We start from the raw sequence: 121,896 nt of genomic DNA on the forward strand, positions 1-121,896 counted from the left end.
GCATGGCCTTCCCTGGTGGCTCAGAGGTAAAGAATCCACCAGCAATGGGGGAAACCTAAGCTTGATCTCTGGATTGGGAAGATCCCCTGGAGGAAGGCATGGCAACCCACTCCAGTATTCTTGTCTGGAGAATCCCCATGGACAGAGGAGTCATGGCTGCCATCCATGGGGTCCCAGAGAGTCAGATACGACTGAGCAACTAAGCACAGCCCAGCAAATACTGCATATAGAAATTTAAGAGTAAGTAGTAAATAGCAATAATAAGAAGGCATTCTTAAAGTAATAGAATAAAAACAATTACACATTAAACACATGCCCTAAAAAGCCGAATATAAAAATTTCTACAGAACCATAAAGTTTAAATTATAATGAAATTGATCCAAACAGATTCTAATATAAATTTAGGGGAAGTTTTACTCCAAGATTTGAACTTTAAAAATCACAGAAACTTAGAGCCTATTACACAGAGTGAAATAAATCATAAAGAGTAAAACAAATATAGTATACTAATGCATGTATATGGAACCTAGAAAGATGTACTGATGAACCTATTTGCAGGGCAGCAGTGGAGATGCAGACATAGAATACAGCCTTGTGGACACGCTGGGGGGAGGAGAAGGTGGGACGAACGGAGAGAGCAGCATGGGAACGTGTACACTACCATATGTGAAATAGATGGCCAGTGGGAATTTGCTATATGACTCTTGGAGCTCAGACCGTCCTCTGTGACAACCTAGAGGGGTGGGATGTGGTGGGAGGTGGGAAGGAGCTTCAAGAGGGAGGGGACAGATGTATACCTAAGGCTGATTTATGTTGATGTATGGCAGAAACCAGCACAGCATTGTAAAGCAATTGTCCTCCAATTAAAAGTAAATTAAGATGTATTTTTAAAAAGTAAAAACAAAAAAAATCACAAAACCCTAAAATTCTATCTTCAGTAGTTTGTGGGCAACAGACTTTTTTTTTACCTAACTCTTGTGTGAAAAGTATGTCAAATGGATAATAAAACACATGGTTCATTTTACAAATCCAAATTTGGGGTACTAGTCAAGGAGAATAAGGAATAAGTTTGTTTGGAGGGTTTTTTTTTGGTTCTTGGGTCAGAGATCAGCCTACTCAGATTCTAAAAGGCTGTGGCTCGTTTCCCCCCTCCCCCCTCGCTCCCTCCCTCCGTCCTGTTTTCTTCCTTTTCTCCCTCCCTTCTCCCTCTTCTCTTTCTATACTAAGGATGTCACCCAAATATAAATATAATAACATGTAAGCCTGTGTTCTTGCAACACTTGATCTTTTAGATTTCGTCTAAAAAAAAAAAAGTCAATCAACTGGAAAGAGCAAAATCCCTCTACCACCAGAGGGCAGTAAATATCACTCGATGCAGAAGTCTGGCGTGTGCTCAAAGAGTGCAGGATGGGAAAGGATCAGGATGGGGAACACGGATATACCTGTGGCGGATTCATGTTGATGTATGGCAAAACCAATACAATATTGTGAAGTAATTAACCTCCAATTAAAATAAATAAGTTAATATTAAAAAATAAATAAACTAAAAAAGAGAAAAGATCATTGAATTGCTGCCTCTCCTGTGGATGAAAAGAAGCTGGCTTGTTTGAGACCATGGAGCTAATTGCCATAGTCTGTTAACCTCAGAGGTTGCCAGGCCCCTAAATTGAATGAAATAGTGTTATTTCAAATTGAATGAATGAGAATGAAATAGTGTTAGTGTGTGTGTGATAGTTGCTCAGTTGTGTTCGACTCTGCAATGCCATGGACTGTAGCCCGCCAGGCTCCTCTGTCCATGGGATTCTCCAGGCAAGAATGTTGGAGTGGATTGCCATCCCCTCCTCCAGGGAATCTTCCCAATCCAGGATCGAACCCAGGTTTCCTGCAATGAAGGCAGATTCTTTACCATCTGAGCCACCAGGGAATGAGATAGGAGGTAACTTATTAGGGATACTCTTCTCCAATAATTTAGTCTAATGATTGTGTACAACTCACCAGAAGAAAGAAAATGTATGCTCATGGACAGGATATAAGAATAGAGGAAAAACAACGCTGACCAAGGCCATTTTAGGGCACATATGACCTAATGTTAATAGAAATGATTTCTAGGGCCTTTACCAAAGGGGTAAAATTACTGGGACTTACCCCTAGCTCCAGGCTTCCTGCCTGCCAATACAGGAGACACAGGAGATGTGGGTTTGATTCTTGGGTAGGGAAGATCCCCTGGATGGGGACCCTCCCCATGGCAACCCTCCCCAGTATTTATGCCTGGAGAATCCCATGGACAGAGGAGCTTGGCGGGCTGTAATCACTAAGAGTTGGACATGACTGAAGTGACTTAGCACACACCCCTACCTCCAGCAAAAACCCTCTTCCCTAAGCAGTTGGCTGGACCCCTTCAGAAAAGGAGCACCTAACCTGGAGCCCCAGGAGACTGGAAGATACTTTCTTTCAATTAAAAAGCACTGGTAAGAGTGGGGTAGGGGCACATGTTAGTTCTATCAGGACAAAGCTTACATGAAAAAGTCAGGTCTTTATAACCCCCATATGGAGGGAAACAGTGAGAGCCTGAGACACAAAGGCTCCCAGCCTGATCCCAGCTGCAGCTGTTGGACCGGGTGGAGGACGGCTGCCATCTGCAGTCCTCTCAACCCAAAAGACAGAGCCCCATAGCCTTGCTCCCACCCCCCTCCCCAGGTCTCTCCCATCTCATCTCTCACTTCTTCCTCTCATCCCCTCTGCCCTAGGGTCACTGACTTTCTGTTCCTTGAACCCACTCAACTCTTTCCTGCTTTAGGGCACTTGAATTTGCTGTTTGTTCTGCCTGGAATGCTTTTCAACCAGACCTAACCCCCAAAGGCTCAGCCTCATACATTCCATTACCTGCTGGACGTGTCACCCATTACATGGGTCCTCACAGATGGGTCATGCTCACAATATTCCAGCCTCATCATGCATTCTTGCTTTGTGTGTGATGGCCCTGCATTGACCCTGGTTCCTCCACTATGATGGCTGAAAAGTTACTTAGCTTCTCTGGGTCTGTTCCCTCATTTATAAAATGAAGACAATAGCACCTACATTACAGGCTTTTTGTGAGGATTTAAATGAAATTTTACATCTAAATCATTAGCACAGGGCCTGATCCATAGAATATATTCGGTTAGTCAAAAAGTTCATTCAGGTTTTTCTGTAACATGTTAAAGAAAACCTGAATGAACTTTTTGGCCAACTCGATACCCCAATGAATGGCAAACTTCACAGTAAATTATAGCATGATGTTACTGTTGTTTAGTGGCTAAGTCATGTCTGACTGTTTGCAACACCCTAGACTGCAGCACGCCAGGCTCCTCTGTCTTTCACTATCTCCTGGAGTTTGCTCAGATTCACATCCATTGAGTTAGTGATACTATCTAATCATCTCAACCTCTGCTGCCCCCTTCTCCTGTTGACATCAGTCCTTCCCAGCATCAGGGTCTTTTCCAGTGAGTCAGCTCTTCGCATCAGGTGGCCAAAGTATTTGAGCTTCAGCATCAGTCCTTACAATGAATATTCAGGGATGATTTCCTTTAGGATTGGCTGGTTTTATCTCCTTGCAGTCCAGGGGACTCTCAAGAGTCTTCTCCAGCACCACAGTTCAAAAGCAATAGCATCTTTCTCCATAAACCAGCTCCTCTCACTTCCTTTCCCAAGCTAGATAACAGATAAGCATTCCTAGATGTTGCTTATCTTTCACCGTTTATATTGAACGCATCAAAAAATCCCAGTGTGTGCATCCAGAATCCAGTCCCTTCATTCAATCCTGACAACCACTTTCTTAATTCATGTCATTATTTTTTTTTGCCTGGGTTATTGCAGCAACCTTCCAGCTTGACTCTCATCCATGGTCCACATGATGTTTAAAGTAATCTATATTACTTGGTCAGACGCACGTACACTTCGTTTTATTGTGCTTCACTTTACTGGGCTGCAGAGATAATTGCATTTTTCAAATTGAAGGTGGGTGGCAACCCTGTGTTTAGCAAGTCTATTGAAGCTGTTTTTCCAATAGCATCTGCTAACTCTGTATCTCCAAGTCACATTTTGGTAATTCTTGCAATATTTTAAACTTTATTATTATTAATAATATTAATATTATGATATTTACTATGGTGCTCTCTGATCAGTGATCATTAATGTTGCTATTGCAAAAAGGTTAAAACTTGCCAAAGACTCAGATGATGGTTCCCATGTTTTAGTAAGAAAGTGTTTTTATAATTAAAGTATTTACATTATTTTTCAGACATAATTATATTGCACACTTAATAGACTATAGGATAGTGTAAACATAACTTTTACATTATGTTGCACTAGGAAGCCTAAACTGTATGTATTAGGGAACCAAAAAACTTGTGTGACCCACTTTATTTGGATATTCATAGTTTTACAGTGGTCTCAAACCAAACTGCAGTATCTCCTATGTATGCCTGTAATGGGGCTCCCTGGATGGCACAGAGGTAAAGAATCCTCCTGCCAATGCAGGAGCCACAAGAGATGCAGGCTTGATCCCTGGGTCGGGAAGGTCCCCTGGAGGAGGAGATGGCAACCCACTCCAATACTCTTGTCTGGAAAATTTCATGGAAAATGGAGCCTGGTGGATTACAGTCCTTGGGGTCGCAAAGAGTCGGACACGACTGAGAGACTGAGCATGCACGTATGCCTGTAATCAATAGGGTTGATTCTGTATACCTATAGAACTTTGTCATAAAATGAGACTGCAAGGTGAGAATAGCATTATACCGGTAAAGTCATCTAGATTTACGGTTTAATTTGATGAAGATTTTCTTTTACTGTTTTTACTGTTTTAGTTCATCTGCTACTGCTAAGTCACTTCAGTCGTGTCCGACTCTGTGCAACCCCATAGACGGCAGCCCACCAGGCTCCCCCGTCCCTGGGATTCTCCAGGCAAGAACACTGGAGTGGGTTGCCATTTCCTTCTCCAATGCAGGAAAGTGAAAAGTGAAAGTGAAGTCGCTCAGTCATGTCTGACCCTCAGCGACCGCACGGACTGCAGCCCACCATGCTCCCCCATCCATGGGATTTTCCAGGCAAGAGTACTGGAGTGGGGTGCCATTGCCTTCTCCTAGAACTTACTTTTTGTTTGATGTGAGGTAGGGATTCTGTTTTATTTTTCCTTTTAAATGTGTGTGTGCTTAGTCTCACTGACATGTCCAACTCTTTGCAACCCCATGGACTGTAGCCCTCCAGGCTGCTTTGACCATGGGGATTCTCCAGGCAAGAATACTAGAGTGGGTTGCCATGCTCTCCTCTAGGGGATCTTCCCAACCCAGGGATTGAACCCACCTCCCACACTGCAGGCAGATTCTTTACTGTCTGAGCCACCAGGGAAGCCCATCCCTTTTCCAGGGGATCTTCCCAAGATTCCCAGGAATCGAACCAGGGTCTCCTGCACTGCAGGCGGTTTCTTTACCAGCTGAGCTACCAGGGAAGCCTTTCAAATGGATAACCAGCAATTCCCCAATTAGTTGCAAAGTGGTTTGGTTTTTTTTTTGTCACACTACGCAGCTTGTGGGGTCTTGTTCCCCAGTCAGGGATTGAACTCCAGGGCCCTCAGCAGTGAGAAAACAGAGTAAACCCTAGACCACCAGGGAATTCCTTGCAGTGTTGCTTGTTTTAGGAGAGATGCCAGGTCTCCATAGCAACGCATGGGATCTTAAATCTTCATCGTGGTGTGTGGCTCTTTAGCTGTGGCGTGTGGGATTGACCAGGGATTGAACCTGGGACTCCTGCATGGGAAGCGAGAAGTCTCAGCCATTGGGCCACCAGGAAATTGCCTGCAATATTACTTTTGAAAACTCAAATATCTAATTATAGATGAAGTGAAAACACAATTTGGAGGCTTAATTCACACATTAAAGTTCAAGTTTATTTGATAAATTAAAGGCTTTAAATATCTTCATTTAATATCTTTATTAAATAGAAGAAGATTCCACTCAGCACTTGTGATATTTCCCTTGGAAAGGGTTCTCAGAATAAACTGAAATAAGGAAAGATGGCATTTCCCCACCCCCACCTCACTTTCCACCTATTGTCTGGATGACAGAAACACAGAATGTCATTTAACTCAAGCACTGATATAAAAATCTCTGCTGCCTCTGAGATTTAGTATCTCAAGCACTGGCCCAGAAAAACAGAGCATCCTGTGATGTGCATTCAACTCTTAGTTCAGTTACAAAACGAACTCTAATGATTCTTGAGTAATCAATGAGAGTTGGTTTAAAAAGAACAAAATAATGCCATTTGCAGCAACATGGATGGACCTAGAGATTATCCTACTGGTGAAGTAAGCCAGACAGAGAAAGACAAACGCCATGTGATACCACTTATACTCAGAGTATTAAAAATAATACAAGTAAATTTATTTACAAAACAAAACAGACTCATGGGCATAGAAAACAAACTTATGGTTACCAAAGAGCAAAAAAATGGGGTGAGGGGGATAAATTAGGAGTATGGGATTAACATATACATACTACCATAAAAAGATAAGCAACCAGGACCTACTACACAGCACAGGGAACTATATTCAATATCGTGTAATAACCTATAATGGAAAATAATCTGAAAAAATATACACATATAATGATCAAATTGGGTTCAATCCCTGGGTCAGGAAGATCCCCTGGAGGAGGAAATGAATCAGTTTGCTGCACACCTGAAACTAATACAGATTGTCAGTGAATATATACACTTCTTATTTTTTTATTTAAAAAAATTTTTAAATTGAAGTGTAGTTGATTTACAATGTTGTGTTAGTTACTGCTGTATAACAAAGTGATTCAGATATATATATATATGTACATTCTTTTTAAATATTCTTTTCCATTATGATAAACCACTACAGTTTATCTTGGATATTGATTATAGTTTCCTATACAGTAGGACCTTGTTTACCCATCCTGCATACAAAAGCTTACTTCTATTAACCCCAACCTCACTTCATCGCTCCCCCAAACCCCTCCTCACTGGCAACTACTAGTCTGTTCTCTATGCCCATGATTCTGTTTCTTTTTCATAGATAGGTTAATTAGTATCACAGTTTAGGTTCTACATATAAGTAATGGTATTTGCCTTTCTCTTTCTGACTTATTTCACTTAGTAGGATAATCTCTAAATTCATCCATGTTGCTGCTAATGGCATTATTTCATTCTTGTTTAACCAACCCTCCTGTTTTGTTCTTTTTCTTCGGGATTGCTTTGGTGATTCTGATCATTTATGGTTCCATATGAATTTTAGAACTATTTCTTCTGGCTCTGTGAAAAATGTCACGGGTAATTTGATAGAGATCACATTAAATATGTAGATTTCTTTGGATAGTATGTAAATTCTTTCCCCCTCAAGTGCCTCTTCATAACTGAAAAAAAAAAAACAAACCCATTGGCACCACCATCATTATCACACCTAACACTGGTTGAGCACATTGCTGTATTAACATTTTTAATCCCCACACCAAACCTAGGGGTAAGCAATGTACTCATCCCCAATTTGCCGATGAAGAAACAGAGATGCAGAAGGAAGAAAAATGTCCAGAGGCAAGGTGGGATTACCTTCCTGAAAGTCTGCCCTGAGCCTCATGGATCAAACCTCAAAATGTTAGCAAATAGAGCCTCTGCCCCTTCAATCTTCCCCCAGCTAATTGTCACCTCAATTATTCCTCAATCCTAGAGGTGATTCCCAGACACCCAGCCATCATCTGGACACCATTCAGTTGGTCAGAAGTCATGCCTATGAAGCAGGGTGCTCAACGTTGTTGCTGTGGGACAACCCAGAGGGATGGGGTGGGAAGTGTGGGGGTGGTTCAGGATGGGGAGACACATGTATACCCGTGACCGATTCATGTCAATCTATGGCAAAAACCACCACAATATTGTAAAGCAATTAGCCTCCAATTAAAATATATAAATTAATTTTTTTTTAAGTCATGCCTAAATCTCTCACTTAACGAGTGGTCTAGTGAGGCAGAAGCACGGCACTTTCACCTCCTTCGTCTTAGACATTGAGTCTTGGATGAGATGGCTGGGGGATTTTTAGCAGCCGGGTTGTCCTGTTGGCTCTGGCAGCTGATGAAAACCTTGGCGTAGAGACAGCGCTGAGAATGGAGAAGGAATGAAAAGAGGAGCACAGCCTTTTTCGGGAAGAGCTACCTCAACCTCGTTATTGAAAGAACAGAAGAGCAGTGACTCAGAGATGATGCATCAAAGGCCAAGCAAGGCTGATCCCTATGGGTGGGGGTGGGGGCAGGGAACAGAACCTGCCGGAGGGTGGGGAGAAGACCGTGGAGACTGCTGAGTGCTTTTCGGGAATTGCTGCATTTCAGAGGAAAGTTGTCTATGTGAAAGGGAACTGTGAGCTGGGAGTGTGGTTTAGGTGAAAAAAGTTATTAAAGAGACAGATGTGGATCACAAATACAGATGTATAAGTTAAACTTCAAGGCTAGCCTGACAAAGCAATGAATGAATCCAAGAGTCAGGACTGTTTCGGGCTCTTCCTTCATTTGATGGAGAGAAGCAACTGTTTAACGTTTGAAGTCTTTAAATGTGCTCATTTCCTCATTGATCCCCTAAATTCCTAGGCCCCTTATGCTCAAGCCAGGGCAAGAATTCTCAGCAACTTCTTTCTACATGTCCACTTTAGGCTGCTCATGGCAGGTCATTTCTGCTTTTGAGCCTAGCTGCAGTCAAACCTATAAAATGTCGATCTAAATGGTTTCATGTTAAAAGAAAAACAATCACCAACAAATATCCCAAGTTCACTTCTAATCTAATCTGTTTTAAATTTCAGGTATTTTTAAAGTAATGTGTTTCTTGCTGCAGATAAAGTTAATGCTTCAATTTGATGCCATGTGTGATCATATTCATTATCAGGAAGAAGAATTTTGTCCTTCTGCTTCCCCAGTCTCTGCTTTAGCAACCAGATTGTAAGTATGTCCCCAGTCCCAAAGGTAACGTAGAAGTCCTTCTGGACATTGGCACCCTACTATGTGAGACCGCACGCTATGGTGAGAAACACATTCTAGGGTGTTGCCATTATGAAAGGCCACTGCAGGGCCCCACAAATGGAAAAGGCCACTCCAGCAATTTAATTCCATTATGGAATCTCTTAAGAACTGGAAAAAAACAGAATGGTGATTTTTGTGACATTACCATGGTCATGTTGATGGAATCATACCACCTGCTACTTGGCAGTCAAGAACAGGGACAGTTCAGAGAGAAAGAAATAAAAGCTGAAATACAGCCTGTAAGAATGGCCAAATTTGGACTTTAAAGCTGCAGAAGAGTTACTGTGTAATATAATGGCTGTATTGATGCACTGAACTGAAGCCCAAAGTGAGAGAAGGGCAAGAAAAAATGCCCGGTTTCCCTGGCGGCTCAGTGGTGAAAAATGCGCCTGCCAATGCAGGAGATGCAAGAGACACAGGTTCGATTCCTGGATTTCCATTTCCATGAAAAGGAAATGGCAACGACTCCATTATTCCTGCATGGGAAATCCTATGGACAGAGGAGCCTGGCAGGCTATAGTCCATGGGGTTGCAAAAGAGTCTGACATGACTTAGCGACTAAACAACAACAAAGTTGTGTTGGTTTCTGCCATACAACAATGTGAATCAGTCATAAATATAAAAAATTATGAATTAAATAGAGTGAAGTAAGTCAGAAAGAGACAGAAAAATATTGTATATCAATATAAACTAGAAAAATATCTACTTCTGCTTCATTGACTACGCTAAAGCCTTTGACTGTGTGGATCACAACAAACTGAAAAACTCTTCAAGAGATGGGAAAGCAGACCACTTTACCTGTCTCCTGAGAAATCTGTATGCAGGTGATGAAGCAACAGTTAGAACTGGACATGGAACAATGGACTGGCTCAAAATTGGGAAAGGAGTAAGTCAAGGCTGTATATTGTCACCCTGCTTATTTAACTCATATGCAGAGCACATCATGTGAAATGCCAGGCTGAATGAAGCACAAGCTGGAATCAAGATTGCTGGGAGAAATGTCAATAACCTCAGATATGCAGATGACACCACCCTTATGGCAGAAAGTGAAGAACTAAAGAGCCTCTTGATGAAGGTGAAAGAGAAGTGAAAAAGCTGGCTTAAAACTCAATATTCAAAAAATGAAGATTATGGCATCTGGTCCCATCACTTCATGGCAAATAGATGGGGGAACAATGGAAACAGTGACAGACTTTATTTTCTTGGGCTCTAATATCACTGCAGCCATGAAATGAAAAGATGCTTTCTCCTTGGAAGAAAAGCTATGACCAACCTAGACAGCATGTTAAAAAGCAGAGACATTATTTTGCCGACAAAGGTCTGTCTAGTCAAAGCTATGGTTTTTCCAGTAGTCATGTGTGGATGTGAGAGTTGGACCATAAAGAAGGATGAGCGACAAAGAATTGATGCTTTTGAACTGTGGTGTTGGAGAAGGCTCTTGGGAGTCCCTTAGAATGCCGAGAAATCAAACCAGTCCGTCCTAAAGGAAATCAGTCCTGAATATTCATTGGAAGGACTTATGCTGAAGCTGAAGCTCCAATACTTTGGCCACCTGATGCAAAGAGCCACCTCACTGGAAAAGACCCTGATGCTGGGAAAGACTGAGGAAGGAAGAGAAGGTGACGACAGAGGATGAGATGGTTGGATGGCATCACCTACTCAATGGATATGAGTTTGAGCAATCTCCAAGAGATGGTGAAGGACCTGGCATGGTGCAGTCCATGGGGTAGCAAAGAGTTGGACATGACTGAGCAACTGAACAACAGGAACGACAATTATCCTCTAAGTAAAGATAAAAAATAAAAATTTAAAAAAGCAAAAATACCCATTGGCAAAACAAAACAAACAAAAAAAGTGTTCATGCTTTTTGTAAAGTGTTTGTTCTAAGCACATTAAATGTCTTTCAAGGGTTAAAAAATATAACATGTTCGTGGATTATGGAATTCAGACAAGGGTGGCTTCTCCCTGCTCCACAAAGCCTTGACCTTTAGCTGGAGAGATCTGGTTCCTGGAAGCAACACAATTGCTGGGGTTAGACTCACCCCAGAATCACCTTCACTGCCAGGCCGTGGTGGCACCTGGTGGTCTGTGGAAACCCAGCTGGGGCCATCAGTGAGAATGCCTATGCATGGCTCTCCTTGTGGTCTGGGTTTCTCATGATTCGGTGGCTTTAGGGCGGTAGCTGCTTACACAGTGACTTAGGTCTCCAGAGGTGAGTGTCCCAGTGAAGGATTACCTTTTATGACCCTACTGCAGAAACCACACAGGGTCTCTTTCCCACCTTACGTCCATTGCAAGTCACAAGGTGGAGGAGTTTTGTTTTATTTTGGATGCACCGAGTCTCTGTTGCGGTGCACAGGCTTCTCCAGTTGTGGCAAGCGGGCTTTGCTGCAGCATATGGGATCTTAGTTCCCCAACCAGGGATCAAACCTGGGCCCCTGCACTGGGAGTGCAGAGTTTCAGGGAAATCCCAGTAGTATTTTTTGTTTTTGTTTTTGTTTTTTTAAATAAAACATTCCTTTTTAAAAATTTTTAAAATTATTTATTTTTGTCTGGGATGGATCTTCGATGGGCTTGCATGGGCTTTCTCTAGTTGCAGAGAGTGGGGTTATTCTTCCTTATGGTATGCGGGCTTCTCCTGTTTCGGAGCATAGACTTCAGGCACGCAGGCTTCCGTAGTAGCAGCAGGCAGGCTCCAGGGCATGCAGGCTCAGTAGTAGGGTTAGGGTTAGGGTTAGGGTTAGAGTTTGCCCAGCTCCGGAGCTTTAGCGCAGTAGTTGTGGTTCTTGGGTTTAGTTGCCATGAGGCACATGGCATTTTCCTAGGCCAGGGATTGAACCCTGGCCCCCTGCATTGGGAATGCAGAGGCTTAACCACTGTACCACCAGGGAAGTCCCTAGATGCTATCTTGTTCACACAGTTTGTTCATACAGTTGGCTCTTGAGATTACTGAAGGGGAAGCTAAAGAAGGGATCTGGTGATCTCTTAGCTACTTATTCTTCATCTCTACTGCTTTGATCTAGGGAGAGAACCAAGGGGTTAGGCAAGATTATTGCTTAACCAAAAGATTTGAAAGTTGTGTTTTGGACCAGAGATGAGTAGAGCAAGGGGATGCCTGGTTTAAGGTCAGTGATAATATAACTTTGCCAAAGTGACAGGACAAAAGGGGACCTCTGCAGAAAAGTCTTTCCTGTAGAGAGCTCTCTCCTGTCCAAAACTGCTTATGAGAGGGACCACCCACCCCCTCACAAGATACATCAGACCCCAGAACCTGAGCTGCTACCACAATTCTATATTGAATTCTATATTTTCAATCCAAGTAAAACAAGTTCTGGTAGTCATGATTCTTAGAATGAAATAATGTCTCGACTTTCCTGGTGATCCAGCGGTTAAGAATCTATTTGCCAAAGAAGGGGACACGGGTCGATTCCCTGGTCCAGGAAGTTCCCACATGCCACAGGGCAACTAAGCCCATGTACCACAGCTACTAAACCCATGTGCCCTAGAGCCCCTGCTCCACAGCAAGAGAAGCCACCACAATGAGAAGCCCACACACAGCTAGAGACCTTCATCCTTACAAATAGAGAAAGCCTTCCTGCAGCAACGAAGACCCAGCACAACCAAACAGCAACAGAAGAATAGATCAATTAATTTAAAAAAAGAAACAATGTCTCAGAATATAAACGCTAGTTTATTAATGTGTGCCATACTAACAGTGGTAAAGAAGAGGAAGAGAGAGAATAAAGCCCAATATAATCAATTTCATAACAGGTTTAGCTCATCTTTCAGTAAAATGTATATAAAAAGATTCAGTCATAAATCAGTTTGAAGGACATTCTTTGAACTGTAAGACCTACCGACACCGAGAAACTTCCAGTCTCACTGACTAGGAAAGAAACCATCAAATTCCCTCAGCTACAATCTAACCTTTCAAATCAATGAAAATCACTTTCCCTCTTAAAAACTTTGGCCTTCCCAAATTAACAAAACTAATCTACCTACAGAGAGATCCAGAGGGTGAACCTCCAATCCTAACATTCACGTGGTAGAGACTTTAAGACAGATCTCACGAAAGAGTAGAAGTTGTATTTAATGAAAATGGAATCTCCCATTGTAATGTAATTACACTCTACTGCTGGCAAAATGCTTTCTCTAAAATGCAATTCAGTTCACACTGATTAAGTTATACTGCCCCATATATTTAAGCCAACAAGATGAAGGGTATAGGATACAGACCAACCATGATATCAACCTTGTGAAGGTCAAAAGAACGACAGACACGCCCTCCAGGCTTAGTTTTTAAAAACTGTTCGCGTAACATGCTTCTACTGAGGGCCTGAATCTGGTCTACAGTTCAGCAAAAGAGGTTGAAGTTCTGGGTGGTGTATTCCCTGGTGTTTTGAATGCAAATGTTACTATTTAAAGATTGGCCTAAAGTGTGACATTGAGACATCTGTGAAGAAAAAAGAAGGAAAAGAACAATCTTTAGCCTAAGTTGTGTTATTATTTGGTCAGAGTTTCAACTCCAGTGACAAGTCCTCCTGCTTTAAAAATCTTTTCATTTTATATTGGAGTATAATTGATTAACAATGTTGTGTTAGTTTCCGGTCTACAGGGGTTCAGTTACATATACATCTATTCTTTTTAAAGGAGAAGGAAATGGCAACCCACTCCAGTATTCTTACCTGGAGTATCCCCGGGACAGAGGAGCCTGGTGGGTTGCCCTCCATGGGGTTGCACAGAGTTGGACACGACTGAAGGCACTGGCAACCCACTCCAGTACTCTTGCCTGGAAACTCCCATGGACGGAGGAGCCTGGTGGGCTGCAGTCCATGGGGTAGCTAAGAGTCGGACACGACTGAGCGACTTCCTTTTCACTTTAAACTTTCATGCATTGGAGAAGGAAATGGCAACCCACTCCAGTGTTCTTGCCTGGAGAATCCCAGGGAAGGAGGAGCCTGATGGGCTGCCATCTATGGGGTCGCACAGAGTCAGACATGACTGAAGCGACTCAGCAGTAGCAGCAGAAGTGACTTAGCAGCAGCAGCAGCATTCTTTTTAAAATTCTTTTCCCATTTAGGTTGTTACATAATATTGAGCAGAGTTCTCTGTGCTATACAGTAGGTCTTTGTTGGTTATCTATTTTAAATGTAGCAGTGTGTATTGGTCAATTCCAAAATACCTAACTATCCCTCCCCTTCTTCCCCACCCCTCTGCCCTCCCCGCACCGCCCATAACCCTTAGTGTGTTCTCTAAGTCTGTGAGTCTGATCCTGTTTTGTAAATAAATTCATTTGTATCTTTTTTTTTTTTTTTTTAGATTCCCCATGTTTTTTCCTTTTTCTGACTTACTTTACTCGGTATGGTCATCTCTAGGTCCATTCACATTGCTGCCAATGGCATTATTTCATTCTCTTTCATAGCTGGGTAGTATTTCATTGTATATCTGTACCACATCTTCTTTATCTGTTCCTCTATCCACTGACATTTAGGTTGTTTCCATATCTCTGCTACTGTAAATAGCGCTGTAATGAACATTGGGGTACTTGTATCCCTTTGAACCATAGCAACCCATCTGGAAGGGAAGAAATCAAAGTATAAAGAGCAACTACTTGGGACCTCTGAGAAGTAAATGATAGATGAACTGGTAGGGAAATCAAACTTGAATGAGAGGTGGAAGATTTTCTGTTTTATTTTCCCCCCTTTTCTTTCTGGTTTTGAGCCAAGGGAAGCCCCAATCACAGAATAGGTCAGAAAAGGTCCCCTCTTTTTTGGGGGGAGTCAAAGAACCAAGAAAAGGGGCCTATATGAACCACAGCATAGAAGAATTCCTGTTTTGTTTTTCCTTTCTCTCTCTCTCTTTTTTCTCTCCAATCCCTGCCCTGAGACACCAGCAGCAGACCTATAAAGTGCCAAGGAAAAGCAGCTGGATTTCTAGCCGAAGGACTGAGAAAGGGACCCATGGGAATCAGCAGAGAGAGAAGAGAGTTGGAGAAGGGATCTTCTAAGTCTGTGTATGAATAAATGCTTGCCCTTGAACATAAATATATATATATATATATAGTTGCTGTTCATTCATGAAGTCATGTCTGATTCTTTGTGATGCCTTTGACTGTAAACTGCCAGGCTCCTCTGTCGATGGGATTTTCCAGGCAAGAATACTGGAGTGGGTTGCCATTTCCTTATCCATGGAGTCTTCCCAACCCAGGGATCGAACCTGTGTCTTCTGCATTGGCAGGTGGATTCTCTACCACTGATGCACCAGGGAAGCCCTGTATCACTTTGCTGTACTCTTGAAACCAGCACAGCACTGTACATCAGTTATACTTCAATAAGAAACAAATACCTCCCAGCTCTCCCCGCAACAAACAAATGAAATAGCAATCACACACACGGAGTCATTTCTATAGCACCACTAATACACTCCTTCTCCCAAGTGAAAAAATTTAGATCTGCACAAAATCTGCATGTTGGCATTCACAGCAGTGTTACTCATAATCACCAGAGACTGCTCTTCCAATAGCGGATGAATAAACAAATTGTGGAACACAAGTTAATGTAATACTTCAAGATAATGAAAAAACTGGAATATTGACTCAGATGAATCTCAAATGCTTTACGCTGAATGAAAGAAGCCAGAACCGAAAAGTTCTGTACTGCATGATTCTGTTGAGCGGACATTTGTGCAAAGGCACGCTTTAGGGATGGGAAAAGGATTTCCAAGATGTGGGTGGGAAGAAGCACTGACCACAAAGGGTCCTGAGCTGTAGATAGAACTACTCTGCACCTTGACTGTGGTGGTTACATGGTTACATAACTATCAAGTTGTCAAATCTCATAGAACTGTATAGCAAAGATCGTTCACTGCATACTAATTAAAAATCAGAGAAATGAAAAAATATAAAGAACTTCACATTTATCCGAGTGCAATCTGAGCTATCAGTCCAGTTTCAAAAGATGGTGGGGATTGCAAAAGAGAAGTTGTAAATCAACAAGGACATGGGAGAAAATTCCCTGTCATCATTGCTTTATTCTGATAAAATAAAGAAGGGAAATAAATGTTCTGTATCATATTATTAAAATACCAACACAGTCAACAACTGTCAGTGGATTTTTTTTAAGATGAGGATAGGGACTTCCCTGGTGCTCCATTGGTTAAAACAGCAGGCTTCCAATGGAGGGGGCATGGGTTTGATCCCTGGTGGGGGAACTAAGATTTCACATTCTGCCTGGAGAGGCCAAAAAAAAAAAAGGGGGCAGAATAAAATAGGATATTTCCTTTCAGAAGAAAAATATTCATGAGGTCAATAAAGTGATGTCAAGTTTCCTCAAATAACATGTATCATCGATTTCTCCCTCCAGAATGCACAAAACTTTGGATCATTCTGGCATTTTTTTCCCTTAATTTCAGGAGGGCTACTGAAATCCCTACATTCATTCCCTGTGCCTGAAATAAAAATATAAAAAGCAAAATATAGGTCAAGTGCAGAAATAAAATTTCCTTATTGTCATACAACTCCATCTTCAGCAGGGAATGAAAAACACATCAAAGCATATTTTAGCTGTTTTCTCTGAATGTCATGCTGTTGTTGGAGCAGCATTTTGTTTTGAAAACTATAGACTAGATTGATGTGCATCTCTTCAGGGGAGTGTCCTATATGTAAGGCTTCCCAGCAGAAATGACAATGAACTGGTCTGCAACTGTGTCCGATTGTGGGTGAAAACATAAGCCCATTACATGGCTCAGAACATTAAGAACAAATATTTCTCAATACTTTGTAAATGGGAATATTTGTAAGTACTGCTGCTGCTGCTGCCGAGTCACTTCAGCGCAACTCCACAGACGGCAGCCCGTCGGGCTCCTCCAGCCCTGGGATTTTCCAGGCAAGAATACTGGAGTGGGTTGCCATGTCCTTCTCCATTGTAAGTACTGAATATTTTTAAAAATGTGTTATAGCAATGTCTTTTCAATGCCAAACAAAACCATGCAATTTTCTTCAGCAATTTCTCAAAAAGAATTTTTATTCCCATGTGGTGACTCAAAATCTTAATTAGGTGCAAAAACACAACTAAATATCAAGTTTAAAAATTCTTTCATAAGGTAAAAATACATCTTCCTATAATTCAGACTGTGAAATTAATCCATTTTATTAACCTTCAATTACTGGAGCCATAGGGTATGCTTATGACCATACTTAACTTCTATTACAAAATCCAGAAATGGGCTTCAGAATTAACTTTCTAAATAATACTGATTTAATTCCTTTAAAAAAGTTTATTTGTGATAAAACTGTGGAGTTGTTTAAAATCTGATATAAGGAAGCTGTATTAGAACCCATTTCTTTTATTTTGGGCGTTCTTGTAAATGACAAGTCTGTTCAAAGCCCTCAATCTGATCCAGCATTGACTGATGCAGCTTGGGTTTGGAGCCTATGAATTAACATGGAAATAATTTCTGATACATTTCTTTAAAATTAACACTAGCTTGAAAGCATCTTGAGCATCTCTGTCTGAGTTGGATACAGCTACCTAGAAAGGGCAAAAAACCTTTCTTTTTTCAATTTGATAAATATTAGCCATTGGTGTCACAGGTGGCACTAGTGGTTAAAGAAGCCTCCTGTCAATGCTGGAGATTTAGAGATGTGGGTTTGATCCCTGGGTCAGGAAGATCCCCTGGAGGGAGGGCATGATAACCACTCCAGTATTCTTGCCTGGAGAAGCCCATGGACAGAGAAGCCCAGGCTACAGTCACAAAGAGTCATATATGAGTGAAGCAACACAGCATGCATGCACACACAGCAATTGGTGTTATTTGGGGCAAACTGCCATCTGTTTCAGAGAAGGCAATGGCACCCCACTCCAGTACTCTTGCTTGAAAATCCATGGATGGAGGAGCCTGGTAGGCTGCAATCTATGGGGTTGCGAAGAGTAGGACACGACTGAGTGACTTCACTTTCGCTTTTCTCTTTCATGCGTTGGAGAGGGAAATGGCAACCCACTCCAGTGTTCTTGCCTGGAGAATCCCAGGGACGGGGGAGCCTGGTGGGCTGCCGTCTATGGGGTCACACAGAGTCGGACACGGCTGAAGTGACTTAGCAGCAGCAGCAGCAGCAGCAGCAGCAGCAGCTGCAGTCATCTGTTCCCTCAGTCTGGAGGAACTCAGAGATGAGTTTGGACCATAGGAAAGGGTAGAAGCTTGAAAGTCTCTGGTTCCCAGAGAGCCAACGTGGGCATGAAGCACTCAGTGTCAAACCTGCACAGGGGGAGCTTGGCCTGCAGAAACAGAGACTTAACACCTGTGCACCTTATGCCTCAGAATAGGTGTGGGGCAGGTGACTCCTGATGGCCCGGGAGACAGACCCCTTGATCTCAGGGATGGGACGTGAAGCTGGGGCCCATCCAGCCTCACCAGTCAGGGGCTGTGATTTCACCATATCATCCCCAGCTCGGGCCTGACAAGCCCCCTGAGTTCCTAACCAGGAGTCTTTTTCTGCCCTCACAGTCCTGGGAGGCCTTGTCCAGCCTTGACTTGGTGCACCTAGCTCCTTCCCACCACAAAGACCATGCTCCCTTCCAGCCCTGCATTCAGTTCAGTTCAATCGCTCAGTCATGTCTGACTGTGACCCCATGGACTGCAGCAGTTCCAGTCCAGGCTTCCTTGTCTATTACCAAGTCCAGAAGCTTGCTCAAACTCACATCCATCAAGTCGGTGATGCCATCCAACCATCTCCTCCTCTGTCAGCCCCTTCTCCTCCTGCCCTCAATCTTTCCCAGCATCACAGTCTTTTCTAGTGAGTTGGCTCTTTGCATCAGGTGGCCAAACTATTGGAGCTTCAGCTTCAGCATCAGTCCTTCCAATGAATACTCAGGACTGATTTCCTTTAGGATGAACTGGTTTGATCTTGCAGATCCAGGGACTCTCGAGGGTCTTCTCCAACACCACAGTTCTTAAAGCATCAATTCTTCGGTGCTCAGCTTTCTTTATAGTCCAACTCTTACATCCATACACGACTACTGGAAAAACCATAGCTTTGGTTAGATGGACCTGTGTTGGTAAAGTAATGTCTCTGCTTTTTAATATGCTGTCTAGATTTGTCATAGTTTTTCTTCCAAGGAGCAAGCATCTTTTCATTTCATGGCTGCAGTCACCATCTGAAGTGACTTTGGAGCCGAAGAAGATAAATTCTCTCACTGTTTCCATTGCTTCCCCATCTATTTGCCATGAAGTGATGGGACCGATGCCACAATCTTGGTTTTTTTGAATATTGAGTTTTAAGCCAGCCTTTTCACTCTCCTCTTTCACTTTCATCAAGAGGTTCTTTAGTTCGCTTTCTGCCATAAGGGTGGTGTCATCTGCATATCTGAGGTTATTGATATTTCTCCCAGCAATCTTGATTCTGGTTTGTGTTTATCCAGCCCAGCATTTCACATGATGTACTCTGCATATAAGTTAAATAAGCAGGGTGATAGTATACAGCCTTGACTTACTCCTTTCCCAATTTGGAAACAGTCTGTTGTTCCCTGTTCAGTTCTAACTGTTGCTTTTTGACATGCATACAGATTTCTCAGGAGGCAGGGAATGTGGTCTGGAATCTCCATCTCTTTAAGAATTTTCCAGTTTGTTGTGATCCACACAGTCAAAGGCTTTGGTGTAGTCAATAAAGAAGTAGATGTCTTTCTGGAACTCTCTTGCTTTTTCCATGATCCAGTGGATGTTGGCAATTTTACCTCTGGTTCCTCTGCCTTTTCTAAATCCAACTTGAATATCTGGAAGTTCTCGGTTCGTGTACTGCTGAAGCCTTGCATGGAGAATTTTGAGCAGTACTTTTCTAGCCTGCGGGATGAGTGCAATGGTGTGGTAGTTTGAGCATTCTTCGGCATTGCCTTTCTTTGGAATCGGAATGAAAACTGACCTTTTCCAGACCTGTGAGCACTGCAGCATTGACCCCACCTTTTTCTCCTGGGCTACACCTCTCATCACACCATGCACCACTAACAGATCCTGCTGAGCCTTGGCCTCTTGGCTCAGTCGGGTCACTGCCCTGACCCTACCACTCCAGATGCCACCTAGACTTGGCCAGGTTTTGCCAGGCTCCACTACACTCACATACATCGACACGCCTCCAGACCAGCCCATTCCAGGCACTTCCCCACCCTGGCCTACAGAACTCCCGTGCCAAGGCGTTGGCTGCTGGTGCAGGTGGCAGCACCCTCCTGTGGACCCGAGTCTCCCTTCCCAGCTCTGCTCCCAAGGTTGCTCTATGCCTGGTCTTCTCCTGCACTTCCAGGACAAGAAGACCTCGTCCTTAGCAAGACTTGAGGGAAACCCAGTCTCACACCACCAGTGTCGGCTTCCCTGACCCACTGGCCCAGCCCAGGTGTTAACCAAACACTTGACAAAGGGACTGCCCAGGATGTGGACACACGGACAAGGAGGAAACAGAAAGAAAAACTTACCTTTGGGAAACTTTCCAAAGATATCCACTTTCTAAATAAAAATGATGTACAAACCCATAAAAGCTGGTGGTAGATGGTTGGATGAAAATGTGAAACTTAAATAAAATAACTGACCAATTATTAAAGCAGACTCAAATTTAATTGGGAATAGTCTCCTTAGAAACCTGTATATGGGTCAAGAAGAAACAGAACCTGACATGGAACAACTGGCTGGAGTACATCAAGACTGCATATTGTCACCCAGCTTATTTAATTTACATGCAGAATACATCATGTGGATTGCTGGGCAAATGAAACACAAACTGGAATCAAGATTGCCAAGAGAAATGTTAACAACCTTGGATATGCAGCTGATACCACTTTAATGGCAGAAAGCCAAGAGGGACTAAAGAAAAAGCCTCTTTTAAAAAATTTATTTATTTTAATTGGAGGCTAATTACAATATTGTAGTGGTTTTTAAGAAAGAGCCTCTTGATGAGGGTGAAAGAGGAGGGTGAGAAAGATGGCTTAAAACTCAAACTTCAAAATACAAAGACCATGGCATCCAGTCTCATCACTTCATGGCAAATAGATGGGGAAACAATGGAAACAGTGATAGACTTTATTTTCTTGCTCTCCAAAATCCCTGTGAATGGTGACTGCAGCCATAAAATTAAAAGACGCTTGCTCCTTGAAAGAAAAACTATGACGAACCTGGACACCCTACTGAAAGGCAGAGACATCACTTTGCTAACAAATGTCTGTATAGTCAAAGCTATGTTTTTCCAGTAGTGACATACAGATGTGAGAGGTGGACCATAAGGCTGAGCCCCGAAGAATTGATGCTTTCAAGTTGTGGTGCTGGAGAAGACTCTTGAGAGTCCCTAGGACTGCAAGGAGATCAAACGAGTCCATCTATAGGAAATCAACCCTGAATATTCAGTGGAAGTACTGATGCTGAAGCTCCAATACACTGGCCACCTGATGAAAAGAGTCAATGCATTAGAAAAGATCCTGATGCTAGGAAAGACTGAAGGCAAAAGGAGAAAGGGGCAGCAGAGGATGAGATGATTAGATAACATCACTGACTCAATGAACATGAATCTGAACGAACTCCAGGAGATAGTCAAGGATAGGGGAAGCCTGGCTTGCTGGGCAAAGAGTTGGACATGTTTCAATGACTCAACAACAACAATAATAAGTGGAAAAATTACAACTGGTGGCAAACAAGCTATGGCAAGTGGAGCCATAGAACAGTCTGAAGAGACAAAAGGAAGGTTAGCTTTTATTAGGTTTTAGGAGGAAACAGTGGAGGTTTGCTTTGAAAAACACTTCACTGGAGAAAAACAAAAATTTGAGATTGTGAGGGTTTCTCCTTGGCTGCAATTGGACTGGGGCAGGGAGGGATCTTCTTTCCTTTTCTTTAACAAGAGATGAAATTCCTGTGTGAAAATGTCCTTTCTTGTCAAAATAACTCTTCTTCTGTCTTTCTTTTGGTTATGTGGTTTGCCATGAGTTGGTACCCATATGAGAGCTCTTCATTCAGGACTTCCTGACTCCATTTCAAGTGAGGTAAATGAAAGAATGAATGGTGAGTGGGTGGATAGATGGATTAATGGGTGAGTGGATGGATGAATGGTAGATGAGTGGATGGTAAATGAATGGATAGTGGATGAGTGGATGGTGGATGAGTGGATGGTGAAGAGATACATAGATGAAGTGTAGATATACGTTTGGAATGTTGGATGAGCAGGTGGATGGAAAGATGAATAGAGAGGTAGATGGATGGATGGGTGGGTAGGTGGGTGGATGGATGGCAGATGGATGGGTGAGTGGATGAATGGGTGGGTAAATGAATGGATAGATGATGGGTATGTGGGTGGATTAATGCTTGAAGTGTATATGGTTTGATGGTTTAATGGGTGGATGGATGATGGATGGATGGTGGATGGCAGCTATTCCTAATTGTCTTTTTTAATTTTTTATTTATTTTTAATTGAAGGATAATTGCTTTATAGAATTTTGTTGTTGTCTGTCAAACATCAAGATGAATCAACCATAGGTATACATGTGTCCCTTCCCTCTTGACCCTCCCTCCCATCTCCCTCCCCATCCCACCCCTCCAGGTTGATACAGAGCCCCTGTTTGAGTTCCCTCCATCATACAGCAAATTCCCATTGGCTGTCTGTTTTAAACAGTAATGTAAGTTTCCAAGTTACTCTCCAAACATTTCACCCTCTCCTCCCCGTCCCCCATGTCCATCAGTCTTTTCTCCATGCTGCCATGCAAATAAATTCATTGGTACCATCGTTCTAGATTCCATAAATATGTGTTAGTATATGATATTTATCTTTCTCTTTCTGACTTACTTCACTCAGTATAGTAGGCTCTAGGTTCATCCACCTCACTAGAACTGACTCCAATGCGTTCCTTTTTATGACTGAGTAATATTCCATTGTGTATATGGACCACAACTTCTTTATTCACTCATGTGTCGACGGACGTCTAGGTTGCTTCCATGTCCTAGCTATTGTAACTAGTCCTGCAATGAACATTGAGATACATGTGTCTTTTTCAATTTTGGTTTCCTCAGGGTATACGCCTAGGAGTGTGATTGCTGGGTCATATCCTAATTGTCTTTTGAAGAGTGGCCCCAGGGATCAGTGGAGCATACCATTAGGGAAAAAAAGGCGTGTTTTGGCCAGTCATGTCTTTATCATACAGATATGTGCTTTAACTAATGGCCAACAAATATTTATTGAGCACCTGTTATGTTCCAGGCAGTGAGAATACAGGAATGAACAAAATAGAAAGCCCTGCCTTTTTATGGAGCTTACAGACACTAAATAAACCAGAAGTGAATAAAGCCCCCTGTCGGAGGGCTGTGGAGAACAGCCATTGTGGGGTGACGGGCACAGGAGGTGAGGGAGGGTCCTAAGGCAGCCTTTGTTGAAATGCATTCCTGCTTGTAAACCACTGAGTGTCCATTATAGAGAGAGCAACTGTATTACATGTTGGATGAAACGAGTACATGGATGAATGGCAGGAAGAAATGCACCATGGGGTAGCCTGGCCCTCACAGCTAGGTGCTGGTGTTCTTCCACTGAACACTGATGATTTCATGGGACACCATCAGACAAGGGTACCCTGTGTCCATGCTGGACCAAAGCAAAAACAAGAGCACTCCAAAGTCACATCTCCTCAGACAAAAGCAGGAATATTATGGGAACCATAAAAATGGTCTGATGTCTCTTATCCTAATATAATAGATGGCTGCTGCTTTTCCAGTTATGAGTTGGTCTCCCAATCTTCTGGATAAGAATTAATAAAACATCGGGATTTCCCCAGTGGTACAGTGGATAAGAATCCATCTTCCAATGCAGGGGACAGCAGTTCAATCCCTAGTCTGGGAAGATCTCACAAGCCTCGGAGCAGCTAAGCCTGTGCACCACAGCTACTGAAGCCTGAGCGCTGTAAGAGCCAGTGCTCCACAACAAGAGACGCCACCACAATGAGAAGCCTGCGCACCACAAGGAAGAGCAGCCTCCACTTGCTGCAACTAGAGAAAGCCTGTGCTCAGCACTGAAGACCCAGTACAGCCAAGAATAAAGAAGTAAAGTAATTAGAAAGATATCCAGACACAAATTCATCACTGCTTCTTGACAGCATCCAACCCCACGCAAAGCCTTGCCTCCTTGGACGCCACCTCCCCATCACCCAACTCAAATCCTTAAAGTCCTTTCCAATTCCTCTTGTTTCTCATGATGTAGGGTTCTATGGAACAACTAAAATAACCCAACCTTTTCTGGCTGCGGGTGTGTTCTTGTTGGTTGTTGGAAAGAAGACATTGACAGTCAAGAAGCAATCAAAATGAAATTATTTGAACTGAAACAATAATTCAATATTCTGTGGTTTTTGAAACTTGAGAGATCCTCTCCTGACCCCCACTCCCTACCATTTTTACACTGGAGGACCTTAATAAGCTAAATTCTCTGATTTCAGAAAAAGCCTCCAGGAAACACAAGGAGAACTCTGGAAATCAAAGTTCAGTTACTGTTCCAGGGAACAAGAGGGCTTTCTTGACTGAAAAATCCAGTACCCCTGTGAATCAGGGATTCTGATGACTTGTGCAAAATTTGGTTTTAATGATCAGATTTGAAATGCAATGGAAGTATGAACAGTATAGCTAGCCTTCTATTATATGTGAGTTAAGGATGGAAAGTAAAAATAATCATTAAATAAAGTCACCCAGTTGACCCAGCTCCTTTAGCACCAATTCTCTTCATCAATCCATCATCTGTGAATCTTTTCTGAACTTTTCATTTCCGTTCAACTTTACACCCTGCTCTCAGTCATGATTAATATTCTCCAGCTGAAATTCTCTAATATCAGAAATATGACAAAAATGCTGGCGGAAGCCCTTTGGGCATCATTCAGGTGACACTTGAGTCATTCTCCTGAACCTCTCTGAAATGAGCTTCTTGTGTAATTGGATGAATCAAATCAATAAATAGAGCGGATATTTATCCATCACCCTCTCTCTTCCGCCATCACTTGTGGGGCGTGACGCATGCCCTCGTGGATTAAATCCAGACCCAGAGTGTTGTAACTTTGGCAGCTCATCCTTCTTTGAGAAATGGTTTTCTAGGTCACAGGCTGGAGATGGACGTCTCTGAAAGAAAAATGATGCCTGAAAGAGAAGCAGCAGCCCATCTGTCACTGCCCAGAAGGTCCCACAGAAATTCATCATTTTTCAGGCAAATGCATGGACTTGTTTTTCAAAGTACTTTACAAAAACGTCTAGGCCTGTTGAATTGTGCTCTTGTCATTGGGAATATAGCCATTTTCTCATGTAGTCACCCCCGTTGCAGGGTAGGGGTGGGCAAGTCATACTAGTCCAATTCCATTAAGCCAGTTCTCTTGGGTACCCTGCAGTGGAGGGACTCCTGAGGCCCAGGGCTCCCTTAGAAAGAGATTCTCCACATACTCCCCACCTTCCAGCAATGTCGGGAGTGGGACATTCGAGGGGTGTTACATACAGAGAACCAGCTCAGCCAGATCTGGGTTCCCATGACAGGCACAGTGCTGACCCGTTGGGAACTTGGGCAGCCCCACTTCCATTATTTGAAAAGCAGGAGTGTCACTGTGGCTCAGTACCTCCTTCCTGGACACCTGGCCATGTGCTGCCCACAATTCAGAGCCTGGGGCATCAGCATAAACCTTGGCATCATTTTTATTATCCCACTTATAGAGAAAGTGCCAAGCTTCCCTAGTCTGTTTGCGGAGATGTGGGCTTGCTGACTGTCACTGGGAGGCTTGTCCCCAAGCCTGGGGACTCTGCTGGTCTGGCTAGGCCCTGGCTTCCCCCAGAGCAATGTCCACACTCCCATGATGGGGCCAGACACTCACATGCTGCTTCAACAGATGCAGGAGGAATAACGTAAGATTGCGTCCTCTGAGTCTGGAAATTAGATGTACAAAGTTCAATATAATCCTCCTGCAACTAGATGGGGCTTCATTCCTGGGCCTGATAAAATGTGTGCCCACAAGGGAGAACCAGCTCCCCATCTGCCATAACTCAGTTGAGGGTATTAACATACTCAGTCTGCTGTCAAAGTAGAGATGGGTACACATTAGGTGATGCTCAATCAGAAGCATGCATGTGTGTGCAGTCGCTCCAATTGTGTCCAACTCTTTGTGACCCCATGGACTGTAGCCCACCAGGCTCCTCTGTCCATGGAATTCTCCTGGCAGGAATACTGGAGTGGGTTGTCATGCCCTCCTCCAGGGGATCTTCCTGATCCAGGGAGCAAACTCACAATTCCTGCATTTCAGGCAGATTCTTTACCACTGAGCTATTGGGGAAGCCCCAGTCTGGAAGACCGCTTTGTTAATAAACCCACTAGAACTCAAAAAAGCATGAGGAAGATTACTTTTAGGAGACTAGTTGGCAGGTCTGATAAGTTTGTTTTCAGATCGTGGAAGCTATTGTACTGGGAAGAAGCAAAATTTTGGACAGCTGGGTTATTTTGTGTTAATTTCTCTTCTAAATTTTTTTCCTGGGTATGATTCAATACATCTTTCCTATAATCAACCAATATCCACTTGTGTTAAGTTCTTCATATTTTAAGGGTCTCCCCATTTTTTCACAACAAGAATTGATGATGTGTTTTGAACTTCATCTGATCATTGCTGCCAGAACTCTGATTCTGAGTCTGGCACTGTGGTCAGCCCTGAAGATGAAGATAATCTGTGGGATTCAATGGGATGACACATGAAAGCTCTGGCAAGTGCCTGGCATGGTTGACCAATATCTTCCATACATGTCTAGGATGCCCTGGACTGGGTTGTTTAAACAACAGATGCTTATTTACAGTACTGGAGGCTGGAAATTTAAGAAGGATGCCAGTTTGGCCAGGTTCAGATGAGGGCTCTTTTCCTGATTTGCAGGCAGCCACCTTCTTGCTGTGTCCTTACATGATAGAGAGAGATCATCTCTCTCATGTTTCTTTTCAGAAGGGCACTAATTGGATTCACGAGAGCTCCATCCTAATGACCTAATCACCTCCCCAAAAGGTCCCACCTCCCAACACCATCACCTTGGAGGTTAGGGCTTCAAAATATGGATTTGGGGGGCACAAGTGTTCATGTCATAGGTGGGTACATTACTTGATACATCTTTTTCCCCTGGGCTCCCCAAGGAGGGGAGCAAGCACAGGGAGCCTTCAGGCTGGGTCTTAGGGATGAGTTCGATGTCTACAAAGCAAAGAGCATCATGAGCAAAGAAGAAACTTCAGAGACACGGGAGGGTGTCCATCCAGAGGTCGGTCCTAAGGAGCTCACGCTGTGGGGAGGTGGTCCCAAGAGTTGGGGGAAAACCAGATTAGGAGTGGGCTGGAGCCTCCCTTGGAAGGGAAGGAGTGGACTTTCTCCTGAGAGCCCTATCCCACAAGCATTTGGCTTTCTGATTCTGTTCCTTTGCTCCTGGTGCTCCACCATGGCCAGAAATTCCTCCTGGGGGGCTGAGTGGAAGCACTTCCAAACCAGCCCCAAGTCTGATTTCCTGTCCACTCTGAGCTGAGAAGGGCTCTGGAGGCAGATGTCTTCTACATTGGGCAAGCAGACGGTGGCCAGCGTGGTAAGTGGGTAGACTGCAAAAGTTCCTCTATTGAGAAGTGGGGTTTCTCTCTGCTCTTGTTACAGGTTGAATTATGTGCCACCCCCACCCCCATATTTATAAGTTGAAGTCTTAAATCCAGGACCTTAGAATGTGATGTATTTGGAGCCAGAGACTTTAAAGAGTTGGTTAAATGAGGTCATATGGGTGGGTTTGAATTCAGTGGGATGTGTGTCCTTACAAGAAGAGTTTAGGACACAGACCCACACAGAGGAAAGGCCTTGTGAAGACACAGGAAGAAGGCAGATATCTACATGCCAAGGAGGGAGGCCTCAGACATAACCATCTCTGTGGACAACTTGAACTTCCAGCCTCCAGGACTATGAAACAATAAATTTCTGTTGTGTAAACACCCCAGCAAACTATTACAGGACCCTTTGAAGCTAGGCTGGCTAGGCTTAGATGAAAGGAATTTGGTGTAAGTGACCTTAAGGGCTTCCAAGTTAGGTCGAGGTCTCAAGAGCCCCAAAGCTTTCACTCTTGCCCTTGTGCTGCCCTGAGACACCTCATACTGCCCTGAGACACTGTGTAAAGGCTTCAGGATGAGCACGTGGAGAGGAAGGCCTGGCTGCCAGCCAGTACCAGCCCCCAGCCAGGTGGGTGAGGTCCTCTTAGAAGCCAGGGCAATGGGAGTGACCAGAACAACACCAGCAGATTCCTTACCCTCTGTGAACAATGCAGTCCAAATTGCTGACCCCCATACTCAGGAGCCAATAAAATGGTGTTGTCTTAAGCTAATGGCGTTGTCTTAAGTTAAATTTTGGGGTGATTTCTTGCACAGTAACAAACGACTGAGACAATAAGCTTCAGCTGGGATAATAAACACAGAACTCATGCACCAGGTGAAAGGATTTCCAAAAATTCACTCATTTAGCAAATTGTGTTTGAGACTCAGTGTGTGCCAGCCTCTGTTCTAGGGACTTGGGATACATTGGTGAGCAAAACAGAGTCCTTGCCTTCATAATATTGCTAATAAATAGAATAAGTAAATAAGATATGATTAGTGAAAACACATTAAAGAGCCTTGGTAAGGGGATAGGAGACACAGGGGGAGGAAATGGCAGGGTTTCATTTTAAACAAAGATTGTCAAGCAGGACCCATGAGCAGAGGCAAAGTGTTTTTTTTTTGGCTGTGCACAGGTTTTCTCTAGTTGCAGCAAGCAGGGTTACTGTCTAGTTAAGGTTCAAGGGCTCAGTAGTTGCAGCTCATGGCCTCTAGACGGAGGGGCTCAGTGATTGTGGCCCACGGGCTTAGTTGCCTGTGGCATGTGGAATCTTCCCATGGACTAGAGATTGAACCCATGTTCCCTGCATTGGCAGGCAGATTCTCAACCTCTGGACCACTGCTGCTGCTGCTGCTGCTAAGTCGCTTCAGTCATGTCCGACTTTGTGTGACCCCATAGACGGCAGCCCACCAGGTTCCCCCAGCCCTGGGATTCTCTAGGCAAGAACACTGGAATGGATTGCCATTTCCTTCTCCAATGCATGAAAGTGAAAAGTCAAAATGAAGTCGCTCAGTCATGTCCAACTCTTAGCGACCCCATGGACTGCAGCCTACCAGGCTCCTCTGTCCATGGGATTTTCCAGGCAAGAGTACCAGAAGTCCAAATTTTTTTAATAATATCTTTTTAATCAGGCATAGGAGCTGTTTTCTTTCTTCTGTTTTGAAAAAAATGCTCTTCCTTTTTTAAAGAGCTGTTATTATTCTGTTTATTTTTGGCTGGGCAGGGTCTTCATTGCTGCACAGGCTTTGCTCTAGTTGTAGCGAACAGGGGCTGCTCTAGTTGCAGAGTGCGGGCTTCTCATTGTGGTGGTTTTTTCTCGTTGTGGATCACGGGCTCTAGGGCACACGGGTTCAGCAGTTGTGGTTCCCCAGCTCTAGGGCACAGGCTCAATAGTTGTGGTGCATCAGTTTAGTTGCATGTGGGATCTTCCTGGATCAGGGATGGAACGCGTGTCCCTGGCATTGGCAGGCAAATTCTTATCCACTGAGCCACCAGGGAAGTCCTCTATTTTTTAAAAAAATATTTATTTGGCTGTGTGGGGTCTCAGTTTTGGCATGTGGAATCTTAGTTCCCCAAGCAATGATCAAACTCACATCGCTTGCTTTGCAAGGCAGGTACTTAACAACTGGACCACGAGGGAAGTCCCAGAGACTCAACCTTGATGAATGAGCTGGCCGTGTAGATATCTGGGGTGAGCCTTCCAGGCAGAGGGAGCAGCCAGTGCCAAGTCCCTGAGGTGGAAGCCTGCTTGGAGGACAGCGAGCAAGGCAGAGAGAGGACCATAGGCGAGGAGGGATGGCCCACTGAGCCACTGTGAAGACTTTTCTCAGAATGGAGTGTTTTTTTTTTAATAATAATAAACCAGTGTGTGGGTGAGTGAGACCCAAGGGAAGCCTGAAGTCCAGAACTGGCTGCTTACCACCAAGAAGAAGTGAACAACTCTTCTTGCTGTCAAAATCACTCACCTGCTAGGAGCTGTGCACAGTCACGCCTGTGGGTCCTCCTGATTCTATCCCGTTCCCCAGGAAGGGGGCTTTGGGTGGCCGGTAGAGGTGGGATGGGGCAGTGGTCAGGCACCAGGTGCTCTGCTTTGCAGCCTAGGTCACCATGTGAAGACCCCATGTGAGGTCATTGTCACCAAGAAAACCACCTGTGACACCCCCCCTTCTCTAACCATTTGTCTCCTGACCTTGGGACCTTATCAGCTGCTGCTGCTGTTTCTCTGCCCGGCCCTCCACCCCCTCGCCCCGCCCCCACAGCAAGATTCCTTCAAAGAGCTCCTCATTCATGGGCTCTGCTTCTTTCCCTCATTCTTACTTGAACCCACTCCTATTGCCGTTTCAGCGCTATAAGCCACCAAAACTGCTCCAGTCAAATTTGCTAGACCTCTGTGTTACTCCCTCGATCCCCTAGTCATTCCTCATCTGCGATCTTTGATGTGGTCTAATCCTCCCTCCTCCTAGAAACATTGACTTCATCAGGCCTCTTCCTTGATCTCTTCTCTCTCACTCCCCCTGCCCTCCATGGACCCTCTGCTAGCTCCTCCAGTCTCCCCGTGGGGCTCCTGGCCGTGCATCTTCCTCTCTTTTCTCCACTTTCACTTCCTTGGTGATTCATGCACCTGACGCCTTTAGATACCATCTGATGACCCCCATATTTTACCTGCAGCCCAGGTCTTCCTCCTGGACCCCACATGCATCCAGACACCCTCCTGTCCTCTTCTCTGGGAGTCTAAGAAGTACCCTCAAATTAACATATCCAAATCACTCTGGACATCCCCTGCAGACCTGCTCTTGCATTTTAATTGCAGGTGACATCACCCTTCCAGGTTCTCAAGCCAATAACTTTGGGGTCATCCTCGACGTATCCTCTCACCTCCACTTCACCAGCAAATCTCGTTGGCTCTTCCTTCCAAATAGTTGCAGAGTCTGTTCTTTCTCACCATCCCTAGTTCCCATCTCTACTGAGTGGTCCCCACACACTTTTACCCTGCCCCCTTGCAGTCTCCTTCCCACACAGTGGCCGGAGTAAGCCTTTAAAAAGGAATTCACAGGGACTCCCCTGGTGGTACTGTGGTTAAGAATCTGCCTTGCAGTACAGGAGATGAGGGTTCAGTCCTTACTCGGGGGACTCAGATTCGACATGTGGCTGAGCGAATAAATCTACCGCCACAACTAGAGAATCAGAGCACTGCCTCAGAAGGTCTTGCATGATGCAACAAAGACCCTGCCTGTGTGCCGCAACTAAGACCCGATGCAGCCAAATAAATAAACAAAATAATTACATTGTGCCACATTTTTGCTCCAAATGAGTTTCCTGTTCTACTCACTCTAAGTGGGGCTTCCCTGGTGGCTCAGATGGTAAAAATGCAGGAGACCGAGATTTGATCCCTGGGTTGGGAAGATCCCCAGAGAACGGAATGGCTACCACTCCAGTATTCTTGCCTGGAGAATCCCATGGACAGAGCAGCCTGGTAGGCTACAGTCCATGGGGTCGAAAGCAGTAGGACACAACTGAAAACTAAACACTTTCACTCACTTTAAAACAGCAAGTCTTGAAGAGCCTAGATCTGTCCTACAATCCTTCTGTCCTCAACTCCCACTTTCTCCCCCTTGACCACTCGGCTTGAGCACTGAATTCTTGCATGTGGCTCAAACAGGCATAGCCCAGTCCTCCCCCAGGGCCTTTACCCTTGCTATTCCCATGGCCTGGAACATTCTTGTTCTCAGATGGCCACATGATATGCAGCTCATGCCTTCTATGCTGACTACCTGTGTGGAGTACATCTATATGTAGTCAACATCACCCTCCAAAGCGTACTTCCTTTTTGATGGCACTTGTCATCACCTGGTGTAAACTGAGGCTTTGTTTATTTTTATATCACCAGTATCTTGACCAGTACCTGGCACATCCTAGGTGCTCAATAAATATTATTGAATGAACAAGGGAATGACATGACTCCCTTGTTTAAAGCCCTCATTGTGTCCTCATGGTTATTGAAGTGAAGTGAAGTGAAAGTCACTCAATCCTGTCTGACTCTTTGTGACCCTATGGGTTATACAGTCCATGGAATTCTCTAGGCCAGAATACTGGAGTGGGTAACCGTTCCCTTCTCCAGGGGATCTTCCTAACCCAGGGATTGAACCCAGGCCTCCCGCATTGCAGGTGGATTCTTTACCAGTTGAGCAACAAAGAAAGACCAAGAGTGCTGGAGTGGGTAGCCTATCCCTTCTCCAGCAGATCTTCCCAACCCAGGAATCAAACCAGGGTCTCCCGCGTTGCAGGAGGATTTTTTTTTTATCAACTGAGCTATCAGGATTACTAAAGGATAATCCAAATTCATTGATGTGGTGATGTGATCCATCCTGTTGATCTCTCTGGTCTTTGCTAGCTGTGTCCAAGTTTTGAAAACATGTGAGGCACATCCTCTAGGCCCTGGTTTAGGCTGGTCTCTCACCTGTGCCTTGCTCACCTCTCCTGCAAAGCCCTCCTGATTCCCCTGGGAGGCCTTTGATTCCCACAGGTTATTGTTGTGGAATTGACAAGGGAGGCATTCAGTAACTGTTTATAAGAAATGGTTGCCTGCATGCATCTGTGCTCAGTCGCTCAGTTGTGCCTTGCTCTTTGCAGCCCCATGGACTATAGCCTGCCCGGCTCCTCTGTACATGGGATTTTTTGCTTTTAACAGGCAGGAATACTGGAGTGTTTTGCCATTTCCTCCTCCAGGAGATTTCCCCACCAGGGACAGAACCTGCATCTCTTGCATCTCCTGCATTGGCTGGCAGATTCTTTACCACCATGCCACTTGGGAATATAAATTGTTGTTGCTGATGTTCAGTCACTAAATCATGTCTGACTCTGCAATCCCATGGACTGCAGCACATCAGGCTTCCCTGTCTTTCACTATCTCCTGGAGTTTGCTCAAATTCATGTCCACTGAGTCAGAGATACAGATTAAACCTACAACTAACATAGATGAGGGTAAATATAGAATTTTAATTAGAATAAAATTAATCTATCTCTGAGCATATGACACATTTTTTTTAACTTTTTCTTGCTGTCTTTATTATTATTATTTGGCTGCACCTCGAGGCATATAGGATTTTAGTTCCCCAGCTGGAGATTGAGCCCATGCCCCTGCATTGGAAGCATGCCATCATAACTGCTGGACAACCAGGCAAGCCCTGACATATGATTTGTACATAAATAGAAATAAGAGTGGACCCTGTGACATCTGAAACATCAGATGGATGTCTGATTCTGAACTTCCACAAACCAACATAGGCCCAAAAAACAGCATGATATAGCAGTATTTGAAGGGCACAAGCACATTCCTATTGGATCATCCTAAATTAGGAGTTAGTCATCGCCAAGAAAGAACTGAACAGGCTTGAAACTTTTGGCAAAGTCACTTCCCATCAATTTCTCCTCATCGAGCTCTCACAACTGGGGACAGTTGCTATAAATACTACATTCAAAAGTTCTGCTCACATTATAAAAAGGTAAAGATGGAGCAGAGAGGGTGAACTTAGATCAGCTTCAAAACAAGGACTAAAAGGAGGTTTTTGACTTGGTGCTCCATGGGCCCAAGTCACCCAAAACATGTCCTGTTAACTGTTTGCTCCTACGTGACACAAAAGCAACATCCTTCTGTTTAATAAAGGGGATTTGCAACTAACAGAAGCAGTCCCACTGGTGATGATCAAACCAGTCCATCCTAAAGGAAATCAACCCTGAATATTCATTGGAAGGACTGATGCTGAAATGGAAGCTCCAATACTTTGGCCACTTGATGTGAAGAGCTGACTCATTGGAAAAGACCCTGATGCTAGGAAAGATTGAGGACAGAAGGAGAAGGGAGTGACATAGGATGAGATGGTTGGATGGTTTCACTGACTCAATGGACATGAGTTTGAGTGAGCTCTGGGAGATAATGGAGGACAGGAAAGCCTGGTGTGCTGCAGTCCATGAGGTCACAACTTAGCAACTGAACAACAACAACATGGGTTATGAAAGGTGGTCGTTGTTTATACGTGTTCATGAATGTGAAGTCGTGATGCCTAGCACAGGGACTGTTAGGACTGAATGACGCACTTGGGACATTTCTGGGACAAGGTGACATTGTCATTGACAGTCTGTTGAAGGAAAGAGGCTAATTTTCTTTTAAGCTTAAGCTTGAGTAGTAACTTAATTAGGCCAGGCTGTAAAAATCATCACTAATAACTGTCAGAAGTACCCCTGAGTCACCAGAGAATGACAGACTTGGCAGACGGCCTCCTCCACAGAGGAGAGGAACAGTCTGGTGTTTCCCCCTCTCTAAAAGCCCTCAGGGGGTGCCAGCAAGGCCCTAGTCTCAGCTTGAATGCTTCTCATCTCTTGAAAGGAATTTACTTCATGAGTTCCTACATATATACACACACGCATGTAAGCACACACACATCACACATATATACTGTGTAATACACATATACTATGTAATATATATATACTATATATACTTTTTACAAATATATTTTACATCTATGTGCAAAATAGCATTTTAAGAAAAGAAAAAAAATCTTGTACCCTCACACAACTACTTTCAATTTTATATTATATATTTTTATATACATAACAGTTCTTATCCAGAGTCACCTTTTTTACATAGTGTCAGTCATCTTATATTCTAATTCTTTAAACTGGGAAAGGAGAACATCAAGGCTGTATTTTGTCACCCTGCTTATTTAACTTATAGGCAGAGTATATCATGCAAAATGCCAAGCTGGATGAAGCAGTAGCTGGAATCAAGATTGCTGGGAGAAATATCAATAACTTCAGATATACAGATGACACCACCCTTAGGACAGAAAGCAAAAGAGAACTAAAGAGCCTCTTGATGAAGGTCAAAGAGGAAAGTGAAAAAGCTGGCTTAAAACTCAGCATTCAAAAACTGAATATCATGGCATCTGGTCTCATCACTTCATGGCAAGTAGATTGGGGGAAACAGTGACAGACTTTATTTTCCTGGGCTCCAAAATCACTGCAGATGGTGACTGCAGCCATGAAATTAAAAGATGCTTGCTCCTTGGAAGAAAAGTTATGACAAACCTAGACTCAGAGGCTTAGTCGTGTCTGACTGTTTGTGACCCCATGAACTATACAGGCCATGGAATTCTCTAGGCCAGAATACTGGAGTGGGTAACCTTTCCCTTCTCTAGGGGATCTTCCCAACCCAGGGATCAAACCCAGGTCTCCCATATTTCAGGCAGATTCTTTACCAGCTGAGCCACAAAGGAAGCTCACAAACCTAGACAGCATATTAAAAAATAGAGACATTACTTGGCTGACAAAGGTCTGCCTAGTCAAAGTTTTGGTTATTCCAGTAGTCATGTATGGATGTGAGAGTTGGACCATAAAGAAAGCTGAACACCAAAGAACTGATGCTTTTGAACTGTGGTGTTGGAGAAGACTCTTGAGAGTCCCTTGGACTGCAAGGAGATCCAACCAGTCAATCCTAAAGGAAATCAGTCCTGAAATATTCATTAGAAGGACTGATGCTGAAGCTGTAGCTCCAATACTTTGGCCACCTGATGCAAAGAACTGACTCACTGGGAAAGATCCCAATTGCGGGGAAAGATTGAAGGCAGGAGGAGAAGGGGATGACAGAGGATGAAATGGTTGGATGGCATCATCTACTCAACAGACATGAGTTTGATCAAGCTCCGGGAATTGGTGATGGACAGGGAAGCCTGGCATGCTGCAGTCCATGCGATAACAAAGAGTCGGACACAACTGAGCGACTGAACAACAATATTATTGTATTGCCCAAGTCCTATAATCTTTTAGTTACTATTTTAATGATTACTAAAATCTCATGTTTATAACCTCTTTCAGCTACTAACTCAGTCACTTGTGTTGGGCATTTGGGCCAGAAATGGGGTCATGCAGGTTGAGTTATGGGGCTTCCCTGCTGGCTCAGTGGTCAAGAACCAACCTGCCAACACAGGAGAAGCAGATTTGATTCCTGGGTCGGGAAGATCATCTGGAAGAGGAGATGGCAACCCACTCCAGTCTTCTTACCTGGGAGATCCCATGGCTCCCTGAGAAGCCTGGAGGGCTACAGTCCATGGGGTTGCAAAAGAGTCGGACATGACTTAGTGACTGAACAACAACAGGTTGAGTTATGCTGTGGATATGTTTGCTTTGAAAAAGCAAACAAAAGTCCTAGCATTAGCTATGATTTGTGGTAGTTCTTGATTTTTGTTTTAAGATTTTAATTAGTTGCCAAGGGGAAATCATGGATCACCCTTAAAATCAGATTTATAACATTTAAGCTTGGTCCCTAGCAGCTGCAGTCCACCCTCCTTTAGAGAGAACACATGTTCTCCACCTTGTTACGGATACCACCACTCCCTGTAGTCATTCTCCAAGCCAGCATCACTCATCTACATGATCACGTCTTGATTCCTGGATGCACTCGAGTTTGCAGCCTTTGGTTTAATCTCTTTCCCACTCTAGGCAATCGTTTGCTTCTGCTGTATTATTTCCTTAGGGTGTATCTCTGAAACAAGCTTCATGGGTACAAACACATTTTTACTCTTGCTATAATATACTCCATTTGGGATGTCTGTTGAGGTCACAGTCCTTTCTTTTGGGAATAACTGTCCTAGATCCTCTCCTGTAAGAGAACTCAGCAAAAGCCCAGCTTTCCCACCGTTCCCCACCCAGGGAGATTCTGCTTCTTGCTACTGCAAAGTTCTTTCTCATTCTGGAAGCTACCCTGTGACTTCCAAATACACTTTATTTTCTTAAGCTGGATCTAAGTGGTTTCTGGTGGCCCCATTCTGCATGTCAGTTTCTTTTTAAAAATACTTTATTCACTTATTTAGTTATGCTGGGCCTTGGTAGCAGCATGTAGAATCTTTAGTTTTGGCATGCAAACTCTTAGTTGTGGCATGTGGAATTTAGTTCCCTGACCAGGGGTCAAACCTGGGCCCTCTGCATTGGGAGCATGGAGTCTTTGCTTCTGGACCACCAGGGAAGACCCTGCTGCTGCTGCTAAGTCACTTCAGTCATGTCCGACTCTGTGCGACCCCATAGACGGCAGCCCACCAGGCTCCCCCGTCCCTGGGATTCTCCAGGCAAGAACACTGGAGTGGGTTGCCATTTCCTTCTCCAATGCAGGAAAGTGAAATGTGAAAGTGAAGTTGTTCAGTCGTGTCCGACTCTTAGAGATCTGATGGGCTGCAGCCTACCAGGTTCCTCCATCCATGGGATTTTCCAGGCAAGAGTACTGGTGCCATTGCCTTCTCCAGGAAGACCCTGAAATGTGCCCATTTTAAGTGTACAGTTTGATGAGTTTAGACCAATGTATGTATCCACGTAACCATTGCCTTGATCAAGATACAGAACAGTGTCATAGCCCCCAGAAGTTCCCTTGTCTCCCTAAGTCCATCCTCCATCTCCCACTGAACTCTTTTTTGTTTTGTTTTAAAAACTAATCTGTTGGTCAAATTCCTGTTTTTTAAATTTATTTTTAATTAGAGGATAATTACTTTACAATGTTGTGTTGGTTTCTGCTGTACAAAAGCAGAATCAACTATAAGTATACCTATTTTTTGATGCCACGGATTTGTTTTTACCTGACCTAGAACTTCATTTAAATGGAATCATGCAACATGTGCTCTTCTGGGTCTGGCCTGTTTCACTGGGCATGAAGTTTTTGCGATTTATCCACCTTGTCTTTATCAGTAGTTCCTTTGCATTGCTGAGTGGCAGTCCATCATGTGATGCTGCTGTTGTCTCAGTCGTGGCTGACTCTGCAATCCCATAGACTGTAGCCCACCAGGTTCCTCTGTTCATGGAATTTTCTAGGCCAAAATACTGGAGTGGGTTGCCATTTTCTCCTCCAGGGGATCTTCCTCACCCAGGGATTGAACCCACGTCTCCTGCATTGCAGGTGGATTCTTAGCCGTCTGAGCCATCAGGGAAGCAGACTGTGTGATGTGGTATAGTTTATTTAACCAGGCTCCTGTTGATGGACATCTGGGTTATTTACAGGTATTAACAGCAGTGAACACTCGTATGCAAGTGTCTGTAGAATGTATGTTTTCATGTCACTTAGGTATACACCTGGGACAGGGATTTCTGTGTTGCATAGTTTGTGTTCAGCCGCTCAGTTATGTTGACTCTGTGTGACCCCATGGACTGCAGCCCACCAGACTCCTCTGTCCATGGAATTCTCCAGGCAAGAACACTGGAGTGAGTTGCCATTTCCTCCTCCAGGGGATCTTCCCAACCCAGGGATTGAACCAGAGTCTCTTGAGTCTTCCTGCATGGGCAGGTGGATTATTTACCAGGTGGATTATTCCACCACCTGAAAAGCCTTGTTTCATAGTGTAGTACGTGATTGACTTCACAAAGTCTCAAGTTGTTTTCCGAGAGATTGTACCATTTTACATTCCAGTCCCTTATATGAGAGGCCCATGCTCTGTACCTTTGCAACACTTGGAATTATTAATCTTTTCGATTGCAGGAGTTGTGGTGGGTATGTAGTTGCATCTCATTGTGATTTTAATTTGCATTTCTCTTATAACTAATGATGCTGTTTTTTTCAAGTCCTAATTAGCAGCCTGAACAGAATATCTTCTCATGTGAAGAATCTGTTCATTTTGATTATTCTTTTATTTGGGTTGCTGGCTTATTGAGTTGTGGTTGTTTATACCATCTGGGAGAAGTCTTTGGTCTGGCATAGGTTTTGTGAATATGTTCTTGCAGCTGTGGCTGGCATTTTCATTTTCTTAACAGTATCTTTCAAAGAGCAGATGTTTCTAATTTTGATGATGTCCAATTCATCCATTTTTTTTTTTTCTAATATGGCTGGTGTCATGTCTAGGAAATATTTACCTGCCTTCAGTTTGTGAAGGTGCTCATGTGTTCTTTTCTCTAATAATTCCTTAGTTTTAACCTTATGTTCAGGTCAATATAGGGTTTGGGGCTTTAAAATTTTTTTTTATTTATTTGGCTGTGCTGGGTCTTTGTTGTGAAACATGGGATCTGTGATCTTTGTTGCAACATGTGGGGTCTAGTTCCCTGACCAGGGATCAGACATGGGCCCCCTGCATTGGGAGCTCCAAGTCTTAGCTACTAGACCCCAGGGAAGTCCCCAGTACAGAGTTTTGAGCAAAGAGTTGGTATGACATAATGTATGTGTTAATAGCATCATTGAGCTGCTTTGAGATGAGACTGGTGGGCTGAATTTAGCCTTGAGGACGTTAGCAAGGAGGATACTGCGATGATTAAAGCTGAGAGCAGCCAGGGAAAGTGGGGCTACAATGAAATACTGGGAATATAAGCGAGGTTTTCAGGCTTGTTCTTCATCTTCCTTAATGAATAATATCCGACTTTAAGGAAAGTTATTTCCCTTCTCTGAAGACCCCTGTGCTTGTAGTTTTACATGAGGTCAAGTGTATGGCCAAGTGTATTGCCTTGAGATTGAATTTTTGCTGTGAATTTATCTTCATTTTTTAAAAGTAAATAACTTGTTTTGACTTTAATTTCATGCATTGTCATTCTTCAGGCATTGTTGTTCAGTCACTAAGTTGTGTCAGACTCTTTGCAGCCCTGTGGATTGCAGTACACCAGGCATCCTGGTCCTTCATTATCTCCCTGAGTTTGCTCAAACTCATGTCCGTTGAGTCAGTGATGCCATCCAACCATCTCATCCTCTGTCGCCCCCTTCTCCTCTTGCCCTCAATCTTTCCTAGCATCAGGGTCTTTTCCAATGAGGTGGCTATTTGCATCAGGTGGCCAAAGTATTGGAGCTTCAGCTTCAGCATCAGTCCTCCCAATGAATATTTAGGGCTGATTTCCTTTAGGAAATCTTCAGGCATGGCAGCCCCAAAGAAAATATGACAGTTCATCTATTCATTCACAAAAGATTAAAAAAGGAAATCAACACATTTCACGCAGTGCTCCACAATACTTCTGCTGGGTAGGACTCATAAATCCACGTCCCTGTCTCGGACACTTCAACTCATGTCTGATCCTTTCTTTAACTCAAGATTTATTCCTCTCAATTACTCCTTTTTGCCAGATTTATAAACGTAACTGTTCTTTATTTAATACCTATTTTGTACACTAGGCAACAAGACAGTAAATTTATTGTCTATGAGTTGCTACTTTGAAAAATTACATCAATGCAAAGTGATTGCTTTTCAGCCTTCCTAGCCAATAAATTCATTTCTTTTTTTTTTTGTAGGGGATGATATGAGGTCATAGGATAATATATATAATCGCCGATCACAGAATTAGAAGAAGCAAGTTGCAGGCAACTGCTCTAACACTGGACTCTACCCCTGAGAAGGAGCAAGTTGAAAGAAGCTAAGAAGGAAGACGCCTATCTCCTGCCAACCATGTATAAGCTGGTCTCCTGCTGTTTGCTTTTCATAGGATCCTTAAATCCGCTCCTGTCTCTTCCTGTCCTTGACTCCAGGCAAGAGTCCCTGCAGTTCTTAGGTAAGATGATTTTTTTTCCCTTATGTTAGTCTTGAACAAGTCTTCAAGGGTCTTAAATGCAAAGTTAAAGATGAAATGAAAATTCTCTCTTAAACGAGTCTTGTTAATAGTCCCAGCTATGAAAAAAATTCTGAGGATTCTTAAGGCATGTCTCAGAGTCAAGAATGGATACAGTTTTTTCCTTTCTAAAATATAAAAGTAGAAGGGGAACATTGCTTATTTAACGTCACTTCTGTAATTCTGAGTTATTTTGGTCAGTCTTTTTTTTTCTGTTTTGAAAATGGCACTAAATTTAAAACATCATTGCTTTTAGTCTTTATTTTAAGTGAACTGGTTGAATGCAGAACTGGTTGCTCCAATTATAGATTAAAGTATTTTGATTTTATCTTATATTATTTTAAGTTAAAAGGCAATCATCTGACATGTGTTACATGAAACAAAAATGTTTTTTAAAATATAAAAAAGTAACCAGCTGGGACTAGGGTAGACACAGATTTCCAAGTTCATTTATCTTTTCCTTTTGGTTTATATTTCATTCAGTTCAATTCTAAGTTGAATTTTTTAAATTGTATCAGTCAAAGACATACTTATTGTGCTTTTAGCTCTTCATTTAATTTAAGAAATGAAAAGGTTGGGGAAAAAAGAAAAGAAAAAGTTGATGTTTGGGGATTGTGTTCATAAACATTTTAACTGGATTTTAATTTGTCTTTAATTGTGGGTACTTTCAGACATTTTTTTAAAAAAGGAAATAAAACTCTGGTAAACCAGTAATTTTATAATTTCTAGTCCATAAGTTTCTCCCAAGCAGCTTTCTGATAATAGTCAAGCACTAATTCGTGCACTATTAATCACTTTCCAGAGTCACTGAACTCAGAAGTGGCAGTCATCTTAATGGTTAAAATGAGCATTAACTTTATCGAATCTCTGCTATTTAAAAAAAAAAAAACTTTGAAAAGCATAAGGTGAAATGAAGAATGAATATTCAGATATTACTGACATCCTCAAAAAATTACATGTCATTATTATGATTTTTTAAAAACTTGAGTGAGTGTAGCATCCCCTTTCCAATTCTTAATAGGTGGCAGCTTACCTTAGCATTTTTGCCTGACTTTTTTCCTACTTACTTGTTTCTCCATAAATGATCCTTCCCTGGCAGCTGAGCAATGCAAGAGACTCTGGCTCAATCCCTGGGTTGGGAAGGTCCCCTGGAGAAAGAAATGGTAACCTGCTCCAGTATTCTTGCTTGAAAAATTCCATGGACAGAGGAGTCTGGTGGGTCGCAGAAGAGTCGGACATGACTTGGCAACTGTAAACAAATAATAACAAAACAAATGATCCTTCATGACAAAAATATTGATATGCAGCCAAACTTTGTAGACTTTCATTAACATTCTTCAGAAGTACCATGAAGCCTTCATGATGGCTTGCTTTTTATTCTCCAATCAAGGTTGGAGCTGAGGATTTGAAAGCCTTAGTGAAGCAGGCAGATTTTACAGGACTCCCTGGGGGTTCTGGTCACCTCATGGCAGAAACTGGCCAAGAGAACAATCTGGACTCAGTATCACTCACCAGCCCTCACACTCACCTTTTGCACACCTGACACAAACTTACCATGTATCTTCTATGCTACCAAGCTGACCAAATTACTCACTGAAAATGTTGCTATCAACTTCTTCAAAGAAAATTGTAAAGCTGACTTGTTTCTGATCATTGTATCTAAATCTTAGAGGCCAGATAAGAGGTGATGTTATCCTATTTTAGGTGTGTGTGAGTGAGTCACTCAGTTGTGTCCAACTGTTTGTCAACACCATGGGTATTAGCCCACCAGTCTCCTCTGTCCATGGGATTCTCCAGGCAAGAACACTGGAGTGGTTGCTATTCCCTTCTCCAGGGGATCTTCCTGACCCAGGGATCAAACCTGGGTCTTCTGCATTGCAGACAGATTCTTTACTGTCTGAACCACCAGGTCAGAAGAACATAAAAAGCCAGTCTTTTAGAAAACCACTCCTTTACTTTTCCTCTAACTCCAATTTTGCCACCTCTATATCTAAAAGCAAAAGGCAAATGATAGCAGTAGGTAAACAGAGATGAAGAAGAATCACTTTGTAAGTGGGAATGTTTTTTCACTCATCCTGTGGCTCAGCCTAATCCACTCTTTTTTAAAAAAAATTTTTAATTTCTTTACTTTTTGGATTATGTGGGATCTTAGTTCCCTGACCAGGCATTGAACCCACACCCCCTGCAGTGGAAGTGCAAAGTCTTAACCACTGGACCACCAGGGCAGTCCCAGCCCTACCTTCTTATTCAGGGTGGTGAGTGTCTAGCAAGGCTGTGCAGGCAGGAGGAGTCAGAATGAGACCCGCACCTCCTGATTTCCTGTTCTGCTGGCTTGCAAACTGGACTGTAGCGTTTCCACTTCGCTGTTCAAATACTGCTAATGACAAACCATGAACTCAGGATTTGAAATCTGTCTAGTATTAGCTTCCTGTTCCTGGTGCATGCTCATGCTCAGTCACTCAGTTGTGTCCCACTCTTTGTGACCCCATGAGTGTAGCCCACCAGCCTCCTCTGTCCATGGGATTTCCCAGGCAACAACACTGGAGTGGGTTGCCATTTCCTCCTCCAGGGGATCTTCCCAACCCAGAGATAGAACCTGTGTCTCCTGCATTACAGGCAAATTCTTAACCACTGAGCCCCCTGGAAGCCCCTCCCTGTCCCTGGTACCTCCCTAAAGACAATGGTTCTTTACTCCCTAAAGAACTGAAGCAGGAGCCGACACTAATATCAATCATTGCTCTGTGTAGCACCTGAAGATGTCAGATCAACTCTGGATGAGCTGGAAAGAGCGTCTCTTCTGCAGATGCTGCCAGAGATGTCAGGCGCAGAGACAGGAGAGGGTCTTAGGAACGCAGGTAAAATGACTCGTGCTTACAGGCTGTCTGATTTCTTTGCTACTGGATTTACTGAGTGGTCATACTCTCCCCTCCTGCATACAGTCTTCCTCTGCCATCTTCTGTCTCCTTTTTCTCAGCAACTCCTTGCAAGCATCCTTCTCTGCTTGGCCCCTCAGCATATTTGTTCTCTGTATGATTTTGGGGGGGGGGGCTGCAAGGGGAGGGAAGAAGAGCATTATCCCAGTTTTCAATAAGTACAATTTACAATTTACTTCCCACTTAGGTTAGTTAATCTATCTGTATCTCAGTTTCTTAAACCAGTACACAGGAATGATTAAAAAAACAAAATCCCCATCTCATGGGGTTATTGAGAAGATTCAATGAGGAAATGCAAGTAAAATGTTCATCACAAACAAAATAACCCATAAAATGTCAGATTTTACTGTTTTCTCAGTGACAGCATTCCTCCTAGCACAGATACAACTGCTCAGAACGTTCTGGAGTCTTTTAATAGCTTTGGTTTTGTAGAAAGAAATTCATTTGTAATAAAGTATTGTTGACAACTACCGAACTGCTAACTCACTGAGGAAGATGCAGTGCCCTTTGTGAACTCTGGAGGCTAGAAGAGAGCCAAGTGCTTGCCTATCCTCCTTCAAATAAATATCATTGCGGTGTGAAGAAAGGAAAACCAGGAACTAGACATGATTTAGTAATATTCTATTTTGTGTGTTTTAAATAAGACAAGGATAAAATGAAAATAATAGATCTGATAATGAATGGTTTCAAAATACTGTTTTCCAGATCCCATTACCAACATTTTTTACCCAAGAGGAAACATGAGAAAGGTAAGTAGGTCCTATATGAGAGCTAGGTTAAAAAAGGTGAACATTTCTATGCCTTGACTTTCGAGGAGCCTCAATACGAACCAGTCAAGCCTTCTCAGTACAAATCTTAACACCCAGTATTATTTCAAGGCATTATTTTTTTCCAAATTTTGATCCATGTAAAATGTGGATACAACAAGAACTTACCTAGTTCATCTCTGATAAATGATCATAACAAGTTTTAGAGAATCAGAAATAGATAAGTCCTTGCCCTCAAGTCTGTCATCCACTTGGGCTGTGTCATTGGTTATCTTCAGGACCAGCAGTACTGGGGTCACTTGGAAGCTTGTGAGAGATGCAGACTTGCCCCACCCTCAGCACCTACTGAATCAAAGTCTGCATCTTAACAGGACTCCCCCGCATGGTTTGTATGCACAGTAAAGTTCGAAAAGCACTGTCATATAATATCTAAATGGAAGAAAGACATGGTCAAAACACTGAGAGGGAATCTTTGTGGGAAAGGAGAATATGAAGGAGATAATTTTGGGTGCAGGAGACAGACTACAGTAGGACATGATTAATGAAAATATTCAATGGTTAGAAATGGTGCACAATTAATGGAGGACCTTAACCGCTAAAAGAGAAATCTGTTTTGATCATTATCAGCCCCTCAGACTAGACTGAGCTCAGTCGTTCAGTCATGTCTGACTCTTTGGAACCCCGTGAACTGTAGCCCGCCAGGCTCGTCTGTCCATGGGATTTCCCAGGCAAGAATACTGGAGTGGGGTACCATTTCCTTTTCCAGGGAATCTTCCTGACTTAAGGATCAAACCTGCGTCGCTTGGGTTTCCTGGACTGGCAAGTGAATTTTTTACCACTAGCCCCACCTGGAAAGCCACCAGGGAAGTCCTAAAGCTAAGTTAGTGTTTCCTACAGGATTTTCTGTAAGGTCCTTTGAATGCCCGGTAGCTCTTCTGGTAAAGAATCTGCCTGCAATACAGGAGACCTGGGTTCGATTCCTGGGTCAGAAAGATCCCCTGGAGAAGAAAATGGCAACCCACTTCAGTATTCTTGCCTAGAGAATCCCATGGATAGAAGAGCCTGGCGGGCTACAGTCTATGGGGTCGCAAGAGTCAGACACGACTTAGCGACTAAACCACCAATGGATTTTCTGTGAATATCAGTCCCACAGAGCCAGTCTACAGGGCTGCCCTGCATTCTAACCCCTCTCCTGTCCTGGCAATATTTTGTGTATAAAGCCTCTAGAAAATGAGGTAAATGTATTTAATTTTAATCAAGAATTTCCCAAATATTTTGACCAGAAACATCTTCTTTTGGTGTAGTGCCCCCTAACCTCCTTGTAAAAATATATTCTGAAAGCCCTCAATTCTGAAGATGACATACACTGCCTGAGGTTCCCAGGTGGGGTAGACCACACAAAAGGGGAGGGTGTGGCTTCCATTACATTAAAAGTTATCAGTCAGATATTTATATTCTTCTGAGTAGAAAGATTATGGTGAAAGACTCTAAAATCATAAAGGTGATTAGTAGAAATGCTCATAAAATCCTAGAGTAAAAAGAAAACTGAAGGTCCATGATTAAAGTTAATTTCAAGACAAAGAAAAGACCTGATTTACACAGAAGACATTAAATGTACAGAACATGTTACTGAGAGATGAAACAGAAATAGGTAAATGAAGGTTTAGGAAAATTCATGGCAGTCACAAGGCTAAATAGACTGGATGGACCACAGGCCGGGCACAAAGAGACCTTTCAGAGTCTACATACTGGGTGTTCATTGCAATTCTATCCCATGAAAAAGCAAAAAAAAAAAAACAAAACAAAAAACAACCCTTTTAAAGGTCCTGTATCTGAGTAAGGTTCATTTGTGTGTGTGTAGCACTCAATTAATTAATAATCTATTTTTTTAATTTCAGGCTTTTTCCGGGCAAGATCCTAAGCTTTTCCTGAGTGACCTTTTGTCCAGAATCAGGAAACAATCTAAGAAACGTGGACCTTCCTCTGAATGCTTCTGGAAATACTGTGTCTGAAGCAAAATGACCACCTACTAGTCACCTCCAAGACGACCATCTGAGAAAATGTAAAATAAAAATGCTTGATTTGAAAGCAGTATAGATGAAAAACTAGGCAAGCTAGACCCTGTTCATTATTATTTGGAAAATAAATCCTCTATGTTTTGCAGATACTATGAGTGGTTGTTTAACTTAAAAATGTATCCTGAAAAAGAAGCAAACAAACAAAAAAGTACCCTGAAAATCTACACTTTTTCTTTTTTGAAATAATCGTATTTATTCCGGCTGTCCTGGGTCTTCACCGCTGTGCAGGCTTTTCTCCAGCTGGCGTGAGCGGGGGCTGCTCTCTAGTTGTGGTGCACAGGCTTGTCATTGTGGTGGCTTCTCTTGTTGCAGAACACGGACTCGGGGGCACGCGGGCTTCAGCTGCGGCTCCCGGGCTCTAGAGCACAGGTTCAGTGGTTGTGGAGCATAGGCTTAGCTTCTCCGCAGTATGAGGGATCTTCCTGGATCAGGGATCAATCCCATGTCCCCTGCACTGGCAGGTGAATTCTTTACCACTGAGCTACCAGGGAAGCCCCTATATTTTTTTCTATCGATTTATCCTTAAAGAATTATCCAAAAGTTTAAAAGTAAATGAATAAATGAACAGAAGCAAATACTAAGAGGAAAAAGTCATTAACTGCAGATTTTACTTAACATAGTAAAACTGCAAGTCATTTAAACTACATTATCTTAGCAATGATGTCCTCTCAACCCTTACAAATAACAGTGTAAGTTATCACTTTAAAAAAATCCGTTCTAAGCTTGGAAAAAGCTCTACAGTAAAGGATGCTGAAAGACAAGGGTTGGAAACAGTCTGAATTCTCCTTAGTTTCTGATGGAAAATGTCCACATGCTCAGATCCCCTCTCCTTAGCTGACCTGAGTATTGAACTCGTGAAAACTTTAATCTCTGGACACTGAAGTCTGTTCAATCTCAGTTGCTGTGAGCTCAAGGATCACAATACTGGGAAAAATACCTTCATAATCTGTTCCTTAGAGAAGAAAGCAGAGGTGGGATTTAAATTGTGGAATGGAAGAAATAGCCTGATTTGCTAAATTTTTAAAACCATGTGTGTGTATGCACATACTAACTTATCCTCTTAATACATTATATCCTCTTAATACACTGACGTAGCTCATCTCTGTATAGAGTATGGAGCATGCCCATGCCCATGCCCATGGGAGGAGTGCTTCTCCTGGGAAACTGGGGTTCCCCTCCTATGCTCTGCCAACCATACGCCCAACTCACAAGGAACAAAGGGTCAGGTCTGCGCCAAATAGACACATAGTCAGTACTGATCTTACCAACAGCCATCCAGAATCTCTTTTGAATGCAGGTCAGATAAAATCTTTCCTTATTTAAGGCATCAAGAACATATTGGCAGGGCAGGTTGTTTTCAACTTGAAGGATGGATGTGTGTCATCTCAGGACCAGGCTGGCTGGGAGGATTGCTGTAGCATCTCTTGATACTGAAGTTCAACTGAATTCAATCCCCTAAAAAAGCACTCTGGCACCACAGGCTACAAGAAGTTTATGATGCCAGGAAGAGGTCAGGATGGATTTCATCACTGCAGTAGAACCTGAAACCCCTCCTGTTTTGTGGCAGACACATGGCAACTGCTTTTACTGCCTAGGCTCTGGAGTCAGGTCCCTGTGGCCACACAGCTGTGAGCTCTCAAGCAGGTCATCCAACCCCCATGACCCCCGGGTCCTTCTCCATCAAATGCGAGCAGTGACACTGTGTATTTCATGGGTGGTTGTGAACATTAAATGAGATAATTCACAGGGAAGCACCAGAACAGTCCCTGTGGGAGAGCACACACTCCATCAACACTGAGCTCTCTTCCCTTCCTGGGTTTTTTTTTGTGTGTGTGTGTGTGACTGGAGATGCAGGTGGTTTGAAAGGGTTGATGTTTAACGAATCCTGTTGGCTTCAGGATCCCAATTCATATTTTAATTCCGAGACTGTTGCTGCCGAGATTTTGTGAAACACAGGTTCACTCTACAGAATCTGAAAGAATAACTTTGATAGCTAAATTTTATAAATTAGGCATTAAAATACAAATGCACTCATTTAACATGCTAGCAAGGTAGTGCTCAAAATCTTTCAAGCTAGGTGTCAGCAGTATGTGAACCAAAAACTTCCAGATGTACAAGCTGGATTTAGAAAAAATAGAGGAACCAGAGATCAAATTGCCAACACTTGTTGGAAGAAAGAGAAAGCAAAGGGATTCCAGAAAAACATCTACTTCTGTTTCACTGCCTATGCTAAAGCCTTTGACTGTGTGGATCACAACAAATTGAGGAAAATGATTAGAGATGGGACTACCAAGTCACCTTACCTATCTGCTGACCACCTGTCAAAAAGCAACAGTTAGAACTGAACATGGAGCAACAGACTGGTTCAAAGTTGGGAAAGGAGTATGTCAAGGCTGTATTTTGTCACCCTGCTTATTTAACTTATATGCAGAGTGCATCATGTGAAATGCTGGCCTCAGTGAATCACAAACTGGAACCAAGGTTGTGGGAGAAAGATCAACAACCTCCAATATGCAGATGATACCACTCTAATGGCAGAAAGTGAAGAGAAACTAAAGAGCCTCCTGATAAAGATGAAAGAGGAGAGTGAAAAAGCTGGCTTAAAGCTCAACATTCAAAAAACTAAGTCTTAGTCTCATCACTTCATGGCAAATAGAAGGGGAAAACGTGGAAGCAGTGAGAGATTTTCTTTTATTGGGCTCCAAAACACTGTGGACAGTGACTACAGCCAAGAAATTAAAAGATACTTGCTCCTTGGAAGGAAAGCTATGACAAATCTTGATACTGTATAAAAAGCAGAGACATCACTTTGCTGCCAAAGTCCATGGAGTGAAAGCTATGGCTTTCCAGTAGTCATGTATGGATGTGAGAGTTGGACCATAAAGAAGGCTGAGTGCCAAAGAATTGATGCTTTTGAACTGTGGTGCTGGAAATGACTCTTGAGAGTCCCTTGGACAGCAAGGAGATCAAAACAGTCAACCCTAAAGGAAATTCAACCCTGAACATTCATTGGAAAGCTGATGCTGAAGATGAAGCATCAATACTTTGGTGACCTGATGCAAACAGCCGACTCACTGGAAAAGACCCTGATGCTGGGAAAGACTGAGGGCAGGAGGGGAAGCAGGTGACAGAGGATAAGATGGTTGGATGGCATCACTGACTCGATGGACATGAGTATGAGCAAATTCCAGGAGATAATGAAAGCCCAGTTCTGAAGGGAAGACCGAGTGTCGTGTTATCACTGGGAAGGAGCTCAGATGCAGTGACGACACAGACATGTGTACAGAATGACCCTAACATGAGCACCCTGCAGTGTGTTTCAATCTCAGGAAATACTTCTCAATGATATAAGTGATTTATGTATTCGGGGCAAAGGTTTGTTCATGCAGTGCAAGAAAACTTCTCAAGCTTTACATGTTCACTGTTTATTGTTTTTAAAAAAGATACCTGATTAAAATATTAATAACCATTAAAAACAGGGAAATCCACAAAATGATAAACTTAGCTGGTACAAAATTTCCATTTGGATTAAATTTACCTTTCGAGTTATGATGAAGTTGCACTTAATTGTAAAATGATTCCATTCACACAGCATCTGTTCATAAATTCTGACCTCTTATCCAAATAAACACAGCCTTTTGGTAACATTTATGTAAACACAGAAACCTGTAGTACACATTTTTATTACTGATTTCTATAGGCATCAATACAGAAAGTTACTAAACTTAAATGACGGTTTATAGTTGGGTGGAGCCCCTGTGGTGGGGAGAAGCCAGCACTGTTGAGCCTTCTCTGCTCATCCCCAGAAGCAGAAGCATTATGGTCATTTCTAAATATACCAGCTCAGCTATTTACCAAAACACCAAAACTATAATTGGTCTTATAGATCTGCTTACAACAAGCACCAATTTTGCGCCTAAATGTGTAGTAACGCAAAGAAACAGTTAAATGTCAATAAAACAAACATCCAGAAAGAAATCTGAAAGAGGGCTTGTACTAGAGAAGGTCATGTTTAAAAAGTGCATACGGACATGCAGAATGGTCCTCTGACAGCTCCGTGTCATTTCTGATTTAAACGGTCATCAGCACAGAAGGCTGCAATGATTCTATCCATGACAATATCCAGGCTGGTTCACTGTTTAAAATTTGATTTTTCACCAAGGGCAAAAATATCACACAACTTGACCAAAGCAATGAGGGCTTCAGAGATCATTTAACCATCAAGATGGATCAGAACAGGAGAGTTCTCTAAGCCTAAGATAGGAATATGGGCATGGAATGGCTTCAAGTGAGAAAATTCTAGAAAAGTCACAGTCATCGTTTCAAAGTGGTTCCGACAGTTATAAGAAAGAAGTACATTCTGGAAACTACAGCTGGCCCCTGTGATCAAGGTGGGAAGAGTTGGGGAGGGTAGAGAACTCTGGATGCAGAACCCACAGGTACAGAGGGCTGGCGAACTTTCCTGTTACAGAAGGGACGTTGAGTGTCCCTGGATTTTAGTATCTGCGGGGGTCCTGTAGCCAACTCCCTGCAGATACCAAGGGCCAACTGTTCTACTTTAGAAAGTAAATCTAAGCTGAGGGCTTGAGTCTCAGGTCAGGGTCCAGCAGCATCATGGATAGAAAGGTCGATTCTCCTGATTATGATCATATGATTATAGCATTTTATAAAAAGCTATAAAACTTGAAAGGGAGAAGCATTTTCCTAAAAAACACAACAAAAGAAGAAAAGTAAGTTAGTTTGTTGCATATTATTTAAACGAGAAAATATTACTGGGGTCTTCATTTTCTTCTATTCCTGGTTCTGACCTGCACGGGTGTGAATTAGATACCATTTCAGGGTTGAGAAGGAATCATCAGCTCTCTAAGAGGAGGGCTGACTTATCAAGTGAACAACTCATGTGCTACTCAGGAGAACGACTGATTTGTGGCAGACTTGGCACCCCCCTCGGCTAGGGCCCTCCCAGAGACCTCTCACCCCTACTTAAGGGCAACACTCACCTTTATTCAGGGGCAGAGAGAAGACAGTGGCCATCAGACCTCTGGCAGGGACGGAGAGACCTCCTTTTGCATAAATTGGTTGAAAAAGAAAGAGTGAATTGTTAGTTTTGATAGGACAACATTTAAACACACTCGTAAGAACTTACATAACTTTAAAAATGTTTACAATCATCATTTAAAAATGTAAAAAGAGATGAGTCAGAAGCTGATTCAGCCAGAAGCTCTTTTGTTTTTAACATTACACATGCAAAACCTAATTTACACCCTTCAAGGAATCAGCCCACTGTAAGCTGACCGGTTTTTCAGAATGTACATATATTCATTTATTTATGGCTGTGTGGGGTCTTGGTTGCTGCTCGGACTCCTCTCTAGTCATGGTGAGCGGGGGCTACTCTCTAGCTGCGTGCATGGGCTTCTCATTGTGGTGGCTTCTCTGGGTGCGCAGCACAGGCCCTGGGGCATGTGGGCTTCAGTAGCTGTGGCTGCCGGGCTCTAGAGCACAGGCTCAGTAGTTGTGGCGCACGAGCTTAGTTGCTCCACAGCATGTGGGGTCTTCCCGGATCAGGGATCAAACCCATGTCTCCTGCACTGGCAGGTGAATTCTTTACCACTGAGCCACCAGGGAAGCCCAAGCTCATCTTCGTTTAAGAGAAGACTTCTGGGATCTCAGTGGAAGGCAGAAAATCAAAAAGAAAAGCATCTATAAGAATGAATGTCAAAGTTCAACCCTAAAAACCAGGAATTTCCAGGATACCAGTGAGCAATACGTTTTCATACTGGTAAATGCTGGAGTGACCTGTGTTGTGAGAACTCTGGAATGTTGGAGCTTAACTGTGGAGGCACGTGTCACCGTGCAATGACCAGGCGAGGGCAACACGGTTATGGAGACTGTCGGGAAAGGTGCGTGACCTCTAGTGGGGATTTCTTCAAGTCTCTACTGTGGGGCAGGAAATGATTCATGTAACAACAGAACAAAACCAATGAGGCTAACGTTTGGGCTTTTTCTTGCTATACTCCTAACTACAATTTATTTGGGCTGACACCTGAAATGAAGTTTGGCTGTTCACATACCTCTTTAGAGGCCATCCAGTCTCATTAGAGGACAGCTAATAAACTAGAAAAAGAGTCTATTCACCAGTTTAAATACATTGGGAAAAAAGAGGAGTGAAAGAATCTATATACAATGTCTGCTTCAGGAAAAAGATGTCTGCTAAAAAAATCAAGAAGGGAAAGCCTTAACATTCAATGACAGCTTCCTGGTCACTTAAGCTGCAAGGGTTCGGAGAGAATCACAGGGAGGAGGAGCAGTCCAGCAGGTCTGGAGAGGCAGTGCAGGTCCTTCAGAGTCACTCGGCTGCTGCTTCTGTTGGATCCGGACCGTGGGGTCTGCAGCATCACCAGCTGAGTCTCTGTGTCCGCAAGTGACACAGCCCTCCAAAGGGGAACAAGAGTAGGTAGGTTAGTTGATGTCAAGTCATCTGCAAAGTTCTAAAGTCAGTAAAGTGCTGGCCTAGCAACCTATGTCTAATTCCCCCACATAATTTATTTAAGAAGACTATCATTTATTTATTTATATTTATTTAACTAATTTATATAATTTCACTATATTTATCTAATAAGACTATTATACTTCATTCTTCATTATTAGAAGGTAAATGATGGTAATCATTTAAATACTTTTGCTTGAATTGTTCTGGGGCTCATTCTTCACATACTCTACCCACAGAAATCCTACCTCTGGTGTGAATCTAACATCTTGAGTTTGAACTCTTCTCAAACATGCATATGTATTTGACATGCAAATCTTATACTCTCCTCTCCAGTCAATTATGGATCAAACCAGGTGTGTTTATTCCTAACTGGCCCATAACATTCCAACGGGTGGAAGAAAAAACCACTTGGAGTCAAAAAGACCTGTATTTAAAATCTGATGAACTGTGTGAACTTACACAGTTGTGGCTCAGTTTGTGCAGGGGGCTTGGCTCCAGAACCCTGAGGCTATGAAAATCTATGGATGCTCACGTCCTTACATAAAATGACACAGTCCAGTCAGCACTCAAGGGTTCCACATCCTTACTGGGACTGAAATTTGATCCATGATATACAAAGCCTCACTTTGTTGCTATTGGTAAAGTTGGGGTAATAACACATCCCACAGAGGAAGTTGTGAGAAGTAAGGTTCCCAGTGGAAAAATGCAATGCATGGTGGGCCTTCTGTATCTGCATGCTCCACATCCACAGATTCGACGAACCACAGATCCAAAACATTTGGGGATGAAAATTCCAAAAAGTTCTAAAAGGCAAAACTTGAATTTGCCATGCACTGGCAACTATTTACATAGCATGCACATTGAATTTACAACTATTTAAACAGCATTTATACTGGATTAGGTATTCTAAGTAATCTGCAGATGATTTAGGATGTATGGGAGGATTGCATAGTGAAGTAAAGTGAAAGTGTCGGTCGCCCAGTTGTGTCTGACTCTCTGTGACCCCAGGAACTGCAGCCCACCAGGCTCCTCTGTCCATGGAATTCTCCAGGCAAGAAAACTGGAGTGGGTAGCCATTCCCTTCTCTAGGGGCTCTTCCTGATCCAGGGACTGAACCCAGATCTTCTGCACTGCAGGGGGATTCTTTACTGTCTGAGTCACCAGGGAAGCCCCAAGGGGGACGTGCACAGGTTACGTGCACATACTATGCTGTTTAACATGAGGTGCTTAAACATTCGTGGATTTTGGAAGCCGCCGGGAACCCTGAAACCAATCCCCTGCAGAAACCAAGGGACAAGGGTACAGCCAGAGCCCAGAACACTGCCCGGCACAAAGCCGTCAGCACACAACAGCTGTTATTACTGTGCTTACCTTGGTGTCTATTTCCCGAGGGATCGCCTGGCTGTGAATCCAAGAATGCACGTTGGCTATCTCCTCCCTTTGCCCTCGAGAAAACTGTGGCTGCTGCCGTCTCATGCTTTCCAGCTTCTCTAGGTCTTCTTTCAGTACAATTTCTTTAACCCTGAAAACAAACAAGTAGACAAATAAGCGCTTCACCGTCCTAAACAAGGCACAGGGTTCTTATCTTGTCATCCAAGACCAACATTCATTTTGGTTTGTAACATACTTCAAATCTCTCATTAAAGTATGACTTCATATCTCACATTGAAAAAAAAAAAAAAAACCTGACTCATTTCTTTGTCAAGTTGGTAAAGCTAGACCTTTTTCTTGATGGAAAACACCTGCATAGAGTTTTAATGAGTCATATGGAAGAAACAGGTGTCCTTCAGGTCTGCTCTTCTTTTAGAACGAGAAAAAAAAAAGTCCAGACTCTAATAATAGTTCAGGTACCGGTGAGCCATCTTGGAAAGCACTGCCTCTCTTTGTTTTCACCTTATGACATATAACATTCGTATCCACTTCCACCACAACCATTGTTTTAAGAAATCATTCACCATTTGACTTCAAATCAATGAATCTGAAAATACATATCTCTGAAGATATGTATAAAAATGTTAAAATCACTTTGTATTAAAAAACACAAGAAACCACAGAACACCTGTATAAAGGTGGGTCCTCCAACGTGCTTCTTACCTCTCAGGCACCTGATACGTCATGAGAATGCGGTCAGGTGTCTGCTTTATCATTCTCCAGATGGACTCTTCAGCTAACTTAGGAAATGTTCCTTTTTTCTGTATGTCCTGAGATTGCTGCCCATTTTCAGAGATTTCTGAAGAATCATCACTAGGAGCAAAGTTTATACTGCTGCCACTGCTTCCTATCAAAAATCAGCAACAACAAAGAAAGCCAAATTAGAAAATACCCGTCAGGGGCTGATCTGCCAAGCTGGTCCTCATTCTTCACAGACCTGGGAGACTAGCTGGTAGTGTCCTTCACCACCCAGCCCAGCGTCATCACAGGTCACCTCAGCCTTCCCGTTCCTCCATCTTTCCAATATCTCCTTCTCAGTCTTCCTGAACTATCTGTTCCTCAAGGTCATACCGCCTTTCTCATCATCACCCATAACAGCTGCATCTCAGCTCCACTTTCTCCCCTGCTTGTTCGGTTGCTCTAACTACGAATCTGGAACAGAGCTTTAGCCATTCTGCTTAGAGCCCAAAGCCTGTCACTCAGTAACACTCTGCCATACCTGAGTCTTTTCCCCTTTCATTTCCCACAATATCAAAATGTCAACTCTGATTAAGCCACTTATTAATTCCATTCTTATCCGAATCCAAGTTGCCAAAAGCATAGAGAAAGTCACATGGAACAGGGTACGTTGGTTCTGCAGTAAATTCATCATCACCAAAGGACCATCAGAAAGCCTGTAATCCTGGTACAGTTCTCTGGTCAGTGCACTATTTCCAGCAGGATTATCTTCTGATCCCTATTTCCTTCCTCAGTCTCACACATAAGGAAAGAAAAGGAAGCTATGAGAAATGAAATTCATTACCCTGATGCCAAACACAAATTTACTGATACGTGCATTCTCTCTTCATTGCCCTCCTATTAAAACAGAGAAGCCATCCATCCATGCCAAGGCCCATCCCTTTACAGCTGCTACGGAGCCTCATAGATCATTCCTTTCCTGTCCTGCATCTAATTCTTCCAGGTCCTCCTCGTTTACTTTGGAACAATTAAAACAAAGTACCTAATTAAAAAAAATAAGCATATGGGTAAATATAAAAGACATTTTTCCTCATTAGAAGAAAATCTCTTTGAAAGGTAATTATTTAAAGCCAAAAACAGCAACATTTTTACTGTGGGACTTGTAATACATGTTGAAATAAAATGTATGACACATTTTACTTAGCACAAAAGACAAGCGGACGAAATGGAAATAGTCTGTTTTAAAGTTCTAAGACAAAAAGTGAAAGAACAGTGTAAACTGTGATAAGTAGAAGACATATGTATAAATCCTACAGCAATGACTAAAATAATTTTTTTTTAAAGGAAAAAAACAACAACAAAAAAGAATAGCTGAGAAGTCAACAATGGAGAGAAAATGGAGCTTTGGGGCTTCCCTGGTGGCTGAGATGGTAAAGAATCCGCCTGTAATGCAGGAGACCCAGGTTTGATCCCTGAGTTGGGAAAATCCCCTGGAGAGGGAATGGCTACCCACACCAGCATTCTTGCCTGGAGAATTCCATGGACAGAGGTGCCTGGCGGGCTACACTCCATGGGGTCATAAAGAACTGGTGTGACTGAGTGACTAACACTTTCATGTTCCTTCTATACCCATTTTAGAGTTTTTAAAATCACAGATATTGAATCTTGTCAAATGCCTTTACCACATCTATTGAGACGATTATTATCCTTCATCCTGTTAGCCACATTATTTCACCCTGATTGATCTATGGATGCTGAAACATCTTTCCTTCCTTGGAATAAATCCCACTTGGTCATAATGTGGTGGTGGTGGTGGTTTAGTGACTAAGTCGTGTCTGACTCTTGGGACCCCATGGACTGTGTAGCCTGCCAGAATACTGGAGTGATCATAATGTATGATCCTTTAAATGTATTTGCTAATATGTGGCTCAGCTGGTAAAGAATCTGCCTGCAGGGCAGGAGACCTGGGTTAGATCCCTGGGTTGGGAAGTTCCCCTGGAGAAGGAAAGGCTACCCACTCCAGTATTCTGGTCTGGAGAATTCCCATGTATGTCCACGGGGTCACAAAGAGTCAGACATGACTGAGCGACTTCCACACTTGAGGATTAATGTTCATCAGAGGTAGCTGGCCTGTCATCTTCTTTGTGTGTGTGTGCTGTCCTTGTCTGGTTTTGGCATCAGGTAATGACAATCTTGTAAAATGAGCTGGAAAGTGCTTCCCCCTCTTCAATTCTTTGGAAGAGTTTGAAAAGTAGAGGTATTAAACCTTCTTTGAATGCATGGCATAGAATTCACCTGAGAAGCTGTCTGGTCCTCAACTTCTGTTTTTTGGGACATCTTTGATGCCTGTTTTACTCTCTCTACTAGTGACTGGTCCATCTGACTGGTCTGATGGCAGTGGGTCACCATCTCTTCATGAGTTAGTGCTAGCAGGTTATGTGATTCTAAGAATTTCTCCATTTATTCCAGGCTGTCCAGGTAACTGGCATATAGCTGTTCATAATATTCTCTTCTAATCCTTTGTATTTCTGTAGTATCACTGTATTTCTCTTCTTTCACTTCTGGTTTTATTTATCAGAGCTTTGTCATTTTTTCTTCTTAGTGAGCCTAGCTAAAGGTTTGTCAATTTTATCTCAATTTCATTTATTCCCTCTCTGATCTTTATGTTGTTCCTCCTAATGACTTTGGGCTTCATTTAGTCTTCTTTTTCTAGTTCTTTTGGGTATAGACTGTTTGATATTTTTCTTATTTCCTGAGGTAGGCTTGGATTGCTATAAACTGTCCTCTTAGTATTGTTTTTCCTGCATCCCACAGGTTTTGATATATTTTCACTTCTCTTCAGGTAATTTTTAATGTCTTCTTTGATTTCTTGACTCAATAATTGTTCAGTAACATGTTGTTTGTGCTCAAGTCACTCAGTTATGTCTGACTCTTTGCAACCCTATGGACTGCAGACCACCAGGCTCCTCTGTCCATGGGATTCTCCAGGCAAGAACACTGGAGTGGGTTGCCATTTCCTCCTCCAGGGGATCTTCGGACCCAGGGATCAAACCTGTGTCTGCCAGCATCTCCTGCACTGCGGGGAGATTCTTTACCTGCTGAGCCACCTCAGTCTCTGCATATTTGTGAGTTTTTCAGCTTTCTTCTCATAGTTAATTTCTACTTTCATAGCACTGTAACTGGGAGAAAAAGGCATGATATGATTTCCATCTTCTTTAATGCCTTGTGACTTGAACTATCCCTGAGAAAGTTCTATATGGACTTGATAAGAATGAGTATTCTACTGCATTTGAATTGACCATATACATCCATCAATACATCCTTGCTGTCTGGATGATCTATTCATTGATGTAAGTGGAGTTTTAAAGTCCCCCTGGTAGCTCAAATGGTAAAGAATATGCCTGCAATACAGGAAACCCAGGTTTGATCCCTGGGTTGGGAAGATCCCTTGGAGAAGGAAATGGCTACCCACTCCAGTAATCTTGACTGAGGAATCCCATGGACAGAGGAGCCTGGTGGGCTACAGTCCATGGGGTCGCAAAGAGTGCTCCTATTAACAACTGTTACGTCTTCCTGATGACTTGTCCCCTTTATCATTATATAACGTCCATCTTTGACCTCATTACGTTTTTCCGGTTGAAGTCTACTCTGTCCGATACAGGTATGGCCACACAACTTTCTTTTGGGTGCCATCTGCTTGGAGGACCATTTTCTGTCCTTTCTTTTGTGTCTGTTTTTCTGTTGAGCTGAGACAGGTCTCTTGGAGGCAGCACATAGTTGAGCCTGGCTTTGTAGTACTCCAACCACGCTGTGTCTTTTGATTGACAAGTTCATTTACCCATATGGTGATTACTGGCAAATGCGGATTTAGTACTGCCTTTTAATCTTTTGTTTTCTGCGTGCTCTCTTCCCCCATTGTTTCTTTTTCCTTGTGTTTCTGTCTGCCATTTTGGTTCGGTGGTTTTCTATAATGTTTTTCTTAATTTCCTCTTTTTTTTTTGGTTTCAGATTTCTGCTCTGGAGTTTTGTGGTTACCATGAGGTCTGCATAAAATACCTCATAAATAAAATAGCCCTTTGCATGCTGATAGCGTCTTACCTTCACTTACCCATACAGGTCTGTCCTTTTCCTCCTCCCCTGTCATGTTCTAGTTGTCTTAAATGATGCCCTTTCATGTTATGAGTCTGTTACCAAACTGAAGTAGCTTTAGTTGTTTTTACTGCTTTCTCTCCTTTTAACTTTCATGCTCCAACAGTGTGTCTAAAAATCTATTCTGACTGAGTTGGGATTTTCTGATTCTATTTATGCCTCACTCAAGGTTTTGTGTACTTTGGCCTTTTCATTTCAGGCAGAAGAGCTTCTTTGAACATTTCTTGTAAGGCAGGTCTAGTGGTGATAAACTTCCTCAACTTTTGTTTGTCTGGGAAAGTATTTCTCTTTCATATCTGAAGGACAGCTTTGCTGGATATTCTTGGCTGACAGTTCTTACATTTCAGTATTTTGAGAATGTCATTCCACTTCCTCTTGGCCTACAGAGTTTCTGTTGAGAAAACTGCTGATCGCCAAATGGGGGTTTCTTTGTAGGTTATTATCCTTTGCCCATTGGTTGCCTTTAAAATTCTTTGCCATTGACTTTTGACAGTTTTAATATAATGTGTCTTGGAAAAGAAAGTATTTTTCCATTGAAGTAATTAGGTATTCTCTTAGCTTCATGGACTTTTATTAATATATTCAGTTCCTCTCCCATGTTTGGGAAGTCCCCAGCTATTATTTCTTTATATTCTCTATTTATCATTAATTTTTGCCGTTTTAATTGCAATGTACCTTGGTATGGTTCTTTTTAGGTAGATTCTGTTTGGGACTCTTTTCTTCCTGGACTTGTATATGTTTCCTTTCCCAGTAACCTGGTACGAGGTTAAAATGGGCTATTTTCAGCCATTATGTCCTAAAGTATATTCTGTGATCCTTTTTCTCTCCCTTTTCCTCTGGAACCTTTGTAATGGGAATATTAGTACACCTGGGAGATGTCTCAGGTGTCTCAAACTGTCCTCACGTCTTTTTATTCTGTTTTCTGTTCAGCTTCGGCGATTACCGCTACTCTGTCTTCCAGCTCACTGGCCACGTCCCCTGTCTCACCTGGTTTACTATTGAGTCCTTCTGGTGTATTTTTCATTTCAGTTATTATATTCTTCATCTTTGTTTGGTTGTTCTTTATATTTTCTAATTCTTTGTTAAAAACTTTGAATTTTTCTGTTTATCCATTCTTCTTTCAGTTCTCTGATCATCTTTACAATCATTACTTTGAACTTTCTCTTGGGCAGATTGACTATCTCCACTTCACTTAGCTCTTCTGGGGTTTAAATCTTGTTCCTTTGCTTGGAGCATGTTTCTATGTCGCCTCATTTTGCCGAAATTGCTGTTTTCATGTCTATGTATCTGGTAGGTTGGTTACGTTTCCTGATCTTGGAGATGTGGCCTTTTGTAGGAGATGTCCTAGTGTCTCAGAAGCTCACTCCCCTCTGGTCATGAGAGCTGTATGCTTGCTCTAGGACTGACCCCTAGGTGAGCTGCTGGGATCCTTCTGTTGTGGTAGGCTAGCTACCACGGGTGGTCTGGTAGGATTGCTTATCCCCCATCTGGTTGGTTCCTAGGCCTTCTCTTTTGCCAAGGCTGCAAGGACCACAAGGCACCTGGGGGCAGCACCCAGGGGCTGAGATGGGTGCACTGGGGTGAGTACTGACTCACTGGTGGGTGGAGTCAGTGTCCAGGAGATCCTGCCAGCCCACTGGCAGGCAGAGATGTGTCCTGGAGTCTGGCTGTAGGACCCAGGGGTCCCAGAGCTGATGTCATACTGCCAGTGGGTGGGGCTGGTACCTGACACAGCTGGCTGCAGGGTCCAGGGTATCTTGAAGCTTGTGCTGGCCTGTTGGTGGACAGGGCCAGGGCCCAGCTGGTCCTAATGTTGGTGCTGGCCTGCTCACATGAGAGCTAGGTCCACAGGCTGCAGGACTGCCTCTCTCCTGCACTGGTGCTTGTCTGCTGGTGGGTGAGGCTGGGCCTGCAGCTACAGCAGGCTTGCTGGTGGCTGAGGCAGGAGGTTCTGGGTCTGGTACCTGCTGGTGGTGGGAGGAGCTGGATCCCAGAGTCTGTGTGTTTAGGGTCCTGGGTGTCCCAGGTCTAGTGCCTGCACATGGGTGGGTGGGGCCTGGCCCTTGGCCCCTTGGTGGGCAGTCATGTCCAGGGAAAGGTGTGAACTTAGGGGTCTTAAGGCAGACTGTCTGCTCCTGGGTGGGGCTGTGTCCCTGCCTAGTTAGTTGCTTGGCCTGAAATGTCCCAGCACTGGTGCCTAAGGCCATTGGATATGGTCGAGGCTGGGTTTGGAGGCTAATAAGCTGGAGGGAAGATTCTAAAAAGGCACTAGCCAGCAAGGCAGTCCATGTGGTAGAATGAGTGCCCCCAAGTGGCTGCCACCAGTGTTTACATCCTTGAGGGTGAGCTCCCTTTAACTGGCTCCTGCCTCTGGGGAGCTTCCTGGTGGCTCAGATTGTCCAGAATCTGCCAACAATGCAGGGAATCTGAGTTTGATCCCTGGGTCAGGGAGATCCCCTAGAGAAGGAACTGACTTCCTAGGGGACTCTCCAACTTCAGCCTGTGGGTCTGATCCAGGCTCCTTTCTGATTATTGCTTCTTCCCTGGGTCCTATAGCATGTGAGAGTCTGTGTGCACCTTTTAAGAGTGGGGTCTCTCTTTCCCACACCCCTCTGACTCTCCCCAAAGTAAACCCTGCTGGGCTTCAAAGTCAAACATTCTGAGAACTCATCTTCCTGGAGAAGGATGCCAAGGCTATGGGGACCAACATGGGGATCAGACCCCATGCTCACTGGGGACAGCCTTGCAATTGCGATTACTCTTTCATTCATCGGTCACCCACTGGGGAATATGCATCTTGACTATACTGTGACTCCCACCACCTACCCGTCTCATGGTCCCTTCTTTATATCATTAGTTGTTCAGTTCAGTTCAGTCGCTCAGTCGTGTCGGACTCTTTGCGACCCCATGAATCGCAGCACACCAGGCCTCCCTGTTCATCACCATCTCCCGGAGTTCACTCAGACTCACGTCCATTGAGTTCGTGATGCCATCCAGCCATCTCATCCTCGGTCGTCTCCTTCTCCTCCTGCCCCCAATCCCTCCCAGCATCAGAGTCTTTTCCAATGAGTCAACTCTTCACATGAGGTGGCCAAAGTACTGGAGCTTCAGCTTTAGCATCATTCCTTCCAAAGAAATCCCAGGGTTGATCTCCTTCAGAATGGACTGGTTGGATCTCCTTGCAGTCCAAGGGACTCTCAAGAGTCTTTTCCAACACCACAGTTCAAAAGTATCAATTCTTCGGCACTCAGCCTTCTTCACAGTCCAACTCTCACATCCATACATGACCACGGGAAAAACCATAGCCTTGACTAGACAGACCTTAGTCGGCAAAGTAATGTCTCTGCTTTTGAATATGCTCTCTAGGTTGGTCATAACTTTTCTTCCAAGGAGTAAGCATCTTTTAATTTCATGGCTGCAGTCACCATTTGCAGTGATTCTGGAGCCCCAGAAAATAAAGTCTGACACTGTCTCCCCATCTATTTCCCATGAAGTGATGGGACCGGATGCCATGATCTTCGTTTTCTGAATGTTGAGCTTTAAGCCAACTTTTTCGCTCTCCTCTTTCACTTTCATCAAGAAGCTTTTTAGCTCCTCTTCACTTTCTGCCATAAGGGTGGTGTCATCTGCATATCTGAGGTTATTGATATTTCTCCCAGCAATCTTCATTCCAGCTTGTGCTTCCTCCAGCCCAGTGTTTCTCATGATGTACTCTGCATATAAGTTAAATAAGCAGAGTGACAATATACAGCCTTGATGTACTCCTTTTCCTATTTGGAACCAGTCTGTTGTTCCATGTCCAGTTCTAACTGTTGCTTCCTGACCTCCATACAGATTTCTCAAGAGGCAGGTTAGGTGGTCTGGTATTCCCATCTCTTTCAGAATTTTCCACAGTTTATTGTGATCCACACAGTCAAAGGCTTTGGCATAGCCAAGAAAGCAGAAATAGATGTTTTTCAAGAACTCTCTTGCTTTTTCCATGATCCAGCGGACGTTGGCAATTTGATCTCTGGCTCCTCTGCCTTTTCTAAAACCAGCTTGAACATCAGGGAGTTCATGGTTCACATATTGCTGAAGCCTGGCTTGGAGAATTTTGAGCATTACTTTACTAGCATGTGAGATGAATGCAATTGTGCGGTAGTTTGAGCATTCTTTGGCATTGCCTTTCTTTGGAATTGGAATGAAAACTGACCTTTTCCAGTCCTGTGGCCACTGCTGAGTTTTCCAAATTTGCTGGCATATTGAGTGCAGCACTTTAACAGCATCATCTTTCAGGATTTGAAATAGCTCAACTGGAATTCCATCACCTCCACTAGCTTTGTTCGTAGTGATGCTTTCTAAGGCCCACTTGACTTCACATTCCAAGATGTCTGGCTCTAGATGAGTGATCACATCATCATGATTATCTGGGTCGTGAAGATCTTTTTTGTGCAGTTCTTCCATGTATTCTTGCCACCTCTTCTTAATATATTCTGCTTCTGTTAGGTCCATACCATTTCTGTCCTTTATCTAAGCATCTGAATGCAGAGTTCCAAAGAATAGCAAGAAGAGATAAGAAAGCCTTCTTCAGCGACCAATGCAAAGAAATAGAGGAAAACAACAGAATGGGAAAGACTAGAGATCTCTTCAAGAAAATTAAGAGATACCAAGGGAATATTTCATGCAAACATGGGCTCGATAAAGGACAGAAATGGTATCATTAGTTGTTGAAGATCTTTATTTTTTTGAAAAAAATTTTTTGGCTGCGATAGGTCTTCACTGCTGCATGCGGGCTTCCTCTAGCTGCTGACAATGGGGCTAGGCTCCAGTTATGGCACACAGGCTTCTCTTGTTGCAGAGCTCAGGCTCTACAGGGCATGTGGGCTCAGCAGTAGCAGCTCGCGGGCTCTAGAGCATAGGCTCAGCAGCTGTGGCTCCCAGACTCAGCTGCCCCTCGGCATGTGGAATCTTCCTGGACCACGGATCGAACCTGTGTCCCATACAGGTTGGCAGGTGGATTGATTTGTCTCTGGACCACCAGAGACATCCAATAGAAGATGTAGGTTCTGATCTTTTTTATTGATAGGTGTTCTGGAAACAGCTGCAATTTTAGTTTGCCTGTGGAAGGAGGTGAGCTCACCTCATACATAAAAAGTAACTAAAAATGGACCACAGACTTAGCTATAAAAGCTTAACCTGTAGAATTTCCAAGAGAAAACAGGAGGCCATCTTAGTGACTTCAAGTTAGGCATGAACTTCTTTAAAAAGGATACAAAAAGCACAGCCTATGAAAGAAAAAGTTGATGAACTGAACTTCATCAAAACATTTGCTCTTTAAAATGAAGATAAAGATAAAAAATTGAACAAAAAGACAAGCCACACACAGGGAAGAGAAATGAGTGTTTGATAACAGACTTGTATCCAAAATACACACAGAAATCTTACTACTCAATAAAAAAAACAACAAGCCCCCCTCAAATGGGCAACAGATATGAACACATCTGGATGGCAAATGAATAGACAAGAAGGCAGCCAACAGCACGAATCAATAGTCAAATGAAAACTAAAACCACAGTGACTTTTTCAGTACACATCTACTTGAATGGCTAAAATTTAAATGATGGACAATGTCTGGTGTTGGCCAGGATGTGTTGTAAACTGGAGTTTTTATATGTGGCTGACAGTGATGCAAACGGTATAGCCTCTTTGGAAAACAGTCTGCAGTTTCTTATAAAGTTAACTATAAACTTACCATGTGACCTAGCAATTTCATTCCTAGGTATTTAACCAAGAAAAATGACAACATGTGTCCACAAGAAGACTCACACTTACATGTTCACAGCAATGTTCTTCTTAATAGCCCCAAACTGGAAACAACTGAATAAACCATCAACTGGTGAATGGCTATTCATACAATGCAATTCCACTCGGCAATAGAAACGAGCAAATTACTGATATGCACAAGATGAATGAATCTCAACAGCTCTCTGCTAACTCAAGAGAACCCTGACACAAAAGACTGCACACTAGATGATTCGATCTATGTGAAATTACAGAAAGAGCAGCGTTACAGTGACAGGAAGTGGGTCAGTGCCTGCCAAGAGCCAGAGGATCAGGGACGGGCTCTGACTGCAATGAATCAAAGAAGAACGTTTCCAGGTGGTGGAAACTTCTGTATGGTGACTGTGGTGGTGGTTACACTGCTGTAAATCCTTGTCAGAACTCTTATTTTGTACCCCTAAATGTGGTGAATGTATCGTATATAAATATACCCCAATACAGCTTAGAAAAAGCTTTACTTTACTTTCACCCCAGGGCCAACACCTGAAAGCCCGTTAAACAGTGCCCTCCTGACCACGGGGTATGAGGACTATGTCATTTTGAGCTACTACCTGATGCTGCAGGGCCCGTTCCTGGCGGAGACACCGAGTGCAGTGATGCTATGGATGGTTTCTTGATAGTAAAACCATCTATCTCAGTCCCACTGCTGCCACGGACACCCTGCCAGAAAGTAAGAACACAAGGAAAGAGACTGAACATCTCAAGCGTCATATTACAGAATAACTGGCAGATCTTCAACTCACATGTTAAACAGAAAAAAAAAGTACATATCAACACATAAACCGAGAAGCAAAACATTTTTAGCCTGTCCCCAAGAATATGGTCAAAGTCCCTTTGCATATAATGTTAAACATATGGCTTGTGTGTGTGTGTGTATGTATGAAAAAGTGAAGTCGCTCAGTCGTGTCCGATTCTTTGCGACCCCATGGACTGTAGCCTAGCAGGCTCTTCAGTCCATGGGATTTTCCAGGCAAGAATACTGGAGTGGGTTGCCATTTCCTTCTCCAGGGGATCTTCCCAACCCAGGGATTGAACCTGGGTCTCCCGCATTATAAGCAGACGCTTTACTGTCTGAGCCACCAGGGAAGGGGATCTAGCTCACTGACCAAGGATTGAACCCAGACCTCCTGTAATAGAAGCATGGAATCTTAGCCTCTTGGCCACCAGGGAAGTTCACTACTGCTTTCTGAGCACATTCCAGGGCTTCTGTGGTGTCTCAGATAGTAAAGAATCTGCCTGCAATGCAGAAGACCCGGGTTCAATCCCTGGCTTGGGAAGAGATCTTGATCTAGATTCTTGATCTAGGTCATCAGATTCTGAACATTTGTTAAAAATGGTTATATCTTGAAGTGAGGACTGAAGAAAACCTTAGTGGAAATACTTATGCTTGTCTTGGATCCTATATCTAAATATAGGAAAGTCTTGCCCCGCAGTTTAAACTGACAAATCTGAGAAGGCCTTTTTACATAAAGAGGTGAAAAGTGAAAGGAAAGTGACAGAAATTTTTTCATATAAAATTGGTATGTATCAGTATAAAACTATAAACTATTTTACTGATAAATAATGACAGAAAGGAGCTCTCCCCATACACACCTGCTGTCCCATAATTATGTCTGAAAAAGTAAAACTGTTAAATTTATGTCTTGTCTGTACGGCTTGCTCCTAATCTAAATAGTCCATAACCCCAGTTACATTTTTTCTAGGTAACGAACATTTAAGTTTAATACCTAGATATCACATTTTAAAGCAGAGGGGAAATCCAATTCACAAATAAAGTCTGAAAGATAGCACATGGGGGAAAACCTAGCAAAGTATGTAAGAATTCAGGACATAGAAAATCCTTTCACTGCAGCTTTTTAAATGGAGTCAGGAGGGAATACCGTGTGTTTCCGTGGAACAAAGTCTTAACCTCAGCTGTAATGAAGGTTACCCTCAGCTGTAATGCAGACTAGGTCATTCATCTTGAGCTTCAGCACAAAAACCTTAATTTTAATAAGAGGATGCACAGTTACTTTCTCGTTCGTGTGTTGGAAGTTAGCATCACTTACACACACAGTTTCTGGGGATGCACAGGATCGGGGCCTGTCCCCCTGCAGGAGGTCAAGCTGGAGCATGGAGCTGCTCCCTGAGTTGATGAGGGGGTGTCCTTCATTCCGTGTCTCCCACTTCTCCTCTCTGCTCCTTGGGTTGATGGTTGAAGACAGTGGGCCCGGGTTTGGAGCCACTGCTGATACCGAAGAGAGTATTTCGGAAGAGGGTGCTGCTCCCAAGAAGGGATATGGGGAGAATGACAGTGACGAGAGGGGAGAGAGAGAGGGGTCATGCAGGAAGAGGTTCACAAAAGTGTTGAAGTAAGCAGAAGGCAGAGCTGGGAAATACTGCAGGCTGCTAGGCAAAGGTGGCTCAGGCAGTCTTGGCAGTACAGTTATCAAGGCTTCATGTTCTCTGCCAAGGGAGGTCGTGGCTGGGAGGCAAAGAGCTGGGACGAGGCAAGGGGCTGGGCTGGGAACCATCACTGTAGCTGGGAGCGAGGGGCCAGAGGCATGGGGACAGGAGGCGGACGAGGGGCACCAGGGCTGTCCATCTTGGTGGGGACAGAAGTGATCCTTGGCACTCCTGCCATCCGACCACACGAGAGGCTTCTTACGCTTGTGTTTCCCCTTTCTGCAACCAGCTGATCGTGCCAGCCTGGAAGCAGAACCTCCTGCGGGATAAAGAGGGAGACGAGTTACAGAAAACTAACCCAGAACAGGGTTACCCATTGACAGGTAGCAAGCACATTACAAGCAATAAACATTAGTCAATAATAACCATGTCCACTGCAGGAATGACAGAAAGTAGACCTAGAAAGATGGACGAGATCCTGGATACAAGCTGTTGCTATAAAGTAAACCCCATTTCAGCATCTCTCAGCCATTTCCTTACAAGCAAACCTCCTACACTTCATGCCACATCTTCCAGGACTCATGTATGATTCCTAAACTTGATAACTCTGTTAATAAATGGAATATATATATATTTTTAATTTATTTGTAATTAGAGGATAATTGCTTTACAGTGTTGCATTGGTATCTGCTGTAAAACAATGCAAATCAGCCATAAGCATATGTCTATCCCCTTGTTCTTGAACCCCCTCCCACACACTCCCACCCCACCCCTCTGGGCTGACACAGAGCACTAGGCTGAGCTTCCCACTAGCTGTCTGTTTTACACATGGTGGTGTTTCAACGCTCCTCTCTTGGTTTGTCTCTCCCTTCCTTCCTCCATCCCATGTCCACAAGTCTGTATGTCTTCATCTGTACTGCTGCCCTGCAAATAGGTTTATCAGTACCATTTTCCAGGTTTATATGGAATATATTTTTTAAAATTTAACTACCTTGAACATACAAATATTTAGCTTTGCTTCTGCTTTCCTGCTGAAGATAGGAGCTACAGGGTGACGACAGAATCTTCTCCTGGAATTTATCTACATAGCTCTGCTCTTCCTTCTGTGCGTGGGCTGACAGCACAGCCTTTGCGAGCCCTGAGTGTTTAAACGCTTCTGCGGCCAGTGGAGCTGGGTGTGTGCTGAGAGTCCAGGGCTTGCAGGCCAGCGGTATGTGCTCTGCTGGAGTCAATTCTGCTGAAGTGGAAGAAGACAGATTTAATTTTAACTCGAACGGGTTATTTTGCATTTATTTACTTTCACTAATTTAACTCCCTTTCCCAATAAATGTTTACAGTCATTACAATGGCTGGAACATAAAACCTCCATCAATCCAGCAGGTACATTTTTATTTTTCGGCCTTGTTTTACACTCTTTGCAAACTTATATATACATTTTGGGCTTCCCTTATGGCTCAGCTGGTAAAGAATCTGCCTGCAGTGTGGGAGACTTGGGTTTGATCCTGTATTGGAAAGAACCGCTGAAGAAGGGAACGGCTACCCACTCCAATATTCTGGCCTGGAGAATTCCATGGACTGTACAGTCCATGGGGGTCACAAAAAGTTGGACATGACTGAGCAACTTTCACTTACTTACTTACATACATTTTAGAGTTGTAATGCTCAATGTGCACACATTTATTTAGATCCTGCTTTCACTGTAAATATTTTTTAATCTCCATGAATCCTTTGAAAAATTATCTCTGGATTAATCTTTTAATGTGTAATATAAATATGTGGTCCAAAAATTAACATGCGTTAGACATTTAGTAGCTTCTCCCCAACCCTAACACCTGCCTGCTGCTGCTGCTGCTAAGTCGCTTCAGTCGTGTCTGACTCTGTGCGACCCCACAGACTGCAGCCCACTAGGCTCCCCCATTCCTGGGATTCTCCAGGCAAGAACACTGGAGTGGGTTGCCATTTCCTTCTCCAATGCATGAAAGTGAAAAGTGAAAGTGAAGTCGCTCAGTCGTGTCCGACTCTTCGCAACTCCATGGACTGCAGCCTACCAGGCTCCTCCGTCCATGGGATTTTTCAGGCACGAGTACTGCCTAGTTCTCATGTATTCTTCCCACGGAAATCCTTTTATTTGCTTATTTATCTACTTTCTTTAAGCATCTGTAAATAAGTACAGATAAAGATTCTTATCCCTCTTCCTATATACCCAAAAGGCATATAATCTTGTACACTAACCTGCAGTGTGTCTCTTCATTTAACAATATCCCTTTTATCAGTGCATCACATAGGATTCCACTTTGTGTGCATGCATGCCACATGCTAAGTTGCTTCAGTTGTGTCTGACTTTTTGCGACCCCATGGACTGTGGCCTGCCAGCCTCCTCTGTCCATAGGATTCCCAGTCAAGAATACTGGAGTCTATTGCCATATCCTTCTCCAGGGGATCTTCCCAACCCAGGGATCAAACCCATGTCTCCTGCACTGGCAGGTGGATTCTTTACTGATGAGCCACAGGGATGCCCATAACCACCTGTAGACAAATGCTAGGTTGCTTCTAAACATTACTTCTTCCAGGTACAAAAGATTTTACAGCAGACACTGGTGGGTCCTCCCAGCCTCCATTCCCCCTCTCCTCTGTGGTGTGGTACTGAGGTGTGGGTAGGCTTGGTCCCACTCCACTTCCAGAAACAGGCTCTGACTGATTTAAGTCAACACACCGGACAGAGGGCTTTAGATTCTGGCCACGATGGAGGAACAGGGACTGGACTGATCTTCTCACCTGAAATAACTAGGAAGGGACAAAATATGTGAAACAATAATTTCGAAGACACAAAACATCCTAAGGGATTGAAAACAAGGTGAACCTCAGGAGCTGAGAGTATGGGGAGTGGCTGGAGATCAGGAAGATGAGTGGAGGGGACAGCCACACGAGAGGCCTCCAGACAGCTGTAGAGAACCCCCAAGTCCTCAGCAGTTCGTTCATGGGAGGAAAAAAAATCACCTGAAAGGATCAGACTGAAGCTCACAGCAGGTGGAGAACAGGGCTCGGCCCCACAGCCAGACTAGAAGATCTCATAACCCATATGCACTGGGTAGAATACTCTTAAGGGCCTTGCCTCAGTAGTAGAGAAGAACTAGACCTCCCTACACTGCTCTGTTCCTGTCTAAGCAATTTTAAAAGCAAAGCCTGAGAAGATCCCTCTGTTTCCATGAAGCTAAACTGGGTCCCAGAATAAAGCTCAACAATGTTAATAGGAGTATTTGGCACCCATTCACAGCATCTGCGATCCCATCAAAGACTACTTGGCATGCAAAGAACCAGGAAGACACAGCCCACAAAAAGGAGAAAAATCAATCATGAAAAACCAACCCGGGGCGGCGAGAGAACTAGAACTGGAAGACAGAACGTTAACAGTTATACTGTATTTCACACAGTCACAGGGAAGATATTTTAATTATGCTATATAAGCACATGCAAGATATTAAAAAGACTCAAATAGAACTTCTAGAAATGAAAACTATCATATGTGAGATGGAAAAGGTACTGAATGGAAATAATGACAGATTTTACAATAGAAAACACTAGTGAACCTGAAGACACAGCAATAGAGACTGTCCCAAAATGAAACAAAGACCTAAAAAAATGAAAAGGTTTAAATGAACAGAGCATCAGTGGACTGCGACACAACTTCAAGCAGCCTATATACATAGAACTTGAGTCCCAGAAAAAGGGGAAACAGAAAAAATATTTTAAAAATAAGGGAAGAAGTTTCTTCAATTTGATGGAAACAATAAAACTACAAATCCAAGAAGCCAAATAAACTCCAAGTATAAAAAACATGAAGAACACTACATCCTGGAACATTAAAATCAGACTGTCGAAATAAATGATGAGTAGAAAATCTCACATGCAGCCAGACGTTGCATATAATATTATGCAAACAATACAGATGACAGAAGATTTCCTGTCAGAAACAATGCAAATGAGGATTCAGGAGAACAGCATCTCAAAGGTACTGAAAGATAAACACTGTCACCCTAGAATCCTATGATCTGTTAAAATGTGTTTAAAACATGAACCTGAAATAAAGACACTTTCAGATGCACAAAAATGTCAAGGATTCATCACTGGTAGACCTGTACTACAAGAGATAAAAGGAACGCCTTAGGCAGAAGAAGCATGATACCAGATAAATCTACATCAAGGAATGAAAAACACTGAGAGATGAGTAAAGGGATAAACACTTGAATTTCTTTAAAAGATAATAATTACATAAAAATAATAACAACATAGGGTGGGATTTCTAACACATGTAGAAATATATGCCAATAGACAAAGACCAAGGTGGGTAAATGGGAGTATAGTATTTTAAGTTTTTTTATACATGAAGCAGTATAATACCTCTAGAAGACAGACTGTGAAAAATTAAATGCATACACCATAAACTCTAAAGCAACAACTAAAATAAACACCACTTTTAAAAGTAAAAGGTTAGAAAATGATATAAGATTAATAAAAAAAAAAGCTAGAGTGAACATATTAATACAAAGTATATTTTAGAGGAAAGAAAATACAAGGGATAAAGAAAGACATTTCACAGTGATAAAAGGATCAATTAATCAAAAGGACAAAACAATTCTAAACAAGACCCTGATGCTGGGAAAGATCGAGGGCAGGAGGAGAAGGGGGTGACAGAGGATGAGATGGTTGGATGGCACCACTGACTCAACAGACATGAGTTTGAGCAAACTCTGGGAGATGGTGGAGGACAGGGAAGCCTGGCGTGCTGCAGTCCATGGGGTCGCATAGCAAAGAGTCAGACACAGCTTAGCAACTAAACAACAGCAACATGCACAAATTAAGACAGCTTCAAAATGCACAAAGCAAAAACCAATAAAACAGCAATGAGAAACAGACAAACCCACAATTACGGCCAGAGGCTTCAACACCCCCTCTGAGATACAAGTATTCAGAAAATCAGTGGACAGAGAATAAGTGAACAAACTATCAACCAACCTGACCTAGTTTACACACTGATAGAATATTCAACCCAACAGAGGCAAAATAAACATCCTTTTCAAGTGAATACACAACATTTACCAAGACAGACCATATTACAGACCATAAAACTAGTCTCAATAAATTTAGGAGTTCAAGTTTCGTATTTTCTCTGACCACAATGGGATTAAATTAGAAATCAATAAAGAAGTATGGAATATCTCTAAATGCTTCCTAAATAATATATGATGATACATATGAAAATATAAAATATCTCAAAGAAAATATTAAAAGGAATATTGGGCAGCATTTGAACATGATGAAAATGAAACACAATACATCAAAATGTGTGAAATGCAGCTGAGAGTAAAAGGAAAGCTTATACTCAAATCCACTAAGGAAGAAAAATGTCTGAAATCAATGACTTCAGCTTCCATCTTAAGAAACTCAAAAAACAAAAGTAAGGTAAAACAAAAATAAGCAGGAATTTCCCTGGTGGTCCAGTGGTTAAGACTCTGCACACCCAATGCAAGAGGCCTGGGTCAATCCCTGGTCAGGGAACCACAGAATTGATATTATTTTTTCCTTAAATGTTTGCTCAAACTCACTAGTAAAGCCATTTGGGCTTGGAGTTTTCTTGTTGGAGAAGTTTTTATCAACAACTTCAGTTTTTTAAATAGATACGAGGCTATTCAGGCTTTCTACCTCTTGAGTGATTTTAGTGTATATCTCTCAAACAATTGGTCAATTTTGTCCAAGTTGTCAAGTTTATTGGGAAAACTTGTTTATAATGTTAAGTTGTTATTCTTTGGATATCTAATGATGGTAGGATCTCTAGGGATGTTTCCTCTATCATTTCTGAAATTGATAACTTATATCTTCCCCCCCTTTTTTTTTTCCCTGATCAGGCTTACTAGAGTTTGATCAATTTCATTGCTCTTTGCAAAGAACCAGCTTAAAATTTTATTATTTTTGTCTATTAGTTTTCTGTTTTCTACTTAAAAATTTTTTACTCTGATCGTTATTATTCTCTTTCTTCTGCTTCATTTTTTAAAATTTGGCTGCACTGGGTGTCCCAACTCATCATCAGGATATGGTGTAAACCCCAGGAATATGGGCTTCCCAGAAAGCAAAAGACAGATGCAGCTTAAGACCACCTGGGCTCTGATTCTGCTTTCCCTCCTTAGAATAAAGAGGTGGACCTGCAGCTAAGACTGGTGTAAGATCAGGAGAAATGCTTATCAGTAAATACTGCTTATTCCTTAAATGAAAGCATACAGATTTCAGTATGAATTCTTTCAAAGCAGTATTAAGACCAAAATATACAGTCTTTTTTTGGCGCAGTCAAAAAAAGAGTTTTCTGTGTCAGGTAAGACCCCACCATGCATGGACTGACTGTGTCACTGACTGCTCCATACCCACATGGGTGTCCGAAGCATTAAGAACGCGTACACTAAAAGATACGCATCTGCTCTCATCCTGAGGGACTAGTTCAATTCCAATAAAAGTCTGCCTGTGGCTAATTAGAAATAATAGAAAAATATGTAGAAATAAACTAATCTCGCAATAGCTGTGTCTTTTTCTGGTCTTTTCCCACCATCCACAGTCCACTTGTCAATATAATGCTCTGCATCTCAAAGGGTGGCATGAGGATTAAGAGAATTAATTTATATGAAGAACTAAGGGCAGGGGATGGTATACAGTAACAGCTCAGCACATGTTCACTTATATTCCACTGAAGACTAGTAAAGATAAGTTAGACACAATCTGAAAACCTGATTGAACATGTTTATCACCATTTCCTTACCTACCAAATCCTTATGAAGAATGCAAAAGTCAAAAGGGCAGGTGAGAGCAAAACGGAGTAAAAAGGAGACATCAGAATAATTTACTAAGTCACTATGTTAAAGGAAGAAAGAGAGCTTCAAACATACACTCCTCATTTATAAGACCAATACAAAAATTTGAATGTGTTTATATGTATAATCCACCTAGTCACCATTGCAGTCCAAGTTCAAAATGAACACACTCTTTCAAGGTCAGCAACAAAGTGACCCAAGGCAGTCTCAACAATAATTGCATTAATAATGGTGAAGACTAATTGATGGCTTACTACTGTATACCAGGTACCATCCCAGGTGCTTCACGTGTGTCAGAAGAGATGACTGGCAAATGACCTAACCAGCAGATACAGTCCAAAATATGCTGACCATTATAAATGTGATGATATTTCCAAAAATACTTTACCTGGAATAAAATATCCATCCTAAACATCTTTACTAAGTAAATGGTATTAAAGACTGGTTCTTACAATGGTTGTACTTCACGGTGAGTGTATTCTAAAGTAAAGGCTACCAGGGTACCTGAGTCTGGTGGTGGGATGTCGACAAGGACACTGCTGGAGCTGCACTGGCTGGTGTCCAGGCTCAGAGTCACTGTGCTCAGGGTCCACGGAGCTCCTCCTTCAGCATCTGTGGACTGTCCCTTAGTGGGCATTTCTGATGCAGGTACAGCTGGGATCTGAGAAACAGCTGATGTAATAGTGAAAGGAAAAATTCTCAACAGGAAATTCATATTAAAAACCTGAACAGTTTACAGACATTTATAACCAGTAAGTTGAAACCTATTGGCTATGTAGAGGCAATATGAAACTAGGATTGTTTGTGATTACAATGAAATTATTACAGGCAAAAGATGAAAGAAAAACAGGGCTTCCCTGGTGGCTCTGTGGTTAAGAATCTACCTACCAATGCAGGGGACACGGGTTGAATCCCTGGTCTGGGAAGATCCCACATGCTGCAGAGCAGCTAAGCCTGTGAGCCACAACTACTGAGCCTGCGAGCTCTAGAGCCCATGAGCTGCAACTACTGAAGCCGATGTGCCTGGGGCCTGTGCTCCGCAGCAAGAGAAACCACTGCAATGAGAAGCCCAAGCTCTGCAACAAAAGCCCCTACTCGCCGCAGCTAGAGAAAGCTCACGTGCACAGTGAAGACCCAGTGCAGCCTAAAGTAGTAAAACAAATACATTATTTAAAATGCCCCCCCCAAAAAAAGACGAAAGAGAAACAGAGAGGGGTGGCTCTCTTGATCCAACTATGGAAGACACCCCTCTCACCTTGCAGTGCCTGGATGTCATCTGCTCTGTGGCTTTGTCTGTCCTCTTCTGAGGATGAGGAAGTTGTATTTGTAGAGGAGATACACTTCCTCTTCAAAACTGGGATATGGTAGCTCTTCAGGTACCTGCATATTAATAATTTGGCCATGTATTCCTACCTGCCCCCAATGTGGGCACCTCTCACCTCTCTGCTTTCCTTATGCCATTTCTGTTTGGGATATTTCACTGTCTTCTTGGGTGAAGTCTTCCCTGACCATCTGGGCCCCCATCAAGGGATTCTTATATATTCCCTTCTATGGTCCTGCACTGGTTTTCACAACTTAATTCTTATGAGCACAGGTCTTGTCTTCTCAACTATATTCAAAGAAGGGAAGCATCTTCTCACTTTCTGGATCCCCTGAACTGTTCAATTTATTATGCATTGTAGGTGGCATGTATCTACTGACCTATAGTGAAAAATCAAGACAATAGCTGGTGAAAAATCAAGGCAACAGCTATTAAAAATTATATAAAGCCTCCATAGTGACAACACACACTTCTGGAAAAACTAACACGTTATCAAAGCTTGTGTCTCATACCTGGTAACACTATCAATAGTTTATCTGCTGATAGGATGGGCTACGCTGAACCTTTCTCAAATCCTCACAGGACTCAGTGTACATGCTATTATTTTTCACTGTCTGGAAGGAAGAGGAGGTCTTCTGCTCATTTGAAATAGAATGAAAGGATGTCCAGTTAAAAATATATTCTTGAGAACATGTACTTATTTAGCAAAATTAAATCATGATATTTTGGGATTCTGAAGGAAATCAGTCCTGGGATTTCTTTGGAAGGAATGATGCTAAAGCTGAAACTCTAGTACTTTGGCCACCTCATGCGAAGAGTTGACTCATTGGAAAAGACTCTGACGCTGGGAGGGATTGGGGGCAGGAGGAGAAGGGGACGACAGAGGATGAGATGGCTGGATGGCATCACTGATTCGATGGACGTGAGTCTGAGTGAACTCTGGGAGGTGGCGGGGACAGGGAGGCCTGGCGTGCTGCGATTCATGGGGTCGCAAAGAGTTGGACACGGCTGAGCGACTGAACTGAACTGATATGGTACTTCAGAATAGACACGATCAATATTATATAGCTATTAAAACTGAGCTCAGATTTAAATGAGCAGATATAGAAAGATACCACACAGAACAGTTACATGAACAATCCCATTTGTACCTTTTAAAAAAGGAGTGAAACAAATGTTTCAGGCAAAGATTATCAAGGAACAAACACGTGAAAGGTGAAAGGCTGATGGGGACTTTTACAGTGTTACTACCTGTACAACTGATGGATCCTGGTATCACTAAGCAGGGGGTGACAGACACAGTGCATTCTTATGTGTGGTGACAGAAAGTGCATGGCACTGCCTGTGCTGAATTGGTATCCAACAGAACATTCTATGATGACAGAATTGTATTTTATCTATACTGTCCAACCTGGTAGCCATTAACACCACATCCAGCAACCAAGCACTTGAAGGGTGGCTACAGCAAAAGAGGAACTACCTTTTACGTTTTATTTGTAACTTATTTGTATTTAAATTGCAAAATGTGGCTGCTGCTACTCTGACTTATTTCACACAGCACAGTTCTCCTACAGTCCTTTTGCTGTCACAAGGGAAGAATTTCATTTTTTTATGGCCAAGTAGTATTCTATTCTCTATATATACCAGTTCCTTTATCCATTCATCCATGGATACACACTTAGGTTGTTTCAATGTCTTGGTTATTGGAAATAATTCTGCAATGAACATAGTGATGCATGTATTTTTTTAAATTAGTGTTTTCATTTTCTTCAGATAAATACTCATAAATGAGACTGCTGGATTATATGGTAGCTTCATTTTTAATTTTTTGAGGAACCGCCATACTTTTTTCCACAGTGGCTGTACCAATTTACATTCCCATCAATAGTATAAAAGGGTTCCCTTTCCTCCAGGTCCTCACCAACACTTGCTATTTCTTGTCCTTTTGATGGCCATTCTGATGGGTGTGAGGTGACATTTCATTGTGGTTTCGATATGCTGTGGTCTCCAACTATAGCTGTGGATTTGTTTATTTCTCCTTGAAGTTTTTATCAATTTTTGCTTCATAGTACATATTTTGAAGCTCTGGCATTAGGTGCATCAACAGGCTTGGTTTGTTCTCAGAAAATCAACTTCTTAGTCTTTATGCAATACTGCTCTGAAAGCCTCGTTCTAAAGGCTACTGTGTCTGACCTTAGTACAGTGCCTTACAGTTTTCTTTTGACTCTGTTAGCATGGCATATCTTTTCTAACCTTTAATATTCAAAATGGGTTTTGTTGACAATATACAGTTGCATCTCGCTTTTCCATCCAATTTGACAATTTGTCTTTTCACTGGTATATTGAGATCACTCACATATGATGTGACCAATGCTGTTGGATTAAAATGTACCCCTTTTCAAAAATTTTAGGAGGATAATTATAATATTGTGATTTTTTTTACCATACCTCTTGCTAGTTGTTTTCCATTTGTTCCATCTGGGTTTTTTGGTTTGTTTCTTTTTTCTTCCTTTTCTGTCTCACTTGGGTTAAGTGTTTTAAATTACATTTTACCAAGTCTACTGACATTATTTATACTTCTTTAAAAATTTTTACTAATAATTATCCTGAAGTTTATACACATATTGTAAGAAGTCAGTTTCTATCTCATCAATATACTCCAAATAATAAAATTTGGGAGGAATTTTACAACAGTATATTCCTAATACCTAGCTCCTGTTCTTTGCAGTATTTTTTAGACACATTATAAACGCAAAATATTCTTTTTGCTTTAGTCAGTTACCTTTTAGAGTAACTAAAAATAAGTGAAAAATAATATGTATTTTATCTTAAGTGCATAAGTATTAGCCACCCATATCTGACTCTTTGTGACCCCATGGACTGTAACCAGCCAGGCTCCTCCATCCACGGACTTCTCCAGGCAAAAATGCTAGAGTGGGTAGCCATTCCCTTCTCCAGGGGATCATTCTGACACAGGGATTGAACCCGGGTCTCCTGCATTGCAGGCAGATTCTTAACCATTTGAGCTACCAGGGAAGCCCTGGGCATTTCATCTTACTTTATTCCATTTCCAGAGCTCTTCATCTTCGTGTGGATCCAAGTTTTATGTCTGGCATCATATTCCTTCTTCCTTTACAAATTCCTTCAGGACTCTTACAGAACAAATTTACTGCTGGCAGTAAATTCCTGTAGCTTTTGTTTGAGAAAAATCTTTGTATCTCCATTTCTGAAAGATACTTCCCGCTAGGTGTATAATTCTGCATTTATGGTCTGCTCCTTTGAAGATTTTACTGTCTTCTAACATTCATGGTTTCTGAAGAAATGTATACTGTAATTTTTATTCTTATCCTTCTTTCTCTGTTTATCATCTTTTTCTTTTGGCTACCTTCAATATATTCTCTTGGTTTTATTTTGGTTTGAATATGATATGCCCAAGCATTTTTATTTTGTGATTTTTTTTTTGGTATCTATGCTACTTGATGTTCTTTGAATGTGGAAAATCTCAGCCATTATTTCAAGTATTCTTCCTGGGATTCCAATTACTCCTACTAGATCATTTAATCCTGTCCTCAAATTCTTTTTTTTTTTTGGCTGAGCCACATGGCATGCAGGATCTTAGTTCCTCAATCAAGGATTGAGCCCACACCTGCTGCACTGGAGTCGACCGCTGGGCAGCCAGGAAGTACACCTAAATTCTTCAGAGGTTCTACCCTGTATGTCCTGTTCTCTTTCTGTTTCAGCTTGCGTCATTTTCATTTATCCACCTTCAAGTTCACTGATTCTCTTCTTAGTTGAGTGCCCATCAATGGCATTCACTTACCTCCAGCGTTGCTAGCATCTGCACTTGATCCTTCCTTTTATATCGCCTCTCTATGCTGCGATTCCTTATGTGGTTTTGCATGTTGCCTACCTTATCCTTTGGAGCCTGTATTCATTATTCAGTTATTTCCAATGTCTGTGTCCTGCCTGACTCTTGTTCCGATGACTGTTTTGTCTCTTAGGAGGTTTTTTTCCTTGCTTTTCGTATGTTTCACAATTTGCTGAGAACTGAACATATCATATAAGACAGCAGGGACTGGGCATGGCTTCCCTTCCACTACATCAGAGTCAATCTAATTAAGCTTTAGGCCAGGCTAAAGGTCTGCTGTTGCTGTGATCTCATTCAGTGTACGGCAGCTTTCAGACCCCTCCAGTGTCACTCTGCCTCAGGTGGTGGCTGGTCTCCTGAGAGCTCCTCTTTTCCAACGTCTGCTCCACTTTCAGTCTTGGGCTTCCCTTTACACTGTGCCTCGGAGAAGGCCCGCCTCTTGCAGGTGACAAGATTCAGTCGGTTACAGGATCTAGCACTTAGTCCACTTCATGTAAGCGTGTGCCTCTCCTCAGATTACAGGTCTGCTGGCTGTCCTGTACCCTCAGCACTCTGATGGGTTCAAGAAAGATCATGAACTTAATGCCTGTCTGGGCTTTTTCCCTGTTAAGTTTGGAATGAGTTAGTTCAGTTTATGAGTCATCTTTTACCTGGGCTTTGTGTCACCCCTGCAGCGGAACATTCAATTTCCCCTGATTTCCCCAATTGTCTGGCAGCAGGTTATTGATCAGTATGTACAGCTGATGAAGGGACTTTACGTGTCTCTGTTGTTCTTTGTCCTGTCATAATACACTTAAAAGTTTCCCTTCTTAAGTGTGTCTGAGTGCTCAGTTGCGTCTGACTCTGCTACCCCATGGACTGTAGCCCACCAGGCTCCCCTGTCCATGGGGTTTCCCAGGCAAGAATGGTAGAGTGGATTGCCATTTCCTTCTTCAGGGGACCTTCCTTCTCCCAGGGATTGAACCCATGTCTCTTGTGTCTCCTTCATGGGCAGGTGGATTCTTTACCACTGTGCCACCTGGGATGCCCTATTATTCTTTCTTATTCTTTTCTAAAGCATGACCTGCCTTTACAAAAAGGGTCAACATGTATACTTAAAACCTTGTGTTCTTGTGTGCTGCAGCACCCTGTCTACAAAACATGTATACAATGACCATTATTTTCCTTTTCATTGGTGAATGTTTCTACTCAATTTCTAATACTGAAACTATAACATTTTCCATCTTTAAGTTGTATCCCTGTTCTCTTGAGTAATAAAGATATTTTTTTTAACTAGCTCTTTAAACTTGTAGGTCTTAAAATGTTAATAAAATCAAGATGCCCAAGTAATATCAGTTCTCTGAGGTTATTCCAAATGGCAACAGATTTTTCCCCAGAGTCACATCCCAGGTGTGCTCACTAAATATAACACATATGTTAGAAAATGTAAGTTTCTAATAGCAGCATAAGTACACAGAGTTACCTATAGCTTAAATTTTATAAAATGGTGAACAAAGTACTGATGTCTGCTTAGATATACAGCTTCAAACAACAGTACTGGTGGTATTGCCAGACCAATGGTAGATAATAAGAAACTGGATAAAGCAGAAGCTTAGAAAGAATTTCTACTCTGAGAAGAAATTCCAGAGGTCAGGACACAAAAATCTCATGAACATGAGATCAGAGGTCAAGGCAGCAGCAGGTAGCACTACCTGGATCAGACAATGAAGAAAATATTTAGAGATTTTAGATTTAAAATCTCCCCAAAGAATTTTTATCTGCCAAGACATGGAATAATGATAAAGAGCAAAAAAGATATTTAAGATAAATCCTTTTGTGGAGGAAATCGGATGGTCTCAAGCGACAAAAAGTGTTGTCATTTCTATCTTGTGCCCTTACGTCTACAGCAAAAGAAACACACAGAAACATGAATCCTTCTGTCCAGGTGAAGAAAAAGTACAAAAACCCAAAGTAAAGGACTTTCTGTATCCAGAGGGCATCCTATGGGCTCCCAGCGATACCACTCGTAGGAGCCACAGTTTGATATTTTTCTTGTGGAAATCATGTCAAGTCCCAAAAAACACAGCTACTTTATTATTACTGACTTTAGGTAAGATTTCACCCTATTGTGTAAAACACCCATTTGACAATGGTAGAGACCGTCAGTAACATTTAGGTGACCCAAATCTACAATAGCTTCCAACATTATATTAATATTTGGGGAGAAAAATTAGAAATTTATGTAAGTAAAGAAGTTATGAAACATATATATGTGAAGTGAGGTGAAGTGAAAGTCACTCAGTTATATCTGACTTTTTGTGACCACATGGACTGTAGCCTGCCAGGCTCTTCCATCCATGATATTCTCCAGGCCAGAATACTGGAGTGGGTAGCTGTTCCCTCCTCCAGGGGATCTTTCCAGCCCAGGGTTCGAACCCAAGTCTCCCAGATTCTTTACCATCTGAGCCACCAGGGAAGCTTGTGTGTGTGTGTCTCTGTGTGTATAGATATATCAGTTTCGGGTGAGTCGCTCAGTCATGTCTGACTCTTTGCAACCCAATGAACTGTAGCATGCCAGGCCTCCTTGTCCATCACCAACTCCCGGAGTTCACCCAAACTCATGTCCATTGATCGGTGATGCCATCCAATCATCTCATCCCGTCATCCTCTTCTCTTCCTGCCCTCAATCTTTCCCAGAATCAGGGTCTTTTCAAATGAGTCGGCTCTTTGTGTCAGGTGGACAAAGTATTAGAGTCTCAGCTTCAACATCAGTCCTTCCAATGAACACCCAGGACTGATCTCTTTTAGGATGGACTGGTTGAATCTCCTTGCAGTCCAAGGGACTCTCAAGAGTCTTCTCCAACACCACAGTTCAAAAACATCAATTCTTTGGCACTTAACTTTCTTTATAGTCCAACTCTCACATCCATACATGACTACTGAAAAACCATAGCCTTGACTAGACAGACCTCTGTTTACAAAGTAATGTCTCTGCTTTTTAATATGCTGTCTAGGTTGGATTTCCCTGGTGGCTCAGGCGGTAAAGCGTCTACCTAAAACGCAGGAGACCAGGGTTCGATCCCTAGGACGGGAAGATCCCCTGGAGAAGGAAATGGCAACCCACTCCAGTATTCTTGCCTGGAAAATCCCATGGATGGAGGAGCCTGATGGGCTACAGTCCACGGGGTCACTACGAGTCGGACAGGACTGAGCGACTTACACTTTCACTTTCAGGTTGGTCATAACTTTCCTTCCAAGGAGTAAGCATCTTCTAATTTCATGGCTGCAGTCAACATCTGCAGTGATTTTGGAGCCCCCCAAAATAAAGTCAGCTACAGTTTTTCCGTCTATTTGCTATGAAGTGATGGGACCAGATGCCATGGTCTTAGTTTTCTGGAAGCTGAGCTTTAAGACAACTTTTTCACTCTCCTCTTTCACTTTCATCAAGAGGCTTTTTAGCTCCTCTTCACTTTCTGCCATAAGGGTGGTGTCATCTGCATATCTGAGGTTATTGATATTTCTCCCGGCAATCTTCATTCCAGCTTGTGCTTCCTCCAGCCCAGCTCTTCTCATGATGTACTCTGCATATAAGTTAAATAAGCAGGGTGACAATATACAGCCTTGACAGACTCCTTTTCCTATTTGGAACCAGTCTGTTGTTCCATGTCCAGTTCTAACTGTTGCTTCCTGACCTGCATATAGGTTTCTCAAGAGGCAGGTCAGGTGGTCTGGTATTCCCATCTCTTTCAGAATTTTCCACAGTTATTATGATCCTGTACAAAGCCTCCTGTACAAAGGCTTTGGCATAGTCAAGAAAGCAGAAATAGGTGTTTTTCTGGAACTCTTTTGCATTTTTGATGATCCAGTGGATGTTGGCAATTTGATCTCCAGTTCCTCTGCCTTTTCTAAAACCAGCTTGAACATCAGGGAGTTCATGGTTCACATATTGCTGAAGCCTGGCTTGGAGAATTTTGAGCACTACTTTACTAGCATGAGATGAGTGCAACTGTGCGGTAGTTTGAGCATTCTTTGGCATTGCCTTTCTTTGGGATTGGAATGAAAACTGACCTTTTCCAGTCCTGTGGCCACTGCTGAGTTTTCCAAATTTGCTGACATATTGAGTGCAGCACTTTCACAACATCATCTTTTAGGATTTGAAATAGCTCAACTGGAATTTCATCACCTCCACCAGCTTTGTTCATAGTGATGCTTCCTAAGGCCCACTTGACTTCACATTCTAGGATGTCTGGCTCTAGGTGAGTGATCACACCATTGTGATTATTTGGGTTGTGAAGATCTTTTTTGTACAGTTCTTTTGTGTATTCTTGCCACCTCTTCTTAATATCTTCTGCTTCTGTTAGGTCCATTCCATTTCTGTCCTTTATTGAGCCCATCTTTGCGTGAAATGTTCGCTTGGTATCTCTAATTTTATTGAAGAGATCTCTAGTCTTTCCCATCCTATTGTTTTCCTCTATTTCTTTGCATTGATCGCTGAGGAAGGCTTTCTTATCTCTCCTTGCTGTTCTTTGGAACTCTGCATTCAGATGCTTATGTCTTTCCTTTTCTCCTTTGCTTTTCACTTCTCTTCTTTTCACAGCCATTTGTAAGGCCTCCTCAGACAGCCACTTTGCCTTTTTGCATTTCTTTTTCTTGAGGATGATCTTGATCCCTGTCTCCTGTATAATGTCACGAACTTTCATCCATAGTTCATCAGGCACTCTGTCTATCAGATCTAGTCCCTTAAATCTATTTCTCACTGCCACTGTATAATCATAAGGGATTTGATTTAGGTCATACCTGAATGGTCTAGTGGTTTTCTCCACTTTCTTCAACTTAAGTCTGAATTTGGCAATAAGGAGATTATGATTTGAGCCACAGTCAGCTCCCAGTCTTGTTTTTGCTGACTGTATAGAGCTTCTCCATCTTTGGCTGCAAAGAATATAATCAATCTGATTTCGGTGTTGACCATCTGGTTATGTCCATGTGTAGAGTCTTCTCTTGTGTTGTTGGAAGAGGGTGTTTGCTGTGACCAGTGCGTTCTCTTGGCAAGACTCTATTAGCCTTTGCCCTGCTTCATTCCGTATTCCAAGGCCAAATTTGCCTGTTACCCCAGATGTTTCTTGACTTCTTACTTTTGCATTCCAGTCCCCTATAATGAAAAGGACATCTTTTTTGGGTGTTAGTTCCAGAAGGTCTTGTAGGTCTTCATAGAAAACGTTCAACATCAGCTTTTCCAGCATTACTGGTCAGGGCATAGACTTGGATTACTGTGATATTGAATGGATTGCCTTGGAAATGAACAGAGATCATTCTGTCGTTTTTGAGATTGCATCCAAATACTGCATTTTGGACTCTTTTGTTGACTATGATGGCTACTCCATTTCTTCTAAGGGATTCTTGCCCACAGTAGTAGATATAATGGTCATCTGAGTTAAATTCACCCATTCTGGTCCATTTTAGTTTTCTGATTTCTCGAATGTCAACATTCACTCTTGCCATCTCCTGTTTGATCACTTCCAATTTGCCGTGATTCATGGACCTGACATTCCAGGTTCCTATGCAATATTGCTCTTTACAGCATCGGGACCTTGCTTCTATCACCAGTCACAAGCACAGCTGAGTGTTGTTTTTGCTCTGGCTCCATCTCTTCATTCTTTCTGGAGTTATTTTTCCACTGATCTCCAGTAGCATACTGGGCACCTGTGGATCTGGGGAGTTCATCTTTCAGTGTCCTATCTTTTTGCCTTTTCATACTGCTCATGGGGTTCTTAAGGCAAGAATACTGAAGTGGTTTGCCATTCCCTCCTCCAGTGGACCTATAACACATACAGACTAACTTCTCAAAATAATGTCAACTATCATGATTGATCCAATTCTTCTGAAATGCTCCTTACCTCGTATTGAGAAAAGAAAAGCATGTAAGCAAGAAAAAGACCAAGTTTTTCATTCAATTTAGGTCACTGACATTCTCCATTTGTTTGAAATGATAGGAAGGGATTATCATTTTAATAATATTTGATTATCTGAAATCCATTCTAAAATTAGCAAGTTCAGTTTATAAATTGCTCATACAGAGGAACTGTGGTGCTGGAGAGACCCTTGGATTCAAGGAGATCAAATCAGTGAATCTTAAAGGGAATCAACTCCGAGTGTTCATTGTAAGGACTGATGTTGAAGCTGAAGCTCCAATACTTTGGACACCTGGTGTAACGAGACAACTCACTGGAAAAGACCCTGATGCTGGTGAAGATTGATGGCAGGAGAAGAAGGGGACGAGACGGACAAATAGTTGGGTGGTATCACCAGAGTGCAGTCCATGAGGTCACAAAGAGTCAGATGTGATTTAGAGACTGAACAGCATATAGAGGAAATCAACAAATCAGTTGGAATTAGCAGAAAAGTCAATTCTTTAGTAGAAGTATTCTGTGACTACATTCTGCCACCATTTAGCTTTCAGGATAGCATGTGCTGCTGCTGTTGTCATTATTATGATTACTATTACTTCTGTCATCTGGGTATGTAAACCTGAACAGCAACACCCAGGGGTCACGGCTTCACGAGAGTGGGGAACTGCCGTGATGACTCACCCCCAGGCCGTCCTGAGCGGGTTCCCGACACTGGCTTGTTTGCTGACTTGGCCCTTGACTCGACGTAGAGCTGCTGACCTAGATTCTTGATCTTGTTCACACTGGCACAGATCTGCTGCAAAGTCAACTTAGGGCAAAGAGTGATGACCAGTGTTTCAAAGATTGTAACAATGTGCATCAAGAGATACATAAACCAAATACATGGAACTTTTGGTTCTCTGAGGATAGAATAACTGAAATCACCATTAACAGCATTAGTTCAGTCTTCCTCTGAGCCACAGCACAGGGGTACCAAGGAGGCTTTGCATCAACCTGTCCACAACATGCTAGTTTTTATTTTAATTTTATTTATTTATTTTTTTTGGCTGTACCCTGTGGCCTGTGGGACCTTAGTTCCCAAACCAGGGATTGAACCCATGCCCTCTGCAGTGAAAGTGCTGAGTCTTAACCACTAGACTGCCAGGGAAGCCCCCAGGCTAATTTTTAGAAAGCACACAAGTAGCCCAAATGCCACCTTCTTAAAGGTGGTATTTTCTTTAAGTAGATCAGAAAGTCTACAACCAAATCAGGTCTTCAAGTCAAGAGCATATACTGAGAAGCCACACACGTCGAGGTTCAGAACCGGCGCTGACGCGTCATGGGTAGCAACACATGGAGAAAAGGCCATGGGCTCAGAAGTGCACTCGTGCCTGCTCACCGGTGCCTCCGGCACCTCATCCACGCCGTGCCCGCTGGACTCACTGGAGGATGCAAGGCTGACCTGAGGCTCCTGTGACCCGCTGCTCCCCAGGCTCCCGTAGCCGCTGGACTTGCTCCCATGAACAGGCTGTGAGAGAGAGGGAGGCCCATGCAGCCTTGGGTTACACGGCAAGTTAGAGGGGAGACCTGCGTTACCTGGCCCTGTGCTCACCTGCAGTAATCACTAAATTAAAGCGAAAAATTTTGGAATCCTAATGGCGGCATGTGAAGGGTGATGCTGACATAGAGGACATTTCTCTCTCATCTCAGTAATTCTCAAGGGCAGAGTTTACTTTTCTAGTCTGGGGGGGGGGGCGGTATTTAGAGTACAACGATTTTTTTAAAAGCTGTGGTTAATAAATTTAACACAACATGAAAATAAACTCTAGCTCTTGATGCTGAGTTTAAAACAGGCAGAACAAACAAAATACCAATACATACCATACTATCCCCCAAACCTAACAGATACTTCATGAACCCTAGAGATGGCTGGATAGCTTCACTGACTCAAAGGACATGAGTTGGAGCAAAGTCTGGAAGACAGTGAAGGACAAGGAAGCCTGGTATGCTGTAGTCCATGGGGTTGCAAAGAGTCGGACACGACTTAGCAACTGAACAACAGAGATTTTATGAACAACCTTTTGAAAATTACTGACCAACAGTTTTAGTGGTACCACTGTTGTGGCCAAACGCTCCGGGAAGCTAACTCACTCAGAAGGACAGTGTAAATAGTGGAGCGCAGTTTATTACATCAGTGGGTCCAAGGCAGAGTTTCCTCTTGACCCTGAGGCTCTGACCGATTTTTGTGACAACCTTTTATATCCAAAGTGTAGGTACCCAAGCCCGTATCCCCAAATTCTTTAAAACCCACTCTGGACAATGTTATTAAAAGATACAATCAGGTTACAGCCATAAATTCACATTCTAAAGCTATCTGGACATACAGCTTGGCCAACAGCAATAGGTACTATTAAGATTAGAGATGGTGGTTAATTACATAGGGGACAATGCATTCCTTCTGGCTCTGGGGGGTCTAGCTAGGTATGGGGTCTGCCTGGCCTGGTTTTTATCCGCCCGGGAGGCCTACTCGGCTGCTGGTATTTTATCTTCATGGCCTCCTAGATATACAGTCCAAAAGTTCACCAAGACTGTAAGATGGAGTTCCTTTTCTTTTAAAAATGGAGTCAGTCCAGTGAGGGCAACCTGCTCCTCTCCTCTTTCACCATCAATAAACACTCAACAAGGTTGCTAATTGAATCTCTAGGAGAAATCCTTTTGGTACTTGTTTTCAACAGGTAGTTGTTTTTCATATTTATGCCTCATAATGATTAGAGATAGTGAGACCCGCCACTCCTCCCTCAACTTTTAAAATTAATTATTTCAAAGACTAGCAAAGCTAAAACACTGGCAGCGTTTGAAAGACAAGAATTCTCCCGTTTAGAAATAACTTCTTTGTCTAATTGCTTCCTGTGACTCCTTATGCTGTCTTCAAAAAGTTTCTTACAAAAATGTCCTGTGTATTTAACACAGATAAAGGAAAACAAGATTAATGAAATTTAACTTAAAAACAAAAAGAAGAAGACAAAAATTTCTGGAATGTAGAGGGTAAGGCTGGCAGTTTATTTCTGTGAAATGACTTTACTAAGACTGAATGTTAAAATTAAACACAACTATGAGAATTTTGTGTTTTGTTTTTTTTTAATCTCTCACTTTACCTGTAAGAGAAGTTTTTGAATCTGTTCTTGTAATTCTGTGGTGTCTTTGTCATCATTGCTCACCTTTTTCACTCTGGTGGCAAAAACATCCTTGTTTAGTGGACTCCTACAAATGCCAAGGGAAAGACTGAGTCAAGCAATTTAAGATTCATTCAATGAAGTCTAAAGTGATCTTTAATAGAATATTCAAACAATAAAGCTATATCTTTACAAAGTAACTCTTCAACTCCAAATACAGAAAATATAAAGCTCATATTTTATTTATGGAAGCAGAGAAAATTCTAAGAAACAGGGGAGACGTTAACAGATTTTAGTTTAGTCTCTTCATAGCTCTGATCTTTCCATAATCATTTCAGCACTGTATCTGTATAAATTTAAAACAGTGACAAGTAACCTCCTCAGTTACTGAAGCATGTTCAACAACTACTGGTCTCAAAATTTAACCTGAACTGAGTAACCTACTGGTTCTGAAACTGAGGCCTTCCTTGGTGGTTCAGACAGTAAAGAATCCGCCTTCAATGAAAGAGACCTGGATTTGATCCCTGCGTCAGGAAGATTCCCTTGAGGAGGAAATGGCAACCCACTCCAGTATTCTTGCCTGGAGAATCCCATGAACAGAGGAGCCTGGTGGGCTACAGTCCATGGAGTCGCAGAGTCAGATATGACTGAGTAACTAACAATTTCACTTTTCACTTTTTTTCTAAGAAATTTTAAGACCTTAAGTTTGTCAAACAATATTCAATGCTTAATGTATCTAATCACTTGAGCTATGTAATAAAGATGACTCTGCTCCCATCCTCATGGTGAACATGTGGCTGTCACAAAACCTTCAGTCTTCTTCATATTCAAATTCTAGAGCATCTGAAATCTACTAGCTGAATATCAACAAAGAGAAGGAACTGACAATGACTCAGGACCCTCTATGTGACAGGAAGTAGCCTTGCTTCAAGACATACATCATGAATAAGCCTCATTTTCTAAACTCTCACAATATGTGAGCATCATTTCAACTGCTCCACCACGTCCCCCTCCCCCTGCCCCATGCACCATGAGCCTGAGTGTCATCCAGAGGTGTCTGGGCTGCTGGTCAAGTGCAAGTTCGAGTGAAAATAGGACACCCAGCTTTGTGCAATGAGACTGGGATATTCCCGGTGGGACCCTTTCTACAAAACAGAGTTGTACATTTAATCACCAATTACATCACTCAAAGGATTTACATGAGAGGATTCCCTGCTGGTCTAGCCATGAGGACTCAGAGCTTTCACCGCCAAGAGCTCAGGTTCAACCCCTGGTCAAGGAACTAAGGCTTCCTCGGTGGCTCAGTGGCAAAGAATCTGTCTGCAGTGTAAGAGATGCAGGAGATTCAGGTTTGACCCCTGGGATGGGAAGATCCCCTGGAGAAGGGAATGCAACCCACTCCAGTATTCTTGCCTGGAGAATCCCACGGACAGAGGAGCCTGGTGGGCTACAATCCATAGGATCGCCAAGAGGCAGATATGACTGAGCATGCACCTGTAAGGAACTAAGATCAACTAAAATACCACAAACTGCATCACTCAGCCAAAAAAAAAAATATTCACATCGCAAGAGTGACACCACTTTCAACAAATGCTATCAATTCAGCAAGAAGAGTCGGCTGTGGTGCTCATCAGGAAATTGGTTGAGGGCTAAGGAAGGAAATTTGGTTTTCATCTCCTTTTTGCAACTTCCACCCTCAGAGATCGCTGAGAAAGTGACTCTTTCACCGAATGCGGATTTTTTTTCCTTCTGTAATGTGAGAGGTAACAAGCACCTAGCCTTCCTGCCCACAGAGCTGCTTAATATCAAAGAGATAATTAAGGTTAGGGTCCCTCACTGAACACTCTCACGGCCCCCCTCCCACCTCAACAGTCACCTTTCCAAAACTCTACTCTTGTGTCACAGCACATGAGTAGTTTCTGTTTTCCCGTGCGTGCTGGGCTACATGGAGGCAAAGAGAATGTCTGTTCTGTTTACAACCTCATCCTCAGGGTCCAGCACAACGCCTGACTCAGCAGGTACTTCATTAATACTTATTGAAGGAATAGATGCATTAAAGTAACTACACAAACGTAACAGATGATTATTATTCTGTGGGAGGTTAATACCTGCTGCTGCTGCTGCTGAGTCGCTTCAGTCGTGTCCGACTCTGCTCCCCACCAGGCTCCCCTGTCCCTGGGATTCTTCAGGCAAGAACGCTACCTGCTGCTGCTGCTGCTAAGTTGCTTCAGTCGTGTCCGACTCTGTGCGACCCCACAGACGACAGCCCACCAGGCTCCCCCGTCCCTGGGATTCTCCAGGCAAGAACACTGGAGTGGGGTGCCATTTCCTCCTCCAGTGCATGAAAGTGAGAAGTGAAAGTGAAGTCACTCAGTCGTGTCTGACTCTTAGCGACCTCATGGACTGCAGCCCACCAGGTCCCTCCGTCCATGGGATTTTCCAGGCAAGAGTACTGGAGTGGGGTGCCATTGCCTTCTCCAAGAACACTACCTACTAGACTCTAAATGCTTTCCCTCACATAATCCTGCATGTGGAGACGCAAATATTGGTATAATCTTAAAAAAACACTGAAAACACTGTAAGTATTAATATGTCAATTTATTCCACATATTTTTAAGATTTTTTTTAATGTGGACCATTTTCAACGTCTTTATTGAATTTGTTACAATACTGTTTCTGTTTTATGTGTTGGCTTTTTAGCCTCAATGTATGTGGGGTCTTAGCTACCCAACCGGGGATCACACCTGCACCCTCTGCAATGGAACTCAAATTTTTAACCACTGGACCACCAGGGAAGTCCCTACTCCATATATATATTTTTTAAAGTAATTCTTTCCTCTTTCCTTTTTATAAATTATGAAAGTATGGTATTTACAGAAGACTTGGAAAATAGAGGAGAGTTACATATAGCTCCACTATATATATATATATATATATATATATACACATATATAATTTTTTTAAGTAGATAAATTAAGATTCTTAGTTGAGGTTTCAATATCAAAGGGTTTCTCTGGTGGCTCAGATGGTAAAGAACCTGCCTACAGTGCAGGAGACCTGGGTTCGATTCCTGGGTTGGGAAGATCCTCTGGAGAAGGAAATGGCTACCCACTCCAATATTCTTGCCTGAAGAATTTCATGGACTGAGGAGCCTAGCTACCTATAGTCCATGGGGGTCACAAAGCGCCAGGCACAACTGAGTGACTAACATACACACACTCAATATCAAACTCTCAAAAATTAGTGGAATGAATATACAGAGAAGTAGAAGGATATAGTAAACCCGAGAAGCACTGTGAACCAATTCAACATAATTAAGATTTATACAGTTTTCACGCAACAGTAGGATCCAAATTCTATTCAAGCTCCCACAGAGTCTAAACTAGGAGACACTGGAACATATCCAAGGACATGAAACAAGGTGCAAAAATTTCATGGTCTAAAGGTACTGAAAGCCTGCAAAGTCTGTTCTCTTATCACTTTGGAACTATGCTAGAAATCCGTATCAAAAGATATTTGAAAATAACTCACATATTTTCAAGTGCAATGTGACATATACCAAGAGAGATTTTTGACTTATTAGCCATTGAAAGCCCCTATTCCATACATTTTAAAATCAAAGAACAGAGACAGTTGGAGAAAAAATCTAGGACGTTCCTCTGGTGCTGATGGAGAGGTGTTCAGACCAGTCAACAGACACCCAGATGGACACCTCATCAGAGGAAGTGGAGTTTCCTATATTCTTTCTAAGCAACCATCTAATTTTATCTTCATTTTCCAACAGGTTTCCCTATTGGGCTGATCAACATGAATAGCTCTTCTTTGGCAGTCATATTAGCTACCTTAATTATCAGATTAGTCTTCTACCACAAATCAGTCTTATGAGTCAGGGCTGCAGGGAGCCTCATGCTTCCACTAAGGCTGCAGACTCTGCTGAGAGGCTGAACCCTGGAGCACAGTCAGGTCAGAGCAACCTGAGGCCTATCTCACCATGGTCCAGCATCACTCCAGCACAATATTAACACAGGATAGAATAAGCCTGACTGGGAGATCTACTGTTCTTAGTTGCACAAAAAAATACAAAAGACAATTTATCAACCTATGTTTTTTCCAGTGTTCGTGTACAGATGTGAGAGTTAGACCATAAGGAGGGCTGAGTGTTTTTGACCTGATGCTTTCGAACTGTGGTGTTGGAGAAGACTTTCGAGAGTCCCTTGGACCGCAAGGAAATCAAACCAGTCAATCCTAAAGGAAATCAACCCTGAATAGCCATTGGAAGGACTGATACTGAAGCTGAAGCTCCAATACTTTGGCCAACTGATGCAAAGAGCTCACTCACTGGAAATGAAGCTGATACTGGGAAAAACTGAAGGCAAAACGAGAAGGGGATTGCAGAGGATGAGATTATTAGATAGAATGGCCATCTCAACAGAAACTGACAAACCCTGGGAGAAAGAGGAAGACACAGAAGTCTGGCCTGCTGTAGTCCACGGGGTTGCTAAGAATTGGATACAATTTAGCAGCTGAAAAAGAACAACAGCAGCAGCATAATACTGAAGTTCAGTTCAGTTGCTCAGTCCTGTCTGACTTTGTAACCCCATGACCCACAGCACGCCAGGCCTCCCTGTCCATCACCAACTCCCGGAGTTTACCCAAACTCATGTCCACTGAGTCAGTGATGCCATCCAACCATCTCATCCTCTGTCGTCCCTTTTCCTCCTGCCCTCAATTTTTCCCAGCATCAGGGTCTTTTCCAATGAGTCACCTCTTCGCATCAGGTGGCCACAATATTGGAGTTTCAGCTTCAACATCAGTCCTTCCAATGAACACCCAGGACTGATCTCCTTTAGGATGGACTGGTTGGATCTCCTTGAAGTCCAAGGGACTCTCAAGAGTCTTCTCCAATACCACAGTTCAAAAGCATCAATTCTTTGGCGCTAAGCTTTCCTTATAGTCCAACTCTCACATCCATACATGACTACTGGAAAAACCATAGCCTTGACTAGACAGACCTTTGTTAGCAAAGTAATGTCTCTGCTTTTTAATATGCTGTCTAGGTTATTCATAACTTTCCTTCCAAGGAGTAAGTATCTTTTAATTTCATGGCTGCAATCACCATCTGTAGTGATTTTGGAGCACCCAAAGATAAAGTCAGCCATTGTTTCCACTGTTTCCCCATCTATTTGCTATGAAGTGATGGGACTGGATGCCATGATCTTAGTTTTCTGAATGTTGAGCTTTAAGCCAACTTTTTCACTCTCCTCTTTCACTTTCATTAAGAGGCTCTTGAGTTCTTCACTTTCTGCCATAAGGGTGGTGTCATCTGCATATCTGAGGTTATTGATATTTCTCCTGGCAATCTTAATTCCAGCTTATGCTTCCTCCAGCCCAGTGTTTCTCATGATGTACTCTGCATATAAGTTAAATAAGCAGGGTGACAATATGCAGCCGTGACGTACTCCTTTTCTTATTCTGAACCAGTGTGTTGTTCCATGTCCAGTTCTAACTGTTGCTTCCTGACCTGCATACAGGTTTCTCAAAAGGCAGGTCAGGTGGTCTGGTATTCCCATCTCTTTCAGAATTTCCCACAGTTTTTTGTGATCCACACAGTCAAAGGCTTTGGCATAGTCAAGAAAGCAGAAATAGACGTTTTTCTGGAACTCTCTCGCTTTTTCGATGATGCAGCAGATGTTGGCAATTTGATCTCCAGTTCCTCTGCCTTTTCTAAAAAGAAAACGCATGCTTGATGTTGATGCTTGATGTTCATGGTTCACGTATTGCTGAAGGCTGGCTTGGAGAATTTTGAGTATTACTTTACTAGTGTGTGAGATGAATGCAATTGTGTGGAACTTCCCTGGTGGCTCAGACAGTAGAGCATCTGCCTACAATGCGGGAGACCCGGTTTCAATCCCTGGGTGGGGAAGATCCCCTGGAGAAGGAAATGGCAACCCACTCCAGTATTCTTGCCTAGAAAATCCCATGGGGTCACAAAGAGTCAGACATGACTGAGCGACTTCACTTCACTTCACTTTGAGCATTCTTTGGCATCACCTTTCTTTGGGATTGGAATGAAAACTGACCTTTTCCAGTCCCATGGCCACTGCTGAATTTTCCCAATTTGCTGACATATTGAGTGCAACATTTTCACAACATCATCTTTTAGGATTTGAAATAGCTCAACTGGAATTCCATCACCTCCACTAGCTTTGTTCATAGTGATGCTTCTTAAGGCCCACTTGACTTTGCATTCCAGGATGTCTGGCTCTAGGCCAGTGATCACACCATCATGATTATCAGGGTCATGAAGATCTTTTTTGTATAATTCTTTTGTGTATTCTTGCTACCTCTTCTTAATATCTTCTGCTTCTGTTAGGTCCATTCCATTTCTGTCCTTTATTGAGCCCATCTTTGCATAAAATGTTCCCTTGGTATCTCTAATTTTCTTGAAGAGATCTCTAGTCTTTCCCATCCTATTGCTTTCCTCTATTTCTTTGCATTGATCACTGAGGAAGGCTTTCTTATCTCTTCTTGCTATTCTTTGGAACTCTGCATTCAGATGCTTACATCTTTCCTTTTCTCCTTTGCTTTTTGCTTCTCTTCTTTTCACAGCCATTTGTAAAGCCTCCTCAGACAGCCATTTTGCTTTTTTGCATTTCTTTTTCTTGGGGATGATCTTGATCCCTGTCTCCTATACAATGTCATGAACCTCCATCCATAGTTCATCAGGCACTCTGTCTATCAGATCTAGTCCCTTAAATCTATTGCTCACTTCCACTGTATAATCATAAGGAATTTGATTTAGGTCATACCTGAATGGTCTAGTGGTTTTCCCCACTTTCTTCAATTTAATACTTAAGAGTTAGATATAATTCCCATTCCTAATAGAAACAGACATCAAAGGGAAACTTATGGGCTGGCTGAGAAACCTTCAGGTCAATTTTATATGGACCACAAAGCCCAGAGACCAACAGGATATCAGACTATAAGAACAATGGTCCAGGTTGCTTGGGATTCATTTGTAAGGTTGCTACACAGACAGGAAACAATAATGAAGCAGGCTTGAATTAGAAGTGCCGGCAGGCAAATAAATATGAAATAATCTATTTAAAAAAAATAAAGATGTAACACAATTGAGACAAATAAGTGGAATTCGACAGTAGAAGAAAAGAAAAAAATAGAAAAAAGAAAAAAAAATCTTATAGGCTCATTAAAGAGAATGTTAAGTTGAGAAAAGGAAAAGAAGAGAAAAAAAACCCCTTACTCCAAATCCACTATCCACACATAATCAAAATTTATATTTTATTTCTTTCTAATCTTCTTTTTCCTATTTCATAGTGTTTGTTTTAAACATAATTAGGCTGTAAAAAAATTCTGCAGGCTGCTTTTCCTATCACCTAATATATCAATTTCCCATGATACATACTTTCTATACAAACTTTCATTGGATCAATATAATAACATGTCAAACAAATATTTCAGAACTTCCTTAATGATGACATTAAAGCTAGTATTAGTCAATCCTAAAGGAAATCAACCCTGAATATTCATTGGAAGGACTAATGTAAAGCTGAAGCTCCAATATTTTGGCCACCTGATGCAAAGAGCTGACTCACTGGAAAAGATGCTGATGCTAGGAAAGACTAAAGGCAGAAGGAGGAGGGGAAAGCAGAGGATGAGATGATTAGATAGCATCATTGACTCAATGGACAAGAGTGTGAGCAAATTCTAGGAGGCAGTGAAGGACAGAAAAGCCTGGTGTGTTGCAATCCACGGGATCAAGAAGTATCTGACATGACTTAGGCACTGAACAACAATAAGCTATTACAATTAAATAACATTGCAGAATCTGTCTTTTTTTACAAAGCTCTCTGTATTTAGACATTTCTTTAGAATACTCCCATAATAGAGTTACTAGGCCAAGGAAGTAGAAGTAGAAATATTATAAGGCTCTTAATATTTAAAGGCCAAACTGTCTTCCAGAAGCACTGTCAAAAACCTATTTTTTGTTGAGTTCATGTATCAACTGATTCAAAGGGGTGTCAATGGGCCTGAGAATATTATTTGAAAAAACATGTTTTAGAAAATATGAAAACTGATTGACTTACGTTCGCACTTTATGGCGACCAATGATGAAAGAAACCTTCCGGCTCCATGGGTTCATGAAGCTGGACCAACTGGAGTCCAGTATGACGTAATCCCCATTTTGACAACAAAATCTAATGGGCAGGTGCTCAAAGGGAGGATGGCCTGCATACTTCAAGACTACACAAAGCAATAAGACAGAATTTATTTAACATGACTGTTTATTACAAACGCCTCTCTTAAGGCACTTATTTGTAAATGTTTTAAAATATCAAAATAGAAAAAAATATTGTTTCAATGGTTTGAATGCACTACTTTCTTGATTAAAGGTAACACTCTAATGATTAAGGGGCTTCCCCGCTGGCACTAGCAGCACTGCTTGCCAGTGCACGAGAGATGGGTTCGATTCCTGGGTCAGGAAGATCACCTGGGGGATCCCCTGGGGGAGGAAATGGCAACCCACTCCAGCATTCCTGCCTGGAAAAATTCCATGGGGGTGGGCTTCAGTCCAGGGGCTGCACAGGGTGGAGTGACTGAGCACTTCCAATGATTACAGCTTGAGAGAAGCTCTAGTGAGAAATGAAATGAAAAATTTAAGAAGATCAGTGAAAAAAAGAAAAGAAAAGCCCTCCTGTAAAGAAGCAGGTGCTTACCTTTTTGGTGCATGGCAAGCATCAGAGGGCGATCTTCTGGGTGTAGGTATGCTAGGATGGATGTCCCGATCAGGTCCTGAGGTAGGTAACCCAGGAAAGGCACGGCCCTGAGCACAGACACAGCACAGGCAGCACATCACTTGCACCGAGTGCCTGTTGCACCTCACACACTCTCAACAGTACTTTTCAGATAAACTCTAAATATGAAGAAAAGGTATGCAGAGATGTTCATTACAGCATTTATAAAAGCAGCAAGCAACCCGAGTGCCTTCACTGTGGGGAAAGAGTTAACATAATCTAAGACGCGTTGGTCACTGGAGGTGTTGCATCAGAATCACCTGCCAAACTTCCAAAGGCCAGATTTGCAGGCTCACCGCTTCCTAAATCAGCGTTTCTGGGAAAGACTAGGAGTCTATACTTTTCCCAAGTTCTGTAGAGGTCTCAGAGGGCTTCCCTGGTGGTCAGACAGTAAAGAACCTGCCTGCAACGCAGGAGAACTGGGTTTGGTCCCTGGGTCGGGAAGATGCCCTGAAGAAGGGAATGGCAGCCCACTCTGGTATTCTTGCCTGGAGAATCCCCATGGACAGAGGAGTGGTGGGCTACAGTCCGTGGGGTCACAAAGAGTCAGACACGACTGAGCAACTAACATTTTTCATTTTTTCAGAGGTCTCTTGAGGCCCTCAATTGCACTGCCTTTTAAAAAGCCTACAAAGATCATATTATAACAAGAAGAATGCTTATGGTGTTAAATGAAAAAAGCAGGCTACAAATTTATACAGAGTATTTAAAAATATACAAAAACAATGTCTCTCAAACAGTAGTATCAAATAGAGGACCAGTCACAAAGACATTTGTAGGATAAATGTTCGTAAGAAAAGTCTAATGACCAGACATTCAAGATGACTTAGGAAAAAAACTGACCCTGTAAACATTTTCTATGTGTACAAATGCACAAATAGTTTCTTTTTTTCACGTATATATAAGAAAGAAAGAAAATGAAGTTGCTCAGTCGTGTTCAACTCTTTGCAACCCCATGGACTGTAGCCTGCCAGGCTCCTCCATCCATGGGATTTTCCAGGCAAGAGTACTGGAGTAGGTTGCCATTTCCTTTTCCAAGGGATCTTCCGGACCCAAGGATCGAACCCAGGTCTTCGGCATTGCAGGCAGACGCTTTACCGTCTGAACTACCAGGGAAGCTCATGTATATATAATCTTTGTTATTTTTCGCCACATCCTCATGATATTCAGGATCTAAAGTTTCTCATCCAGGGATCGAATCCACACTCCCTGCAGTGGAAGCCTGGAGTCTTAACCATACTTTCTAATGCAATAAACTTAAGCTATTTTTAGAATATCTTTAGCTAAATTTTCTTACCTTGTACAGATTATATTATACAAAGTAACTCACTATTACTGTTTAGTTTCATGATAACTAAATGGTAATAAATGAGTAATAAACCCATTTCCGGATGTTAAAAAAACCTTTTTTAAAGCTTTCTTTTTTTTGGCCTCAATGCACAGTTTGTGGGATCTTAGTTTCCTGATCAGAGATTGAACACAGGCTCTCAGCAGTGGAAGTACTGAGTCCTAGCCACTGGATCACCAGGGAATTCCCTGGATGTTAAAAAAATTTTAAAAACCAAAATTAATACCTATCATAACTGTGTCAGATTTTTTCACATTTTTGCTTTATGCTCACCTATAATATGATTGATGTATTAGTTCTCAGATTTTCAGATTTCACAAATAAAGTAAAATTTTTACACAAGCATGGGGGAAGAAGAAGGGTACAATCAGGGGATAACAATGTTTCATTTTTCCAAATAAAGGTATTCAAAAAAACAACAATAAGCAATGATGACTATCTACTATCACTACTTGTTAAATAACAAAGACTATTTTGATAACTAAAAAAAGTAGGTAGGACGTAAGTTCAAAACAAGTAACAATTCTTTAAATAAACTTAGCTTTAAAAAAAAAGAAATCTGCCTTATTTTTCTTGCTCCTTTCCCCCTTCACTTCAAACGAATAAAAATTCATCATAAACTGGGAAGCACTTGCCTAGAGCAGGCAATGCATGGGCACAGGGCTCAGAGGCCAGTGTCTAGGTCTCATTTTGACCATAATTATACACTATGGGGGCTTCCCTGGTGCCGCAGATGGTAAATACAATGCAGGAGACCCGGCTTCAATCCCTGGGTCAAGAAGATCCCCAGGAGAAGGGAATGGCTACCCACTTCAATATTCTTGCCTGGAGAATCCCACTGACAGTGGAGCCTGGCGGGCTATATATAGTCCATGAGATTGCAAAGAGTTGGACACAATTCGGGGACTAACACTGATATACTGTGTGTCCAAGGTTCACTGTCCTCTTGAGCAGCACAGAAAAATAATTTCTGACCTACCTAAAGCTTTGAAATAAAACACGATAACCTGTAAATCTTAGAAGTGTAACAAGCAAGATACGATAAAATTTTAGACAACACAAATTTCAAACTAACAAACATCAAATGGGCTAATGGACAGATGTCATTATGTAGATGTTATGTTAAACATAAAGTTTTAAATATTTCAATGTATTTTCCAAAACAAATTTCTTTTAGGCTTAAAAAAGTGCTTACCTTTCATCTATTTCAAGAAAAACACAACCAGGAGTATGTGTTGTGGTAAAAATTCTTTTATCTGCTGGGATTTGAGGAGCTATGAAGAATAGAAAGACTCGTTTTAGAGGCAAATATCTAATTAATTATCGACTTAACATATTAAAAAGGCAACAAACTCTATATGATATGGCAGAAATCTCACTTAAGGGGCAGGCCTTTGAGCAGCCAAATCTAATACTTTCCATTATTAACTACATTTTAATTAGGTCAAAAGGTAAAACCCATGGGCTTCTCTGATGGCCCAGAGGTTGCGAATCTGCCTTAAGTTCAGGGGACATGGGTTTAACCGCTGGTCCAGGAAGAGCCCATATGCTTCAGAGCAACTAAACCCAGGAGCCATAACTACTGAGCCCTCAATTGAGAGCCAGTCCATGTGCTACAACTGCTGAAGCCCACTCACCTGGAGCCTATGTTCTGCAGCAAGAAACCACCAGAATGAGAAGCCCTCTCACTGCAACTAGAGAGGAGCCCCACTTGCCAAAACCAGAGAAAGCCCTCACAGCAACAGAGACCCAGTGAAGCCAAAAATAATGATTTTTAAAAAGTAATACCTACTCAAGTTAAATACAGAGAAAGTCTGTGTACACTGACTACTTTATTCATCCCAAGTAACCCAATGGTCAAACCCAGAGTAATTTAGAATTCAGGATGGAAATGTTTTATTATACTTAGAGGTAACAAAATGTGGTCCACTGGAGAAGGGAATGGCAAACCACTTCAGTATTCTTGCCTTGAGAACCCCATGAACAGCATAAAAAAGCAAAAAGATAGGACACTGAAAGATGAACTCCTCAGGTCGGAAGATGCCCGATATGCTACTGGAGATCAGTGGAGAAATAACTCCAGAAAGAATGAAGAGATGGAGTCAAAGCAAAAACAACACCCAGTTGTGCTTGAGACTGGTGATAGAGGCAAGGTCCAATGCTGTAATATTGCATAGGAACCTGGAATGTTAGGTCCATGAATCAAGGCAAATTGGAAGTGGTCAAACAGAAGATGGCAGGAGTGAACATTGACATTCTAGGAATCAGCAAACTAAAACAGACTGGAACGGGTGAATTTAACTCAGATGATCATTATATCTACTACTGTGGGCAGGAATCCCTTAGAAGAAATGGAGTAGCCATCATAGTCAACGAGAAGAGTCCAAAATGCAGTACTTGGATGCAATCTCAAAAATGACAGAATGATCTCTGTTCATTTCCAAGGCAAACCATTCAATATCACAGTAATCCAAGTCTATGCCCCGACCAATAACACTGAAGAAGCTGAAGTTGAATGGTTCTATGAACACCTACAAGATCTTTTAGAACTAACACCCAAAAAAGATGTCCTTTTCATTATAGGGGACTGGAATGCAAAAGGAGGAAGTCAAGAAACACCTGGAGTAACAGGCAAATTTGGCCTTGGAATACAGAATGAAGCAGGGCAAAGGCTAATAGAGTCTTGCCAAGAGAATGCACTGGTCACAGCAAACACCCTCTTCCAACAACCCAAGAGAAGATTCTACATATGGACATCACCAGATGGCCAACACTGAAATCAGATTGATTATATTCTTTGCAGCCAAAGATGGAGAAGCTCTATGTCAGTAAAAACAAGACCAGCAGCTGACTGTGGCTCAGATCATGAACTCCTTATTGCCAAATTCAGACTTAAATTGAAGAAAGTAGGGAAAACCACTAGACCATTCAGGTATGACCTAAATCAAATTCCTTATGATTATACAGTGGAAGTGAGAAATAGATTTAAGGGACTAGATGTGATAGAGTGCCTGATGAACTATGGATGGAGGTTCATGACATTGTACAGGAGACAGGGATCAAGACCATCCCCATGGAAAAGAAATGCAAAAAAGCAAAATGGCTGTCTGAGGAAGCCTTACAAATGGCTGTGAAAAGAAGAGAAGTGAAAAGCAAAGGAGAAAAGGAAAGATATAAGCATTGGAATGCAGAGTTCCAAAGAACAGCAAGGAGAGATAAGAAAGCCTTCCTCAGCGATCAATGCAAAGAAATAGAGGAAAACAATAGGATGGGACAGACTAGAGATCTCTTCAAGAAAATTAGAGATATCAAGGGAAGATTTCACACAAAGATGGGCTCAATAAAGGACAGAAATGATATGGACCTAACAGAAGCAGAAGATATTAAGAAGAAGTGGCAAGAATACACAGAAGAACTGTACAGAAAAGATCTTCACAACCCAGATAATCACGATGGTGTGATCACTCACCTAGAGCCAGACATCCTAGAATGTGAAGTCAAGTGGGCCTTAGGAAGTATCACTACGAACAAAGCTAGTGGAGGTGATGAAATTCCAGTTGAGCTATTTCAAATCCTAAAAGATGATGTTGTGAAAGTGCTGCACTCAATATGTCAGCAAATTTGGAAAACTCAGCAGTGGCCACAGGACTGGAAAAGGTCAGTTTTCATTCCAATCCCAAAGAAAGGCAATGCCAAGAATGCTCAATTCTACCACACAATTGCACACATCTCACATGCTAGTAAAGTAATGCTCAAAATTCTCCAAGCCAGCCTTCAGCAATATATGAACCATGAACTTGCAGATGTTCAAGCTGGTTTTAGAAAAGGCAGAGGAACTGAAGATCAAATTGCCAACAGCTGCCGGATCATGGAAAAAGCAAGAGAGTTCCAGAAAAACATCTATTTCTGCTTTCTTGACTATGCCAAACATCTATTTCTGCTTTCTTTGACTGCGTGGATCATAATAACTGTGGAAAATTCTGAAAGAGATGGGAATCCCAGACCACCTGACCTGCCTCCAGAGAAATCTGTATGCAGGTCAGGAAGCAACAGTTAGAACTGGACATGGAACAACTGACTGGTTCCAAACAGGAAAAGGAGTACATCAAGGCTGCATATTGTCACCCTGCTTATTTAACTTATATGCAGAGTACATCATGAGCAATGCTGGGCTGAAGGAAGCACAGGCTGGAATCAAGATTGCCAGGAGAAATATCAATAACCTCAGATATGCAGATGACACCCTTCTGGCAGAAAGTGAAGAACTCAAGAGCCTCTTGATGAAAGTGAAAGAGGAGAGTGAAAAAGTTGGCTTAAAGCTCAACATTCAGAAAACTAAGATCATGGCATCCAGTCCCATCACTTCATAGCAAATAGATGGGGAAACAGTAGCTGACTTTATTTTGGGGGGCTACAAAATCACTGCAGATGGTGATTGCAGCCATGAAATTAAAAGACGCTTACTCCTTGGAAGGAAAGTTATGACCAACCTAGATAGCATATTCAAAAGCAGAGACATTACTTTGTCAACAAGGTCCATCTAGTCAAAGCTATGGTTTTTCCAATAGTCATGTATGGATGTGAGAGTTGGACTATAAAGAAAGCTTAGCGCCAAAGAATTGATGCTTTTGAACTGTGGTATTGGAAAAGACTCTTGAGAGTCCCTTGGACTGCAAGGAGATCCAGCCAGTCCATCCTAAAGGAGATCAGTTCTGGGTGTTCATTGGAAGGACTGATGTTGAAGCTGAGACTCCAATATTGTGGCCACCTGATGCGAAGAGGTGACTCATCTGAAAAGACCTTGATGTTGGGAAAGATTGAAGGCAGGAGGAGAAGGGGACGACAGAGGATGAGATGGTTGGATGGCATCACCGACTCAATGGATATGAGTTTGGGTAAACTCCGGGAGTTGGTGATGGACAGGGAGGCCTGGCGTGCTGCTGTCCATGGGGTTACAGAGAGTCGGACATGACTGAGCGACTGAACTGAGAGGTTGCATGTAACTAAGCCAACAAATAGGATGTAGATTGAGAGAGTTAATTCTTAGGTAGATTGACAAGGAGTCTGCCTCTCCCCAGCCCCCAGCACGAGAAAGGAGTCCAGGGCCCTTGAAGAAGAGAAAGGGACAAACATTTTTCTCTACACTGCTTTGTCTTAGTCACATAAGATGTTTTTTCTTAAATTCTGAGTTGTTATGACAACAGTCTTTAAGACTAACTTTCCTCAAGCCCAGAGCTATTGATTACACAACAAAACAACTCGTCTTGCTCATGGGTAGGTCTTTCCTTAAATTCTGTACTAATGATTATATAACAACAATGTGTCTTGCTCCATGACATGTTCCTCCTTCTTAACAAGCACCTTTTGACTAATCTTGTTATCTTAAGACGTATGTTGTATGAGTGGGTCTGGTAAGACCTTTCTATTGTTCTGATCTTATTAATTTAAGATGTATGCTGTGGGATTGGGTCTGGTAAAAGCACTTAAGGCCTTGGTAAGTCTAGCAAGTGGAGCACTCTCTGATTACGTCATCTCTTCTGATGTCTATGTCAGAAGCTTTCTCTGTCCTTTTCACTGTAACAAAGCTTCTGCTACATAAAAGTTCCTGATCCCTGCTACACAAAAGCCTGGTCCCTGATCCTGAAGCAAAATCTTCTTTGGAGATCACAAATCTGACATTGCTAACCATAAGTTATCAAGATATCAGTACAACATGGACATTTTTAATCTGTAATAAAGTTGGCGTGGTCACTTCTGCTATTGCCCTCTTGGAAAATGCAGTGGTAAAACATTAGGGAATGATTTGGGCATGCTGCAATCTGCATGTGCTTAGGCACAGTTTCATTTTTAAGGAACACAGAGTGAATGTAGCACCTAGTTGAATGGAGTCATTTAGGAACACAGAGAAACATGCACACACTTGAAGTATCTAGCTGCTGCCTCTGTGCACCAGGTATGCCTTGAGCCACGCCTGTCCAACCTGGTGATGGAACTCTCCATCTGATTTCAGATGACTTCCGTTCCAGCATTCATGGTAATGCACAAGCTGTGGCCCTTGCAACACCTGTGTCCACAGCAAACTGCAAGGCTCTTCCATGGTGAAGAGCTGCATTTACTGTGACATCTGTGCATTTCTTAGTCATTTATTATGTAACACTGTGTTATCATCTTATGAGACTCCCATCGTATTTTGTTTTTAAATTTTTAATGTGTTGAGTGTTGTGCCCCTAAACTCATAGGACTTTTCCCTAAGTCCTGTGATTTGTGTGAATTTTTTTGCACAGGATGATAAATTCCAAAAAGCATGTGTCATGTTACAAGCAGAATCAACCATAATTTCAAAATATAATGAACGGAAGCTGCTTCTATGCTGATATGTGAATTTATCAATGTAATTACGCCATCAGAAAACAAACTACACTGTTTACTCGGGGTGGGGGGGAGGCTTTCAAAACACTTAAAAAACCTAAACTCATTCTTGTGACTTCTCTGTGCAACAGTTTCAGTGCTCCTATGCCACACAAGACAGAAGCGAAAGTCCACAGGATGGTCATCAGCAGAGAAAGGACACAAGTCTGTGCATCTGTGGCCAAGTCTATGCTTGGACCCGGTGGCCCTGCTGTCCTTGAAGGAGACACCAGCACCAGAAGTCAAGGCCGGCAGACAGAGATGTCAGGGAGACCGGGCTCAGGGAAGAGGCGGGCTTTCACGGGCTCCTTTCTGATGCACGGACGCGTCACATCTGAGCTGAACGCAGATACTCCCGACTTACCTTGGTAACCCGAGTGAATCTTCTCTGCCAGCAAGAGACAGCAGGGCTCAGGCTCCATGAGGGCCGAGCTGTGCACGTGAATCAAGTTGGGGGTGATCCGGAATGGGCAGTAAGGCCGCTGCAGCTCCCCGGCTTCACCTCCGCTGAAGAAGAAAAAAGTGGTTAGTGCTGGTCATGAAGTGTCACTTAGTCTAAGGTGAAACAAGGCCAGGGAAAATGTTCAGAAATTTTCAAGGGAGACACGTCCAAGTCTAAAATGTCTAAACATATTTATTTACTTTTTAAAACTTTTATTTTGTAGTCGGGTATAGCTGATTAACAATGTTGTAACAGACAGTTTCAGGTGAACAGCAAAGGGACTTGGCCACACACATACGTGTATCCATTCTTCCCCAAACTCCTCTCCCATCCAGGCTGCCACACAACATTGAGCAGCGCTCCCTGTTCTATACAGTAGGACCTTCTTGGTATATCCATTATAAACACAGCAGTGTTAAACGTATTTATTTTTAAAAGAAGGGAAATGTTAGTTTAAATGTTTAGTACCCAAGGCAATGATACTTGTTTGTTATTTGATGAGTAAGAGGTTTTCTGGAGACCTGGCTCATCACTCTGAGCGTGAACTGGTCACTGATTCCAGCGTGACTGTCCACTAATGCTGGGAAGAGGGACAGGCAGAGCCGCCCATCTCATTTCATGTGTCTAAACCAAGCATCATTTAACAGGGTCCCTTGGGACCAGTGCCCCCAAGCCAGCCCCCAGGAACCCCCTCCTTTCTACATTCTTGTTCAAAGGACAGATCCAGCAGCACCACTTAAAGTTGCTCCCCTGACGGGTGCAGGCCTGGGATTCGGCTCAGCAACACCCACAGTGCCTGGCGGGTGACAGCACAACCCCCTCCGCCACCCAGCACGGAGGCTCCTGAGGGCAGGGAGGCTCTACAACAGCCCCCGAGAGGTCCATCCGGTTTGATTGCCCAGCTACCGGGAAGGGGTTTCCACCTGGTTCTGACCAAACATCCCAGACTGAGGTTCATGCTGTTTGTCATCATGCCTCTCCTCTCTGACCATCATGAGCCTGGATGCTCAGGCGGGGTATCTGCTCGCCCAGCAGACCCACCCCCTCTCGTGCGCTCCGCTCTCCTCAAACTCCAGCATCTCCTGCCACCTCTCTACTCAGTCGTGACCCTGCTTCCTAGGTCACCGCTCAGAAGAGCGCCCTCTGCTGACACGGACCTGCCAGCACCCGTACTTCTGCACGTGGCTCTCCTTCCGTGAGCGCTTTTCCGGGGTCATCTGGTCCTGGGCTTCACCAGTGATACATCGATGACCTGTGCATCCGTCTCTAGCCCCCTGAATCCTGGGCTCCTGGACTGACACCTTGGCAGCATCACAGGGCAGATTTCTGGTCGACATTACACACTCATCCACAACTCATCACATGTTCCCCCCGGTCCAACTCTCCAGGCAGCTGCTCATCCTGCAATTTCTTCCACCTCATACACGGCACTCTGAGCCAAAGACCCCCACATCTCCTTAACTCTCTGTCTCACACCCCAAACTAACCCATCAGCATACACTGTTTCTGTAAGCCTCCCCTACAGAAACATCCAGGAGATCCACAGTATCTCCACGTCCACCCGCACTGCCTGGTCCGGGACCCACCACCTCCTGGCTATACCACTTCTGCAAACCCCCTGCTCCAACCCCCACCCAGCACAGCACCTATCACAAGCCTTTCATACCATCAACAATATTTCCTTCTAAGAAATGAAAATGCCCTGTCTCTACCCACTGGACATTCCTGAAGCACTGGTGACCTTGTAGCAGCCACTGCCCAAGGACCTGGACCTGGAGAGCAATCATCTCTGCTGAGCCTGGGATGACAAGTCTGCCAAAAAGGAAGTGTCAAAACCACTGGGGACTCGCCAGGCCAGGAGCTAACTTCCTTAGCCTAGTTAACCAGCAGCTCCTGCTGGCCACAGAGGAACAACAGGAACACCTGGAGGCTTGACACGTACCTTACTGTTAGGATGAGACTCTGAAATAACAATGAAGGAAAGGACAAAGAGAGCTGAGATTTGGTTCAAAATAACAGGGAGAGGGGCATGAGGTGGAACAGATGACACAGGCCTGGCCACAGTTAAAGTTATTTATGCCAAATGATCAGTACATATCAGTTCATTATACTAGTTTTTATATTATTTTGAAAATTCTTGGAGTTTTAAAAATAATTAAGTGGCTTCCCTGAACAAACGTTTCATCCAGCAGTCAGCGTGCCCTATGGTCTCTGCCCCTGCTTCCCTGTCTTCTCCACCCTCCCCATCCCTATCTTCCCCGGAGCCAGGCGTGCTCTGCCCAGGGCCTCTGCACTCGCCCAGAACGTCTTCTCTCAAACATGCTGCTTCCTCACCTCCTTCAGGGCTCTGGCCAGCTAGGCTTCGAACTAGAGAAGAGTTCCTTGACCACCGTGGATACACTGGCAACCTCTCCACTGCCCGGAACCCCCTTACTCAGCTCACGCTTCTACACGGAACTTAATACAGCTGACACATGTCTATTAACACAGCTGTTTACTATTAGCCCCCATCCCTATAGAACACAAAGTCCATGAGGGCAGAATTTTGTTTTGATCCTAGCACCACAGTGCTCAGCTCAGAAAAACCACCTGAAAGGCACCTGTCTTTTACTAGAGGAACAAACACGTACAACGCTTACTATTTGGCAGGCACCGCTCCCAGATCTTCATGAACAACTCAGCGGTGAGTGACAAAAGGAACCGGCATGGGCCTTCTCCCCTACACCATTCCAGGTTATCCCACCCCAAACATGCAAATACTATTAGCTCAGGTCTCCCCACAAGTCCATGGAGTGTCTGAATGATCTATTACAAGGATTTCTCTTATCTAAATATCAAGGCTAATTATTAATAGTAACTTCAACACTAATGTTGGTGATCGCAATGTCATTTTAAAATTTTTTTTATTTTACTATGAAGGGCTCTCCCAGCGGCTCAGTGGTAAAGAATCTGCCTGCCAATGCAGGAGACACGGGTTTGATCCCTGGGAAGGGAAGATGCCCTGCAGGAGGAAATGGCAACCCACCCCAGTATTCTTGCCTGGAAAATCCCACAGACAGAAGAGCTGGCAGGCTGCAGTCCATGGGGTGGCAAGAGAGTCAGACACAACTCTCATCAAACAACAACAAACATCAACATGTCATAGTAAACTTAAAGCAGAAAAAATATCAGTAATAAATTCCACTAGAAATCAATTACAATTAAACTTTTGATCTCTTTTTTTCCTAGTTCTCTGTCTCTGGACCTTTTAGTGAAAGTCGCTCAGTCGTGTCTGACTCTTTGTGACCCCACGGACTATACAGTCTATGGAATTCTCCAGGCCAGAATCCTGGAGTGGGGTAGCTGTTCCGTACTCCAAGAGATCTTCCCAACCCAGGGATCGAACCCAGGTCTCCTGCATTGCAGGTGGACTCTTTATCAGCTGAGCCACTAGGGAAGTCTTTAAGTCTTCTCATAAATATACCTATCTTACTTTAAGGTTGTTCAAAGTGGCAAAAATTAATTTTAAATGTGACTGAAAACCAAAAACCAAACCAAACCAAAAAAGCCCCAGACAACAGTGGGCTTCAGACCCGAGTGATCTTTCCGGTCTTTTCTCCTATTGCATTACTATCTACTTTTCTCACAGGCACATGTATCTTCTCAGTCAAAACATAAGAACTCCTTGTAGCAAGAACCAGGTCTTGTCTTTTGTATCCATGGAAGTCCTAGCTGAATACAGAAGAATCAAAATAAGTGCTAAATAAAATCAGAGGGGTAAACTTGGAATTTGGGATTAACAGATACAGACGACTATATATAAAACAGATAAACAACAAAGACCTCCTACACAGCACGAGGAGCTATATTCAATTATCATGTAATAACCAGTACTGAAAAAGAACCTGGAAAAGAATATATATGTGAACAGTGGCGCTAGTGGTAAAGAAACCGACTGCCAAGGCAGGAGACACAGGAGATGGGGGTTGGATCCTTGGGTGGGGGAGATCTCGGGAGGAAGGCATGGCAACCCACTCCAGAATTCTTGTCTGGGGAACCCCATGGACAGAGGAGCCTGGCGGGCTACAGTTAGGGTTGCAGAAAGTCAAACACGACTGGAGCGACTTAGCACCAGCATGCACATGTGAACAATGGCACAAGGGGTAAAGCACTCACCTGCCAATGCAGGAGATCTAAGAGACATGAGTTTGGTCCCTGGGTCAGAAGATCCCCTAGAGGACGGCATGGCAACCCACTCCAGTTATCCTTGCCTGGAGAATCCATGGAGGGAGGAGCCTGAAGGGCTACAGTCCACAGGGTTGCAAAGAGTCTGACACAACTGAAGTGACTTAGTATGCATGTATATAACTGAATCACTTTGCTGCACACCTGAAATACTGTAAATCAGCTATCGTTTTTTCATGTGCGTGCTCATGTCTTTGTGATGCCATGGATTGTATGTAGCCCACCAGGCTCCTCTGTCCATGGGATTCTCCAGGCAAGAATACTGGAGTGGGTTGCCATTTCCTACTCCAGGCAATCTTCCCAACCCAGGGACAAGCTATATGTCAAGAAAAAATTAAAATATAATCAGAGCCTAACCCACTGCTCCTGGCCTCGGGGAGCCTCCATACTCACCCGATCCTGCAGAAGAAGGACTTCACTGGTGCCAATTCGTACTGTGAGGCCTCTAGAAACAAAGACGCCCATCAGTGTCCTGCCCTGGGTGGCTCCCCCTCAAAGCATCACTAACCAAACAGGACACTCTTAAGAGACAGAGCTACTCAAAATGGGACTCCTCTCCCCTTTACCAAGATCTCATCCCATCCAGGATTTACCCGGGCTTTCCTGCTGATCAGCAGCCCTCAGGAGAGGCCCTGAGAGCCACTGATGATGGCCTTTCCCTGTCATCTCCTGCAGTTCTGTGTTTCTACACCTGCCTGCACTCACTGCTTTAAACGTCAACATAGTCACCCTGTGACACAAGTATTTTGCTGGTGATATTCCATGCCATGCTAACAGTTTGGACACATCTCAAAAACTTGGAATTTAGACTACATAGAGCCTTTGGGTGTAGGATATATAATACATTTTTTTTCATTGTGTTTTCTTTCCTTGGATAAATTTCCCAGAGCTGTGTACCTAAGCGATATGATCATTTCATGACTCTCATAATATGTTGGCAAGCTAAGTTCCAGAAAGTGGTACCAATTCAGTGTCATTAATAACATTTTCTCGGGATTTCCCTGGTGATCCAGGGGTTGAGAATCCAGTTTCCAATGCAGGGGAGTTGGGTTTGATCCCTGGTCAGGGAAATAGGATTCTATTCGCTGCAAATACTGAGCCCATGTGCTTTAGAGCCTGTGCTCTGGACTAGAGAGCCTTCGAGCCATAACGAGGACCCAGCATGATGGAAAGAAAGAAAGAAATTTTTTCCCTCACAACTCTCATGCCAAAGGTGCTGCTTCAGTTTTATAAACTTTTGCCTTTGTTTTCCTGATTTACAAGGGGGTAAACTTGCCCACCTTAGGACACAGTAGGACACTCAGTCTATTCTCAAGTATTTCTGATTGCTTTTGCCTGGTGAGTCTCCCTAGTTATCTATCTTGAACATCTGTTCACTGAACAGTCCCCAGTTACAGAACCAAGGAAATGTTTTTTTTTTTAAATACACTGAAGGAGCATTTACAATGAGAATTCTAAAGACCCAAAATACCAAATATAGTCCAGGCATTTATATCCCTGAGGGAAGGATCATTAGCCAGAGTCAGAAACTGGACTTCCGAATAATCAAGAAAAATGTTTATGACTTTTAAAAAAACCTCCAGTTTAAAAGTAAATGGACCGATGACCAAACTATCATAATTCATGAAACTATAAGAGTTGCAGTCCCAGAATTCTGAAACCAGAAGTTGTTACAGAATATCCATGAGAAATAAATGAAAGAACTTGACAAAGTGAGCTGCCCGGATGGCTCAGAGGTAAAGAATCTGCCTGTGATGCAGGAGACAAGACGTGGATTCGATCCCTGGGTCGGGAAGATCCCCTGGAGAAGGGAATGGCTACCCACTCCAGTATTCCTGCCTGGAGAATTCCATGAACAGAGGAACCTGGCGGGGAACAGTTAAAAGTGTCACAGAGTCGGACACAACTGAGCACAGCGAGAAAAAGAAGTAAAAATAATAAGGTAAAGAAATTCATTTCTCTAAGATGTCCTGTTGTCTCAACATCAAAACTGTTTCACTCAAGGCTCATATAAATCATGGAGGAATTAAGGCAAGAGAAGGATGTTTCAAAAACATCCTTAGTTTTCTGATCTGACTTTCAGATCAGATGGGGGGAGCCAGGCTCAGATGGGAGCCATCCCATGGGGCCACTTTCAAGTGCTTAGCTTTGTCTGGGGCGAGGCTTCCTGCTTTCAGGTGCAGTCCCAGCAGCCAAGCTGTCGAAGGGGCTCTGGATTCACGTTGCCAAGGTGAAGGCCAGCTCCATACTGACAGGCAGTGTGACACTGGCACCTCTGTGACCGTGGCAGCTCAGAAACAGCTCAGCTCTTGACTGTGGGGGACCTGATTGCCACCCAAATCCCCAGATCGTGCACTGAGGGGCTCTAAGATAGGACCACTTCATCCAGATGCCAGGATCCTCTAGCATGTGGAGCTTGGACCCCCTTTAGGTGCCTGGCCCAGCTCTCTAAGCTGCGCTGCAGCCCAAGCTCCTGCCCCCAGCCCTCCTTTGGCCGTGCTCCTTTTGGCCAGGCCCATGATGGGGGCTGAGAGCTCCTCTCAACCCCTACTCCATAATCATAAGTGCCCTGCTTCTAAGCAGACCTAAATCAACACAGTTACTGTGTCGGTCCACCGGAGAGGTCTTTGTGAAGGTTAACTGGGTTACTCCACTAAAGCATCAAGAAGGGATCCTGACAACCAGTAACCACTCAATAGATGATAGCAGTAAAGATAAGCCTTTATGCTGTGGATGCGCCAAACACCCCCAGGGCTTCACTTACCCACTGACTGCTAGGTCCTCTCGGCAACCCTGTATTAACAGGCACATCAGAAGCTAAGATTCTCATTTTACGATGAGAAGCCAGGTGGCCTCCAAGGTTCACGTGTTCGGTCGCTAGGTCGCCTCTTTGCGACCCCATGAGCTGCAGCATGCCAGGCTTCCCTGTCCTTCACCATATCCCAGAGCTTGCTCAAATTCATGTCCATTGAGTCGGCGATGCCATCCAACCATCTAGTCCTCTATCACCCCCTTCTCCTCCTGCCTTCAATCTTTCCCAAGATCAAGGTCTTTTCCAATGAGTCGGCTCTTCGCATCAGGTGGCCAAAGTATTGGAGCTTCAGCTTCAGCATTAGTCCTTCCAGTGCATATTCAGGACTGATTTCCTTTAAGGTTGACTGGTTTGACTTCCTTGTAGCCCAAAGGATTTTGAAAGAGTCCAAGGTTCACAAAGGGACATAATTCAATTTGAAATTCAGACCTTCAGATTCCAAGCCTAAAATTCCTTGCACATAAAAGATACTGCAACTCTACTGTAAGGTGAACACGCCTGCACTATTTACACATCAGGCATCTGAATTCAGCTGCATTCCCCAGGAGTCCGCAAACACAGAACGTCAGCCTATGGGATCTCAAACAGTAGATGGGTGCCCACAGTCACTTCCACACCTGGGCTAGAGTGTGCAAGTTCTTGTTGCTGAAGCTGTGTTCTAAAGAAAGAGTGGTCAGCTCCTTCTCAGAGGTCTGTATGACAAACCTAAGTGGAAACGTGCTCCAACTCTGGGCCAGACCTGACAACCACTGAGTTTATACAGCTTCCTGTGTCCTCTTAATGTTCTCTGAACTCAAAGGAAGGCACAGAAGGAGGTAACACGTGCATAAGCCAGGAACAGTGTGGGGGCTAAAAAATGGCTCTTGGGGAGAATCTGGATCCTTGGGGTTCCTAAGGCAAAAGTACAGTGTTAGGAGTGAACGAGATGGACACTGACTTTGTGGAGCAAGTTAACGTTTAGGTCTGAAAGACAACAATTTCAGAGACTAGTATGTTTTTGCAAGTAGGGAAAATATTAAATAATTAGCAAAGATAAGAAGGTGAAAAAATCAGACAGAGACGGTAGGGCGATACTGAAAGGTAAATGAGAAAAGAGCTGGTGAACAGTCCCACGTGTGTGTTCTGTCCACAGTTGTACCTCAGCATCTAGAACAGCTCTCAGCACACAGAGACAGCTGCATAAATGTCCCCAGGATGAATACACGGCAAACAAAAGCAGAAAAACAAATATGGCCAGTTAAAGTTTGACAACACATATTTAGGAAAGAGGAAGAAAAATGAAATCAGTGTTTTTGAATGAGGAGAAGGGGAAAGAAGGAAAGCTATGACAAATCCAGAGAGCAATACTAAAAAGCAGAGACATCACTTTTCCCACAAAGGTCTATATATTCAAAGCTATGGTTTTTCCAGTCACGTACGGATGTGAGAGTTGGACCATAAAGAAGCTGAGTGCTGAAGAACTGATGAGTTTGAATTGTGGTGCTGGAGAAGACTCTTAAGAGTCCCTTGGACTGCAAGGCGATCACACCAGTCAATCCTAAAGGAAATCAACCCTGAACAGTCACTGGAAGGACTGATGCTGAGGCTCCAATACTTCGGGCACCTGATGTGAAGAGCTGACTCATTGGAAAAGATCCTGTTGCTGGGAAAGATTGAAGGCAGGAGGAGAAGGGGACGACAGAGGATGACATGGTTGGATGGCATCAATGACTCAATGGACATTAGTTTGAGCAAACTCTGGGATATCGTCAAGGACAGGGAAGCCTGGCATGCTGCAGTCCATGTAGTAACAAACAGTAGGATGTGACTGAGCGAATGAACAACAACAAAACAGGAGAGGAGCTGGAAGAAAAGCAGGAGTGACAGGTGTCTTTTCCGAAGCGTCTACAAAACGTGTACAGAGGACAGAGAGAGGGTCTGTGGTTAAAAAAAAAAAAAAAAAGCCTGTAAAACTGATCTTCACTGGGCTGGGCAGTGGACTGAAAACCAGAAAAAAGCACAGAAATCTGGATCTGCAGGATGAAGTTCTGGGGATCCACCTCACAACAGTGTGAACGGACTTCACGCTGCTGAACCGTACACTCAAAATGGCTGTTGTTCAGTTGTTAAGTCATGTCTGACTCTGCAATTCCATGGACTGCAGCATGCCAGGCTTCCCTGTCCTTACCATCTCCTGGAGTTTGTTCAAACTCATGTCCATAAAGTCAGTGATGCCATCCAACCGTCTCATTCTCTGCCACCCACTTCTCCTCCTGACTTCAATCTTTTCTAGCCATTAGGGTCTTTCCTAATGAGTCAGCTCTTATGATGGTAAATTTTGTGAATGTGTTTTTTTTTTTTACCATAATAAAATAATCAAAACGAGAGAAAAGGGTTTGGGATCAAAAAGAAAACTGATCTATACTAAAATTTTTAAAAGATGTTTTATGAAAAATATGAAATAAGATATAAAGGGTAACTTGAGAAAGGATTTCTGTCAGTTCCAGAAAAAACATCTACTTCTGCTTTATTGACTATGCCAAAGCCTTTGACTGCGTGGATCACAAAAAACTGTGGGAAATTCTTCAAGAGATAGGAATTCCAGACCACCTTACCTGCCTCTTGAGAGTCCCTTGGACTGCAAGGAGATCAAGCCAGTCAATCCTAAAGGAAATCAGTCCTGAATATTCATTGGAAGGACTGACGCTGAAGCTGAAACTCCAATACTTTGACCACCTAATGCAAAGAACTGACTCATTGGAAAAGACCCTGATGCTGGGAAAGACTGAGGGCAGGAGGAGAAGGGGAGAACACAGGATGAGATGGTTGGATAGCATCACCGACTTGATGGACATGAGCTTGAACAAGCTCTGGGAATTGGTGATGGACAGGGAAGCCCGGTGTGCTGCAGTCCATGGGGTCACAGAGAGTCGAACATGACTGAGCGACTGAACTGAACTTACCTCCCTCCTGAGAAATCTGCATGCAGATCAAGAAGCAACAGTTAGAACCAGATGTATATTGTCACTCTGCTTATGTAAGTTATATGCAGAATACAACATGCGAAATACTGGGCTGGATGAAGCACAAGCTGGAATCAAGACTGCTGGGAGAAGTGTCTGTAACCTCAAGATATGCAGATGACACCACCCTTATGGCAGAAAGAGAAGAGGAACTGAAGAGCCTCTTGATGAAAGTGAAAGAGGAGAGTGAAAAAGTTGGCTTAAAACTCAACATTCAAAAACTAATGTGAAGCTAAAGTCCCAATATTTTGGGCACCTGATGTGAAGAACTGACTCACTGGAAAAGACCCTGATGCTGGGAAAGACTGAAGGCAGGAGGAGAAGGGGAGAACACAGGATGAGATGGTTGGATGGCATCACTGACTTGATGGACATAAGTTTGAGCATGCTCTGGGAGACAGTGAAGGACAGGGAAGTCTGGCGTGCTGCAGTCCATGGGGTCACAGAGAGTCAGACATGATGGAGTGACTGAACTACCTAACTGAGAAAGGATGAATGAATACATGGAATATTCATGACATGGGATAGAAGATCACAAAGAAAATTTCGAGTAGGAATCCATCCCCCATCCCCCAGTTCAGGCAAAGCAGCATTTCCAAAGGAAAACAAAATGATGGGAATCAAAACTTTTAAGGAGAAGAAAAACTGGAAAGGGATCTAACTTTGAGAAGCTCATCTCTAGAGAGAGAGATAATGAAGTCAGTGTAAGAGGAAAAACACAACTGTATTCACGTGAAGGAAACAGAGCCTTTGTAGCAATTAACCTGCTATATAGCATGCTGTAATCGAACCATATTTATAGCATATAATCTGTGAAATTAAGTTGACTGAATGAAAGCAAATTTATTGGACCTTTATGTCATTAGAAGCATTTAAAATGTGATTTTCATCACACTTTGCCTTTTAAAAATAAATAAGAAAAACCATATAATTTGCATCGCTGAGTAATGCATTCACTTGTGTACTATTTCTGGTAGAATGAAACTGATCTTAACCAGGCGAGATAAACATCTGAATATTGGTCCCATTACCTCTTTGTGTCCAGTTGTTCCAGAACAGAAGCTGAGCATGGGCAGTGTGCGTGTAGAACACCCTCATGTCTTGGGGGGCAAGCAGTTCAACAAAATGACAAGACTCCAAGAACTCTTTCTGACAATTCAGGATCGAAGGAGCCTGTTCAGAAATGTGCACTAACCTTCCAGAGAGAAATGAAAACACTGCCACAAAGGTACCCTATGAAAAACATGCAAAATAAATGCACAGTTTTCAGATATGACTAGCAACATTTCCTGAATAAATTTCATCTAGATGTCTATTATGATCAATAACTTAAAACGTACACACACATACATCTGGCAAAGGTAACAAAACTCTCCAACATACTTCTTGGTTATCACTGTAAAACCGGAATTTTTCCTTCTGAAGTAAGTTCTGCCAAACGATACACCAGCTCATTCTATACCTATTAAACAGCGAATCCCTGGTGGCTCAGACGGTAAAGAGTCTGTCTGCAATGCAGGAGACCTGAGTTCAATCCTTGGGTCAGGAAGATCCCCTGGAAAAGGGAATGGCCACCCACTCCAGTATTCTTGCTTGGAGAATTCCATGGAGAATTCCTAGCGGGCTACAGTCCATGGGGTCAGAAAGAGTTGGACATGACTGAGAGTGACTAACAGTTTCACTTTCACACTACAGACTGTGTTCACTTGATTCCTTCTTCGCAAACTGTGCTGTATACCTCACAGGACGGTCTTCCCTTTGTCTGTACATATCTAGGCTTCAAGATCAAGCTCTAGATTTACTCGTTCCAAGATGCTGTCTTTGACATACCTCGTAAGAATCATTTCTCTAATTCGTTTCATCAGACATAAACATAATCTACTTATAATCAGTCACGGTTCGTACTGTCTAGCACTGGCATATGTTTTCCTCTCTAGTGTTAATTTGAAGATCTTAAAAGGAAAATGTTTTTCTAAAGCTTTTTTTTCTTAAATCTCCATAGCACTTACTATAATACTGTAAACACCCTAGTTATTAATAGTAAAACAAGCATGTAGTAACATTAGGGATATCTCGTTCTCCAGTATTATAAAATCTCTGAGTTACAATTATGTTGTTCAGTTCAGTCGCTCAGTTGTGTCCAACTCTTTGCAACCCCATGGGCTGCAGCACGCCAGGCTTCCCTGTCCATCAACAACACCCAGAGCTTGTTCAAACTCTTGTTCCATCTACTCGGTGATGCCATCCAACCATCTCATCCTCTGTTGTCCCCTTTTCCTCCTGCCCTCAGTCCTTCTCAGAATCAGGGTCTTTTCCAGTGAGTCAGTTCTTCACATCAGGTGGCCAAAGTATTGGCGCTTCAGCATTGGTCCTTCCAGTGAGTATTCAGGACTGATTATGTTGAGGTCTACACAAAAACTGGGCTTCCCAGATGGTGCCAGTGGTAAAGAACCTGACGGCCAATGCAAGAGACATAAGAGATGCAGGTTCAGTCCCTGGATCAGGAAGATTCCCTGGTGAAGGGCATGGCAATCCACTCCAGCATTCTTGACTGGAGATCCCCATGGGTAGAGGAGCCTGGTGGGCTACAATCCATCGGGTCACAAAGAGTCGGACTGAAGCGACTTAGCATGCATGCACTACACATAAATTAAGTAATCTCCATCATGTCAGCAAAACATGAACCTCAATTATTCTGTCCACATGAAGAAAAGATAAATACTAAATAAGTCTTTCAAAATTTTACAAAAGATGACATCATCTCAACTCACCTGCTCTATAAAATCCAGTTGTTACAACCTGGAGTAGTAGGTATTGGAACCAAGAATGATATAAATAGAAATCAACATTTGGAGATTAGAATTCGATGCAGGAAATTACTCTGCAGTGTTGCTTTTTTTCTCTTTCTTAATTTGGGAGAACTCAGGGTTGCTAGGAGAGAGAGGTACCCCAGAACCAAAGCAAAGCCGACTAACACTCATGTGCTGCTTCCTGTTTTCAGATGTTTTCTTTGTCAAGGGCAGGAGAAACTCAAGATGCCTCATTAGCAGTTTTCTCCAGTTGTTTACCTCAAACTGTGGTTACTGAAATGCTCAGTTGTCACTTTTAAGAATCTACATCAAGATAAGGTCCCTAAGAAAAACCACCCCGGCTGATATGGCAAAATCGGTGAATTCTTACTGTGGTTTTGGAAGTGTGACCTGAAGCAATAGTGGCCAGCTCCTCCAGACTGCACAAGGTCACATCACCTTGAGGTGCTCCGTTCTGACTGAGAATCTGGAAAGACTCATTGTTTGCTAAGAAACACAGGAAAATAGATAGGTAGTCTGTTTCACAACAGTATCTTTAGGAAGTCATTTTCATCACGATTACAGTTGGCTAATTTTTTTAGGATAAGGACACCTCGGAATATTTTCCTTGAAAGATCAGTTTTTTCTTTCACCTAAAACACTGACAGTTGTATATACTTAAGATTTTGAATTTATGAATTTGGCATGTTCTGGTTCATAGGGAACGAGATAAATTTAAAGTACCAAAATAAGGTACCGAAACCAAAAATTCTCAACATACACAGAAGGGATTTGTATAGCAGAAACATTACTCCAGTATTCAGGAATTATATATCATCTATGAACCCACAGAGGTTTGTGCTGCAGAATGTGCACTTTTAAAATCCTTTGAGAAGAAAGTTGTCAAAAGAAAGTGTTTACACCCATTCCATTTTAATTTGGTAAATTCCTGACATGACATGACGGCATTTTAAAAGTATGTCTATGACAGGGAAATGTAAATGTATCTAGTCCAACTATTCCCCCCACCAATAATCATAGAAGACAATATTCCTTTAAAAAGTGAATCTCCAAAATGTGGTATGCCAAACTTACTCTCCTGAAATAAAGGTGCAAAATATTGCAACAAAAATACTAAACTATTACACAAAGAGGGCTTTCTAGATGGCTCTGTGGTAAAGAATCCACCTGCCAAGCAGGAGACGCAGATTCGATGCGTGGGTTGGGAAGATTCCCTGGAGATGGGCGTGGCAACCCAATCCAGTATTCTTGCCTAGAGAATCACATGGACAGAGGCGCTTGGCAGAGGCACTAGGAATTGCAAAGAATCAGACACGACTGAAGCGCATGCACACAGTGCCAATTTGAAAAACTAAGATGCCAATGGCATCAGTGTAGATTTACTCATCTCACATAGAACAGCATAAAAAACAGAACATTTCTGTGCCTAAAACCAGGCAGACAATGGTTCTGGCCTGGCTGCCGTTTACGAGCAGTGATGTGTGTGCAAGACTGTATTTTCTGGGCACCATTTACCTTGTACACTGTGTACGCAGAGAAGGGCATAGTTAAGGGCATCCAGTGTGTTTGGTTTACCATGAATTTCCGATGGGAAGTATTTTTTCATTTCTTGGACAACCGTTATAAGTTCTTCAGAAACTCTGTTTCGATTCTGCTGTTCACTGTAAGATTTTTTAAAAAAAATTCTAAATTCACATTTTGGATTACAATAGGTCAACTTTCATTGAACGGTGTATTTCCGGGCCATGCCTACTTTCTGAGCACTTAACATGAATCAGTCATTCAGTTCACAGATTTATTATCCCCTTTTTACATGTGGGGAATCACAGGTCAAGAAACTGGTAAACATCCAACCTTTTCTACTGTTTGATTCCCACTTTAGCCTAGAGTCAGCAATTCCCTAACCACTTTTTACCTACTTATATAGTGAATTTCCTTCAGTGTCTCCAGGGTATTTCATTCCAAGCTGCTGGAGACTCCCGGTAAACTTTTTCCTAGGCTTATAAACAAAATGCAAAAAGATGGAAGCCCGTCTTTCCCTTCTACTGCCCCAGCAAAGAACAATAAACACATCAGGTCATTTCACCTGTTGCTGGTCTGCACGAATTTGCTCCGCAGCTCGCATTTCTGGCTCCATAGCTCAGCAGCATCATTCTCGGGGGCCTCAAGACCACTGGCCTGTTGTCCTTCAAGTTCATGACGCTGGTTCCCCCTGGAGTTCTCAGATTTACCACTGGACCTTTCTACATCTTCACAGGGATCCATCTTTCGCCCAGCAGCCCTCAGTCAGTCGCCTGCTCTTTGCTACTTTGCAATCGGCGACCGAACCGTATTTCTCATTGTGGTCCATGCCAACGCCTTACAGATGTCAGTCATCATTAGCGGACAACTACTGACCCTGCTCCTCCGGGGGCACTTTTCTCCCCAGTATTTCCCTGCAATTTGGGATGTCACCGCTCACCGGAGATCCACCCTGGAGGGGGAGGGTAGAAATAAAAGTGACAAGTGTCAAGAGAAACACAATTCGATTGCGGAAGCCCGGCTGTGGCTCCTGGGGTGGGCAGCCCTGGGGGAGACCCCGGCCCCGGCAGCCCCAATGATCGCGGCGCACCCAGGAACAGGACCGAGCAAGAAGCCACTTGAAGCACAAAGTTCCCACAGTGCAGTACAGGCTTGAGGCGACCGCGGGCGGCGGGCTCCGAGCCCACCCTGCCCGGGACGAGCACTCACCCGCCGCCGCCGGCGCTGCTCAGCCCAGAGGACCGGACCCCGCGCAGTCTCGAGGCCCGCCGCGTGCCAGGCGACCGCCGGCACCACGCCCCCCGCGCTCCACGTGACACGGCTCCGCCCCCGGGGCGCGCGATTGGCCACCGCCGCCAGCCCTACGGGTCCCCATTGGCCCGGGGGCGGGGTCCGCGCCGGGCGCCCGGGTTACATAACGGGAGGGGAGGGAGCGAGGGCAAAGGCCCCCAGAGTCCGTTACGTAACGCCGGGGATTCGGCCTGAGGACTGCAAATGACTAATCCTACTGGTCGGCGCGTACACAAGGGGCGGAGGGACCCTGAGGAGGCCCTAGTCCCCGCCCCTTTATGGCGTCGGGGGATGGGCCACGGGGGACGCTGGAGCGAGCGCGGCAGTGATAGGGCGCCGGAGCCACCAATCACGAGGGGGCGGGCCCCGAGCGGCAGGGTGGGCGGGATCGGCCCAGCCTCCATGTGATTGGTAGCTGCACCCGACTGCAGTACTCTTCCCTGGAAAATCCCGTGGACGGAGGAGCCTGGTAGGCTGCAGTCCATGGTATAGCTAAGAGTCGGACACGACTGAACGACTTCACTTTCACTTTTCACTTTCCTGCATTGGAGAAGGAAATGGCAACCCACTTGCCTGGATAATCCCAGGGACGGCGGAGCCTGGTGGGCTGCCGTCTATGGGGTCGCAGAGTCGGACACGACTGAAGCGACTTAGCAGCAGCAGCAGCAGCAGCAGCAGCAACCAGGGAG

General features: G+C 43.0%; 2 protein-coding genes across 8 annotated transcripts; one reads left to right on the forward strand and one right to left on the reverse strand.

The window, feature by feature from the left end:
- Positions 1 to 40,566: 40,566 nt before the first annotated feature.
- On the forward strand, positions 40,567 to 46,438 carry UTS2 (urotensin 2). Its single transcript, XM_069544425.1, has 4 exons — positions 40,567 to 40,669; positions 43,474 to 43,581; positions 44,365 to 44,406; positions 46,317 to 46,438. The coding sequence occupies exons 1-4, from the start codon at positions 40,567 to 40,569 to the stop codon at positions 46,436 to 46,438; spliced, it is 375 nt and encodes a 124-aa protein (XP_069400526.1).
- A 3,475-nt stretch (positions 46,439 to 49,913) lies between these two features.
- PER3 (period circadian regulator 3) lies at positions 49,914 to 121,231 on the reverse strand. 7 transcript variants are annotated; one of them, XM_069545792.1, is made up of 22 exons: positions 121,127 to 121,231; positions 120,483 to 120,869; positions 119,912 to 120,057; positions 118,767 to 118,882; positions 116,618 to 116,819; positions 110,166 to 110,217; positions 105,471 to 105,613; positions 99,894 to 99,972; positions 97,273 to 97,379; positions 96,643 to 96,799; positions 88,520 to 88,625; positions 86,764 to 86,892; positions 86,067 to 86,193; positions 74,816 to 74,983; positions 68,449 to 68,691; positions 67,121 to 67,776; positions 65,624 to 65,732; positions 55,089 to 55,272; positions 54,366 to 54,516; positions 52,576 to 52,936; positions 51,505 to 51,567; positions 49,914 to 51,208 (listed from the first exon to the last, which is right to left on the reverse strand). In XM_069545792.1, the coding sequence occupies exons 2-20, from the start codon at positions 120,659 to 120,661 to the stop codon at positions 52,769 to 52,771; spliced, it is 3,222 nt and encodes a 1,073-aa protein (XP_069401893.1). In that variant the 5' UTR covers positions 120,662 to 120,869; positions 121,127 to 121,231; the 3' UTR covers positions 49,914 to 51,208; positions 51,505 to 51,567; positions 52,576 to 52,768. The 7 variants fall into 7 exon arrangements, with proteins under 7 accessions (XP_069401893.1, XP_069401891.1, XP_069401894.1 ...); XM_069545790.1 differs by having other exon boundaries at positions 68,449 to 68,694; XM_069545793.1 differs by having other exon boundaries at positions 51,505 to 52,936; positions 68,449 to 68,694; positions 88,583 to 88,625.
- Between the last annotated feature and the right edge of the window lie 665 nt (positions 121,232 to 121,896).

The sequence above is a fragment of the Ovis canadensis genome, chromosome 12 (assembly GCF_042477335.2).
Source record: "Ovis canadensis isolate MfBH-ARS-UI-01 breed Bighorn chromosome 12, ARS-UI_OviCan_v2, whole genome shotgun sequence".
In the NCBI taxonomy this organism is placed as follows: domain Eukaryota; kingdom Metazoa; phylum Chordata; class Mammalia; order Artiodactyla; family Bovidae; genus Ovis; species Ovis canadensis.

Coding starts and splice junctions, on each gene's coding strand:
- UTS2 (XM_069544425.1), top strand. CDS start 40,567: ATGTATAAGCTGGTCTCCTGCTGTTTGCTTTTCATAGGATCCTTAAAT. Junction 40,670..43,473: donor AGAGTCCCTGCAGTTCTTAG/GTAAGATGATTT, acceptor TGCTCTGTGTAG/CACCTGAAGATGTCAGATCA. Junction 44,407..46,316: donor CCCAAGAGGAAACATGAGAA/AGGTAAGTAGGT, acceptor ATCTATTTTTTT/AATTTCAGGCTTTTTCCGGG.
- PER3 (XM_069545790.1), bottom strand. CDS start 120,661: ATGGATCCCTGTGAAGATGTAGAAAGGTCCAGTGGTAAATCTGAGAAC. Junction 110,218..116,617: donor GAACAACTGGACACAAAGAG/GTAATGGGACCA, acceptor CTTTGTTTCTAG/AGGCCTCACAGTACGAATTG. Junction 86,893..88,519: donor TTCAAAAACTTCTCTTACAG/GTAAAGTGAGAG, acceptor TCTCTCTCACAG/CCTGTTCATGGGAGCAAGTC.